Genomic DNA, 139036 nt, shown 5'->3' on the forward strand with positions numbered 1-139036 from the left:
AAGGACCTAGGGGTGACAGTGGACGAGAAGCTGGATATGAGTCAGCAGTGTGCCCTTGTTGCCAAGAAGGCCAATGGCATTTTGGGTTGTATAAGTAGGGGCATAGCGAGCAGATCGAGGGACGTGATCGTTCCCCTCTATTCGACACTGGTGAGGCCTCATCTGGAGTACTGTGTCCAGTTTTGGGCCCCACACTACAGGAAGGATGTGGATAAATTGGAAAGAGTACAACGAAGGGCAACGAAAATGATTAGGGGTCTAGAGCACATGACTTATGAGGAGAGCTGAGGGAGCTGGGATTGTTTAGTCTGGAGAAGAGAAGAATGAGGGGGGATTTGATAGCTGCTTTCAACTACCTGAAAGGGGGTTTCAAGAGGATGGCTCTAGACTGTTCTCAATGGTAGCAGATGACAGAACGAGGAGTAATGGTCTCAAGTTGCAATGGGGAGGTTTAGATTGGATATTAGGAAAAACTTTTTCACTAAGAGGGTGGTGAAACACTGGAATGCGTTACCTAGGGAGGTGGTAGAATCTCCTTCCTTAGAGGTTTTTAAGGTCAGGCTTGACAAAGCCCTAGCTGGGATGATTTAACTGGGACTTGGTCCTGCTTTGAGCAGGGGGTTGGACTAGATGACCTTCTGGGGTCCCTTCCAACCCTGATATTCTATGATTCTATGATTCTATAGAGGATTCAAATCACTCTCTAGCGGGAGCAGCTCATCAAGGAATGAGGTTTTATCAGCACTGTCTAGTGCTATCACTCTTTGCATTGTGCCCAACTTCAAGGGAAAATATGATTTTCATGAGCACTCAGAAACAGATCTAATGGAACAACATATTTGACTATTTTCAGAGCGGATACAGCGTTTCTTGACAGAAATGGGTAAATTTATCTGGGTGCAGGGAGATAAATAAAGATAAATTTGTTAGTCTCTAAGGTGCCACAAGTCCTCCTTTTCTTTTTGCCCAGGTAGTCATTCTTTGCAAACAGCTGAAAATAGCTTTTCATGGCAAAATGGCCATTCAAAAGGAGAACAAAAAATGATTCCACTCACATTGCCAAATAAATAAATTTTTAAAAAACCCACTGGTTTTGCCAGCCTCTTACTGGTAGCTCTGGTTTCTATAGTATTTTATAAAGTGCCATATGGATTGCAATTACTGTACGTTGTTTTAAAAAATAAAAAAGCAACAGTTGGTGGTAATTTTCATTTCACCCAGTGGTGAAAACCACTCCTCTGAATAGAATGGGTTTGTACAAAACAAGTAACCACAGGATCTTTGTTTCCAATTCCCAAAATACAGCCATGAGTCTGACTCAGGAGCCACCACTTGAGCAGGATAATGGAGGAACATAATGCTCAGTGGATATGGTGAATGCTTAATAAGTGATTTTACTCATAGACAATGACAATTCTACTAAGTACTCTTCACTCAAACCACAAGCTATATGATGATACGTGACTAACAGCTAAACAACTATAAAATTCTCATTGTGTAGCTAAGGTTCTTGTTCTGATAACCATGCTAATTGCTACAGTGGTGTTATAATCTGTTAATATATTTTCCGTTGATATCCAAGCTCCAGGCCACCTTGTTTATCACTACATGATCTAAGGTGTTTCTAAAACCTACACTAGAAAGTTACCATTTGCTGACAGTGGGTGTCAGCAGGGGCAGCTGAACTGCTGCCGAAAGTGGTTTAGATGGTAGTATAGCTAATGACAAGCCACGCTGTGCACGGATTTAGCTGCACTCGGTGTCAGCAGTAGTCCATTTGGTAATGTAGACAAGCTGTATAGGGATTGCAGCTCAGCACTTCCAGTCAGATTCTGAGCTCAATTACATCACTGTAAAACTAGACTTTAAGCAGAAAGGAAGAGTGAGTTGGAGTAAATATTTTTCCTTCTAGCTTTCTTCTTAATCACCTTAGTAATTTTTGTATGCGACTCCAAAGAAGCTAAACTGCTTTACAGCAGCTGAGGAACTTGCCCATAGTTCCCAGTCCTGCTAATCTTCACACATTTGGGTAACTTTAGTCACATGCAGTTAAACTGACTAATTTACATGAACGGGACTACTCACATGCAAAAGCATCCACAAAATTGGGCCCTTATTATGAATTTTTTACTTTAACTGGTTTTTATTTTTTCTAAAGAAAAAAGTCTTCTATTAACATAATTATTCATTTATTGGATTTTCAGAGCCTACAACAAATTGATGTTCCAGTAGTCAGAGATAAAATGCCCAACTGGAGCTTAGAATTCCAAAATCCAGGGGATGGACATAAGCTTTCTCATCCTGGTAATGTGTCTTAGGGACTGCCATAAAATTCTTCAGACGTCGACCATCTCCTGCAGTAAAACCCATGAGATGGGTCTCTTTTGGAGAAAATCTCGATGAGGATTCCCTCCTGGATTTCTTCTCCTGTTGTTCTGTCTGGGGCTGGAGGTTTGCCTCATGGAATGAACTCTGGCCCAACCCCCAAACTGAGGCAATCCCCAGAAAGAGGCCTCTGCTCCAACTGTGGCCCTTCTTAACTGAACCCCCCAGTTCCCAGCTCTGCAATTTTAATGGAGCTGCATAGTCTGGGACCTCAGCCCCTACACCTACAGCCCACAGGACCTGCCAGGAGTTATTGAGGCTTCATCAAAAAGATAATATAGTCCATATATTTTCTCTTTTCTGCCTAAGGTCTGTGGGGCCAGAGTAGGGGGAAGGCAGTGTAATTGTCTGCTCCTTCTTGTGTAAACTCCAGACCAACAGAATAGCCTCTGCGGGTCCCAAAGAAGTGGGGTGCTCCCTGGGGCCACATGCACCCTGTGAGCAGGAGGAGACCCATCATGTAAATCGAAGAGAAATTAGTCATTTACAGATCTGAACATTGCCTGAAAGGAAAGCTACAGCAAATCTGTATCGATCAGTTCAAAGTTGTGTGAAATCCTGAGGGCTCCGGGCTGATTACACAGCATCTAACTCTGCGAAGCATTCAGTCTCCACCCCCTCATGTTCCACTATTCAGGAAATGCTGCAAAATGCCATTTATTACCAACACAGCAATACACCAAATGGATGGATAAGTGTTCTAGTTGCTTTCTGTGGATAAAACTAATGGTTTGATGTCTTACAACATCAATTGTTTCCTCTGGTTCAAGTCAGGATTGTGAGTTTTTCCTTCCCTCATCCTTCTCCCCATGGGTGCTGGAACAATTTGTATAGTGGGGATGCTAAGAGCCATATAACCAAACTGTAAACCCTGTATATAATGGAAACCACTTCAAGCCAGAGGGTGTGGTAGCACCCGTAGTTCCAGCACCTGTTCTCTTCCCCACAAAAAGAAAAGAACTTGTGTATTTCTTGTACTTTAAAAATTAGTGTACACTAATGTTAAGCGGTAAATAAAATTATTTTACTGAAAGTTTGTCCCACTCAAGCTGGAGACAATACACTAATAGGTTTGTCATCACATTTAGTAAATCAATAAATTTACAAGTATGCTATAGAAGATTCCCAGGTAAGCTGTATATATGATTGTTTAACTTTACTGTACATACCCAAGCTCTAATCAGGAGAAACCTCTGCATTACAGAATGAAAATGTAGTATAGGTCCAGAGTACACAATAAAGCAACCGCATGCATTTCTGTAGCTTCTGGTTGTAAAAGTTACAGAAGGCCAGTCAAAAACACGCAGTGCCTGCAAGTCATCTGTTTTCTGTTATAGTGAACTGTTTTAGGATATAATCAATAGAAATGGCATGTTTTCTTCACTACTAGCTACTTTGTTCCATGTTATTTTAAAGTAACTATCAATTGGTGTTTCCACTTCTAAAGACAGTAATAGAGCCCCTGAAAAGGACCGTGTGACATGTACACACTTGTTTTAATTTGGTGTAAAACAAGACCCCCCCCCCCAAAAAAAAAGAATATAAAACACATGGAGACGGGTATTCAATATAATAGCCTCTTTGCCAAATTCTAAACTCATTGGACAATCTGGTAAGCACTCTTATCCATTGTTCCCCGACTCTGAATCTGTAAAGTGGAGGAAAAAAAACACTACTTAGAATTCCTCTCTTCATAGAGAGGAATATTATTCAGCGAATTCAGCAACCTAAAAATGATTCTTTTAAACACATATAGCAAAGCACAAGCAAGAATACTAACTAGGTAAACTCTCATTGCTGCTTCTCTGCACTACCAGGAGCTCAGTTCTGCTATCGGACATGTGTAGGCAGCTCTTTCTGAAGTCAAATAGAGTCATGCATGCCTATCTGAGGGCAGAGTTGGTCCCCCAAAGTGCAAAATGAGCACATTGCTTGAGACTGCCTTGGGACTTACACAGTTTGCACTACTGTGGGAAAACATGGTCTTGTGGCAACAGAAAAGGATGTTCTATTCCCAAATGTTTCACAGGAAGTCTGTGGTGCCTTGGGGAGATCATTTAAGATCTGTGCCTCAGTTTCCTTATCTGTACAATAGGGATGATAATGCATATCTCACAGGAGTGCTGTGTAACCTCATTTGTTAATATTTGTAAAACATTTTGAGATCACTGGGTTGATGATGTTAAAGAATTGCAAAGTATTATTTTCCTAAATGGCCTTATTTATTACTTCTCAGAAATACAACTGCAAGTGTAGTTTTCTAACTATCAGGTGACTAGCAAACCCAGAGATTCTGAGATATTAGTCCATTCTATTATATTAGTAGTGTTTGGCAAAATATTCTGAGCCCACTATTTATGACTAGGGGGTATGCATGCAGTGAAACAGAAAAAAGGGCTGTTCCACTGTGAGAAGTAAAAAACCAAATTCTTCTATTACATTGGTTTAATATCATCGGAGTTAGCATAGTATAAATTATACTTTGGTCCTTTTAATTATAACTTTTGTAAAAACTGTGGCATATTCCAAAAGTAAATATAGAAACTGCTCCCATCTATTGGTATGTCAATGGTTCATTTGAAGTCCAGGCTTCAGCAGAGAAAGGCTCCATAGCTGAGCTGCTTATGAGGCAGCAAGCACTCACTCCAACACAGGTAACACCCGCTGAGCAGGTTACGTATGTATAGACAAGCATAATGGTTTTCCTTTCTTGGAGCTTAAGCCAGATCAATAGTAATGTAGTGTGCGCTCTGTTGGGCTGCACCTGCAAATGACAACATTAAAGCCTCTCCATGGGTTGTCGTTCTGCAAGAAAACAAACCTACTGCACGATGCCCGCTAAAATGTTCAATAGCCTTACAACTGGCACTTGCTTCTTTAAAACTCTGGTGCTGAGATTCAGGTATCCAAAAGATAAATGTATTGGTTCTGAATACACAAGCTACTGACCCATGTAACAACAAGGGTTTAAAACTGACCTTTTAGATGTCTACATGGTGCTAATGGTGGACAGCAAGTGACCATTTAGGTTAGGTTGACTTGTTGAGCATAGTGGAGAGAGTGGTCCAAGAGAAAGCCGCTAAATAATAAATGAGAATTGATATCTATTTGCAATGACTTAGTCAACTGTGAGACGCAATATAGTCTCATGGTCAAAGCAAAGGATTGTGAAATATGGAATCATTTTAAAATCAGGAGAATACCTATTAGACTACATGGAAAAAATGTAAGGTTAAGCTTCTCTGTGCTCTGACATGCCCCACTATTAACTGTAACTCTGCGAGGGAAGAAGGTGCTCAGCATGGAAAGGGTTTAAGATTAATCACAGGCTGCTTTATCCCAGACAAAGTGTAATGCGGATCTCTCAGGTGGAGCTGGCAGGGGAAGCTGAGATATTTGTACATATTATACTGTCACAGTTTGACAATTAGGAAAATATGCTGCTCTGGGTTGACTCTAATTAAGCTCAACTAGCAGCATATGTGAGATGAAGAAAAATGTGGAAGGCTAGTGGCAAGACAGAAAGGACTGGAAAACAATGAGCATTGAGCCATCAATCAATCTTCCAGATTGATGGTATTTCACCAATTAATTAAAAGATGACTGTAAGCATGTACTGTAGCCATTTTATATTCCAAGTATTTATAGATGGACTAACCTAATTAAGTAGTTGGTATTTCGCTATAGTTTAGAATATTACATTCTAAATAATCATAGAATCATAAAAAGAAAAGGAGTACTTGTGGCACCTTAGCGACTAACGAATTTATTAGAGCATAAGCTTTCGTGAGCTACAGCTCACTTCATCGGATTCATTTGGTAGAAAATGCATCCAATGAAGTGAGCTGTAGCTCACGAAAGCTTATGCTTTAATACATTTGTTAGTCTCTAAGGTGCCACAAGTACTCCTTTTCTTTTTGCGAATACAGACTAACATGGCTGCTACTCTGAAACCTGTCATAGAATCATAGAATATCAAGGTTGGAAGGGACCTCAGGAGGTCATCTAGTCCAACCCCCTGCTCAAAGCAGGACCAATCTCCAACTAAATCATCTCAGCCAGGGCTTTGTCAAGTCTGACCTTAAAAACTTCAAAGGAAAGAGATTCCACCACCTCCCTAGGTAACGCATTCCAGTGCTTCACCACCCTCCTAGTGAAAAAGTTTTTCCTAATATCCAGCCTAAACCTCCCCCACAGCAACTTGAGACCATTACTCCTCGTTTTGTCATCTGCTACTACTGAGAACAGTCTAGATCCATCCTCTTTGGAACCCCCTTTCAGGTAGTTGAAAGCAGCTATCAAATCCCCCCTCATTCTTCTCTTCCGCAGACTAAACAATCCCAGTTCCCTCAGCCTCTCCTCATAAGTCATGTGTTCCAGTCCCCTAATCATTTTTGTTGCCCTCCACTGGACGTTTTCCAATTTTTCCACATCCTTTTTGTAGTGTGGGGCCCAAAACTGGACACAGTACTCCAGATGAGGCCTCACCAATGTCAAATAGAGGGGAACAATCACGTCCCTCGATCTGCTGGCCATGCCCCTACTTATACAGCCCAAAATGCTATTGGCTGCCTTGGCAACAGTGACACACTGTTGACTCATATCCAGCTTCTCGTCCACTGTAACCCCTAGGTCCTTTTCTGCAGAACTGCTGCCTAGCCATTCGGTCCCTAGTCTGTAGCAGTGCATGGGATTCTTCTGACCAAAGTGCAGGACTCTATCCACCTTATAGTCCATTCATCCAGCCCATACTTCTTTAACTTGCTGGCAAGAATACTGTGGGAGATCGTGTCAAAAGCTTTGCTAAAGTCAAGGAACAACACATCCACTGCTTTCCCCTCATCCACAGAGCCAGTTATCTCGTCATAGAAGGCAATTAGATTAGTCAGGCATGACTTGCCCTTGATGAATCCATGCTGACTGTTCCTGATCACTTTCCTCTCTTCTATGTGCTTCAGCATTGATTCCTTGAGGACCTGCTCCATGATTTTTCCAGGGACGGAGGTGAGGCTGACTGGCCTGTAGTTCCCAGGATCCCCTTCTTCCCTTTTTTAAAGATGGGCACTACATTAGTCTTTTTCCAGTCGTCTGGGACCTCCCCCGATCGCCATGAGTTTTCAACGATAATGGCCAATGGCTCTGCAATCACATCCGCCAACTCCTTTAGCACCCTCAGATGCAGTGCTTCCGGCCCCATGGACTTGTTAATGATTCAGTTAATGAGGTTTAGGGGCAATAAGTGCTCGTACAAAATGCAGGTTTTGCTTAGAACCAGGAATTTCTAACTACTGAAGCCAATGCCCCAAGAAGAAAATAGGCTCTAGGTATATTCACCGCAGAGCATGCATAGGGGAAACTGGGTGTAATTAACCTAACTAGAAACTAGGTGTCACTATAGTATCACATGATCAAACTGAAATAGTGCTGCTTTGGCAAAAACACCAAGAGATTGAATCCAGTCTGCTAGAGTCTAACCTGATGCCTACTAAAAGAGATTGGCTGTGAATACACTATAGGCACAAGACCTAGAGTCTGCCTATGGGTTGGAATAACAAGCTGGGCAGTTGATCGTCTTCCCAGATGTTACTAATTTTAAATCCTCATTTATATCGTGTTTATAATTGATATTTTTTGCTGTAGCTGATGTGTCTGAAATAGATTCAGAGTAATGACCCTTATTCAGTAACAGAACAGTTATGTTTAGGGTTGGGGGGAAGAGAGGATGTTTTCATATAGCACAATTATAACTTTGATAAACTGATCTGGCAAGACCATGGATAGTGAACATGCATTAGTGAACATGTATTTAAAATATTTATTCTCATTGTTACCTTCTGATTTTTCTTTAGCAATACCACTGTAAACAAAGGAATTAAAACAGGTGAAAGCAGAAGTGGTTTTAGTCACAGGATGGCAATGGCATGTCTTTGGGGAATGTTAACATTCTAAGGATTAACAAATCATTTGCCACAAAGTTTTTTCTCCACTTTATTTCCGTTTTGCTTTACTTCTGAGATGAAGAGACAAAAGTCCTTCCTGTTGACAGAGGCATAAGACTCCCTGTACTGTAGTGTAACTTGGCAAGAATTTGCCCTCAGAATTGATGGGTTAATCTCTTCCTGTATGAGAAAGTGACCATTAGCCAGACAACTGCTCTAAATCTAAAGCTTGCTTTGTTTAAATGCTCTTTGCAACTAACAGCTGTAGGACAGAAAAGTCTTTGTGATATATGATATTTTATAACGTGGAGGTCAACCCCAAGGATGAAGCTAGAAACTTTACAGGAAGGAGGTTTTAAAACCAAATTGCAAAGCAAAATTGAAAACTGAGGGCTTGTCTACATGGTTGGGTAATGCACTCTACAGGGGTGTGATTTCTGAAGTACAGTGATGTGTTGCGTTGCAACTGGTCCATGTAGACCAGGGGTAATCAATTATTTTTTGTCAAGATCCAAATTTCTTGGTCAAGGTGTAGTCAAGGTCCAGATTTCAGAAAAACATTTTTCACACTTCAATAACAATCATGATAATAAGTAAATAAAAGATTTTGCAGTCCATTCAAAAGCATCTGGCGATATGAATTTGGCCCGCAGTCCGCCTATTCACTACCCCGATGTAGACCCTTCTAGTGTGCTTTAATGGAATGCTGTTTGAAACAGGACTTTGTTAAAGAGCACTAGGGAACCTTTAGTGTGTGCTAAAACTCACTGTCTAAAAGACAATGGCATGACATAGTTTTAGATTTTTAATCTGAAACGCTAAAAAGAAAAGAGTAAATTTTCTCAGCAGATCAAACCATGGAGCCCCTACTTATGTTGGTGAGCATTTACACAGGTGACTTCAGTGGGACTATTTACATAAATAAATGCTCAGTAGGTTAAGTAAGAGCTCCACATTCTAGCCCAGAGAGTCAAAGATTCTTCTGTAAGTGAAACCAAAATATTTTCTTACAGCTTGTGATTAGTCCCATAAAAACAATCTCACTATTTGCCTTGTTTTATGTGGCAAAGTCTCACTTTTAGTGTTTTTTTGTGAGCCTGCATGGACAACTAAAATTTCCTGATCAATCCAAAGGAGAAAAGCCAAATGTCAGCACTCAAAAACAATGGATAAAACAAAAAGCCTTATTAAATGGATGAAGTCTTCAACAAATGAGTAACCAACCTTCCTTCTGGGTGTTCTAAAAAGACCTCAAATGCCGGGATAAGCAGCAAATGGAAGTTTTCTGCCAAAACATTAGCTTTTCCGTCTTTATTTTCTCTCCTTATTGCTTTTGTGAAGAACTTCAATTAAAAATTTGTATTCATTATACACTGGTGTGATACAAATCTTCCTGACTATTTTGTGCAACTTGAAATTCCAGAAATCTTTTTTTCTGGTATGTTAACTTCTATGTCTGTATGGGTCTTAGTACTTCCTGCCACTATCTGAGGGTTAGCATGTTTAATGAGAACTAATAAGCAAGAACCTCTGAGAATTGATTCTGAACTCCAAATACCTACTTTCATTTTCCTCTGCTCTAGGCTGTCTTGAGAGCTATGAGAAAGGAGACAAGGATTAATAAAAATTCTCCACATTAACACTGATCAGACATACAATTTAATATACCTAGAGACTGCAATGGAAATGTCTTGAAAACACTTTAAGAAGGCATGGAAATTGTTAAAAAGAAAGATAAGTGAGGAAATAACAGCACTGTAAACACTTAAGATATTAAGAATAATCCTTCATTTTTTGTGTCACAGTGACTTGTTATAAACAGTCACAACCTCTACCTGATTTGTTATTAGACATAGCTATATTTGGCTATGTGAAAAGACTTGTTTCTTTGAAGCAGTTCATCCCAAGATCAGCATTTGATTTTGTCAGTGTTAATAATATTAATAAGATGTAAAGTTGCAACTTAGTTTGGGACTTTTTCTTTGTATCAAAGTTATTTTTCTCCATGTAGGAAACTTTGGATTTGAAGCTTCTGGACTTACATAGCGTTATATTAACTTCAAAGTGATTTTACATAAGCATTCCTTATGTTGTAAGAAGCAGTGAAGACAGAACCAAACCCAGCAGCGACACATCATGTCACTACATAGGGTTACAAGTCTGTAACCCTACAAGTCAGTTTGATAACGTTCACCTCCAGGACTAATTAGAAGTGAAAAGATTTTAAAAGAGGCAAAGTCTTAGCCTGCTACTGTGACAACCTGCATGGTTATTTCAGCAGGGGAGCTTTTGTTACTTCATGGCAAGATGTCACCTAAAGCAGAGGAGCACGGGGGAACAGTCTGAAGGGGCTGTAACATCTGAAGTAGGGGATTGCTTGCTGGAGCTATGCCATCAGCTTTGAAGGCTTGTCCAAAATATGACCTTGGGTATTATGGAGGGTGGACAGATACAACGTGAACCCTGAAAATAATGGCTAACACAGGCAGCAAAGATGCAGGGCAGCAGCTGCACCTAGCTACCCGAGGTGAAGGAGGTCGCTGAGAAAGACTCAACATCTTGGGTCGCACAGCGTGAAGCCTATACTGGTAGACCAGGAAAAGGGTTGTGTTACTGCATCTCTGTCTCATCCCAGTGGGACGAGGTATTTCCCAAGATAATTGTTCACTCTTGGTTTTTTGACCATGAATAACCTAGTACTCAACACCAGGGTTAAAGCCCCTGCCTTACTTTCAGCTGTAGATGCCTTGTCAGTGCCATCTCCCCTCAGTGCCAACATGAAGGGTTCATGCCAAAGCCCCCCAGGGGACGCGCATCCTCTGATGTCAGCAGGCACGTCTGCAGTGCATCGTGACAATGCATCCAGTTGTATCTGGGATCTCAGATAGTCCACCAAAATTGCAACTTGGAATGTTCACAGGCATGGTCATCAGGTTGCTGTCTCACGCAAAATGGGCCATCTTGATATATCGATTGCAGGCTGATAGATCATGGATGTCACAAGGTGGAAGATTCTTTACTTCTGTATTCTGGTGGCCCCAACCATCTATATGGGGTAGCACTACTACTGCGAGGTGAGGCTAAGTCCTTCCTGACAACCTGGATGCTTGTGTCTCCTTGTTTACTTACTGCACGTCTTAAACAGCATGATTACTTCACTGTCATAGTAGTCAATTTGCCTACAAAGGAATCTGTTGACTCACTTAAAGATCATTTCTACTATCAGTTGGAACATCTAGTATGCACAATCCCTCCATATGATAATCTTGTGATCCTGAGTGACCTAAATGCAGTTACTGGCTCCCTGAAAACTGGGTTTGAACAGGTAATTGGTCATTATGGTTCAGGCACATCCAATGATAACTCTCGCCACTTGCTTACATTCTGTGCCTCCCAGGATCTTTCCATTCTTGGGTCATGGTTCAAGCAGCGACTCATACACAAGATGTCATTACACGCGATAGGCATCTCTTCACCTCCTGTATATCGTGTTGCAAAATGCGTGGCGAACACAGATCGCCATCTAGTAGTCGCCCATATGGTGTTGATGCTCCAATGAGCAGGTAAACTCTCTGCGGTGATGATGAAGTTTGACATCGACGCACTCCGTGTGCCAGGTTTAGCCAACAGGTTTTGTATTGACGTTAGCGACAGATTCTCGGCTCTAGCTAATCTGCCAGACAATGTGGATATTGCCTGGTCCCTGTTCACTTCTACCCTCAACCAATCTGCTGAGCAGACGATTGGCTATAGGCATCCAGCCCGCCAACCATGGCTATCAGAGGAGGCCTTCCAGATAATTAAATTGAAGGCTGCAGCCTGCCAGCATGGTGATAAGCGCACTCGTAATCAGCTGAAGTGAAAATTTAACACCCTGGCACTCCGCGATCATGAGGCATATTATAACCAAGTGGCGGATGATGTCAAATTTGGCTTAGCCAGGGGTGACTTGAAGCCAGCATTCCGCACCATTCACAACCTCAGTGGTCAAGAGGTAATCACTACAAACGGCATCCTGAACGACAGCCAAGGCCATCCATGTAAATAGGATGATGACATTCTCTCACGCTGGGTGGAACATTATCATGGTGTTCTGAACCATCCTCCAGCTGCCGCTTGTTCAGAATGGAATGATCTGGCATTCTCTGCAGTTCTAGATCCAGACATTTGTACTTATCCACCAACATTGGTGGAAGTGAAGTGTGTATTCTCTAAACTGTGAAAAATGGACATGCAGCCAGTGCTGATGGCATCCCCTCAGAGCTGCTAAAATGTGCTATTGATCCTGTCTCAGAATCATTTCTGGCCATCTTTCATCTGGTGTGGAGACCTTGAACCCTGCCAACTGCCTGGAAGGATAGTATTGTGATCTCACTCTATAAGGGCAAGGGACCATGCAGTGAATGTAAGAACTACAGGCCATGGGCGGTGCGTGAACTGCTGGCTAGCAGAGGCTAGCCCCCAGCCCCACCCCTTCCACCTGAGGCCACACCCCTTCCGTGTGTCCCAGAACCCAGAGCCCCTACTACTGTGGATGCCAGCCCCTGCCCAGGCTGGCTAGTGTCTGCAGGCCCCCCCACCCCCAGCGCCGGAAGGGAGAGCGCATGGCGGTGCCACAGCCTTCCCAGCTCCAGGAAGGCGGGCGGCATGACCTCAGTCCCCTGGAGCCCAGAACCACTGCCGAAGCATGGCGTTGGGGGCAGAGTGTGGGTGGAGCCACACCTGGCTGTTTGGGGATGCACTGCCTCTCCCAGCCTCCCCTACCCGCTGCCCACCTTGCTCAGGCTGATCACCTTGCTCTCCATTCCAGGAAAGGCATTTGTGCATGTTTTACTGGCACGCCTGGAGCCTTTGCTACATTGGAAGCATCATCCCCAGCAGTCAGGTTTTACGAGGAACAGGTCCACGTTTGATGCCATTTTGGCCCTTCGCTTGTTGTCATTCACATCGCAAGTTCAGGAAGCCCCTGCACGTACGGTATGTTTATCTTAAGGCTGCATTTGATTCAGTCAACCGTGTTGCGTTATGGAAGACTTTAAGGGGAGTAGGTGTTCCTACCACTCTCCTGGACTTGATTAGAGAGCTTCATAATGGAACCACTGACTGTGTTTGTCTGGGGAACTGGATGTCAGTACCTTTTAAATCAGTATCTGGTGGTAGGCAGGGTTGCGTTCTGGCCCCTGAACTCTTTTGTCAGGCAATGGATTTCATAATACAGTATTCTATTGGGACCATAGGCATTGAGATAAGCGATCTCTCGCTTACAAACCTTGACTATGCTGATGATTATGTTCTTTTAGTACAGAGCCCAGACAGGTTTCATGAGGCACTCTAGCATATGGAGGAGGAGTCAGCTAAAATTGGTCTCCATGTTTCATGGTCAAAGACAAAACTGCAAAATCTAGGACCAGGTCCACCTGTGACTCCCAATTTCTTTGAACAACGAAACTGTTAAATCAGTTTCCAGGTTTTGCTATCCGAGTTCTATACTTACCAGCTCCTCCAGTTCTCACACGGAGGTTCTCCATCAGGTTGGCATCGCAGCATCTGCCATGGGCCATTTACAATGGATATAGAATCGACACCATCTTAGCATGACCACCAAGTTCAGGATTTATTTGAGCTGTATCCTTCCCATACTTTTGTACGGCTGCGAAACATGGACACTACGTCATGCGGACTGGACAAAGCTGGAAGCTTTCTACATAAAATGTCAACGTCCTATACTGGGCATAAACTTCATCTGTAATGCAGATGTTTATGGTCGTTCGGGTCTACAGACTACTGGGGCCATTGTCCGGAGGCAGCGCCTTATGCTTTTTGGGCATGTCACAAGGATACCACAAGAAATTCCAGCGAACACCATTCTCCTGGTGGCTTGTAACATCCGCAATAAAATTCCACCAACTAAGGGTTGGAAGTGATCCAGAGGCAGACCCCCTATTACATGAGTTCATCAAGTCTGTTCTGATGTTGGACTCTCAGGCTCTGAAGCCTTCAAGCTTGCTCAGGAACAGACCAAATGGTGAACGATCGCTATGGCCGACTTTCTGGCTCAGTGTTGAAGAGAGAGAAAAAGTTCATTGGGATTGACTCTGTTGCGGGGGGGAGGAAGACAGACAGTTTCTGTAGAAGCACAAAAAAAAAATCTCTCTCCCCCTGCCAGAGATACATATTCTTCACTGGCTATGCCCCACCCAAATAGCTGTAATGTGTAGCTCTGTGGAAGGGAAGGTTAATCAACAAGGGCAGCCCAATGGCAGGAGTGTGCAGGTAGAAAATGCTCAAAACAGGGGCGTAGAGTATTTCTCAACTGTCTCTCATTTATAGCTCAAATTTACCTCCTTGCTACCCTTGTTGGCTGTTCTCTCTTTTATTGCTGTAATGTATTTACATAAGAAGTGCTGAATCATGTCTGAGAAGGCACATATTTTTGAAGTGAACCTAGATGACTCACTGTATTACAATATACTCATTATTAGCCAATGACTAATATCAAAGAGCTTCATTGAACAAAAGCCCTGGATCTAAATCTTAGTTCGGTTTTCTGTTTGAAGTGTTTGTTAAAGGTTCCTCATGTTTGCCTGTTGCTGATATCCTGTTTTATAACAGTCTTTGATGACAAGGCTATCTGTAACTTCTCAGTACAGCAATGTTGTATTGTTTTACACTGAAAATGCTGTGAAATGTAACCTAAAATACTGAATCACACAGTTACAGAAAATATAATTTATGTTAAAGAAACAATTATTTTTAAGCTTCCTGTTGTAGTTTTTTTGTCCCTCGTTTTGCAGTATGTGTCCCACGTCAGACAAGTTTGCCCAGTGTTAAGAACAGGGATCTTACTGACACTAGGGTTCTATTCCTACCTCTCTCACTAGCTCGCAATGTAGGTGATCTTACACCTGTCATGTAGGCTCAAGTTTTCAAATGTGGCCTGTGATTTGGGATGCCTCTGTTTTTCAGTGGTCAACATGAGACACCTGTGCCTGACTTTCAGATGTGCTGAGTTACTATTTACTTCAGCTGTGTCTGTGGGTGTTCAACATCTCTGAAAATCAAAATAAGGTGTTTCAAAATGAACTACCAAAAATCGGTACCCAAAATCAGAGGCCACTTTAGAAAATGTTGGGCCTCTCTGTGCCCCAATTCAAAAGCTTTTTAAAATTTTAAAAATGCATTATATTTAAAAATAGGTATGGTTTGACTTATTTATTCCAGCTAAAATTGTGATTTTTGCATTTTTTGCCATGACAAAGTTGTGAGTTTTCCAATTTTTTCTATGACAAATATTCAGCCTTAATTAATTGTATGATATGGGCCTTGGAAACTTAAGAGGTATAAAGAGGCTGAAAAACAACTAATTGTAAAGATAAATACATCAGGACAATAATGATGTAACAAGGACTGTTGTACTAAAAGCAATAAAACGATTATTTTATAGTCAGCTTTTCAAAACATAGTGAGTGTGACAAAGTTCCTGCTCTACCTTGGTAGGTCTTGCGCTTATTGGCAGATTTGCTCGCCTTGGAGCTTCACGGCAGCCCTCAGCTTGTCCATTTTTCTGAACCCACAGTCCAGGTCGACTCCTCCTGTGTCTGACCAGGAGTTGGGAGGATTTGGGGGGATCCCGGGCCCGCCCTCTACTCCAGGTTCCAGCCCAGGGCCCTGTGGAATGCAGCTGTCTAGAGAGCCTCCTGGAACAGCTGTGCAACAGCTACAACTCCCTGGGCTACTTCCCCACGGCCTCCTCCCAACACCTTCTTTATCCTCACCATAGGACCTTCCTCCTGGTGTCTGATTATGCTTGTACACCTCAGTCCTCCAACAGTCCGCAGTCTCAGCTCCTAGTGCCTCTTGCTCCCAACTCCTCACACACACACCCCAAACTGAAGTGAGCTCCTGTTTAAAACCCAAGTACCCTGATTAGCCTGCCTTAATTGATTCTAGCAGCTTCTTGATTGGCTGCAGGTATTCTAATCAGCCTGTCTTAATTGTCTCCAGAAGGTTCCTGATTGTTCTGGAACCTTCCCTGTTCTCTTACCCCGGGAAAAAGGATCTGCTTGACTTGGGACCAACATCTCTGCCTTCTATTACACTCCTGCATCCCTCTGGCCTGGAGGAAGAGGGCTGCTGCTGCTGGGCTCTGCCTGCTCCAGCTGCTCCCCTGGCTGGGCCAGACACCATCCCCCCATTCTCTACTACCTGGTTGCTGGCAGGCTGCTGGACCCCCCACCCTTGGGTATTGCTACTGCTCCAACTGTAGCCTCTGGGGGGGGCTGCTGGCCCACTCCCCAGAAGGGGGGAGTGAGGGACCCCAGCTGTTGCTGTGGACACCACCACCACCACCTGAGAGGGGTCCTTTCTGCCTGCCTGGACCACCACCTGGAGTTCCTGGAGCAGCTGCTGCTGCGGAGTCTGCTGCCTGGAGCTGCTGAAGCCCTGAGGAGAAGAAGAGGACCATCTACCAGTGCGGGAGCACCTAGAGACTTTGCAGACCACCGTGGAGGTGGCCCTAAGACTGAGTAACTTTCAAACTGTGCTCTTGTGGTGGGGGTCTTGACTGTGTTTCCAGGGACACAGGAGGTGTGGCGTGGAGCTGCCCCCCAAACCATCCATGTCCCCCCCAACCCCCACCACTACTACCACCACCGCTGCCCCCTCCACCACTCCCATTGGCTGTATACCATCTGGACTCAGCTGATTGCTTGGCTTGCCACGCCCTGATTCCACCCTTTGGCCCAGAAGCAGCAACCAGCTTAAAAAAGACTTGTGCAAGTGCATGCGGACTGCCTACCCCCCAGCTTTGCCCTTTACTACCTGCCCCATTTGCCACTTGTAGCTTTGCCCTCCCTTTTGTCCCAGACCCCCTTACTAGCTTCAGTTTGTTTACCTGCCCCGCCCATTTCCTTCTGCAGCCTTTGTTTGTTTGCCCCGCCCCAGCCTCTGAAGCTAGCCCCTTGGTTTCCCTGTTCTACCTCCAGACCGCTTAGCCCCTCGCTCCGTGTGCCCATGCCCCCTCCCATGCACTTGTGCAATTCCCCATTTCAGTTACAACCCTCTTCACTGCACCCCCAATGTTGTTGTATCCCCCCCTCCCCTAGTGCACCAAGAGGAGCCGGAATTCCACCTTGTGTCGGTGACTGACCCCTAACCCCTGATCGCCCCCCGTCCAGCCCACCCCTTTTGGTGCCCTCCTCCCCTGCCTGCAGCCTAGCGGGGAGGAGTGGTCAACCTGCTTCCCCTCTCCCCTCCTCCTTTTGGTGTCCTCCCTTCCCTCCTTGCTCATGATGGCGGGGGATGAGATGGGTGGGACCCCTCCAGCAGCCCGAGCTCCCCCTCCCCCGCCTACCCCTCCATCACCCCCTGAAGCTTCTACCTCCGCTGCTGAACCATCTGCCACCGCCCCCGCTGGGGCACCAGCAGCGACGGGCACCGGGGTGACCTCCACTGCTGCCACGTCTCACACCCCCTCTGATTCAGGGGGAATCCCCCCAGCCAGCGGGAAGGGCCAGGGGAAGAAGAAGGGGAAGGGCCCCGCTAAAAAGACCAGGCCCTCCATGGCAGGGGCTGCCCCCAATGCCCCGGCCCCATCTCCAGCTGGGGCGCCCCTCCCCGCTGTTCCCTCCACCAGCTCTGCAGGTGTCCCTCCCCCGGCCCCCAGAGCACACGCCCAGGTGGCGGCAGCCCCCCCGCCTACCGCTACATCATTTCTCCAGCCCACCGCCTCCGCTACCATCTATAGCGGCCGGGGCCCCTTTCCCACCATGACCAGGAAGCATGGCGTCCGTTGCCTCCTGGTGCCCGCCTCGCCCCACGTGGAGACCTATTTGCGGGCATTGGCGAGGGTGGTGGGGCCCACGGCCATTATGGCGACCTCCAAAATGTATAGCAAGGTCGTCTTCTTAACATCGGAGGCCGCCGCCCAGGAGGCAGTGGAGAAGGGCCTGGCAGTTGGGGGCGTGTTCGTCCCCTTAGAGCCGCTAGAGGACCTAAGTGTCCGCCTGGTCCTGACCTCCGTCCCTCCCTTTCTCCCCAATGCCGCCCTGTTACCCGCCCTTTCTACCTTGGGGAAGCCCATCTCTGTCATCAGCCCTCTCCCGTTGGGCTGCAAAGACCCCGCCCTCCGTCACGTCCTCTCGTTCCGCCGGCAAGTGCAGCTTCAACTGCCGCCGATGGCGCGTGACGGAGAGGCGCTGGAGGGGTCCTTCCTAGTCCCCCACCAGGGGGCCCATTACCGGGTGCATTATTCCACGGGGGAGGCCCGGTGCTACCTCTGCCGGGCAATGGGGCACGTCCGGAGGGACTGCCCCTTGGCCTGGCAAAGAGGGGCATCCGGGATCCCCGAGCCCCGGCAGGGCACCGGCCCCGGCCCCGTCATCGCCGGCGCCCCTGGCTGCCCGGCGCCCGAAACCACCCCTCCTCCTTCCCAGTCCACCATTGCTCCCGCTCAGGCTCAAGGGGCACCTCCCCAACTATGCCCAGACGAGCGGGAGAGCCCCGCCCCCGCTGCTTGCAATCTGGCGGAGCCTGTGGAGGAGGGTGCGGCAGGGACACTGCCGGGCATGGGAGAGGGCCCGCCCCAAGGGGAATCTTCCCTCCCTTGTGCTGCCCCACCGTTACCCCCTTGAGTCCCTGAGCCATCGCTTCTGCCCCCTGACACAACCCCTGCTAGCCAGCCCCTGGATGATGCCATGGAGGGCTGGGCCCTAGTCCAGGGGATACGGGGCAAGCGGAAGGCTCGAGCTCCGCTCCTCCCATCTGACGCGGAGGCCCCCCGGAAGACCAGGAAGGGGGGCACCGATGCCGAGCCTTCCGCTCTACCCACGGGTGTGCTCCATCCACCAGAGCCGGCTGGGGAAGACGTGGCAGCACTGGAAGGCAGTATCTCCCCTCTACGGGAGACCCTCCCCTCCAAGACCCCCGAGGCACCATCTGAAACCCCAGTGTGCCCCGAAGCAATCGTTGCGTCAGGTGCCGACGGGGAGAATCCCGGGGTAGCAGAAAACAATTTCCCGTCTATATATGAGGAGATCAAGGCCCTGGGTCTGACCCCGGTCACCCAGGGGGAGGACGATCCTATGCCAGCGGGCCTCGATCTCGGCGACTTCATTCCAGCCCCCCTTTCCCCATGTTCCCTCCCCGTAACCGTTGCTTCTGCTCCCACCTCCAAGGAGCCCCTGGACTCCTCCATCAAACCGGCTGCAGAGGGCACCCCGCTGAGAGCCGCCGAGCCAGTTGAGGCGACGGCCAGTGCCACGCGGCTGGAACCTGAGCCACCAGGGGCATCCCTCGCTGGTGAGGAGCATTCGACCTCCTTCCCGGGAGAGGGCCCTACAGAAGAGAGTCTACCTCCTGATGCCGTGGCTGCCAAATCCACCAGAGAGCTTGTGCCCGGCATTACTGAGAGCCCTCTCCCCGTCCAGACTCTCACCTCTACCCCTGCCCCTGCCCTTATCCCGTCCACTTCCCGAGATGTTATTGCCGCCCCTCGGACTGTCTCCTTCCCCTTTCCAACAGATGACTCCCAGGGAGCGGCTTTTGTGTTTACCCGTCCCGACCCACCAGGGGCTGCTATCCTCCCTCTGCCGCCCCCATCACCCCAGCATTCAGGTCAACCCATCAGGAGCCCCGTCGGGGGTCCGCACCCTGTCTGCCCGTCTCGGTGGGCCATGGGGCTGTACCAAGGGCCCCGTCGGGGAGTAATCAGGAGACCGTAACCCCAGCCCCCCATGCGCTGCGAGAGGAGTTGCGGGAGTTTCTAGAAGACGTCCGTGGCTCCCGCAACAAAGTCCAGCTTGCCCTCCAGCGATGGGGGGACTTTAATCAAATTCTCCGGGCCGCAAGGGCCCTCATGGGGGAGGGTAAAAGGACTGGGAGGCAGGGCGCCGCGGCCTACCAGCGGGTCCACCTCTTCCGTGACTCCTTACTCACCTACGGGGTGGGTCACGGACTCCTGCGCGGCCCGCCAGGAGCCACGAGTGTCCCTGCCGGCGAGGATCCCCCCCAGCCCTCCTCATGGCACCCTTTACCATCGCAACATTGAACACCCGCGGCTGTAGGATGGGTCTCCTCAGGTCCCAGGTGCTCTCCTTCCTTCGGGAGGGGAGGTACTCTGTGGTTTTCCTGCAGGAGACCCATACGGATCCGACCGCCGAAGACAGCTGGTGGCTGGATTGGGGAGACAGGATCTACTTTAGCCACCTCACAGTTCGTATGGCTGGAGTAGTGACCCTGTTCTCCCCTGACCTACGGCCCAAGGTGCTGGGGGTCGCCGAGGCTGTGCCGGGCCGCCTGCTGCACCTCCGGGTCCGCATGGAGGGGCTTGTAGTCAACCTCGTCAACATCTATGCCCCAGCAGCGAGCCCGGAGCGGCTGCAATTCTATGAGCAGGCTTCCGCCTTCCTCGGCACCTTGGATCCTCAGGGAGTGCCTGGTCCTGGGAGGGGACTTTAACATCACCCTTGAGGAGCGGGACCGCTCGGGGACCGAGCAGAGCCCGGCCGCCGTCGCCGTCCTCCAGGAGATAGTCGAAAACCACTCCCTGGTGGACGTCTGGCGCGACCACCACCCGGATGACACTTCAACGTTCACCTTTGTCAGGGTGGAGGCCCATCGGTTGCGCCACTCCCGGTTGGACCACATTTATTTATCACGCTTCCATCTTTCACGAGCCCACTCCTCCAGCATCTGGCCGGCCCCATTTTCTGACCATCATATAGCCACCGTGACAGCCTCCCTCTGCGCGGAGAGGCCGGGGCCGGCCTATTGGCATTTTAACAACAGCTTGCTGGAGGATGCGGGCTTCCTGGCGTCCTTCCGGGAGTTCTGTCTGGCCTGGCGAGGGCAGCGGTGTGCCTTTCCCTCGGCGCAGCGGTGGTGGGACCTAGGGAAGGTGTGCGCCCGGCTCTTCTGCCGTGACTACACCCGGGGCACCAGCCGACGGAGGGATGCGGCGATAGAGCAGTAGGAACGGGAGGTCTTAGAGCTGGAGAGGCGTCTGGACGCCAGCCCTGAGGATCCACCTCTCTGCGGAGCATGCCGGGAGAAGCGGGAGGAGCTCCGGACCTCGAGGACCATCGGGCCCGGGGTGTCTTTGTTCGATCCCGCTCCTTCGGGAGATGGATTGCGGCTCCCGCTTCTTCTACACCCTGGAGAAAAAGAGGGGGGCTAAGAAACATATCATCTGCCTACTGGCAGAAGATGGCACCCCCCTCACGGATCCGGTGGAGATGTACGGGAGGGCGAGAGCCTCCTACGCAAGCCTTTTCTCCCCAGATCTGACCGATCCTAACGCTTGCAGAGTGCTTTGGGAGGAGCTCCCGACGGTCAGCGTGGGCGACCGAGACCGGCTAGAGCTGCCTCTCGCTCTGGCAGAGTTCTCGGAAGCCCTCCGTCGCATGCCCACCAATAAATCTCCCGGCATGGACGGGCTGACCGTGGAGTTCTACCATGTGTTCTGGGACGTCCTGGGCCCAGACCTAGTCACCGTCTGGGTCGAGTCTTTGCAGAGCGGGGTCCTCCCTCTTTCGTGCAGGTGAGCCGTGCTGGCCTTATTGCCGAAGAGGGGGGACCACCGCGATTTACAAAATTGGCGTCCCATCTCGCTCCTCAGCACGTGGCAAAGTCGTGGCAAAAGCCATGTCGCTGCGGCTAGGGTCCGTGCTGGCGGACGTGGTCCACTCAGACCAGACCTACACCGTCCCGGGCCGCAGCATCTTCGACAACCTATATCTGGTCCGGGACCTATTGGAACTTGGGTGTAGGGATGGTCTGTCATTCACCCTCCTGTCCTTAGATCAGGAGAAGGCGTTCGACAGGGTGGATCACGGGTATCTCCTGAGCACTCTGCAAGCGTTTGGCTTTGGACCCAGGTTTGTGAATTTTCTCCGGGTGCTGTACACTTCTGCAGAGTGTTTGGTCAAGCTGAACTGGACCTGACCGAACCGGTCAGCTTCGGGCGAGGAGTACGGCAGGGGTGCCCCCTCTCAGGCCAGCTGTACGCTCTGACGATCGAGCCCTTCCTCTGTCTCCTCCGAAGGAGGTTGACAGGTTTGGTGCTGCAGGAGCCGGAGCTGCGGCTGGTCCTGTCAGCGTATGCTGATGACGTGCTCCTCGTGGTCCAGGACCCGGGCGACTTGGTGTGGGTGGAGGCTTGCCAGGCCATCTATTCGGCAGCCTCCTCTGCGCGGGTCAACTGGGTCAAGAGCTCTGGCTTGGTGGTAGGGGACTGGCGGCAGGAGAGCTCCCTCCCACCTGCACTTCAGGCCATCCGGTGGAGCACGGGTCCGCTGCTCTATCTGGGCGTTTACCTTTCTGCCACGCATCCCTCTCCGCTGGAGAACTGGCAGAATTTAGAGGGCGGGATAATAGAGCGGCTCCGGAAATGGACAGGACTACTCCGGTGCCTCTCCCTTCGAGGGAGAGCACTAGTGCTTAATCAACTAGTCCCGTCCATGCTCTGGTACCGGCTCAACACCCTGGTCCTGGCCCCGGCTTTCCTGGACAACCTTCGGACATCGATTCTGGAGTTCTTTTGGTCAGGACTGCACTGGGTCCCTGCAGGGGTTCTCCATCTACCTCTGGAGGAGGGAGGGCAGGGCCTAAAATGTCTGCTTACTCAGGTCCATTTCTTCTGCCTCCAGACCCTGCAGAGGCTCCTTTATGGTGCAGGTAGTCCGGCGTGGAGCATACTGGCGCACGCCTTCCTGCGCCGCTTCCGAGGGCTCCGATACGACCGGCAGCTCCTTTATCTCCATCCGAGAGGTCTTCCACGAGACCTCTCCGGGTTGCCGGTCTTCTACCAGGACCTCCTCTGGACCTGGAAACTCTTTACAACGAGCAGGTCCATGGCGGCCACCGAGGGGGCAGATCTCCTCGTGGAGCCCCTGCTACACAACCCCCAGCTCCGTGTGCAGTGCGCCAGAGGTTGGTCCTGGCAGAAGTCACAAGAGTCGGAGACCTCCTGGACTATGACCAGGGAGACTGGCTGGATCCCCTGACGCTTGCTCAGCGCATGGGGCTCTTCAGACCTTGTACTCCCCGGCGCGTACTTCAGGAGGTGAAGGCTGCTTTGCCACCCACTGCTCGGGTTTATCTCAACCAGGTCCTGCTCGAGGGCACGCCCCACCCACCCTCTATCCCAGGCCTGCTGGACCTTTTAATTGGACCCCTGCCCCGTGGACCCAACCGACCCCCTCATCCTTTCACTGTAAGCCGGCTGCACGAGATGCAGCCGGTCTGCTTTCAAACCGCACCAAGAAAACATCTATACACACTCATGCTCTACATCCTTCATGCCCTCACCCTCGTGTCCTGCCCCGATACAAAACGGCGGGACCTCCTGCCACCTTTGAAGGGTGAGAAGCCCTGTTGGGCCAGCCTATATTCCACCTTAGTCCCGAGGCCCGCTGTGGATGTCAGTCGGCGGCTCCTTCACAGAGTCGTGAGCATGGGCGTGTTCTTGGCGCAGTTCACCTCAATCCCAGACACCTGCCCCTTTTGCGGTGTGAGGGAAACCCTGGCACACACATACCTGGAGTGTGCCAGGCTGCAGCCCCTATTCCGGCTCCTCACCAATATTTTATTACGTTTTTGGTTGCTCTTTTCCCCTCACCTTCTTATCTATGCACTCCCTATCCGTGGCCCCACAAAGTCACGGGATCTCCTGGTCAACCTCCTCCTGGCCCTAGTTAAAATGGCCATCTATAAAACCAGAGCGAGGAGGTTGGCCAATGGAGTCTCCTGTGTCTGTGGGGCCTGTTTCCGATCGTCAGTCCGTTCACGTATCCAGGCAGAGTTCCTCTGGGCGGCGTCCTCTGACTCCCTTGATGCCTTTGAGAAGCAGTGGGCGCTGTCCAGGGTTCTCTGCTCAGTGTCCCCGTCCGGTTCCCTTCATTTGACCCTTTGACCACACTCCTGTCCCTGTTATTTCATTAGTTGTCCCCTGGAATTTTTTGGTATCTAGGTCCTGTGGATCCCCCTTTTAGGCTGGGGGGGATCCTTTAGCAGTGGACGGGCTTCGCCCGCCCACTTCCCAGATCCCAATAGGATTACTCTCCTATAGCCATCTGGCCCGACCCTGTCACATGAGTATAAAGGGAATCAAGAGAATCCAATATCCCATAGGTCATGTTCTAATTAAAATCCTTTCCAGCTTTCAGACAGTCAGGATTGAAAGCCTCAGTTCCCATCAGTATCAAGGAGAGACCACATATTAGCTACAAGCACCAAAGCCACTGGATCAATATATGTGACCTTTTCAGACCAGCTCAACTATATTTATAACACTCCAATGAAGCAGTGTTCTGTGAATTTAAAAATAAAAATGTCATTCCAAAGAGCTCCACAAGGTACAGAGCAGTTTCAGCTCCAGATGGACTTTTCCTGCCAATTGAATGAAAGTCTCTGCGGCAGTTTTGCAACTTTTCAGAAGTGCTCTAAGAGAACAGAAATATGTCTTGCTCTGAAATATGTTCATGCTGCCAACAAGCTGCATCATGTCACTTTTTTATTGTAAAATATGATACCAGGTGCCACCAACGGATGCATTCTGAACCATCCTGTAGTCTTGTGTATATTCTTGAAACACAGCTTCGTCCTGATTCTCAGTTACATTAAAGACCCCTTTTATACTACTTTGACACCAAAAAGCAGCCTTAAATTGGGTGGAAAGAGCCCCTAGAGTATACCATTTGCACTGGGGGCATGATTGGCTGGGGTAGCACTGATACGAGGGCCTTAAAATGACCCTGTTGGATCAGGGATTGGATCAGAGGCATGGCTGTCATGCACTGCACTATCAGTGGGATTTTCAAATGTACCTATGTGACTTTGAACACAAGTCCCACTGAAAGTCGCTGACACTTGTTCTCCTAAATCACACAAACACTCTTGCAAATCCTGACCTTCAGCTATTTTTTTCTTCTCGGGGCCCATATGTGGCCATGTGAAGCAGAGTGAAAATGAGAGTAGCCCTGAGCCACCTTAACCATGCCTCAGCTGCAAGCATGTGTTAACTGAGAATTATGCCAGTTGGGTCCACATTCAAAAGTGCTTTTAATGGTGCACAGTTGTTGCCAGTACTTGTGCAATTGCATTTGCTCAAAGTATGGCTTACCACTGTTGTAGTCTGCATCAAGTCACTCCTGATCATTGCTGTGCTAGTGCCGGTAGAAAGCACTGATATGGCAGCTACACCACTGCATTTGGCATGTCTCCCAGCATGCTTTTATAAGGCTCCTACAACTCTTCATGCACTTATCCTGTGCAGTATTTCCAGTACTTCTGACTGTAATGTTATGCATAAAAGTTTTCTGTTTACAGGGTGCAATACAGCAGACTCAAGATTTATTTTATTTTAAAAAAGTAAAGAATCTTTTAATGTAATACTGCTGTTATTCATTTTTAGATAGCTGCTATCTTACACACTGAATCATTATTTATACAGGCCACAATTAAAAAAACTTGGTATAGCAGCTCTCTAACTGTGGAGCTCTGCTTCCACAAACCCCATTTCAGGGATCTGGGTGGGGAAGTCTGAGAATGCACTGGCACTGAAACAGCTAGAGGGAATTCTCTGTGAGATCATTGTAAATAGGTTTATGTTAACCAGATTAGCCAGATTGTGGATACAATGCACTAATACAAGTTACAGGGGTACAACTCTGCTCTGACAAGGTTTTGGGATTCTCATTCTTTAATGGTTCAGGCTGCATTTCCACATGCACACAGTTAATCCCAGATTTATTTTTTTTTAAACTTTTCTTCTACTGTGGCTGGTAACCAAGGGAAACACATAAGAACAACCCCCACCCCCCATTGCACAGCTGTCTCTTGTGGAGCTGCCAGAAGGGATATGGAGCATGTGTAAGTAATTGGCAATCAATGGGGGAAATACCCATCCTGCACTGGGATAGCATTAGGCAGGATTGTAGCTTCTACCTCTGAGGAAGGCTTAGGTTACTGAATAAAACTTCATGTAGCTGATTTTGAAAAAGAAAGACTGCTATAGATTCTAAGTGGATTGCAGAACTTCTGTGGGCTTGACAACTAGGGAGGTATCATTGGCTGGATAAGGAGCCATGTAAGTAAAAAATGAGTATATGATATTAGCGGTGTGTGATTTGAAGAACTATCATTTTCACTCCTCTTACCCTGTCTCTACTGGCTTGGTTGTAGTTTAGTCGCATGAGTTCTGCAAACCTCTGTTCATAAAGGTGAAGGAGCAGCACAAGGTAGAGACCTGAATTCATTAGCTTACTTTGTACCTGTGTGCAGAAGAGAGCCAATTTATTTACTGTTACTGTAACCCTGGTTTCTAAAGACCATAAGGACTAGAACCAGTACTCAGTTACTTCAGCCAGAGCTATATTACCTCCCAAACTCATTTATTAACTCTGAACTATCCTCCTGGCTTGTATTTAATTTCTTAATTACTGTGAGTAGTGACTATCACATACAATAGCCTAGCATAAGGTCTCTGCACTGACATATGAGTGACCTGGCTTGGCTTAGCTTCCTGATCCAGTCTGTCAGACTCCAGGGCCAGCAGGGACTCCCAGCATTCCTAAAACACAACATACTAAGGACATAGAGTGGATGAGAGACTCAACACTGACCTTTGGAAGGCAATTAAAGGAGTAAAAGACTCTAAAGAGTGTCCTGTCTAAGGCTCGCCCGTGGATTAGTAAATTCTGGGGGGGGTGGCGCTAAAGTCAGAAGGGACCATTATGATCATCTAGTCTGATCTCTGGCATAAAACCGACCATAGAATTTCATCTAGAATGTAACCTGCGATCACACAGAAAAGAAATGTAAAGAGGAGAAAATCAGTTTGGATCCATACAGGACAAAACAGGAAGAAAACAAATATAAATTAACTCCTTGGCACAAGTAATGGCAAATCTCAGCTAATAATTAACAAAAAGATGAAGCTATGCCATCTTAAACTGCTGTATATTTTGGCACATATCAAATACAATACAGATCATCGGGTCTAATTAGCAAATGAGAAGTGGGCCTTTCCATAATTAGATGGAAGTTCTCCAGGGAAAACCACAAGTGTAGAGAACTCAGCATGTGGCACTTTTCCCTTTCAATGCTATACCATGGAGTAGAGTATGATATTCTGCTGGATGTTGCAGCTTTCTGATATGATGGAAATTTGAGGTCCTGACCATTTGTGGGCTTTAATGATCTCACAGCACTTGTAGCCATCATAGGAGTGCTGACAACCCAGTGTCTTGGCTGCACTCTGGGCAGGTAATTAATTCTGCCTCCCCAAATTCCCCCTCTGTATTCTGAACATAAGAATTATTTTGCCTGGCTTTTGATTATTTTTTTGTTTACGTTTTATTCGCTGTAATTTAGTGCATCAAGCTGCCAATGGTGAAAAGAATTACTGAAATTAACAATAATAACAATTTTCCTCCAAATACAGTGTTTCATATTGCTAGCTCAGAATGGCAGCCATCTTTCCAGCTCAGAAATAATTACATTTCACTGCTGAAGCAGAGATTTTTTTTATTTTTAAAAGTGATAAATTAAATTTTTTAATGGGGCACACTGAATGCTAAATGAACCCTTGAAGTTACTAATAATAGTGCTGGATCTAAGCAGCATGTTCTTGATTAAGAATATTGTGTTAAAAATCAAGCATTCAGGTACAGTAGTCCCTGAGAGGCATAGCCTAAGCACAGGACCAGGAGACAGGTACTCATCAATGCTAATTGCGTCTCTGAACTTGAGCAAGTCACTTGGTCAAACTTATTCAACAGTATCCTCTGTCAGTGCTACCAGTATAATAAACCTAAGAGATGCTCGTTAATCTGGAAACTACAACCTTCCTTAAACTACAACATTCATCTGCATGGCTTAGCACTTACAAAATCTCCTCAAATTATATTTTTGGAAGCTGTATCTTCATTGGTTCTTATGGTGTTTTTGCTTGTTTGGGTTTTTTGTTCCATTCAGACAGGGAATAATATTCCAAGCCATGATGTTCTACTCTGCACTTTCAATGGGTATCTACAGACAATCTCATTCTAAGTGAACCTTTATATTCCTATACATTTTACAGCACAATGGCAAATCAATCAGCTAGAAAATAGCTTGGTGGTATCACTTCTGTCCAAGCATGCTGGGAAATCATTTACTTTTTTTATAACTAAATAAGGCCTAGAGCGATGCAGATGGGGAAATATACACTGTTTACTGCAAATAATTTGAGAAACACAATCTGGTAGAAGTGGCTATCTTCTACGAATCAGTGGGAAAGACTCTGGCACACTGCAATATTTATTTAGATTTCTATAAATGCTAAATAGCATATCTATCCATATGTTTTAGGTGTTTTTGGCATAACTAAAATACATCACAAATAATACTTAAGTGCATCAGTACAAACATATAAATCACAAACAGATATAAATCACAACCAGCAAGCAAGACCTCCCACCAGCTTAATTCCCCTTATCTCTCCAACAATTACTCATCCTTACAATTCCACCCATTTTCAAATGCCTAGGAAAAGAGATGAGCTTTGCAGTATGACCTTAAATATGAAATTTGATGTGTTGAATTGTCAAACTACCCAACATAGGTACAGCCTGTAATTCTTTAAAACACTTTAAAGTTTGAGAAAGGGGTGTGTGCTTATCACTTTAGTCTGTTTATGGTTCAGTGTGATTATTCCTGAGTGTAGAGATTCTGCTATTTGACATTATGCTTGCTTTCACATATTTTGCCACTCCCTCACCAGCATGACCTACCCTGTCATTCCTGTCTCCCTTTATGAACAACATTTATTTTAGAGTAGCAGCCATGTTAGTCTGCATTCGCACATTTATTTTGTTTCATAACAAGCTGAACCCATCACCATCTTATAGTAAAGTATTAGAACTCCATGCTTGGTTTCAGAGTAGCAGCCGTGTTAGTCTGTATTCGCAAAAAGATAAGGAGTACTTGTGGCACCTTAGAGACTAACAAATTTATTAGAGCATAAGCTTTCGTGAGCTACAGCTCACTTCATCGGATGCATTCATCTGATGAAGTGAGCTGTAGCTCACGAAAGCTTATGCTCTAATAAATTTGTTAGTCTCCAAGGTGCCACAAGTACTCCTTTTCTTTTTGCGAACTCCATGCTTGGGATATTTATCTTCTGGAAAACTAAGTAGATTACTCTTTGGCAGGCATAAAGCTAAAAAATACTAAATTTATTGTGATGCTAGGTTTGTTTTCTTACAGCTCTCAATATCTCCGTGTCTTACCCCTGAATTTTTCTGTTTAAAATAAATTTATTCAACTTGTTTCACAAATAGCACTTTAATATTAATAATGGGATGATGTTCAATTCCTTGAAATTAAAAAATCCACCTGAATCTTCTTCTTGTCTGTGTGGTGTTTTGTTTTTTTTTGTTTTTTTGTTTTTTTAAATTGCAAGATGCTGCAGAGGACAACTAACCTTGGCTAGTCGTCCCCTCAACAGGCTTTCACGCTGCAATGCCATCTCTACCTAGCAAACAAGAATGTTATTCCCCATCTCCAAATGTAATTACAAACTTCCTTCACTCAAAGCCTCATGATATTGGGCAGTTTTATGAAATGAACTGCGATTATTATTTTCAGACTCTTATTACTCAGGGGCTTTTTTACATGTCTTTAAATCTGCGTAAAGAAGCATATCTCTTCCTTGCAGTTTAGCTGGCTTCAGTGTATGATGGCAGATCATTACACACAGAGTACTGCAAGCCAGCAATACCAAAATAGGATTAAAGGCCTTTATTTGGAAAGAGTCAGTTTCTTACCCAAGACTGTTGGTGATTTCTGTAATAGTCATTCACATCAAAATCATCCAGATCAGCTATCAGGCTCTGCTTACACAGTTCACAGGTTTTCACTTCCCCCAGTTCAGCACCTGAAATTAAATGAGGAATTAAATACAGTGTTGAACTTGTAAGTCCATATTGAGCACAGTGTCTCTGTATATTACAAAATCACTACTACATGGAACCTTTATTTTTAGGCCATTTTTTACTCAAGGTTGCCAGCTTTGAATCTAAATTCCATTGAACTCTATTCTAATCATGCCCATTATTATGTGGTAATGGTTTTAAATACTAGCTGTATTGTCTATTACACTCCATGTGATGTATAACAGTTTACAAAACTGTAACTATGGGTTACAAATGCAGGAGTTATGAGATGCATACCTTGATCAATATGGTTTATTTGATTTAGAAAAGTAATATTTATGTACATTTGTTTCAAACAAACGGACATAAGCTCAATTAATGTAAGTGGCTATTCACAACTTTTCAGGGCCAAATTTCCAAGGGCTCAGCTCCCACAACTGGGACCAGATTTTCTGACTAGTTCAGTTCCCATTTAGGTTCCTAAATAAAAAACAGATTCTCAAAAGTCCATTCTGAAACCACTCCCATTGTGACACTTTTGGCCAGACTTTCAAAATTGTTCAGGAACCAACAAGCACCCAGTATGTTCAGATCTTTTGGAAATCTGGCTTTTTAGTCCCGTGCCTAACTGGAAGCTCAGCTTTTCTGAAAATCTGGCCCTAACTGTATGGGCCTGGTAGGTCCCATTGGGACCAACTCACTCAAGACTGACAGTATGATGTGAAATACTCTTTTCTCTTGCTTGTTACCTATAAATGTATGTATGTTATATTATAGAAAAATAAAGATTTTATTTTTTCCCCTTGTAAATTGAAGAGTCAACAGGCTGAGTTGAAAATGGTGAGTAAGATCTAACTCAGAGTGTCAGTTTTCTTTCTGGCAGGCCATTTCATTAGAGGAATCTTCATAACACGCCCTCTCTCTTATCTCCGCTTGTTTCTCCAAGTCCTTAATTCCACAAAACACTAGAAGTCGGATTATAGTCCAGGACCACATTTGAAAAACGACACCTCCAGATAACCAGTAAAACACTTCTATTTGTATTTATTTGTTTTGAAGTCTGCAGGAATTTTGCCACTCACTCCAGTGGAAACGAGACTGGACACTCTGGCTATTCTCTTTGACTGCATAGTGAGACCTCTACCTTCTGAAACTCAATTTCATTCACTGAACGGGTGGGGATAGTGGTGAAAAAAAGAAAAGGTCCAGGAAAATTCCACCCGAGTCTCAAGTAAAATATAACCATAACATCCACATATCAAGTCTCTGCACTCACGGCCTGGCCAATACCAACCAAATAAAGGTCCAATGTGCTGCCTAGTATTTTCACTGGATGTCTTTCCTCCCCTTCCTGCCCAGCCCCATCAACAAAGAAGGGAATAATTGGCTCCAGTTGCTTTCCACCATAAAAATGACACTGAGACACACCTCAATAAAGAGGAGGAAATTAATAAAATCCTTTAAAAAACCTCAAGCAGATTTTCACCCCCAAATGGAAGAAACTCTAGAGACTCCATGAAATCCTCTTGAAACTTTGCTATTGCCATTGATTTTTTTTTTTGTGTGGAAGGCAGTCAGATATTGTGGTGATGGGTGCTTGTATAAAACTCTAAGATAGAACAATGGGTTCCACTTGCTTTGGGGCCCACTGTATTATATTTAATATGTGGTTAGTATTGTTTAAAAGCATGTCCTTCTATAACTTTTCTTGGGCACTGAAAATAATCCAAGGTTATTACAGATACTCAGATCAGGTCCTTGCCCTAAAGACAGACTTTTTTTTTTTAAAAGTCCTTTGCTGACCAGAAGTCCCACTTCTGCCCATCCAAACACATAGCTAGTCAAACGAATTTCCAGTATACTATCCAAACACTTTCTCCCCTTGCTAGTGTTCTTTCTCACTCTGGCTCCCAAGCTGGCTGGCTGAACTCTCCCTGAACCCAGGGCAGGATCTGAGGAAGATGAGGGAAGTATCTCATTCCCCTGATCCTGGGGTCAGTCAAGAATTTGACTAAGGATTAAGAATCTGCATTTAACTGCTACATCCTGTGCTGATGAAGAATAAAACAAGGTTGGTGTGGGCTCCTGTCTTCTTGAATCTAAGAAAAGAATTTTTGACACATCTAAACAGTAAATTCTCACAATATATGGAATTAAGTGATAAACTTGCTTATTATTATCTCTGGAGGCTGAGATCTGAGTCTGTGACTCTTATATGACATTGACTCCTCTCCTTCATTGCTAGCTGCTAAATTGCACTAATAGGCAGCTAAAACACATACATGTATGCTCAATATTCCTTTTCCATGCAAGCAATGACTTAATTTATGTGTGATTTCAAATGTAAGCGGGAGTGGTTCACAAGACAATCTTTGTATTAAAATATGGTCCATATTACGCAAAACTTTGCAAAACCCTGCTTTGCAATTCACATTTATAGCACTATAATGTTGTTGTTCTTCATTCAGGACAGGAATAGAAATAGAATACCAGGAATGTTTCACTTTAGTATTAGTATGTCAATACCAAGGTGGGGGATGAAGATCAGGGAAGCTTGCATAGCAATAATTTGTGGTGTACCTTTCTCTAGCTATCAGTTACTTTGATGGGCACTAAAATTCATCCTATGCAGGTTCCTTCTCCCCCTACTTCAATATTTTTTAAAAACACGTTTTTCTCACTTTATGGATTTGTCATTCAACATGCTCCTTTTCCTCCCTATTAATTAGTCTTACAGGTGAAGTTTATGGATCCTACAAAATTTGTTGTTCACATGATGCTGCTAGTAATGTGTAAATCCCTCAGCCTTTGGTGTGTGTGTGTATATATATAAATTGGCTTATTTTATACGGTAAACTCTGGAAATTTAGAATTTTAGTTCTGGCCATTGGTCAACAGATGAGCACAAATCTAAGCAAGGCCATCAAATATTTGCAGTTATTTGACCTAATTTTTCCTTGTGGAAAAAGACTGAAATGTTGACAAACCTATGGGATAAATTCATCCCTGGTGTGTAACTCCACTGATATTACCTGATATAGCTTCACTTATGTCAGGGAGTGATTCCAAAGGTGAATTTGGCCCTCATATCATGAGGTTTCTTAAATTAGTGACATTCTGTTGCACTTGTAGTAATCTCTTCTCACATTCCTACCTGATTTTATCTTAGCTTTCAGCCATGTTTTTAGACATTCCTGATGAACAAACTGTAGGGTTCCTACGCACCCACATGGTTCTACCAGTGGATTTGTTAAAGAGCCCCCAGCAATCTGACATATTCGGCATTGGTCTCCTTCCTCTTCTGAGTCTTCGGCCAGTAGACTAAAGACACAATAGAACAAATCAGAAGTATTCTTTCACCAAACTCTACAGTCCAACATTAGAATTAATTTATACTTTAATTAACATGTTTTGGAGGGGGGGTTAAAGAGGCTTCCCTAAACATCTTTCAGTATGTCAGTGATCTGAACAAATAATATCCAATGGGTTGCAATTACTATTCACTGTCAAACTTAAGATGTACGGGAGTGGGGGGGAGGAAATCTTGTGGTTTCTAAATCCTTGGGTTTTTTAAAATTTTTGAATCCATGATAGACAGTGTACAGCTCGGAAACTACAGCCACTGGTTTTTATACAAGAACCATAATGTTTGGCACTCAACCCCTGCAGAATCAGTTAGGGTGTGGTAGCTAATGTGTACTGCCTTATTTGCAAAGCTGCGCTGTGCTGAAATCAAGGAAACAAATAGAATATAATTTTTTTAAGGGGAAATATATTTTAACTAGAAGGAAAAGGACCAAAACAGTGTATGGGGATGAGAGGACATTTTAATGACTCTCTAATTACAAACATTGGAGAAAAATAAGATTTTAATTTTTTTTAACTAAACTACAATCAACACTTCTTGCATGCATCAAAATGACCAGAAAGGATTCACGTTCAAGGACTAAAATTCTAAACAACAAAACAACTGAGAACTGGATTAATTTTAGTTAAACTTGGCAAACTCATCATAAACAAATTTTCTGAAGGTGAAAAAGCAACTCAAGAAATACTCCTGCTTTCCTTTTATGGTGATAAAACATGAGACCCTATAGAGTTTTATATACAGCATTTTAGACACCTGTATATCTTTAGAAAACTGGACAGTCCTCAGTCCTTTTGTGATGATTGGACAGATTGAGACAGTAGGAGAAGATTCTATCCCCAGGACTCCCACTTCCTTCCTAGCCTGCCCTTCCAACATGATTCATCTCCCTCTGCTACTAGTTTTCTAGCAATCTCCTGGGTTAAGAACTTGCAGGGGGACAGCAGATGGTATTAGGAAGTCAAGCAAGCATATGAAAGTGGCAGTGCAGATATTTGGGGCTGTGTAGCGGGGTCGTCACCCTGCTCTGACCCTGAAGGGGTTAAAACAGCCCTGGGAGAGGGCTGCCCTGGGGAGCCAACAGTAAATGCAGCCCTGGAGAGGGCTGGGAAAAGTTGAGTGAATAGCTTACCACAGGTGTGGCCAGATCAATCAGGGCCCAGCTGGCCCTTATAAGAGGGCTGTGGGCCAGAAGCAGAGGAGTCTCACTCTAGGCCTGGAGTGAGAAGGGCTAGCTTCTTGGGAGCCTCACTCTAGGACTGGAGCCGAGCCAGGGAAAAGCAAAGGGAGCTGAGGTACTCTAGCCTGGTAAAACCCCAGGCTGAAGGCCATGCTAAAGGCCAGGAAAGGTACTGGGTCTACAGAGGTATAGCCTGGGAATAGGCAGAGGCAGCTGGTCCTACATCCCTTGCCAATGATGAGTGGTCATTATGGACTGCAGTCTGCCCCAGTGAGCATAGGCTAGATAATGACTGGCAGTAGCCACTGAGGCAAGATGGGTTTAGAGGTTGGGGGTTCCCCTAGGAGGGGACAGCTAGAGTGTGCGAGCATTGCCAGGGGGCAGGACACCAAGGTAAAGGGGCACTGGTGTCTGGGAGGTACATGGATGCCAGCAGCAGGTGAGATGCTGGCCTGCAGAGGGCACTCTGAAGGCTGGAAAGAGCTAATTCCTGAGGCAACCAGCAGGAGATGCCGCGCCAGTGAATCTTTGCTTCGCTACAGGCCGGTAGCTGTAAGGAAGGGATGAAAAAGCCAGAGTCTGTTACAGCCTAGTTGGTGGGTGGGGTTTTTTGGAAAAGGAGTGGGGAGTTAAGAAGTGGACATGTTGGGCTAAGTATTCTAAGGGTTAACACCTTTTGAAATAAAGCATCTTTGTTCTTCTATGTGTCCAGTTTACTTTCTGGTACTATATGACTTGGAGCTATGTCACTTCTGTTAAGTGCCAAAACTGAATATGTGGCCAGTTGGTTTATGTTCTGGGGGAGTGGAGAGATGGGATGGAGAGGCACGTTTTCATGAAAACATCTTTGTTCTTAATTGTTGAAACAACTGCTTGAGAAAAAGAGCAGCTTGCTGATTACAGTCAGCAGCAGGAAACCCAGAGTTGACCAATATGCCTGTATCAGAAAGTCTTTTCAGCCAAGGAAATTACAGTTTTAGGGAAGAAAGTGGAGAAACTGGGTCAGCTAACAAGTTTTTAGAACAGACAATCCTCTTAACTTCCTTAGCATCTGTATGGATGGCTTCTTTTATCTATATTCCTTCCATAACCAAAAACTTGGTCTAAAAGAGATTAAGGATGGCTATGATACCCTAAAAAGCAAGAAAATAATAAGCTTAGCCACCTCTTAACTGTATCCTAATGCCCACACAGCACACTTCCATTGACAGTGACAGACTCCAGATCATCCAAAGGAATTTAGTTCTGCCTTCAACTGATAAAGAAACATACTGCAAAGAACACATTCATCTCCTCCACAGTATTACACAAACCTTAATTACAACCTCAGCAACATTAGCAAATATTCAGGGTTGACACAAGTGTCGTGTGTCAGTGGGAGAAGCATCAGGATGCAATCTATTTTGTAGTAGTGAAATGGCAGTCCTCTTCAACAGCCTGTGTTCCACTGGAAACCATGGGAAGTACAAAAAAGAAAAGGAGTATTTGTGGCAACTTAGACACTAACAAATTTATTTGAGCATAAGCTTTCGTGAGCTACAACTCGCTTCATCGGATGCATCTGATGAAGTGAGCTGTAGGTCATGAAAGCTTATGCTCAAATAAATTTGTTAGTCTCTAAGGTGCCACAAGTACTCCTTTTCTTTTTTGCGAATACAGACTAACACGGCTGCTACTCTGAAACCATGAGAAGTACAGCCATTTTTACTCGTGGCACATGTGTGTGCATGCGCACACAAGCCCTGCTAAAACTAAAAGCAGCTTCAGTGTCACTGTAAGTTATGAAAACTGGCAAGCATTTGAGTAAGGGAAAATTGTAATTATAATGGGAAATATGTATGTGTGGGGGGGAAGGGGTTATGACCTAATTCTTCACCTGTGTACACAAAGGTATCTGGCAATGAGTTTTAATGATATGGAAATTTTGAAACATTATAAAATCCAGCCATTTGTTACCATAGAGGATCCAAAAGGTCAAACACTGGGCAACCTTAATATAAACAAATACAAATATAATGTTGAATTCTACGGAGCTCTCCATTTAGCTATAGAACTGCATGTTAATGTGAAATCATGGGGGTGTGTCCTGGAGAATTATACTGTTACAAGTTAAGCTAAGCCTCATTAAAACTGGGGTATGCAACTGCCATCTTCATTTAAGATTGCTGTAAGAAACAGTCAGATCCTTTTATGAAACAATAAGTCTTGGCCCCAAACAGAAGTGCATGTCACTGCCCAAAACACAGGCACAAGCACATGTGAGGTTGCTCGGGAATTTGAACTATTGGGTGGAGGGGGGGCTTCCCAGGAACTGTTTTAATAGAGTGGTGTGTATGTATCAGAGAGAGAGAGGCAGGAGATACTCCAGAGAAGAGGAAGAAAGCCAGGTGCTGCCTGAACAAGCACAGAGTATGGCCCTGAGAAAAACCTATTGAAAGAGCTTTTAGGCTGAACGGGCTTGGAGCTATGAGCAAAGAAAATATCGCCAGTTGTTTGTTTTCCTTCTGTGTTCAGGGAAACAGGACTTGGAGGTTCTTTGGAAATAAAAAGGATTGCTTCAAAGGTACCCTGCCTCCATCATCAATTTCTCCTCCCAATGGAAACAACCCACAGGGCCTCAAACTTTGGCTAATTGCTCATGTCGAAAGGGTAACAATATGTATTTCTCACCTTTCCTGCAGTTTCTTAAGCTTCTCTGGGTCTGCATGTTTGTTTATTTCCTTTGCACTTGTGGTATCACATGCTGTCATGCTGCTCATAGCACTACTTTGATTTTGTAATTCAGACACTGCCAGCAAAGCAAGTGGTAATTGATCATGTAATGTGCCAGCCATGTGAAGGTGGGCTGTGAAATTTGTTTGAAACAAAGATGGGTTGGAAGAATCTATAGATAAAAAAGAACTATGTGAATTTAGTAAGTTCTCTTCATCAAGTAAGGCAGCATTTGGAGATGTGCTCTTTAAACCATTATCTATACTATCATCCAGTAGGCTATTATCTTCAGGTGTACTGACTATAGGGGATGAAGATTCATAACTTTCTGCAGCAGAAAAACAATCTCTACTTCTTATAGGAGACAAAGGTCTACGAACATTAAACCTTGAACTTCCATCCAAATCCAATACTTGAGATGATACAGTTGTCAAGCTCAAATCTTTTGAGACTTCAGCTCTAGGTGCAGATTGTATTAATGATCTTGGCGTATTATATGCAGAATACAATAATGGTCTATGAACTGTTGACCTTGCAGAAGTAAGGAGATCAGTATAACGCCTTTGATTGCTTTCACAGGCTTGCAATTCTCTGTTATAAATATTGACACTAGGCCTATCTATAGAGCTAATGTTATTAAGAGTCTCAGCAATAGGTGAGCTGCCTGGTCTGCTTTCAGCTCGTGAGCTTCTTGAGCTAAATAATGGAGTTTCATTTTCATTTTTATTGCAATCAGCACCTTCAGAAGAATTCCCATCTGGAGTGTAAGACTTTCCATAGTCACTAGAGTTTCTTGGCCTTAATGAAGACTGTTCAACAGCTGTGTCCATTACATTGTGTTGTCTTAATGGTCCATTAGAAGATTCAACTCTTCTTGATGAAATACTTCTATCGTATCCAGCTTCTTCAGAGTTACGTTGTTCATCTTGTGCCAAGGATATTCCACTAAATTTGCTGTTTTGTTCTAGAGGAGTAGGAGAGTGATTTAGATTTAAAGAAAGGAATTCTTTCTCTAATATATCCTCTTTAGTATCATTTTCTTCATAGGAATCTTTCATGTTTAAGCAACGCAGAGAATAAAAGTTTTCATCTCTAAACCTCAAAGGAGACATTTTAGTGGGTATAAGAGATGGACCATGTGACTCATTTGAAACAAAGGAACCATGAGCTCCCTGTAAGGTAGATGCATATGATAGAATTGGAGACTGCTGAGCCTGTGGAAGAATGCTTCCTATTTTTCTATCTTTGGCTAGACCTTTATGATCGAGATTTAGCTTAGAGGAATGGATTAAATTCCTTCTCTCTTGAGATCTCTTCTTGTTCGTGAGCGTAGTTTCATTTGTCACTCCAAGATCTACAGTGAAAACAAAATCAACTTTCAGCATTTGATCCTTTTTGTTTCTAGTGCCTAACACATGCTCTAAATAGCTATTTCTTACTATTGCTGTTCTGGTATTGATGTTATGACATATTCAGTTATAGGTAACTGCAGTTCTAGTGCACTTTAACACAATTAGTAGACTTTATTCATAAACTCTTCTAGGGTTCAAACAAGAAGTCAATATTACTTTGCTATCTGGATACCTGTAAGACCACATAAAGGAAATTCATAAATCATGCTAAATGGTGCACTGGAACTTCTAGAGGTCCAATTAACAACATGTCTCCTTCCCAGCATAAATATTATCCTACCTACTACTTGCATTCAATGTGTAGTTCCAGAAGGAACTGCCCTTTTGTGATCAACAGAAATTATCACTATGTTTTTAGATTTTTCTTTTTTCTGTTCAAAATTTGTAGTAATACTTATTATTTGCAAATAGCATCATAGTACCTCTATCTAAGGCTTTCAAAGCTCTTCACAAATTGAATAGGTATTATCCATGTTTTACAAATGGAAAAAGTGATACAGAGATGAAATGACATGCCCAAAGTCATACAGCTTATCAGCAGTAGATACGCAAACAGATTCTCTATCACCCATTCTAACCACCAAATAATACTCCTTCCCACGTGATTTGTACTGTTGGTAAAAGGGGTCAGAATGACATCCCTGAAATCCTCTGTGCTCATTAGTGACTGTATCCTAGAGGATCACCCACCTGTAGGGAGTTAAGAATAGTTCATTCTCCAAGATCCATCTAATTCTTGGTTTCTAAGTGCAACATAAAATGCCAGCTGTGGTCATAGCAATTGTTTCTAACATGGATGCCTAGAAACAGGTCTGAGACGTGCTGATTTCACAAAGACCATTGAACAGCAATCAATCACTTTTAGTCACCATTAATCTAGCATGAATGAGAATCAACGACCAACACCTGAAAAAGATGTCTGATATAGCCTGTCATCCATTGCAGTATCCAAAAAAGCCACTTTAGTTTCTCTAGAAGAGGGCAGACCATCAGTCAAAGGGGGAAGGCATCCTTTGTCAAAACTTTCCAAGTATGAATTAAAAATGAGTAAGAAAATGGAACTAGGCCCTGTGTCTATTGTAACATCTTCTCACATTACATGAGTGTGTTAGGGAATAAGCAAAGAACAGCTATTAAGGGCACTGTCTAATAAAAGTGCATATGCTTACCACTGCTTCCTCTCTCTAAATTACAAGCAACTTCTTCCTGAGAAGTGCTCCTACAATTCCCATTGCCTTCAACAGGAGAACACAGATTCATCCAAGGCATCTGTGGTTTTAGAAAGGATTTTCCATTTTTATCTATTAACATATGCTTTTTTTTCTTTTATCACAGCACACAGTATGGACTCAAGGAGAGAAATTGCTTTTAGAGGAGGGAAAACAGATTGTGTTCACCTCAGACTTTACACAAATCACTAGATTCATAGATCTTAAGGTCAGAAGGGACCATTATGATCATCTAGTCGACCTCCTGCACAATGCAGGCCACAGAATCTCACCCACCCACTCCTGCAATAAACCTCACATCTATGTCTGAGCTATTGAAGTCCTCAAAACATGGTTTAAAGACATAAAGGTGCAGAGTATCCTCTAGCAAATGATCCGTGCCCCATGCTGCAGAGGAAGGCGAAAACCCCCAGGGCATCTTCCAATCTGCCCTAGAGGAAAATTCCTTCCCGACCCCAAATATGGTAATCAGATGAACCCTGAGCATGTGGGCAAGATTCACCAGCCAGATACCCAGGAAAGAATTCTCTGTAGTAACTCAGATCCCACCCCATCTAATGTCCCATCACAGGCCATTGGGCCTATTTACCATGAATAGTTAAAGATCAATTAATTGCCAGAATCACGTTATACCATCTCCTCCATAAACTTATTGAGTTTAATCTTGAAGCCAGATAGGTCTTTTGCCCCCACTGCTTCCCTTGGAAGGCTATTCCAGAATTTCACTCCTCTGATGGTTAGAAACCTTCATCTAATTTCAAGTCTAAACTTCCTGATGGCCAGTTTATATCCATTTGTTCTTGTGTCCACATTGGTACTGAGCTTAAATAATTCCTCTCCCTCTCCAGTATTTATCCCTCTGATATATTTATAGAGAGTAATCCTCTCTACCCATAGCTTCTTTTGGTTAGGCTAAACAAGTCAAGCTCCTTGAGTCTCCTTTCATAAGACAGGTTTTCCATTCCTCGGATCATCCTAGTAGCCCTTCTCTGTACCTGTTCCAGTTTGAATTCATCCTTCTTAAACATGGGAGACCAGAACTGCACACAGTGTTCCAGATGAGATCTCACCAGTGCCTTGTATAATGGTACTAACACCTCCTTATCTCTACTGGAAATACCTCGCATAATGCATCCCAAGACCACATTAGCTTTTTTTAACAGCTATGTCACATTGACAGCTCATAGTCATCCTGTGGTCAACCAATACTCCAAGGTCCTTCTCCTCCTCTGTTACTTCTAATTGATGCGTCCCCAGCTTATAACTAAAATTCTTTTTATTACTCCCTGTCAGAGTTCCTTCCCCACTCTGAACTCTAGGGTACAGATGTGGGGACCCGCATGAAAGACCCCCTAAGCTTATTCTTACCAGCTTAGGTTAAAAACTTCCCCAAGGTACAAACTTTGCCTTGGCCTTGAACAGTATGCTGCCACCTCCAAGCATTTTAAACAAAGAACAGGGAAAGAGACCACCTGGAGACATCTTTTCCCCAAAATATCCCCCCAAGCCCTATACCTCCTTTCCTGGGGAAGGCTTGATAATAATCCTCACCAATTTGTACAGGTGAACACAGACCCAAACCTTTGGATCTTAAGAACAATGAAAAATCAATCAGGTTCTTAAGAGAAGAATTTTAATTAAAGAAAAGGTAAAAGTATCACCCTGTAAAATCAGGATGGAAAATACTTTACAGGGTATTCACATTCAAAACACAGAGGACCCCCCCTCTGGGCAAAACCTTAATGATACAGAAAATGGGAATAAATCTTTCTTAACACAGGGAAAATTCACATAAACTAATCCGCCTTGCCTGGCTTACCTATACTGGTTGCAATATTGGAGACTTGGATTAGGATGGGTTGGAGAAGATGGATTTCTGTCTGGCCTTTCTCAGTCCCAAGAGAGAACAAAAGGTAAACAAAGAGCACAAACAAAAGCCTTTTTCTCTCTCTCCCCCCTTCTCCCTGAAGATTTGAAAGTATCTTGTTCCCTTATTGGTCCTTTGGGTCAAGTGCCAGCCAGGTTAGCTGAGCTTCTTAACCCTTTACAGGTAACAGGACGTTGCCTCTGGTGAGGAGGGATTTTATAGTACTGTATACAGAAAGGTGGTTACCCTTCCCTTTATATTTATGACATGCCCCCCCAAATCACAGATATGGTGAAACACTGGCTGTGATTTCTTCCTGGAGCTCTAGGAGAAAACAGTTAGTAAGACACATGCATCTCTAAATATACTACTAACTGTATAAAGACTAACAATATTTCCCACATCTTAAGGACGATTTAGACCAGTTGATTCGGGAAACTTTCAGGGGAGAGTGCATCAGCCACTTTGTTAGAAGCTCCTGAAATGTGTTGTATGTCAAAATCAAAATCTTGGAGAGCTAAACTCCACCGAATAAGATTTTTGTTATTTCCCTTGGCGGTATGAAGCCACCGTAGCGCAGCATGGTCGATTTGCAGGTGGAAACGCCATCCCCAAATGTATGGGCATAGCTTTTCCAGAGCGTAGACAATCGTGTAACATTCCTTTTCACTGATTGACCAGTGACTTTCCCTCTCAGACAGCTTCTTGCTGAGAGACACCACAGGATGGAACTCTTGATTCGGTGCATTAAGACTGCTCCCACACCACGCTTGGACGCATCTGTGGTTACTAGGAACGATTTGTCAAAGTCTGGAGCCCTTAGCACGGGGTCAGACATGAGTGTTGCTTTAAGCTGATTAAAGGCCTTCTGACACTCTTCGGTCCACTGAACTGCATTTGGCTGTTTCTTTTTGGTTAGGTCTGTCAGTGGGGCGGCGATTTGGCTGTATTGCAGTACAAATCGCCTGTAATATCCGGCCAAGCCTAAGAAGGATTGGATCCTGTTTCTTTGACTTTGGGACAGGCCACTTTTGGATAGCATCCACTTTGGCCTGTAGGGGGTTGATAGTTCCTTGACCCACCTGGCGTCCAAGGTAAATCACTCTGTTTAGACCTATTTGACACTTCTTAGCCTTAACAGTTAGTCCTGCCTCCCTTATGCGCTCAAAGACTTTTTGTAGATGTTCCAGGTGTTCTGCCCAGGAATCTGAAAATATGGCCACATCTTCAAGGTAGGTGACTATAGATGGTCTTCTAGCGGGATTGGGAGAATATGCAAGTTTTTGGAAGGTGGCAGGTGCATTCCGCAGCCTGAAAGGGAGCACATTAAATTCATACAGCCTGACATGTGTGATGAAGGCTGACCTTTCCTTGGCAGATTCATCTAGCGGTACCTGCCAGTACCCCTTGGTTAAGTCCAAGATAGAGATGAACTGGGCCCATCCCAGTTTCTACAATAGTTCATCTGTGCGTGGCATTGGATAGTTGTCTGGGTGAGTTACAGCATTTAGCTTACGGTAGTCCATGCAAACACGTATCTCCCCATCTGGTTTGGGAACTAGAACCACTGTAGATGTCCATGCACTGCGGGAGGGGCGGATTACACCCATCTGTAATATATCCTGGATCTCCCGTTCTGTAGCAGTTTTAGCTTGAGGAGACACCCGGTAAGGTTGGGCTCTAATTGGGCAAGCATTACTTGTGTAAATGGCATGGTATGCCTGTTCAGTCAGTCCTGGGTTAGCTGAGAACGTCAGCGCATAGGTAGTGCACAGCTACTTGATCTGCTGTCGCTGCATACGCCCAAGGGTCATGGAGAGGTTCATCTCTTCCACGCCACCAGCACTTTTCCCTTCACAGTAGACACCTTCAGGCCACTTGGCGTCATCTCCTCCCTGGGCTGTAAACTGACAAACCTTTAATTCTCTGGAATAAAAGGGCTTTAGAGAATTAATATGGTACACCTTAGGCTTTCGGTTTGAGGTGGGGAATGCTATGAGATAATTAACAGCTCCCTGGCGCTCCTGGACCATGAATGGCCCTTCCCATGACACTTCCATTTTATGGGCCTGGAGCACCTTTAAGACCAAGACCTGGTCCCCTACTTTGAAGGAACGCTCTCTGGCATGTTTATCATACCAGGCTTTTTGCTCTTTTTGAGCATCCTGTAGGTTTTCTTTCACAAGGGCTAAAGAGGTTCGGAGGGTGTTTTGTAGGTTGGTTACAAAGTCCAGAATGTTAATTCCTGGAGAAGGTGTAAACCCCTCCTATTGCTGCTTCACCAACTGTAATGGCCCCTTAACCTTGCGGCCATATACAAGTTCAAATGGTGAAAACCCTAAACTGGGATGTGATACAGCTCTGTAGGCAAAGAGCAATGGCTGCAACACTAGGTCCCAATCATTGGAGTGCTCATTTACAAATTTACGTATCATGGCCCCCAAAGTTCCATTAAACTTCTCCACCATGCCATTTGTTTGATGGTGGTAAGGGGTGGCAACCAAGTGATTTACCCCATGAGCTTCCCAAAGGCTTTCCATAGTTCCTGCCAGGAAATTAGTTCCTGCATCTGTAAGGATGTTGGAGGGCCAACCTACGCTGGCAAAAATGTCTGTTAGTGCCTGGCACACACTTTTAGCCCTGGTGTTGCTTAAAGCTACTGCTTCCGGCCATCGGGTGGCAAAATCCATGAAAGTCAGTATGTACTGCTTTCCTCTGGGTGTCTTTTTCGAAAAAGGACCCAGAATATCCATGGCTAATCGCTCAAATGGAACCTCAATTAAGGGAGTGGATGGAGAGGGGATCTGACCTCGCCTTGGGGTTTTCCCACTCTTTGGCATACCTCACAAGATCAGACATAGGCAAGAAACATCCTTGCCCATTCCCTCCCAGTGGAATGACCTCCCCAAATGGTCTTTGGTCCTGTTCACCCCAGCATGGCCGGTAGGATGATTGTGGGCTAAGCTCAAGAGCTTTTCCCGGTACTTAGTTGAAACTACCATTTGTCTCTGAAGATGCCAGTTTTCCTGGTGCCCACCAGAAAGAGTTTCCTTGTATAAAAGTCCTTTTTCTACAACAAACCAGGATTGATTAGAAGAGTTGAGAGGCGGTGGGTTGCTCCATGCCTCCATCCAAGCTCTCTGGATGCTTTCATCTGCTTCCTGTTCGGCCTGGAACTGCTCCCTTGATTCTGGAGACATCAGTTTCTCACTGGATTGTGGACCTGGGCTTGGTCCCTCTTGAAGTGATGCAGGTGGTGGGGCTGTTTCCGTTGATGGTGAGCCACTCTCCGCTGGTGCACTATGGGGTATTTCAGGTTCTGGCTGAGCCTCTTGTGTAGGGTCATCTGCTGCTGTTGCCAGTGCAAGCTCGGTGGTGCCCTCTAGTTTTGGAGCTGTAGACGCGGTTGCAAGCGCTGGACTCAGTGCTGGCAATGGTTCTGGTGCTGGTTGCTTCACCCAGTTTCAGTTTGGGGACCGGCTTTGGCTGGGTCTCTCGGATTGGATCCACTACAGCCATTGCAATCGTTGGCAGGGGATCCGGTTTCACACAGACGGGGCCCTGGTGGAAGGCTCAGGAACAGGGATAGGTGTGAAAGCTTGCTTAGTCTGGCTGCGGGTGACCATTCCCACCCTCTTGGCCAGCTTTACCTGGTTGGCCAAGTCTTCCCCCAGCATCATGGGAATGGGATAATCATCATAGACTGCAAAAGTCCATATTCCTGACCAACCCTTGTACTGGACAGGCAACTTGGCCTGAGGCAAATCTAAAGAGTTGGACTTGAAGGGTTGAATCATCACTTGGGCCTCTGGATTGATTAAGCTGGTGTCCACTAAGGATTGATGGATGGCTGGCACCTGCACTCCATTGTCCCTCCACACTATAACCTTCTTCCCGGCCACACTCAGTTTCCCTTCACTCTAAGGGTATCTGGGAGGCATCTGAGCCTGAGGACCTTTGGTGTGACCCCGATGCAATGAACTGTAATCTGTTGGGGTTCTTGGGACAGTTGGCCTTCACATGCCTCAGCTCATTACATTTAAAACATCGCCCAGTCACTGGGGCAAGGTGAGTTGCTGGAGAATGGTGTGGTGGGACAATAAGGTGTCTGGGGTTTTCCTTGGGATGTAGGTGGGGCCTTGGGTTGCCCGCGGTGATAGGGTTTTGTTTCGGGTTGCCCCTTCGGATATTCGCCCCAACTGCTACTAGTTGGTTTTTGGTTTTGTTGTTTTTTTTTCTTCTGCCACCTCCACCCATTTGGCTCCAATCTCCCCCGCCTCAATTACAGTTTTGGGCTTCCCATCTAGGATGTACCTTTTTATTTCCTCAGGAACACCCTCTAAGAACTGCTCCATTTGCATTAGGAAGGGCAACTCTTCTGAAGATTTAACACTTGCTCCTGATATCCAGGCATCCCAATGTTTCACAATGTGGTAGGCATGTCGGGTAAATGACACATCTGGTTTCCACCTTAGGGTTCTGAACCGCTGACAGGAATGCTTGGGTGTTAGCCCCATTCTGACTCTCGCCTGGGTTTTAAAAAGTTCATAACTGTTCATGTGTTCCTTAGGCATTTCAGCCGCCACCTCTGCTAAGGGTCCACTGAGCTGTGGCCTCAGTTCTACCATGTACTAGTCTGTAGAGATGCTGTACCCAGGACAGGCCCTTTTGAAGTTTTCTGAGAAGGCCTCGGTATCATCGCCTGCCTTGTAGGCGGGGAACTTTCTGGGATGGGAAGTGGTACTTGGAAAAGGATTGTTTGGGTTGGTTGGTATATTCTGCTGAGTCCTTGCCTTCTCCATCTCCAGTGCATGCTTCCTCTCTTTTTTTTTCCCTCCTCCATAGCTCTCTTGTGGGCAGCTTCCTCTGTCTCCACCCTGGATTTTTCAGCCTCCATATCCAAGCACCTTAAGGCCATCTATCATGCTCTTTTTGTTTCCCTTCAGCTTCAAATCTGGCCAGCTCTAGTTTATTAGCTGCTTCACTGGTAGTCATTTTCCTGCTTTTCTGTGCTTAACTCTAGCTATATCTGAGAATTGGGGGTGGAGGGGGGGAAACTTGTGAATTTCCCTGCAGGAGGTTAACTACCCTGCGTTTAGGTAGAGAAAACTCCAGCTCAAAAAAGAAAAATCCCTTAGTTTTTTTACAAACACCTCTGTTTCCAGGCAAATAGACAGAAAACCCTCTAGCTGATCTCAGCTTGAAAAAACAAACAAACCCCTCTTCAGGTCTGTGCTTTTGGTTCAAAATGATCTCTGGTTCAAAATGATCCCACCCCTACAACCATGTCAGGGTTCCTTCCCCACTCTGAACTCTAGGGTACAGATGTGGGGACCCGCATGAAAGACCCCCTAAGCTTATTCTTACCAGCTTAGGTTAAAAACTTCCCCAAGTTACAAACTTTTCCCTGGCCTTGAACAGTATGCTGCCACCACTAAGCGTTTTAAACAAAGAACAGGGAAAGAGACCACTTGGAGACGTCTTTCCCCAAAATATCCCCCCAAGCAGTATACCCCCTTTCCTGGGGAAGGCTTGATAAGAATTCTCACCAATTTGTACAGGTGAACACAGACCCAAACTCTTGGATCTTAAGAACAATGAAAAATCAATCAGGTTCTTAAAAGAAGAATTTTAATTAAAGAAAAGGTAAAATAATCACTTCTGTAAAATCAGGATGGAAAATACTTTACAGGGTATTCACATTCAAAACACAGAGGATCCCCCTCTGGGCAAAACCTTAAAGTTACAGAAAACAGGAATAAACCTCCCTCTTAACACAGGGAAAATTCACATAGAACCAAAGATAAACTAATCCACTTTGCCTGGCTTACCTATACTGGTTGCAATACTGGAGACTTGGATTAGGATGGGTTGGAGAAGATGGATTTCTGTCTGGCCTCTCTTAGTCCCAAGAGAGAACAAAAGATAAACAAAGAGCACAAACAAAAGCCTTTCCCCCCCCGGCAAGATTTGAAAGTACTTGTTCCCTTATTGGTCCTTTGGGTCAGGTGCCAGCCAGGTTAGCTGAGCTTCTTAACCCTTTACAGGTTATGGGATGTTGCCTCTGGCCAGGAGGGATTTTATAGCACTGTATACAGAAAGGTGTTTACCCTTCTCTTTATTTATGACAATCCCTAAATGCATGACCTTACACTTCTCACTATTAAATTTCATCTTATTACTATTACTTCAGTTTACAAGGCTATCCAGATCCTCCTGTGTGATATCCTGGTCCTTCTCTAACTTGGCAATACCTCCCAGGTTTGTATCATCCACACTCCCATTTTTTGTGCTGAGTAATAAAAAGATTGGTCCCAAAACCGATCCCTGAGGAACTCCACTGGTAACTTCCCTCCAACCTGACAGTTCACCTTTCAGTATCACCCACTGTAGTCTACCCTTTTAACCAATTCCTTATCCACCTTTCAATTTTCATATTGATCTCCATCTTTTCCAATTTAACTAATAATTCCCCATGTGGCACCGTATCAAACGCCTTACTGAAATCTAGGCATATTAAATCCACTGCGTTTCCTTTGTCTAAAAAATCTGTTACTTTCTCAAGGAAGGAGATCAGGTTGGTTTGGCACGATCTACCTTTTACAAAACCATGTTGTATTTTGTCCCATTTACCATTGACCTCAATGTCCTTAACTACTGTCTCCTTCAAAATTTTTTCCAACACCTTGCATACTACAGATGTCAAACTAACAGGCCTGTAGTTACCCGGATCACTTTTTTTTTTTCCTTTCTTAAAAATAGGAACTCTGTTAGCAATTCTCCAGTCATACGGTACAATCCCTGAGTTTACAGATTCATAAAAATTCTTGCTAATGGGCTTGCAATTTCATGTGCCAATTCATTTAATATTCTTGGATGAAGATTATCTGGGCCCCCCGATTTAGTCTCATTAAGCTGTTCAAGTTTCACTTCTACTTCAGATATGGTAATATCTACCTCCATATCCTCATTCCCATTTGTCATGCTACCATTATCCCTAAGATCCTCATTAGCCTCATTAAAGACTGAAGGGGCAGGGATACCTCAATGGTTTGAGCATTGGCCTGCTAAACCCAGGGTTGCAAGTTCAATCCTTCAGGTGGGCCATTTAGGGATCTGGGGCAAAAATTGGGGATTGGTCCACTTTGAGCAGTGGGTTGGACTAGATAACCTCCTGAGGTCCCTTCCACCCCTGATATTCTATGAAAGTATTTGTTTAGCTATTGGGCAATGCCTAGATTATCCTTAAACTCCACACCATCCTCAGTGTTTAGCGGTCCCACTTCTTTCTTTGTTTCTTATTTATATGGCTATAGAACCTTTTACTATTGGTTTTAATTCCCTTTGCAAGATCCAACTTTACTTGACTTTTAGCCTTTCTCACTTTATCCCTACATGTTCTGACCTCAATAAGGTAGTTTTCCTTGCTGATCCCTCCCATCTTCCACTCCCTGTATGCTTTACGCTTTTTCTTAATCACCTCTCTGAGATGCTTGCTCATCCAGCTTGGTCTACAACTCCTGCCTATGAATTTTTCCCAGCCTTGGGATGCAGGCTTCCGACAGCTTCTGCAACTTTGACATGAAGTAATCCCAGGCCTCTTCTGCCTTTAGATCCATAAGTTCTTCAGTCCACTCCACTTCCCTAACTAACTTCCTTAATTTTTGAAAGTCAGCCCTTTTAAAATCAAAAATCCTCGTTGCAGATTTATTTTTGTTTATCCTTCTGTTCAGTTTGAACTGAATTAGCTCATGATCACGTGAACCAAGGTTGTCCCCTACAACCATTTCTTTTATGAGGTCCTCTCTACTCACCAAAACCAAATCTAAAAAGGCATCCCCTCTTGTCGGTTCAGCAACTACTTGATGAAGGACTCCATCAGCTATCGCACCTAGGAAAATCTGAGCCCTATTATTATTACTAGCACTTGTCTTCCAGTCTATATATGGGAAGTTAAAGTCTCCCATGATCATGCAGTTTCTAACCATCAGAGGAGTGAAGTTTTGGAATAGCCTTCCAAGGTAAGCAGTGAGGGCAAATGACCTATCTGGCTTTAAGATTAAACTCGATAAGTTTATGGAGGAGATGGCATGATGGGATAACATGATTTTGGCAATTAATTGATCTTTAAATATTCATGGTAAATAGGCCCAATGGCCTGGGATGGGATGTTAGACAGGGTGGGATCTGAGTTACTGCAGAGAATTCTTTCCTGGGTATCTGGCTGGTGAATCTTGTCCATATGCTCAGGGTTCAGCTGATCGCCATATTTGGGGTCGGGAAGGAATTTTCCTCTAGGGCAGATTGGAAGAGACCCTGGAGGTTTTTTGCCTTCCTCTGTAGCATGGGGCACAGGTCACTTGCTGGAGGATTCTCTGCTCCTTGAAGTCTTTAAACCATGATTTGAGGACTTCAATAAGCTCAGACATAGGTGAGAGGTTTATTGCAGGAGTGGGTGGGTGAGATTCTGTGGCCTGCATTGTGCAGGGGGTCAGACTAGATGATCATAATGGTCCCTTCTGACCTTAAGATCTATGTATCTAAGTTTTTCCATTAGTATTTACTTCATTACAAACATTAAAGAGGGCTCTATCCACATCCAAATTAGATCCCGGCAATCTATAGCACACCCCAAGCACTATCCCAGGGGAGGCTCTAGTAGTTTTCTTCCCCAATGTGATTTTTGACCAGACAGACTCTGTCTTATCTATTCCATTGCTTCTTATTTCTTTATATTCTACCTCATCATTGATATACAATGCTACTCCACCACCTTTATTTCTGTCTTTCCTAAACAGCACATACCCTTCAATACCTGTAGTCCAGTCATGACTACTATTCCACCATGTTTGTTATCCCTATAAATATCTGGTTTCACTTCCTGCACCAGTAGCTCTAGTTCCTCCATTTTGTTACCTTGGCTCCTCGCATTGGTGTATAAATATCTTAATTTTTGCTGTTTGGCCTCGCTCACATTCTTTACCTGATTAGGCATGGACATTCTACAGCCAGAATGACCTATTAGACTGGTATCCACACTGCCCTTCCTCTTTATGTCCATTCTCCTACCCACGGCTGTATCCTTTCTTACTTCGTTTTCTTCCCTCTTAATGTTAAAATCTGGTGTGGAGATTACCTGGACATCTCCCAACCATCTCCCCCAAATTCCTAGTTTAAAGCTGTCATAAATATAAAGGGAAGGGTGAACACCTTTAAATCCCTTCTGGCCAGAGGAAAAACCCTTTCACCTGTAAAGGGTTAAGAAGCTAAGATAAACTCGCTCGCACCTGACTAAAATGACCAATGAGGATACAAGATACTTTCAAAGCTGGGGTGGGGGGGGAACAAAGGGTCCTCTCTGTCTGTGTGATGCTTTTGCCGGGACCAGAGCAGGAATGCAGGTCAGAACTCCTGTAAAGAGTTAGTAAGCAATCTAGTTAGATATGCGTTAGATTCTGTTTTGTTTAAATGGCTGATTAAAATAAGTTGTGCTGAATGGAATGTATATTCCTGTTTTTGTATCTTTTTGTAACTTAAGGTTTTGCCTAGATGTTTTGAATCTGATTACCCTGTAAGGTATTTACCATCCTGATTTTAAGACAGGTGATTCTTTTACTTTTTCTTTAATTAAAATTTTTCTTTTAAGAACCTGATTGCTTTTTCATTGTTCTTAAGATCCAAGGGGTTTGGTCTGTGTTCACCTATGCAAATTGGTGAGGATTTTTATCAAGCTTTCCCCAGGAAAGGGGGGTGTAGTGCTTAGGGGGATATTTTTTGGGGGGAGATGTTTCCAAGTGGGCACTTCCCCTGTTCTTTGTGTAACACTTTGGTGGTGGCAACTTTTAACCTAAGCTGGTAAGAATAAGCTTAGGGGGTCTTTCATGTAGGTCCCCACATCTGTACCCTAGAGTTCAGAGTGGGGAAGGAACCTTGACAAAAGCTCTCTTGATCAATTGTGCCAGCTTCCATCCTAGAAGTCTATTTCCTTCCCTACTCAGACGAAGTCCATCCCAGGAGAACTGTCCTCTGTCCATGAATGCCTCCCAGTGCCCATACATCCCAAAGCCCTCCTTATAGCACCACTGCCTGACAGCGGAGTGTTAACGCCTAGGCCAACAAATTTGCAGGGGCAGCAAATTTATAATAGCAGCCAGAGGCTGCTTCCCCTGGTGCCAGTTTGCGCCCTCCGCCCCCGGCCCCGCCCCAACTCTACCCCTTCCCTGCCCCTATTGGTCCCCTTCCTCAAATCCCTGTCCCAGCCCTGCCTCCTCTCCTGAGTGCACCGCGTTCCCCTCCTTCTCTCCTCCTTCGCAAACCTGTTTCGCGTACAAGCACTGGCAGGAGAAGCAGGACCCGGCGGTGCGCTCAGGGGAGGAGGCGGAGCGGAGGCAAGCTGGGGTGGGGGCGACAATTATTTCTGGCCCTAGGGGTGGCAAAATCATTAATCCGTCACTGCTGCCTGAGCCATCTGTTGATAGTCATAATCTTGTCACACCTTTGTTGCCCTTCTCTAGGAACAGGCAGAATCCCACTGAAGATCACCTGAGCCTCGATTTCCTTAAGAGTCTTCCCCAGCCTGGCATAGTCTCCCTTGATACGTTCCAGCGAGAATCTACTGGTATCAGTTGTTCTCACATGAAGGACGATCAGTGGATTCTTTCCCGTTCCCTTTAGGATCCTCTTCAACCTCAGGTCCACATCCCATATCTTAGCACCTGGTAGACAGCACACCCTTCTATTCTCTGGATCAGCTCTGGTTACAGGCCTGTCCATTCTTCTCAGTAAGGAGTCCCCGATCACGTAGACCTGCCTTTTCCTGGTGACGGTGCAATTCTCCGATCTATCCCCTGCTCCCTGCCTGGTTCTCTTAGTCAAATGCTTCCACTGTCTCCCCTCAGAGTTCTTCAGTCCTGCTTCCATCTGCAAGTCTGAGCTTTTCCCTTCAGCCGCCTCATGACTTTGCTCTATCATCCGCTCGAACCGCCTTCTAAACTCAACCAGACTTTCCACCTGCATCTCCAATCCTTGGATCTTTTCTTCCATCAGCTCTATCAGATGGCACTTCATGCAGACGAAACTCTTTCCAGGTCCCCCCTCCAGGATCATGTACATACCGCAGCTTCCACATCCAGTCGTCCTCATTGTGTCTTCCACTACTTAGGTCACTCCCACTGCTGCCTCTGTATCTGTCATAGACTTCTCACCTAAATCCTGTTAATCTGGGAGAAACAAACCACAACAAAACACCACCACCCACAGCAAAAACAAACCCCAGACAAGCACCACAATACAAACGCCCCTTTCAAACCCCTCTGGTTACAGCTCTGTTTGCTGGCTTCTGTGCTGCTGCAGCTGTCTAGGCTGTATCTGCCTCCTCTTACCATGTTCTACAATTAAGAAGAATAACATGGGAAGAGAGGTGATTCAAAGCACCTGATGGGCAAAATTCTGATATCCTTTCATAAAGGTATTGGTGAAAGGTGTGGTGGTAATGAAGTTGTTTGATTAAATTGACCCAATGGTGAGAGGAGAGGGACGAAGAGAGAGAGAGGCTAGGCCTATAAACAGGACAAAACTAATACCTCCCAAATTCTAATGAGAGAGTAGCTGTGAGAGTGACTTCTTCTGGGTCTTTGGGCAAGTCACTTAGGTCAAAATTTTAAAAATAACTTCTTTTTTTTGGATGTCTCCATATTTGAGTGCTCAGCTACAGATGTCTATGGACTGATGTTCAGAGTTGCTAAGCATGAGTAGCTGCCATTGACATCAACTATTTTAAAAAAAAAACCTGGGGCATACAAAATTAGTGCACCTCTGAAAATGTGGACATTAACATATATGCCTTGTATTTACCCAGTTTCCTAGGGATAGGGAGTTGTGAGGATTAATCACCTTAAAATTTTAAGCACTTTGATAAGCACTAATGATACATTGTTTTTTAGTCTCTTTGGAATATGACTTTTCTACAGATCACCAGATAATAAACCTAGGATATTTATATGTTTGAATGTTAACAGTCAATTCTCTGACTTTTTACTGAACAGATATTCTTTATTTATTACATATAGTAACTATTTAAGGTGTTAAAATGTGTAATATATAGTACAGAATATATGGTGCTCGAGTGGGACATTTCTCATAAGGACAGCAAGATGAATGCATGACTCCACAGATGATGTTGATAAGAGGGCTTTTGTCTTCCTCAACTGTGGGATGTTCCAGGAAGGAGGACTTCTGGGAAGTTATGGGGCCCCTGTGACTAAGAAGGAGAACAGCATCTTCACACACTACTCACCAACATAGTGTGTACTGCAACCTGCCTGAACCTGATAGGATCAAACTACAAGTGTCAGGTCTGGGTCAGCTGGAAGAGCAACCAATGCTTGGATCAGGTCCGCTCTCCTCCTTCTGCCCATGGGGTTGGTGCAGCAGTGGCTTTGTGACCCACTTTTGCCAGCTGCTCCCACTTTGCCTCCCTATGTGTGCTGTGGAATGCAAATACCGAGACGTCACAGTGCCTCTCGCACTGCAGCATACATAGCACAGCAGGAGGTACTGGCTAGCAATAGGGAATGTAGCTGCTGCTGAGCCAAGCCGATTCCATAGGCAGGAGGAAATGTTGGTGCTGACTCAGGAGACGGGATGGGATGGAAAAATGACTCTGCTTTCTCAGGCTCGGGTCAGTTGGGTTTGAGACTGGGTTGGGTTTAAAACTAGGCCCAAACAGACCTCTAGTAGCGAGCAGGACTTTAAATTCGGTTCAAAGGGGGCAGCTGACAAAAGCCCATAAGTAGGTTTAAAAATGGTGACCTTAACAGAGGGTTAAATATTGGGGGTGGAGAGAAATAGAAAATTACAATAGGGATAACAAGAGGGATAACAGTGGGGGAATCTGCTCAACATCTTAGATATTTATAGACAAAAGCAAGTAGTATGGGGAATGAACATGAGGCACTGGAAGTAATACTACATAAACTAAATTATGACTTAATTGGCATCACAGAGACTTGGTGGGATAAATCTCATTACTGGAGTATTGGTATAGAGGGGCATAGCTTGTTCAGGAAGGACAGGCAGGGACAACGAGAAGAGGTGATGCATTATATATCAAGAATACAAATACTTGTTCTGAGGTCCAGAAGGAAGTAAGAGGCAGATTAGCTGGAAGTCTTTAGGGGAAGATAAAAGGAGCAAGGGGAACAGGGACAATGTCATGGTAAGGATCTGTTATAGACCACCAAATAAGAAGAGGAGGTGGAGGAGGCATTTCTAGAACAAATAACAGAAATATCCAAACATAAGATGGGGTCGTAATGAGGAACTTTAACTACCCAGCCATCTGTTGGAAAAGTAATATGGCAAAAAAAAATCCCTTAAGTTCTTTGAATGTATTGGTGACAACCTCTTTTTTTCAAAAGGTAGCGGAAGTAACCAGGGGGACAGCCATTTTAAACTTGATTCTGACCAACAGAAAGGATTTGGTTGCGAATCTGAAGGTTGAACGCAGTTTTGGTTGAAAAAGATCATTAAGTGATAGATTTCATAATCCTAAGAAAAGGAAGGAATTAAGCAGCAGAACAATAGATCTCAAACAAGCAGATCTGAACAAACTCAAAGAACTGGTGGGTAAGGACTTATGGAAAGAAAAAATAAGGGAAAAAGAAGTTCAGGAAAGATGGCAGTTTCTTAGAGACAAGATTGAAGGCACAACAGCAAACTATCCTGATGCAAAGGAAAGATAGAAAGACTAGGAAGAGGCCAATATCACTCCATCAGGAGCTCTTTGATGACCTGAAAATCAAAAAGGAATCCTGCAAAAAGTGAGCACATGGACTAATTGCCAAGGAGGAGTATAAAAGAATAGTATGTGCATGTAGGAACAAATTCAGAAAGGCTAAGGCACAAAATGAGTTACACCTAGCAAGGGATATAAGAGGCTCTTTAAATACACGAGGAGCAAGAGAAAGGTGAAGGAAAGTTTAGGTCCTCTACTTAATGGAAAAAGAGCTAATAACCGATGACAACACAAAAGCTGAGGTGCATAAGACTTATTTTGCTTCAGTCTTCGCTAAAAGGTTAATGGTGATCAAATACTTAACAGAATTAATGTTAACAACAAGGGGGTTGTATGCAAGCCAAAACAGGAAAAGAACAGGTTAAAGAATATTTAGATGTACTCAAGTTGGTAGGGCCTGATGAAACTCATCCTAGGGTACTTAAGGAATTAGCTGGAGCAATCTTGGAACCATTCACAATTATCTTTGATAACTCCTGGAGGATAAGTGAGTTCCCCAAAGGCTGGAGAAGGGCAATCATAGTACCTATCTTTAAAAAGGGGAACAAAGAGGACCTAGGAAATTTATAGACCACTCAGCCTAACTTTGATACCTGGAAAGATACTGGAACAAATTATTAAATAATCAGGTTGTAAGCACCTTCAGGATAATAGGATTATACGTAATAGCCAGCATGGATTTGTTAATAACTAATGATGCCAAACTAACCTAATTTCCTACTTTGACAGAGTTATTGGCCTAGTGCATGGAGGGAGGAGGGGAGGTGCAAGGAAGCTGTAGACATGATATATCTAAATTTTTAGTAAGGCTTTTGACACAGTCCCACAGGACATCCTCATAAGCAATGAAGGGAAATATGGTTTAAATGGAAATCCTATAAGGTGGGGTGCACAGCTGTTTGAAAGAAAGTACTCGGTCTAGTTATCAATGTTTTGCTATCAAACTTGGGGAATGTGTCTAGTGAGGTCCTACAGGTCTCATACTAGTCATCATTTTCATTAATGACTTGGATAATGGAGGATATCCTTATAAAATTTTCAGATAATCTCAAGTTTGGAGGGGTTGCTAGCACTTTGGAGGACAAGATTAAAATTCAAAACAACCTTGACAAATTGAAGTATTGAGGGTTATAGTAGAGCACAAATTAAATGTGTCAACAATGTGGTGCATATGCAAAAAAGGTGAATATTATTCTGGGGTGTATTAACTGGAATGTTGTATGTAAGATACAGGGCATAACTGTATCACTCTATTGGGAATTGGTGAGGTCTCAGCTGAAATATTGTGTCCAATTCTGGATGCCATACTTTAGGAAAGATGTGGGCAAATTGGAGAGAGTTCAGAGGAAAGCAACAAAAATGACTAAATTTAGAAAACCTGACATACAAGGAAAGGTTATAAAAATTGGACATATTTAGTCCTGAGAAAAGAAGAATGAGGGGAGACCTGATAACAGTCTTCAAATACGTAAAGGGCTATTATAAAGAGGACAGGTTTCAGAGTAGCAGCCGTGTTAGTCCGTATTCGCAAAAAGAAAAGGAGTACTTGTGGCACCTTAGAGACTAACAAATTTATTAGAGCATCCGATGAATTGAGCTGTAGCTCACGAAAGCTTATGCTCTAATGAATTTGTTAGTCTCTAAGGTGCCACAAGTACTCCTTTTCTTTTTATAAAGAGGACAGTGATCAATTATTCTTCATGTCCACTGAAGGTAGGATAAGAAGTAATGGGCTTAAGCTTTACCAAGTGTGATGGGGCAAGGCCAGATGGCTATGGAAGAGTAGTGGGAGATAGATATATTAGCTCCAGGTTAAACAAATCCCTGGTACCAAGATAAGTGAAATGGCAGCTGCTCCAGGTCAATTAAGACACCTGGGGCCAATTAAGAACTTTCCAGAAGGCAGGGAGAAGGCTAGGTTGATTGGGACACCTGAAGCCAATCGGGGCTGGCTGAAACTAGTTAAAAGCCTCCCAGTTAGTCAGACAGGGGTGCATGTCAGGAGCTGTGGGAAGAAGTTGCGCTGTTGGAGAGGCTGAGTAGTACACACCATATCAGGCACAAGGAAGGAGGCCCTGAGGTAAGGGTGAAGTGGAGCTTGAGGAAGTGAGGGCTGCTGTGGGGGAAGTAGCCCAGGGAATTGTACGTCATGTTTCTAAAAGGTCAGCTACCATAGCTGATACTATTATGGTCCCTGGGCTGGAGCCCAGAGTAGAGGGTGGGCCCGGGCTCCCCCCCTCCCGACCTTTGCCCCCTGTTTAATCACTGAGACTGGGAGACAACAGAGACTGTGCAAGGAAGGATAACTTCTCCTCACCTCCCTCGCTGGCTTATGATGAAAATGGCTCAGTAGACTGTGACCCTTGTCTCTAGAGCAACAAGGGTTACATGGAGGGTCACAGTGAGCCTCTGAGACTAGTGAAATCCGCCAGGAAACGCGGGACCCACGGAGGCAAGGACACAGCTTTGGCACAACTCGTGTCAGAAGTGGGATTTCATTCACAGCGTGGTGGAAGAAGGAGGTTTAAAAAAAAAGGTGCACTGAGGTTTTGGATGTTTTTTGTTTTGGTTTTTGTTTGTTTGCTTTATACCACAATGGAGGAGGTGGTAAGAGCTCTGGTGCAAGCCACGGCAGCCCAGTAGGAGGTCACCCGGGTTCAGGCAATGGCACAACAGGAGTCTATGAGGCTACAGCAGGAAACCAATCAATTACGGATGACCCCAGGCGACCCAAGGTGGTGGAGCAGCTGAAGATCCTCACCACCCAGGCCCGGGGGTCTGACAAGACGCGAACCCTGAGCGCCATTGGTTGTCTGTCAAAGATGACGTCAGGAGATTACGTAGAGGCATATCTCCTCTCATTCAAAAGGACTGCTCAGCATGAGGCATGGCCCCAGGAGCAGTGGGCCAGCATTCTTGCCCCTTTCTGTCTGGAGAGGCCCAGAAGGCCTACTTTGACTTGCCTGCCACGGATGCCACTGACTATACTCGTCTGAAGGCAGAGAGCCTAGCACGATCAAGGGTAACGGCAGCGGTAAGGGCCTAGAGGTTCTATGAGTGGAAATACCAGGAGAACAAAGCCCCGAGGTCCCAGCTATTCGACCTCATACACCTCGCACGGAAGTGGTTACAGCCCGAGGTGTGCATGCCGGAGGAGATTTTGGAGACCCTGGTCATAGACATGCGGGGACTGCCGCCAGATCTCTGCAAAATGGGTAGGCCAGAACGATCCATCCACCTATGACAAGATGATCACACTGGTAGAAAGACGGATGACAGCCAGGGAAGTGACCTGACTACCCAAGGAAGGCCCCTTTCAAAGCAAGCACCCGACCCCAACCCTGGAAGGTTGGGCAGCCAAACCCCCGGGGAGTCTTAGGTGAAAGAAGGGGGGGGCCGAAAACCAGCGGGGACCCCAGAAGGAAGGGTTTGGCCTGAGTGGGGGGAACCCTGGGACTAAACCCCCTAACCCCCGGGATAGGGGAGTGATTAAAAGCAATTATAGATGTTATGCATGTGGGGAGTGGGGACACATAGCAGCACAGTGTCCCAGCACTGAGGAACCTATGCAATGTAACTTGGGGGATTGGGAGGTCCCATGCTCCCTTATCCATCTTGCAGGGGTCGCATTAGCCCCGCATAATTACACCAGGCCAGTGAGGATAAATGGAGCAGAGACTACAGCACTTGTGGACTCTGGGAGTGCTATCACCCTCATATCGGGTAAGCTGGTAAAAAATAGTCAGCTGCTATAAGCCAAATGCGTAGCAGTGATGTTCGTGCATGGGGCCGTGAGCCACTACCCCACCATCCCAGTGGAGATAGAGGTTCAGGGAAACCCCATTGAGGTGACTGTGGGCGTAGTTCCTAAACTCCCATATCCTGTAGCCATTGGGAGGGACTATCCAGGGTTTGATAATTTACTCACCCCGGAGAGGCTGGAGGAAGGTGGGGACCCTGAGGACAGCGACTCATCACCGGGGGAATGTCAACCCCTGATGTTCGCTGAGATTTCTCAGGATGTGTTTTCAGCCCCACAAAAGACCCGGAAGACAAAAAAAGAGAGGAAGGCCATGAAGGCCTTGGGAACCCGGATCGTGACCCAGGGCCAGAAGGCCTCCCTGGTAGGCAGATGGACGCGAACAGTCACTTGTTTGGAGGACACCTAGGGGTAGAGAAAACCCAGGCACGGATCCTGCGGAGGTTCTTCTGGCCAGGAGTACATGAAGATGTCTGGCGATACTGCACCTCTTGTCTGGAGTGTCAGTTACATAGCCCTCGCCTGCCCTTGCGGGCTCCTTTGATACCTCTTCCAATAATAGAGGTTCCTTTTGAACGGATAGCCATGGATCTGGTAGGGCCCCTAGAGAAGACAGCTGGGGGGCCACCAACATGTGCTTGTTTTACTGGACTATGCAACCCGGTACCCAGAAGCTGTTCCCCTGTGCAACACAGCTTCCAAGACAATAGCTAAGGAGCTAGCACAGATCTTTGCCCGGGTTGGGCTACCCAAGGAGATATTGACTGATCAAGGGACACCTTTCATGTCCAAGTTGATGAAAGATCTCTGTTCATTGCTCCATGTACAAGCCCTATGGACCTCTGTATACCACCCGCAAACGGATGGCCTTGTGGAAAGGTTCAATAGGACCCTCAAGGCCATGATCAGCAAAGTGGTGAGACAGGATGGGAAAGATTGGGATACCCTATTGCCTTACCTCATGTTCACCATCCGGGAGGTTCCGCAAGCCTCCACGGGTTTCTCTCCATTCAAACTACTATATGGGCGCCACCCTCGGGGCATATTGGATATAGCCAGAGAAGCCTGGGAAGAGGAGCCAAATCCCAGAAGGAATATAGTTGAGCATGTACTGCAGATGAGAGATCGGATAGCCCGAGTTACACCCATTGTACGGGAACACTTGGAGAGAGCACAGGAGACCCAATGAACCCATTATAACCACCAAGCGAAGCTTTGATGGTTCCAACCAGGGGATCGGTGATGGACCCTACAAAACAACTGAAGCCGTGGGAGAGGTGACCTATAAGGTGCGGCAGCCAGGCCGCTGGAAATCGGAGCAAATTTACCACATCAATCTTCTAAAACCTTGGCACAGTCGAGAGGCATGCTTAGTCATGCAGGAGACCCTTCCCCAGGAGGATAACTTTACACGAGTAAGTGAGGATATCATCTGACTTGACGCCAATCCAAAAGATTGAGGCAGCCGACATGATTAATCACAACAGAGATGCGTTCTCTACAAAACCAGGGTGGACGACTGAGACCTATCAATATATCCGCACGATCCCCGGAGCCAAGGTAAAATTGAGACACTACCGAATCCCAGCAGCCAAAAGAGAGGAAATCAAGGCCGAAGTAAAGAAAATGTTAGAATTAGGGGTTATTGAAGAATCTTACAGTCAGTGGTCCTGTCCAATTGTTCTAGTGCCTAAACCTGATGGTATCATGAGATTCTGTAATGACTTTCGCCGACTGAATGAAATATCCCAGTTTGATGCATACCCCATACCACACATCGATGAACTGGTTGACCGACTGGGTAGTGCCCGATTCTTGACTACAATGGATCTGACAAAAGGGTACTGGCAGATTCCTCTGACCAAAGAAGCTAAAGAAAAGACAGCATTCTCCACCCTGGATGGACTATTCCAGTACACTGTCCTCCCTTTTGGGCTACATGGGGCCCCAGCCACATTCCAGTGCCTCATGGATAAGCTGCTGCGCCCCCATACTAGTTATGCAGCTGCATACTTAGATGATGTCATCATCCATACGCCAGACTGGGGAACCCACTTGGAGAAAGTTGAGGCAGCACTGCGCACCTTAAGGCGGGCTGGCCTCACTGCTAATCCCGCTAAATGCGCTAGGGCTAGCAGAGGCTAGGTACCTGGGATATATTGTGGGAAGGGGCATAGTGAAGCCCCAAACGAATAAGCTAGAGGCAATTCAAAACTGGCCCTGGCCGACCCGAAAGAAGCAAGTCTGTGTGTTCCTAGGCTACTACCGACTGTTTATTCCCCACTTTGCCACTAGGGCAAGTCCCCTAACAGATCTGGTGAAGGCCTGAGGTCCAGACATGGTAAAGTGGATCGACGCAGCAGAGGGGGCATTTACAGACCTTCGGACGGCCCTCTGTAATGACCCCATACTCATAGCCCTGGACTTTAACAGGGAATTTATTTTACAAACAGATGCTTTCGAGGTAGGGTTGGGAGCAGTTCTGTCGCAAATGGTGGGAGAAGAGGAACACCCAATCCTCCAGCTAAGCAGAAAGCTTCTCCCAAGAGAACAGAAATATGCAGTAGTCAAGAGAGAATGCCTTGCTGTCAAATGGGCTATGGAGACAGTGCGTTATTACCTCTTAGGCCGGCGATTTACTCTTGTGACGGACCATGCACCCCTCCAGTAGATGCAGTGAAATAAGGAAAAGAATGCAAGGGTCACCAGGTGGTTCTTATCCCTCCAACCATTCCAGTTCTGCATATGGCACAGGCCTGAATGCCACCATGGCAATGCTGATGGTCTGTCATGAGCATACTGCCTGGCGTCCCAAGTTGCCCAAGTCTATGGTGTTGATTGGGGGCGGGATATGTGACGGGGCAAGGCCAGATGGCTATGGAAGAGTAGTGGGAGATAGATATATTAGCTCCAGGCTAAACAAATCCCTAATACCAAGATAAGTGAAATGGCAGCTGCTCCAGGTCAATTAAGATACCTGGGGCCAATTAAGAACTTTCCAGAAGGCAGGGAGAAGGCTAGGTTGATTGGGACACCTGAAGCCAATCCAGGGCTGGCTGAAACTAGTTAAAAGCCTCCCAGTTATCCAGTTATTCAGGTGGGAGTGCATGTCAGGAGCTGTGGGAAGAAGTTGCGCTGTTGGAGAGGCTGAGTAGTACACACCATATCAGGCACAAGGAAGGAGGTCCTGAGGTAAGGGTGAAGTGGAGCTTGAGGAAGTGAGGGCTGCTGTGGGGGAAGTAGCCCAGGGAATTGTACGTCATGTTTCTAAAAGGTCAGCTACCATAGCTGATACTATTAGGGTCCCTTGGCTGGAGCCTGGACTAGAGGGTGGGCCCAGGCTCCCCCCCCCGCCATCTTTGCCCCTTGTTTAATCACTGAGACTGGGAGAAAACAGAGACTGTGCAAGGAAAGATAACTTCTCCTCACCTCCCTCGCTGGCTTATGATGAAAATGGCTCAATAGACTGTGACCCTTGTCTCTAGAGAAAGAAGGGTTACATGGAGGGTCACAGTGAGCTTCTGAGGCTAGCGAAATCCACCAGGAAACGCGGGATCCACTGAGGCAAGGACAGAGCTTTGTCACTCAAGGGATTAGGTTAGATATTAGGAAAAGCTTTCTAACCATAAGTGTAGTTAAACTCTGAAACAGGCTTCCACTCACTGGAGGTTTTGTAGAACATGTTGACCAAATACCTGTTGGGAACAGTCTAGGGTCACTTGCTCCTGCCTTAGTGTAGGTCCCTTTTTAACCCTATGTTTGTGTAACCCTGTCTGCGGCTTTACTGCAACAGAATATCCAGTCAATGGCAACCTATTTGGCCAGTTCTAAGGCATGAAGTTGTGTGTTAGATTAGAATTTCAGAGGTATTTATCTTATACAAAAGTTATCAAAGATTGAAAAATAAAATGCAGTAATATGTGATGCTTATTTTAGTCAGTATATTTAAGTTATTTTAAGAATTTTAATAGCTTCTTCAATCAAGTGGATCAGCCATTTATTTAGATAATAGGCTGAATGGAATTTAGAGGATAGATACATTTTTCTAAAGCTATACATTTATTAAGACTACTTCTTTATTTAGTGAATTCCTTTTATGTGTCCTCTATGGTTATATCTATATAGATCTAATCTATATCTCAAATGAGAATATCAGTTAATTAAGGCTTTGTTCTCATTTACACTCAGGCCCCTTTTATATTGGTAGTTTAAGGCCTCTCTAGGGTACTGGAGTTGGGACACCGTGGTGTAAATGAGAAATGGATCTATAAGAGTTCAGCAGCCTAGAAACAGATAGTTCTACATTTCTACAGACCAAAAGAGTTGTAAAGGAGATTTTTCTCACCAGACTTGCTGATAACTTGTGCCTTTGCCTGCAGCAACGAGGGCTCTCTGTCTCTTTCTTCCAATTTTCTCATATTCTGTGTGTCTGGGCTTCCCAACAATCCTCCCTGGCTCATTCTCTTCCTCCTTAATAATGACTGCTTCTGGGCAGCTGTTAAGTATAAAACCTTTTCAGTAATTTTATTTATTTTCAGGGAAAGAGCTTCCATTAAAATATTTCTTCTTAAAGGACCTAGAAGATAAGTCCCTAAAAGATCTGCCTCTGCAGAGCAAGAAACTACATCAGCACTGATTTCTCTTTTGGCAAATCTTTTGTCATTTATACTCAATGGAAAATAGAAAGAAAAATTTGTATTTCAAAGAAAAAATGCCAGACAATTTATTCCTGCAAAATGTGTATAATAGCTTTTGATATACAGAGTCATATTCAGTGAACAGAGATTTGGGGGGTTATCCAAACCCACATTTAGCTTCACGATATCGAAATACCAATCTCTTTTCATTAAGAGAGCCATAAAGAAACATTAGAATTTTTTCAAACAACTCTATTTTTAAATTTCAAACTTTTTTTCAAGGAAAATAACTTTTCTGAACAGCTCTAATTAAATGAATATGTTCAAAGCAGTGGGAATTTCCATAAATCTTTCAAAGCTGAAGCAAAGACCTGTCTTCTCCAGTAATGAATCACAGCTGAAGTTCTATCTATTAGGAGGTTTGGTGGCTGATCCCACTTCATTACATACTGACCAACTGTCCAGTTTGGTGGTCAACCTCCATATCCATAGGGTAACTGTTTTTTTTCCAAAGACAAACTAAGGATTCACCTAGCATAGAAATTAAGGTTCAGATTTTCAAAATCTCAGTCAGCCCTTCAACTGCTCAACATGCGCAATGGGGTCCAGATTTTCAAAGCTCAGTTGCCATTTATGCACCTAAACAAGGACCATATTCTCAAAAGAGCTCATTGCCCAATGCACACCTAATGTGCTGAGCTCTTTCAAAAATCTATCCACTTACAGTTGGAGACATGAATTCAACTCTTCTGAAAATCCAGCTGATTGTGGATACTGATCTCTCTGAATATCTGGCCCTAAATGAGCTTTCTGCCATGGAGATTAACAGGATTTGCCAGAAAAGCATTAGGAAATTTGAATTATTACTCTATCTCTGATAAAGAGACTTCCAGTTTAAAATTAGCTAGATCCTAAACAGATTGAGCTGTCACTATTTTTAATTTTTTATACATTTTGTAAAGTTGGATTTACCCTCATCTGAAAGATAAAGGCCCAAGATAAGCATCTCTGGTCTGAAAGTTTCATATATAGAGATGGACCTGAAACAAAAAAATCTTCATTTGAACACCTCCAAACTTTAGAAAGCATTCACAATCCCAATCCAGATAAAGATACTGACTTCAGCACTGTGCCAAAAAGGTAGTGGGGCCAGGCAGAAGAGAGGGGTAAGGAACAGCTGTTCCATTCAGCATTTTCCCTGTACAAACCAGTGGATGTGAATCATATATTAATTAATGCCAAGACTAACATTACCTCCTCCCAGATGCTCTGTGACCCCTTTCAAGGAGTCAAAAGTACAGCTGCCAGAGGAGCCAAGCCGCTGCTACCTATCAAGAGATGGGGAGTAGGATGCATACCCAGCTTCAGAAGAGTCAGCCCTATCCTATGGATCTTTGGCCTCTATGTATTTGGCAGCCTATATGCTCTTCATACAGATCCCATGTAGGTAACAGAATGATAGGTTGCATCTTCATGGACACAGGGGCTGTAGCTCTCTTCATGCAAGTGCTCCCCTTCTGTGTGTTTCTATGCAGGAGGGGAGGACATGTCTCCAAAATAAACAAAAAAAATCTGTATTTTCAATTAATAAGGCATTCCTAGGAGTTCTGGCACTGGTAGTTCACTAAGCAACTTGTTTCCAGCTGAGAGTAGGACAGGGCTCTGCTTTTCACTTGGCCTTGGAAAGAAGAGGAATTAAATGTTTCAGTGAGTGTCAAGAAACTTGTTGGCTGCGATAGGCACCAAGAAGGGAGAGCTGATTTACTTTGGGCTGGGATCAAGAGGTGATATTGAGCCACTAATATAAAAGGACAGTTCAAGGGGAAGGAAGGAAGATTTTTGGTTCAGACAATAAACAAATATATAGAAACCTTCTGCCTCTCTTACTAAATGCTACTTTTCCCAGTAGCTGCAGTGCCAGAAAGTGCAAAGATTAGGTCCAAAAGATAATTAATAGACATCATCTATTTCTTTTCAATTTGGAAAAACAGATTGGTAGCATAATAGACATGACTGATATTGCCTCTGTGTATACCTAAAATTAAAGGGCTCAGACAGTTCACCTTGCTGAGTATGCTGGAGATATTTATAGTTTTATATATGCAGAGGAACTCTTAAGTAGGACTTAATTATGTACCACAAATATCTTTTTATTTTGGTGGGATTTTCAGTGTTAGGAACTTTAATGTCTAATAAGTAAGTGAGAGAGTAATGTAAACATTTATTGAGCTTTTTAATTTGCCCCAGTTCTAATGCAAAGCTGAATTGATTTCCAACTTTGGGGAAGGCCTGCTGCTTGTGACAACACTCCTGGGCACTCTGCAATAGAATCCTCTGTATGTTCACATTCATACAAAAAAGTTTATGTTAAAATAATACTGAAAGAGCCTCTTGCATTCTGGTTTTGCCAGTTACTGTGTTATGAAACATAGCAGATAAGGAATTAAGATGAATTTCACTGAGAGCAAAAAAGCAAACAGGCAGGTTGAAATCACTGCATACTGCTTTTGCTGTATCCTCCCCAGCACCATGCTGTCAGTAGCACAGAGGAAAAGGGGAAGGAGGTTCCAGGTGCTCATAATACCATACAGGATGGGGGTAGACCATACATCTGTAACAAAAAATCACTGTAAAATGAGCCCATTATAAACACACTCATCTTCATTGCAACAATAAGCTTGAGTTAGTGAACTCTGGTTACAACACGTGAGCTACCCAAGGCCAGGTGAGAGTGAAGACAATGCAACAACAGTTCGGCCGCAGCAGCACCTGTGGTGGCTCAGGCTAGACACCTGAGCACATATCCCTGCATAACATGTTAGTTTGAGCACAGCTAGCAATGTATGATTACCAGCTCTGGAAATTGCATCTCCCAGCTGCTATGCACACATACCCAAAGTGTGTGAACAGGAGCTGGGTTAGGTGCCAAACTCAAATTGTAGCTTGACCTAGCAAGCATTTAAAAGTGATTTAAAACATGACCTATAACCACAACCAGTTGTCCATGAGAAACTGGTAAGTGATACACAGACATCATACAACAAACTCCAATATTAGTGCCATGTGAATGTGGGAATCTTTGGTGCATAGCCCCACTTGACTCATTACACAGGCAGGTTAGGCAACAAACTTAGGTGCACCTCTGACAGTCTTGTACCAGGACAAGAATAGAGTGACATAAAACAACACCAAGAATATTGCCGTGGTGTGGATAGGAAATAATGTACCCCACAAACCATGGCACAGACCACACAGTAAAATGCAAACATTGTGAATGCCTTGTACCAATACAAAAGAGTGATCAGGAACTTGCTTTGCTATCTGTTTCCTAGAATCCTCTCATTCTACACCCTCTTCAAACCATGTCAAGGAAAAAAAGCAGGATAGACAGGAAGACAGACCGTACATAGAATCATAGGACTGGAAGGGATCTCGAGACGTCATCTTGTCCAGTCCCCTGCACTCATGGCAGGACTAAGTATTATCTAGACCATTCCTGACAGGTGTTTGTCTAACCTGCTCTTAAAAATCTCCAATGATGGAGATTCCACAACCTCCTTAGGCAATTTATTCCTGCTTAACCACCCTGACAGTTAGGAAGTTTTTTCTCATGTCCAACCTAAACCTCCCTTGCTGCAATTTAAGCCCATTGCTTCTTGTCCCATCCTCTGAGGTTAAGAATAATTTTTCTTTCTCTCTCCTTGTAACAACCTTTTATGTACTTGAAAACTGTTATCATGTCTCCTCTCAGTCTTCTCTTTTCCAGACTAAACAAATCACTTTTTTTTCAATCTTCCTTCATAGGTCTTGTTTTCTAGACCTTTAATCATTTTTGTTGCTCTTCTCTGGATTTTCTCCAATTTGTTCTCTCTTTTCTGAAAGTGCTGCCCGGAACTGGACACAATACTCTAGTTGAGGCCTAATCAGTGCAGAGTAGAGTGGAAGAATTACTTCACTCCTGCTAATACATCCCAGAAGGATGTTTGCTTTTTTTGCAACACTGTTACACTGTTGACTCATATTTATTTTATGGTCCACTATGACCCCCCCCCCCCCCCGACCTGTTTCCACAGTTCTCCTTCCTAGGCAGTCATTTCCCATTTTATATGTGTGCAACCGATTGTTCCTTCCTAAATGGAGTACTTTGCATTTGTCCTTATTAAACTTCATCCTATTTACTTCAGACCATTTCTCCAGTTTGTCCAGATCATTTTGCGTTTTAATTCTATCCTCCAAAGCACTTGCAACCCCTCCCAGCTTGGTATCATCCACAAACTTTGTAAGTGTACTCTCTCTACTGTTCTCTAAACCATTGATGAAGATATTGAACAGAACCAGACCCAGAACTGATGCCTGTGTGGACCCCACTCGTTATATCCTTCCAGCATGACTGTGAACCACTAGTAGCTCCATCTAGGTTGCATTTCTCTAGTTTGTTTATGGGAAGGTCACGTGAGACAGTATCAAAAGCTTACTAAAGTCAATATATACCATGTCTACCGCTTTCCCCCATCCACAAAGCTTTCTTTGACAGGGAAACAAGCCATCTGGTTGGTATGACATGATTTGTTCCTGACAAATCCATGCTGACTGTTACTTATCACTTTATTATCTTCTAGATCAGTGGTTTTCAAACTTTTTTTTTCTGGAAACCCCAGTTGAAGAAAATTGTTGATACCCGCAACCCAATGGAGCTGTGGATGAGGGGTTTGGGGTGTGGGAGTGACTCAGGGCTGGGGCAGAGGGTTGGGATGCATGGGTGAGGGCTGCAGGGTGGGGCTGGGAATGAGGGGTTCAGGATGTGAGAGGGGTCTCTGAGCTGGAGATGAGAGGTTTGGGGTGCAGGAAGGGGCTCCAGATTTGGGGGGGCTCTGGGCTGGGGCAGGAGGTTGGGGTACATGAGGGGGTCTGGGCTGGGGGTGCAGGCTCTGGGGTGGGGTGGGGGATGAAGGGTTTGGAGTGCAGGAAGGGGTTCCGGGTTTTGGGTGGGGGCTTAGGGCTGGAGCAGGGGATTGGGATGCGGGCTTTCCTTCAGCAGCTCTCAGTCAGCAGCACAGTGGGGGTGCTAAGGCAGGCTTCCCGCCTGTTCTGGTACCGCGGACCATGCTGCGCCCTGGAAGTGGCCAGCAGCAGATCCGTCTCCTAGGTGGAGGAGCACAAGCGGTTCTGCGCAGCTCTCACCCGCAGGCACACCCCCCCAGCTCACATTGTCCGATTCCTGGTCAATGGGAGTGTGGAGCTGGTACTCAGGGTGGGGGCAGCGTGCAGAGCCCTATGGCCCCCTGCCCAGGAGTCAGACCTGCTGCTGGCCGCTTCCAGGGCGCAGCATGGTGTTCGAACAGGTAGGGACTGGCCTGCCTTAGCTGGGCAGCACCACCGACGGGACTTTTAACTGTCCAGTCAGCGGTGATGATCGGAGCCACCATGACCCAGTGCCTTACATTCTGAGACCCAGTACTGGGCCGTGTCCCAAAGTTTGAAAACCACTGTTCTAGATGTTTGCAAATTGATTGCTTAATTATTTGCTCCATTATCTTTACAGGTACAGAATTTAAGCTGACTGGTTTCTAATTCCCCAGGTTGTCCTTATTTCCCTTTTTATAGATTGGCACTATATTTGCCTTTTTCCAGTCTTCTGGAACCTCTTCCGTCTTCCATGACTTTTCAAAGATAATAACTAATGGCTCATATCTCCTCAATCAGCTCCTTGAGTATTCTAGGGTGCATTTCATCAGGCCCTGGTGACTTGAAGACCTCTAACTTGTCTAAGTAATTTTTAACTTGTTCTTTACCTATTTTTGCCTCTGATCCTACCTCACTTTCTTTGGATGTCTGACATAGTGAATGCCAATCACCACCAACCTTCTTGGTGAAAACCAAAACAAAAGTTATTAAGTACCTCTGCCATTTCCCTGTTTTCTGTTATTGTCTTCCCCCCGCCCCCACCTGCCGCCATTGGGCCTACCCTGTCCTTGCACCATTTTCCCAGGTACTTAGTTTTTCTTACACCTTTTTCGTCTGATTGATATGTATTAGAATAAGACCCTGATATAAATGAGTATCTCATCTTTAACTTCAGTGAACCATCTCCAGAAAGCATCCAAATCTACACACAGGACTGGATTCTCATATACTCCAAGGCTCCTTTATGCTACTTGGTCAGTGTAAATGGGTCTTAAAGTGGAAGTAAATTATAGTTTCATCTATTTCAATGTCCCTTTACATTGCCAAATGTAGCAGTGAGACATTAATGTAAATGCGAATCTGGCCCACAGAGACCTTTCTGGGTGAGAGACCTCTTTAGTCTTAATAGTTCTGACTGAGAACGTAGGGTGTTCATCAAGAGTATCTGACAACCTCATCAGTTCTCCACTTCAAACCAAAGCATTTAGTATGTCACTGAAAATTGCTAGCTCCTGGAGTTAGTGAAAGTGCTATTTCCAAAGTTCTGTTCACAACATCAAAGAAGATAAAGAGCTGGTGCTCTATAATTGCTCCCAGACACAGCACATTGCCTGTGTTCACAAAGGACATGGAACTGTACCAGTTACAAGTTCGGGAGAGTAAGGATGATCCAGTAATTAGGGCACAAGCCTGGGACTCAGGAGAGCTGGATTCAATTTTCTGCTCTACCACAGACTTCCTTTGTGACCACAGGCAAACCACTCTGTCTCTCTGTGCCTCAGTCTCCCATCAGTAAAATGGGAATAATTCATACCTCACAGGAGTGCTGTGAGGATAAATACATTAAAAAAGATTCAGAGGAGAGGTACTTGTACAATATGGCAAACATTCTATTTTCCCTTCTTATATGCTCAGGAATCCACATTTTGAAATGAAAAGATATGTCTAATCCTGCAACTGATTCTGCATGGCAGAACCCTGTACTGCCCTGTTGCTTTCAGCGAAGCTCTGCATAAACATAGGTTTCGAGTTAGTTAGTTAGACATAGACAGAGTTAGTTGCAAGATTGGGGCCTTCATTTGTTTTGATTAAACTTTTCCCGCAAAATGCCCAAGGCCCAAATTCTGCTCTAAATTCCACCATAAATCTGAAATTACTCTGATGGCCTCAGAACTAATACAGATTCTAGCATATCTAGGCCCTCATTACCTGCAAAATTTTCATTTTGATAAATTATTTTTAATTAGTGGGATGCCAAAATGCAATAGAAGAGCTAAATTTTAATTTTAAATTAGGTTTAAAATGATCAACTTGATTCTTCCCCTCTCCCACCCCAAATTTAGTTTAAAAACAAAACAAAACAAACTTATATAGCATCTCAGCCCAAAGCATCTGATATATTTATCTCAAATATCTGGGAGTGATTTATAATGTAAACACTGAGGAATCTTTAACTTTGGCCACATGGATAGTCCTGATGTAATTAATACTTTCATAAACATACTGAAATAGCCTTCTGTCTTTGCAGACTCTCTATATAATGACATGGACATGCATGGATAGTAAGAAATCATTCCCACACAACTGTTGTCTCTGATTGGGTCTTTGGGGGCCTATTTTGTTTTGTTGGCCCCTGGAGCTGTAGCTATGTTTCCACAATCTCCCTGTATCAAAGGAAAGGTACCTTCTATTATATTTAGCGGAACTTTTACAGCATAAATATTTAAAGCATTTTTCACAAATGGAATACCATTTTAAAAGGTAATTGGGTGGCATGCATACTAACTGACTTCTTTAAAGCAACAGGTTGATTAGTTAATTCTGGCTAAACGTATACCATTTTCTGATAATTTATTCATACACTTTTTGGGATTAACAGCAGCTATTTAGAATTATGAAGCTTTTTTTGTCGTTTTGATTTTAAATTAACTTTATTTATGATAGGAAAGCTGCCCTTAATTCTGATCATCTGTTTTAAGTTTTAAACACACATCCCACATTTTCAGTTGCTATTTTAACACTCTCACCCCTGAATTCCAGCTATTAGTTTGATTCTGCTCCCACTAGAGTCCTACTGAAGTCAATCAAAAACTCTCCCAGGGCCCCGAAGAACTTAGGTGATTATAAGACTTGTTCAGTGTGAACATGAGTTCAAAGGCCAAATAAGTGAGACTGCAGAACATACAGACATGCCCTGAAGTGCCTTTTTATTGCTATTCCAAAATGAATCCCTCTTGTTCTAAAAGGGAACTAAACCATTTTAAAATTATTTTAGTTAATTCAGTGAGATTGTTTATTGTCACATGGGCCTAATTCTCATTTACACTTAAGTCACTTTACTCTACTCTGGTGTTGGAAAGTGGCCTTAAAGCAGGTGTAAATTTCATTTGTACTCATTTTAAGGTCACTGTATCTTAGCAGAATGATGTAAAGTGACTTAAGTGTAAATGAGAATTAGGCCCATGAGTTTGCACGGCAGTACCATAATGACTCTGAATCCACAAGGCATCTTCTACATACTTGCTAATTCTTAATACTGTGATAACTAGTTCCATTTTATGCACCCTTTAGCTCACCTAGAGTTACTTTGCTGGAGCTCATGGGAGGTTTTTGCTTTTGCTTGCTTGATGTTTTTTCTATAGCAGGAAATTTTGAGTCAGATCTGTTTGCAGAAGACTTGATGGCAGACCCAGAACCCCCATCTGCAGAGGTCTAGAAGAGTAAAAAGAAAAATATCAGTGACTGAACAACTAACTTCTACTCTCTGCGTGAGTGAAAAAAGATGAGAAGTTTTGTGCTCAAAGATAAGCAATATACCAGCAAAATTTCTAGCACTAGCCAGGAACAAAAGGAATACACCATCCATTTTTAGGAAGATCCTTCCTTCCTTTATCCATTTATATTCACAGCCCCACAAAGTTGGGGGAACAGAAATCTAAGAGCAATACAAAGTATATACCAAAATAGGTATTTCCAGAGAATTCAATAGCTATGCTTGGATTAAAATGAAAACTCTCTCAAATGGGCAGGAACCTTCACTATGAATGTCAGCATCTTCAGACATTAAAAACCAAATTCTGCTCTTGCTTACACCCATATAATTCTGCAGAAACTCAACTGAAGTCAATGGAGTTACAGCAATAGAACTGAAAGCAGAATTTCGCCCTAAATCTATAATCAGAAAGCAAAACAATGATCCTAACAGATGTGTGAGTGAACGTTTCCCATTAATTTTACTAGAGTGGTTAACTGTCAGGTCTAGTTTAAACCAATGATCATTTATAGATTCATAGATACTAAGGTCAGAAGGGACCATTATGATCATCTAGTCTGACCTTCTGCACAACACAGACAACAGAATCTCACCCACCGACTCCTGCGAAAAACCTCACCTATGTGAGCTACTGAAGTCCTCAAATCGTGGTTTAAAGACTTCAAGAAGCAGAGAATCCTCCAGCAAGTGACCTGTGCCCCATGCTACAGAGGAAGGCGAAAAACCTCCAGGGCCTCTTCCAATCTGCCCTGGAGGAAAATTCCTTCCTGACCCCAAATATAGCGATCAGCTAAACCCTGAGTATATGGGCAAGATTCACCAGCCAGATACTACAGAAAATTCTTTCCTGGGTAACTCAGATCCCACCCATCTAATATCCCATCACAGGCCATTAGGCCTATTTACCATGAATATTTAAGGATCAATTAATTACCAAAATCACATTATCCCATCATACCATCTCCTCCATAAACTTATTGAGTTTAATCTTAAAGCCAGATAGATCTTTTGCCCCCACTGCTTCCCTTGAAAGGCTATTCCAAAACTTCACTCCTCTGATGGTTAGAAACCTTCATCTAATTTCAAGTCTAAACTTCCTGGTGGCCAGTTTATATCCATTTGTTCTTGTATCCACATTGGTACTGAGTTTAAATAATTCCTCTCCCTCTCCGGTATTTATCCCTCTGATATATTTATAGATAGCAATCATATCTCCCCTCAACCTTCTTTTAGTTAGGCTAAACAAGCCAAGCTCTTTGAGTCTCCTTTCATAAGACAAGTTTTCCATTCCTCGGATCATCCTAGTAGCTCTTCTCCGTACCTGTTCCAGTTTGAATTCATCCTTCTTAAACATGGGAGATCAGAACGGTACACAGTATGCCAGGTGAGGTCTCACCAGTGCCTTGTATAACGGTATAACAGTGCCTAACACCTCCTTATTCCTACTGGAAATACCTCTCCTGATGCATCCCAAGATCGAATTAGCTTTTTTCACAGCCATATCATATTGGCAACTCATAGTCATCCTATGATCAACCAATACTCCAAGGTCCTTCTCCTCCTCCGTTACTTCTAATTGATGCATCCCCAGCTTATAACTAAAATTCTTGTTATTAATCCCGAAACGCATGACCTTACACTTCTCACTATTAAATTTCATCCTATTACTATTACTCCAGTTTACAAGGTCATCCAGATCCTCCTGTATGATATCCCAGTCCTTCTCTAAATTGGCAATACCTCCCAGCTTTGTATCATCCGCAAACTTTGTTAGCACATTCCCACTTTTTGTGCCGAGGTCAGTAATAAAAAGATTAACTAAGACTGGTCCCAAAACTGATCCTTGAGGAACTCCACTGGTAACCTCCCTCCACCCTGACAGTTCGCCTTTCAGTAGGACCCGTTGTAGTCTCCCCTTTAACCAATTCCTTATCCACCTTTCAATGTTCATATTGATCCCCATCTTCTCCAATGTACATGTTAACACCATAAAGGAGATCACAATGCAATCATCCAAGCTAAACTGCTGCTATTCAATTCCAAAACACTTTGTATGTTCCTACTCCACAAGACAATTATGCCTCCTGTGTGCTACAGGAGAGGCATGATCTTTGTGGCCACATACATCCATTCGCTATTGGGTATGAGTGTAGATCATCCAGATTTCTATTTAAATTGCTTAGGAGAGATTAAGTATAAAAATAGGTGTTTGTAATCCTAAATTCTCACTTGAGTACACAAATATTAAGTGCCCAAATTGGAACACTGGGCTTTCCCCGTTAGTATTGTTGTCCCAACAGTTCCTCACACTGAGGGGAAAGCTTGCTCAGACTTCTTGAAAAATATGCTCTGCAGGCTTCTATTAGTCCTGTTCATAGCTTTTGCTGGTGGCAGTCCCTATTTGATATCAAGTAAAGATTTTACGTAGCTTTGAATTACTGGTTACAAACTGATAGCAATGTAACCAAACAACAAGGTTTTTTTTGTTTTGTTTGGTGGTGTTTAAATATAATATTCTCGAAGTGTGTCTGACGACCTAATGCTGATCATAAGCAACTGCATTGTCACTCCAGACCGTGAAGGGGGAGGGAGAGTTCTTCCCCCATCCCTTTTCAGAGACGTGAAGCACAATCATTTGGATGGGGTGTGGAGAATTTGGGCCTTCATTTGTACATGCAGAGAAATATATACACTGGAAGGATTGTATGTCTGTATGCCAGAAAATTATGCATATACATAATCTCTCTATCATATGATTGAACAGAAAGGGTCATTACAGAAATCTATTTGAACTTCCTAAATAAATGCTAAAAAGAAAGATAGATGTAAAAGAGAGACTCCACTTTTCCATGCAGGGGCATAAACACCTAATTTTCTAAATAAAAGAGCAGATTATTAGTAGAGGTTCTTGTTAATAATTATAGAAAAACAGCTTAGGAAGCAATGTGGTAGAATCAAGAGTGATAAATATTAGATATTCACAGACCATTAGATATTCATCAGTTTTATTGTTAATTCTTCCTCAATTACATTTTTTTCCCCCCTAAGGTTTCTCTCTATACTGCTTCTGCCAAGCACACTCCACTCTGATTATAATTCTTTCAGTTTTCTGCGGTAAACTGAATATTTTAATGAAGATTATTTCATTAAATTGTATCACAGCTACCCATTGAAGATGCTGCACTGTTTGTTAGTGTTACAGAAATAAATCAATAGGAAGCAGAACATATTTTGTCATCCAAATCAGTGAACAGTTTTTGGTATTCAGGTAAGAATTTCTGATATGACACATCTTGAAGACTTCACTTTATTAAGATATTACTTCAATAAAAAAATTAGTAAGATCATTTTATTATGAAGATTTGGGATTCTTGGAGAAACTACTACATGTTTTTTGATTCCACAAAATTTCCGTCTTGGTATCTCTCTTCTATTTATTGGATCAGGCCAGTTTTATTAAAAAAGACTTTAATGTCCATCATTATTTGTATTTTCCACTTCATCCTCAAAAAAATCATATTTCAAGAAGCTATGTTTAGATTCAATCTACTGATCACATTTATTGGTAGATAGTATAATATGGAACCAGAGCACATAAATTAATAACACTACTACTAATTTGTTATACAGCACATTTCATCCGTAGATTTCAAAGCATTCCACTAAGTAGGATAATGTCATTATACAGCAGACCAGTGGCAGAGCTAGGAATAGAACCCAGGGGTGAAACCCTGACCCCATTGAAGTGAAAAGGAGTCTTCCCATTCACTTCAACAGGACCAGGATTTCACTCCATGTCTCTTGATGCTGAGTCCACTGGACCATAGTGGACTATAGTTCAACCCCTATTTTCTTTATCTTTAGAGAGTCTGATCTGAATTTTACTCTAATAAAGGGTTTTTTTAACATTAGTTGCCATTAATAAGTGAGTGTGAATGGTTACACATGTTGGTATGACCTTCTCTGCATATTGTCCATACAAATGATTTTTCTCACATGTTAGTAAAAGAAAATGTGATATACTTTTGGAGAGTTACAAATCTAGCCCTTGGAAGTCCCCCTTGAAATAATGAAGAGCTATTTTCAAATGGCAATGTTTTACCCTTAGTTAGGCCTAAATCTGTAGGACACCCTCTGCCACTCCACTGTCATGAGAGTGAGGACATGGGTCTGAAACAGCGGAGCTGTAGAGGCTCCCTGCACTGCTACAATGCTGGTGACTCTCAATCCCTGCAGGCACAAGGGTGGCTGCACTCTCACCCCGTTACCAATCAATACTTTTTTTTGTCAATTTCAGTGTCAGCTGAAATCAACATTTACTGACATCCATCACCTTAAATCAAATCCTGACAAGCCTATATATAAGGTAGGCCTCTGCCTGGGTAGTCTGCCCCTTAAGGGCAATAAGGCCTACTGGTCAGTCCACCCATATAACTGGGAGATGCCAGGAGCAAGTAGGGTTTGGGAGGAAACACTGCTACTGTTTCTTTAAGGGCCTGGAGCCAGGAGCCTTACAGAGAGGTGGGGCAAAACTCCCCTATTTCCCAACCAGTTGAGGATGAGTTGAGAGAAGGGGACCACCATAAATGCTGCCTCCTCCTTCATCACAGGGTAGATGCCTGCAGACACTGAAAGAAAGAAGAAGACTCCTATAGGGTCCTGAGTTAGCAGGGACCAGACACCAGCAGAAGGCTGCCAGTCCTCTGAATGTGAGGCCTAAGTGGGGCCAGCTGAGAGAGAGAAATTGCAATCCAGCTCCAGGAGGAAAGCTGGAGTGCCTGCCATAAAGAGAGACTTAAAGACAGAGAGAATGCTGAGTAGGACAGAACATAGAAGGCAGGTTTCAGAGGAACCCAAAAAAACCCAGAGGTTTTGTAATAAACAAGTCCTGAGAAGGGTACTATTGAATCAAATGTCAAGGGTGCCTGAAGTGGAATTACTGGCTTCCTAAGAAGGGAAACTGAGACAGGGAGTATGTGCAGCTCTGTACTAACTCAGCAGAAGGTGCTACAGGGGAGGCATGCCCTATGCCAGGGCTTTAGATGTTCGTACATTGATTCCTGCATTGACACCAATAAATGATGGTAAATGACAGTGTATCTTTTAGAAAGACATCCAACCTTGATTTATAGATTTAGTGTGATGGAGCATTTACCATATTGTTAGCAAGCGGCTCCAATGATTAATTACCTTCACCATTAAACATTTGCACTTTACTTCAAGTTGGAATTATTTTAGCTTCTACTTCCTGCCACTGGATATTTTTGTGTCTTTATCTTCTATGTTAAAGAGGTCTTTAGTAACAGGTATCTCCTCCTTGTGTAGGTAATTATAGGCTGCAGTGCTGAATCATGGTGTTGAGATATGAACTTAAATAGGTCACTGCCAGGCTAAGTTCTGAGTCTTCCTTATCGCTTTTAGATTTAGGCAATATAAAGGGAAGGGTAAACACCTTTTAAAAATCCCTCCTGGCCAGAGGAAAAACCCTTTCACCTGTAAAGGGTTAAGAAGCTAGGATAACCTCGCTGGCAACTGACCAAAATATTCAATGTGGAGACAAGATACTTTCAAAGCTGGGGGGGGAAACAAAGGGTCTGTGTCTGTCTGTGTGACGCTTTTGCCAGGGACAGAACAAAAATGGAGTCTTATAATTTAGTAAGTAATCTAGCTAGATATGCGTTAGATTATGATTTCTTTAAATGGCTGAGAAAATAAGCTGTGCTGAATAGAATGGATATTCCTGGTTTTGTGTCTTTTTGTAACTTAAGGTTTTGCCTAGAGGGATTCTCTATGTTTTGAACATAATTACCCTGTAAGGTATTTACCATCGTGATTTTACAGAGGTGATTCTTTTACTTTTTCTTCTATTAAAATTCTTCTTTTAAGAAAACTGAATGCTTTTTCATTGTTCTTAAGAATCAAGTGTTTGGGTCTGTGGTCACCTATGCAAATTGGTGAGGTTTTTTACCAAACCTTCCCCAGGAAGGGGGGTGCAAGGTTTTGGTGAGGATTTTGGGGGGAAAGACGTTTCCAAACAGCTCTTTCCTAATAAAAAAAACCCGGTTAGACGTTTGATGGTGGCAGCGAAAGTCCAAGGGAAAAAGGTAAAATAGTTTGTACCTTGGGGAAGTTTTAACCTAAGCTGGTAAAAGTAAGCTTAGGAGGTTTTCATGCAGGTCCCCACATCTGTACCCTAGAGTTCAGAGTGGGGAAGGAATCTTGACAGGCTTCCTAGGAAAATCTCACTGTTAAGTACTGCTTACTGATAAATGTGTTTATGTGGGAGGTCACATACGTTTTTGGGGAGGTTGCTCTCAAAATGGAAGTGCTATTACAATGTAACAAGCATTACACTCTGTTTGAATGGTCACAGAAGTTCAGTCCCAACTATTTTAGCACAGGGTGCAAGTTTGGAACATTACAGGGAGGAAGAAGTTGGATAAAAGTTCACTTTTATCCAGTAGTTTAAAAAATAATATTTATGCTCAGTAACTAGCTCAATCTGTAAACTTCAGCTAATGAATACAAATTATTTTTATGTATAATTACAATATTAAAAAACACAATATTCAGCTTTGAAGTGACTTTAATTATTTTCTCACAAATACTGTAATTTCCTTTCTTTTACTTTGATGTTTTTGTATGTTTATACAAACTGAGACCATAAAGTGTGTATATTCTTCTAATCTCATTGTCTATTTTAACATACTTAGTTTCACTATTTTAATTCCACTGGGCTTTCAAACTGGGGTGAAAAGCATAAACACAATTTTCAAAAATCTAGTACTAGGACACCAAAAAACAATCTGTCTCCTTTGAAGAGATTTATTTTAGTTTTAGTGCTTTGTTTAGGTGAAGGTTTTAAAATTTCAGCAGCAAATAAAAGCAAATATAAAGGAAGCTGTCTGTAAATAAAACCCTAAATCTCAGTTGATTCTTATATTCCAATACAAATTAGCCAATTATTCTCCTGAATAGGGAAAAATCCCTATCACCTTCCCACTGTTTCATCAGTTATGTAGATTATAAAGATAGAGATATGAAATACATGATTTCATGGAAACAAACATTACATATGGCAGACAGAAAAGGAGGCAAACATAAGAACAAGTGAGAGCATGAACATAGTCTGCACTAAGGTCTGAAATAAAATGTATTAACTTTGATTCAGCTAGCAGGAGAAGGATATTATTATAAACTTTGGATAAAACCAATGTATAAAACAGGCTTATTTCACTTTCAAAGCAGCATAATAAATGCATTGACAAATACTGTATATAAGAAGTTAAAAAAACAAAAACTACACATACTGCAGAGAAGATAAATCAGTAGACAGCTTTGTTCATTTGCATGCTGGTGAATTAGTTCAGTACTAGAGAAAAACTCATTAAATACACATGAATTTTTCTCATGGAACTGTGTATTAAATAATGAAAACTACTGAATAATCACCAAACTGTTCAATGTCCCACAAATAAAAAAATCTGTGGTGTAAACTTTGATTTCAGATATTTACATAATGAACAGCTGCATAAATGTAATGGAAATATCTAATATAATAACTGAAATCTGCACCAGCCAATCTTTTGTTGCCTCAAAAGATTCTGATATGTTCAAAAAAATACAAAGGTCTTATGGCTTATCTGAAATGAACCTTGGAATCTCGTGAGATTCACTCCACACCAGTTCATACTCTCCCTTAAATTGTAAGTGAAAATGAGTTTGAGTCTCTGCCCAGTTTCCATTTATCCAGATCATAAAACCACTATGAAATCTGACTAGGCTGGCAGTCCCTGCTCAAGAAATGGTAATGTAGTACTTGGATTGAGCAGTGCAGGGAAGCCTGCATACAGTTAGCCCATACTAAGTCCAGTTCCCTCACTTTCATGATCTTTAAGTTCACTCAATACAATGTAATTCCCTGCAGTTCTCTCATAGACTGCACTCTGTTTAGTACAATTCTACAAAATAAAAAGGGGAAATTTGAATGTTTAACTAAAAGAAATGAGATTTTCAAATAAAATCTGATCTAACCAAAACAAGCTATTATCATTGACTCAAAATAGTCTTTATCAAGATTAGTGCCCTTCTGAGAATAATTCTCACATTTTATTTGTGGATTTTGACTTCCTTTCTCTTTTTTGATTAAATCTAGTGACTTGAGACTAAATATCAGTTGTCTGTAGATTGCAGCATGCAACTAGAACAACAGAAATCAGTTTGAATACCTTCTGTGTCTTCAATGGGGACTGAGCTATGAAAGTATTTCTAAAGTCACACAACTCACACAGATGCTCAGTGTTCAACCAATAGGGAGGACTACATGTGAGGAATAATAGAACAATCAGTTAATTTTCTAAAGTTTATAAAGCCACTTTTGCAAGTATAATCTCAGTTTTACATGAATAAATACCATACCCATAGTTAGCTTCATGCATGGTGTTTTCAGTGCACCTTATTCCGTTTACTAAACACAGATATATTGCCTTACTTGTTCCCTCATCTGAATCAAAGATCATCATCCTACCTGGGAACCCTCTGAAGCATAGTTAGAACAATTTCCCCTCCTCATCGACAGTCTTAAGTAAATAATAGTCTTGTCTCCGGAAATTCAAATTATAATTGATTCCCACTCTTTGCCCTGGTCTACACTAGGAGTTGAGGTCAAATTTATCAGCATTACCTCGATTTAACCCTGCACCCGTCAACACAACGAAGCCCTTTATTTTTACTTAAAGGGCTCTTAAAATCGATTTCTTTACTCCACCCCCGAAGAGGGGATTAGCGCTGAAATCGGCCTTGCTGGATTGAATTTGGGGTACTGTGGATGGAATTTGACAGTATTGGCTATCTCAGAGTGCTCAGTTGTGACCGCTCTGGACAGCGCTCTCAACTTAGATGCACTGGCCAGGTAGACAGGAAAAGGCCACGAACTTTTGAATCTCATTTCCTGTTTGGCCAGTGTGGTGAGCTCACCTGCACAGGTCACCATGCAGAGCCCATCAGCACAGGAAACCATGCAGTCCCAGAATCGTTGAAGAGCTCCAGCATGGACTGAACGGGAGGTATGGGATCTGATCGCTGTATGGGGAGATGAATCCCTGCTGGCAGAACTCTGTTCGAGAAGACGCAATGCCAAAATATTTGAAAAAAATCTCAAATGGCATGAAGGACAGAGGCTATAACAGGGACCTGCAGCAGTGCCACATGAAAATTAAGGAGCTCAGGCAAGCCTATCAAAAAATCGGAGAGGCAAACGGCCACTCCGGTTCAGAGCCCTAGACATGCCGCTTCTATGATGAGCTGCCTGCCATTCTAGGGGTGCAGCCACCACTACCCCAACCCTGTGCTTTGACTCCGTCCAAAGAGTGGGCGGCAACACGGAAGCGGGTTTTGGGGGCAAGGAAGATGATGATGAGGAGGAGGTTGTAGATAGCTCACAGCAAGGAAGCGGAGAAACCGGTTTCCACAACAGCCAGGATCTGTTTATCACCTGGACCTGGAGCCAGTACCCCCCGAACCCACCCAAGGCGAGCTCCCGGACCCTGAAGGTGGAGAAGGGACCTCTGCTGAGTGTACCTTTGTAAATATTATACATGGTTTAAAAGTAAGCATGTTTAATGATTAATTTGCCCTGGCATTCGCGGCCAGTACAGCTACTGGAAAAGTCTATTAACGTGTCTGGGGATGGAATAGAAATCCTCCAGGGACATCTCCATAACGCTCTCCTGGATGTACTCCCACAGTCTTTGCAAAAGGTTTCTGGGGAGGGCAGCCTTATTCCGTCGACCATGGTAGGACACTTTACCATGCCAGGCCAGTAGCACATAGTCGGGAATCATTACAGAACAAAAGCATTGCAGCATATGGTCCCGGTGTTTGCTGGCATTCAAACAACATCCGTTCTTTATCTCTCTGAGTTACCCTCAGGAGAGTGATATCATTCATGGTTACCTGGTTGAAATAGGGTGGTTTTAGTAAGCGGACATTCAGAGGTGCCTGTTCTTGCTGGGCTGAATAGAAATCTTCCCCGCTGCTAGCCCCACGGTGGGGGGAGGGGTGAAACCATCATCCCAGAGAATTAGGGGGGAAGGGTGTGGGGGGGTTAGTTAACCCAGAAACCGCAGCCCCTCCTTTTAAATTGCCAGCCCATTTTAAACGGCCAACCCAACAGCTACTTCATATGGGAAATGAGGGTGCTGCTGTTTGAAACCATTCCCACATGTTATGAAGGTTAAAGAAGCCAAAAGACTGTGGCTTACCATGGCTGCCTGCAAGCCAAATTCTGTTGCCCAGCCCTGCATGGTCCTCACACCAAACCGGCATACCCTCAATAAGAGGCAAAATGTGACCTTGTATTGAAAACATATGTGCTATGTAATGTTAACAGCAAGGTTTACTGCAAAAGAGTGTACCAATTGTTCTATAAAATGTCTTTTTAACTACCACTCACCCTTTTTTTTCCTCCACCTGCTGCATATGTTTCTCCTTCCCAGAGGCTAGCAAAGATTAGAAAACAAAAAAAACACACTCGCGATGAAATGTTCTCTGACCTAATGCTATCCTCCCACACTGACAGAGCACAGCAAAATACGTGGAGGCAGACAATCTCAGAGTGCAGGAAAACACAATATGACCGCGAGGAGAGGTGGCAGGCTGAAGATGGTCGGTGGCGTCAGCTTGCTGAAAGAAGGCAGTAGTCAATGCTCAGGCTGCTGGAGGATCAAACTCATATGCTCCAGCGCATGGTTGAGCTGCAGGAAAGGCAGCAGGGCCACAGACCGCCGCTACAGCCCCTGTGTAACCAATTACCCTCCTCCCCAAGTTCCATAGCCTCCTCACCCAGACGCCCAAGAATGCAGAGGAGGGGCCTCTGGCCACCCAGCCACTCCACCCTAGAGGATTGCCCGAGCAACAGAAGGCTGGCATTCAATAAGTTTTAAAGTTTTAAACTTTTAAAGAGCTGTGGGGCCTTGTCCTTCCCTCCTCCACCACCCCACCCAGTGCTTAGTGCCTCCACCATCCCTCCAGGGCAACCTTGGCAGTTATCCCCCTATTTGTGTGATGAATAAATAAAGAATTCATGAATGTGAAGCAACAATGACTTTATTGCCTCTGCAAGCGGTGATCAAAGTGGGGAGGGAAGGGTGCTTAGCTTACAGGAAAGTAGAGTGAACCCGGGGAGGTGGGGTTCCATGAAGGAGAAACAAACAGAACTTTCACACTGTAGCCTAGCCATTCCTGAAACTGGTTTTCAAATTCTCTGATGTGCACCGCGCCCTCCTGTACACTTCTAACTGCCCTGGTGTCTGGCTGCGCGTAACCAGCAGCCAGGCGATTTGCCTCAACCTCCCACCCTGCCATAAACATCTCCCCCTTACTCTCACAGATATTGTGGAGCACACAGCAAGCAGTAATAACAATGGGAATACTGGTTTTGCTGAGGTCTAACCAAGTCAGTAAACTAAGCCAGCGAGCTTTTAAACGCCCAAAACCACATTCTACCACTATTCTCCACTTGCTCAGCCTATAGTTGAACAGCTCCTGACTACTGTCCAGGCTGCCTGTGTATAGCTTCATGAGCCATGGCATGAAGGGGTAGGCTGGGTCCCCAAGGATAACTGTAGGCATTTCAACATCCCCAACAGTTATTTTCTGGTCTGGGAAGTAAGTCCCTTTTGCGAGTATCAGGCACCTTTCCCGGCCATCCCATGTTGATGTTGGTGAAACGTCCCTTGTGATCTACCAGTGCTTGCAGCACCATTGAAAAGTACCCCTTTCAGTTTCTGTACTCGCTGCCTTGGTCCTCTGGTGCCAAGATAGGGATATGGGTTTGTCTATTGCCACGCCACAGTTAGGGAATCCCATTGTAGCAAAGGCATCCACTATGACCTGCACATTTCCCAGAGTCACTACCCTTGATAACAGCAGCTCAGTGATTGCATTGGCCACTTGCATCACAGCAGCCCCCACAGTAGATTTGCCCACTCCAAATTGATTCCTGACTGACCGGTAGATGTCTGGCGTTGCAAGCTTCCACAGGGCTATTGCCACTCGCTTCTTAACTGTGAGGGCTGCGCTCATCTTGGTATTTTTGCGCATCAGGGCAGGGAAAAGCAAGTCACAAAGTTCCATGAAAGTGCCCTTACGCATGCGAAAGTTTCGCAGCCACTGGGAATCATCCCAGACCTGCAACACTATGCGGTCCCACCAGTCTGTGCTTGTTTCCCAGGCTCAGAATCGGCATTCCACGCCATGAACCTGCCCAATTGACACCATGATGTGCACACTGCAGGGGCCAGTACTTTGTGAGAAGTCTATGTCCATGTCCTCATCACTCTCGTCACCACACTGCAGTCGCCTCCTCCTTGCCTGGTTTCTCTTTTCTTGTAGGCTATGGTTCTGCATATCCTGCTGGATAATGCACGTGGTGTTTATAGTGCTCATAATTGCTGTGGTGATCTGAGTGGGCTCCATGTTCCCAGTGCTATGGCATCTGCGCTGAAAAAAGGCGCGAAACGATTGTCTGCCGTTGCTCTGATGGAGGGAGGGGGTGACTGACAACATGGCTTACAGGGTTGGCTTACAGGCAATTAAAATCAATAAAGGGGGGTGGCTTTGCATCAAGGAGAAACAGAATGGCCCACTCAAGGATAGAACTCAAAACCCTGGGTTTAGCATGCCGTTGATTCACGGAGGGAGGGGGGAGAAAATAAATACAAATGAATACAACACAAATCTGGTCTATTTCTTGTTTTGATGCACTTCATCTATCTTTATACATCTTGCTGGTAGCAGACGGTGCAGTACAACTGCTAGCCATCATCATCTCTTGGGTGCTCGGCAGACGACGGTGCAGTATGACTGTCAGTAGGACTGAATCTCCATGAGATGAAACTTAAAAAGGGAAATGACCTGGCTGAGTCACTCCCATGTCTACCCAGGCGCCCCGACTGATCTCACCAAGGTCGGCTAAAAGAGCAGCCAGGAGTATGGCGACGATGGCTACCAATCATACTGCACTTTCTGCTGCCAAAAGGCAATGAGCTGCTGCTGTGTAGCAATGCAGTACTGCGACTTCCAACACCCAGGAGACATACGGTGACATGGAGCTTAGCGGGCTCCATGCTGGCCGTGGTATGGCATCTGCATGGGTAACCCATGAAAAAAGGTGCAAACGATTGTCTGACGCTTTCATGGAGGGAGAGAGGGAAGGGAGGGGCCTGATGATATGTACTCAGAACCACCCGCAACAATGTTTTTGCCCCATCAGGCATTGGGATTTCTACCCAGAATTCCAATGGGCGGCGGAGACTGCGGGAACTGTGGGATAGCTACCCACAGTGCAACGCTCCAGAAGTCGACAGTTGCCTCGGTACTGTGGACACACTCCGCCAACTAAATGTACTTAGAGCATTTGTGTGGGGACACACACAATCGACTATACTATAGAAAATTCTTTCCTGGGTATCTGGCTGGTGAATCTTGCCCATATGCTCAGGGTTTAGCTGATTGCCATATTTGGGGTCGGGAAGGAATTTTCCTCCAGGGCAGATTGGAGAGGCCCTGGAGGTTTTTCGCCTTCCTCTGTAGCATGGGGCATGGTTGACTTGAGGGAGGCTTCTCTGCTCCTTGAAGTCTTTGAACCATGATTTAAGGACTTCAATAGCTCAGACATGGGTGAGGTTTTTCATAGGAGTGGGTGGGTGAGATTCTGTGGCCTGCGCTGTGCAGGAGGTCGGACTAGATGATCAGAATGGTCCCTTCTGACCTTAGTATCTATGAATCTATGACTGTATAAAAACGCTTTCTACTTTTATAAATTCGACCTAATTTCGTAGTGTAGACATATCCTTAGAGACTCTCAAATTCAGGGAAAGAGGGTAGGAGTATTAGCCAAAGGTTCATACAACAGAAAAAGCACAAAGTGTAACTTTCAAAGTTAACTTCAGGAGACAGAATTTTCTCAGGGTCCAGTCCAAGACTGTGGAACAAAGCAGGAACTAAGGCCCACCACAAATCCTCACCATCTTCCACTCTAAGGGCAAGGCATGCTTCTTTGACCTCACCATCTCCTGTATAAACACACAGTGGTATGGACATAACAAAATAAAATCAAAACATTATGCTGCACACACAATTCTCCTCCTGGCAAGAGGATGAGAAAAAGAATGAACCACATGTGACAAATATTGGCCATTTTGCTCAATGCACTACTGGAAAGTGCTCCTATAATACAGAGATAAGGCAGTATAACAACCTCTGTAGAATAGACCTTGGTGAGTAAGCAGTGTGATCAAATCACACCAGAAATATGTAACCTAAATATAACACTGTTACTATTGAAACATTTTGTCACCCTAAAAAAAAATAGGAAGGGGGAGAGTCAGGTACACCCAGACAAAACATGCCTTGACAGCAAAGTTTGAACTCTCACTGAGTCCAAAAGTCAGAGCACTTTGTTCACAGAACAGGACAGTCTGAATGCTCCCCAGCTCAGAATAATAGTATCTGCTTATCTCTACATTTATCAACAGCATACGTATCAGGGAGTGACTGGGATGTGAATGTAATGACATGATTTGAGAATGGAATCAACCCCAGAAGAGAATATGGGATTTACTCTCTAGTCCTCCCTTTTGCCTTGGTAGAATCCTTCCATATCTGACCTCCTACAGGACAAGATCTGTTTAGAGCACAGTAAGAAAAAAGCATTCTCAGTGGTTATTTCCCTTCTTGAGCATTTCATGTCCAGTAGTCTTCAGAGTGGGTTTTCCTTTGTCTTTTAGGAGCCTGGAGGCAGATCAGATCTCTGACACTGGGCTTGGGTCCCATCTTTTGGAAACCCTACCCCTAGTTGATAGTTTTCAGAACTAAATTTTAAGATAGCAACAGTACTTATTCATGTAAAACTGAGATTACACTTGCAAAAGTGTCTTTGATAAACTTTAGAAAATTAACTGATTGTTCTATAATCCCTCACATGTAATCCTCCCTAAATGGGTCAAACTGCAGGATTGTGAGGACCAAGACAATAAATTCACAGGTAAGAATAATTTTTTTTTCTTTTCTAGACCATTGCATGTCCAGCAAGCTTTGCAAGGGATGCTCTGAGCAGTGATTGCTTAGTGGTCCTAAAGGATATGTCTATGCTGCAGTGTAAGCCCAAGGTTTGAACTCAGGACGAAGCCTAACTCCCCTTCCATCTACACACAAATTGCACTAACCCAGGGTTTGGTCCCAGGACCCCATGGCGGGGTGGAAGGTCTGAGCCTAAATTAAGCTGGGACCCAGGGTCCAAGCCATATTGTTTTGGTTTTGTTCAATATCTTCATAAATGATCTGGAGGATGGTGTGGATTGCACCCTCAGCAAGTTTGCAGATGACACTAAACTGGGAGAAGAGATTGATACACCGGAGGGTAGGGATAGGATACAGAGGGCCCTAGACAAATTAGAGGATTGGGCCAAAAGAAATCTGATGAGGTTCAACAAGGACAAGTGCAGAGTCCTGCACTTAGGACGGAAGAATCCCATGCACCGCTACAGACTAGGGACCGAATGGCTCGGCAGCAGTTCTGCAGAAAAGGACCTAGGGGTTACAGTGGATGAGAAGCTGGATATAAGTCAACAGTGTGCCCTTGTTGCCAAGAAGGCCAATGGCATTTTGGGATGTATAAGTAGGGGCATTGCCAGCAGATCGAGGGACGTGATCATTCCCCTCTATTCGACATTGGTGAGGCCTCATCTGGGCCTGTACTGGTACTGTGTCCAGTTTTGGGCCCCACACTACAAGAAGGATGTGGAAAAATTGGAAAGAGTCCAGCGGAGGGCAACAAAAATGATTAGAGGACTGGAACATGACTTATGAGGAGAGACTGAGGGAACTGGGATTGTTCAGTCTGCGGAAAAGAAGAATGAGGGGGGATTTGATAGCTGCTTTCAACTACCTGAAAGGGGGTTCCAAAGACGATGGATCTAGACTGTTCTCAGTGGTAGCAGATGACAGAACAAGGAGTAATGGTCTCAAGTTGCAGTGGGGGAGGTTTAGGTTGGATATTAGGAAAAACTTTCTCACTAGGAGGGTGGTGAAGCACTGGAATGCGTTACCTAGGGAGGTGGTGGAATCTCCTTCCTTCAAAGTGTTTAAGATCAGGCTTGACAAAGCCCTGGCTGGGATGATTTAGTTGGGGATTGGTCCTGCTTTGAGCAGGGGGTTGGACTAGATGACCTCCTGAAGTCCCTTCCAACCCTGATATTCTATGATTCTATGTTGTGTAGATGCAACCCTTCCAAACTCATGCTCTGGGAATCCACCAAAAGTATCCCACAATCCCATGGGCTGACTTTCTTTGTTCTCCGGACTATCAAGTTTAGTAGACAGTCAGCTCTTCCCATGCTGCAACAAGAGAAAAGGGCTAGAGTGGCCACATTTTTTGTGGGGGTGGGGGAAGGGATTAGGAAATCTGGGCTATGAGTGGTGGGACTTGGACATACATAATGCAGTGTAGATGCTGGCACCCCAGGTTGGGACCCAGGGTTCAACAATTCCTAACCTGGGGTTACAAATGAGTATAGACACTCTAGCCCTAGGGTAACAAACCCAGGGTCTGCTAACTTGAGTTGTACTAACCCTGAGTTTACATGGCAATGCAGACATTCCCAAAGAGGAAGGGGTGCTAATTAAATAACTAACACATTTATTGCAAACCTCAGAGGTATGACGTGTTACTGAGACAACACTTGTAGAACTTTCCTGCCAAAGCTTGAATATGCAGAGGACAGGATGTCTACTTTGTAATGTCTTGAGTAAGTGTACTGAAGACCAAGTTGTTGACTTATACATTTTCTCATATGATGCGTTCAACCTTTCTGGCTACATAGATACTGTTCTTCTGATTAAATATGTAGTCATATCAAGAAGTGGGGTTACTTCATTAGCTTTGCAAGTCTTAGATGCATCTTTTAATCACGTTTTCTTATTGAGGCTTTTAAGGGCTTTTTTCCCTGCTCTGGATTGCTGGCTGGTAAAGCACTGGAAGGGATGTTGACTTTCTGTAGACCTCAGTGTGATGCTGATTTATATTTTGATTGCCCCACTAATGTCTAGAATATACTATTTGGCCTCCTTGGGTGCTTGGGACTCAGACAGAATTACAGCAGTACCACTAAGCTGTGTTATGGAAAACAAATGAACATTTGCTATGAAAAGCATCAGTTCTGAGAACGATCTTACTCTAATGAAAGGTGCAATACTATAGCTTCCTGTATAATGCACCTATTTCTGAAACTTTCATAGAATCATAGAATCATAGAATATCAGGGTTGGAAGGGACCTCAGAAGATCATCTAGTCCAACCCCCTGCTCAAAGCAGCTTCCTCTTGGAGTTGACAGCAAAAGAGACTGAATGTGAGAAAGCACAGAGACACTGACCTCCATTGCTGGAAGAAAAGGATAAAGGACTAGAGACCCAAGTAACAACCCTGCATTGCATCAGAGAAAATGTAGACTTCCTAGACAGAAGTCAGGATTTGGTACTGTGGGCACAGCATGCCAAAGAATCAGAGAGGGCAGTGGAGGAGGGGCAGGACTGAAGAACAAGGAAGAAAGTTGGCAGCATGTGTCCTCCAGAAGAAGGACAACCAATATACCCCCAATGCAGATAGAGGTAAGCAACTGCTTTCAGGCTATCTGCACATGTACTACTGCTGATAATGTCTTGGAAGAGTCATCTGAGGGAAGGGATCAGAAGGAGACCCCGTCGACCAGAAGACATGGGGTGCATTGTCCTAGAGATGGGGGTTCCATGACCACCACTCCCAAGCGGAGAAGAGTGGTGGTGGTTGGGGAGTCCCTCCTAAGGGGGACAGAGTCATCTATCAGCTGTCCGGACCAGAAATCCCAAGAAGTGTGCTGCTTGCCTGAGCTAGAACTCAGGATGTGACTGAGAGTCTGCTGAGATTCATCAAGCCTTCAGACCGCTACCCCTTCCTACTTATCCATGTGGGCACCAATGATACTGCAAAGAATGACCTTGAGCGGTTCTCTGCAGACTATGTGACTCTGGGAAGAAGGATAAAAGAGTTTGGGACACAAGTGGTGTTCTCGTCCATCCTTCTTGTTGAAGAAAAAGGCCCGAGCATGGACCGTCGAACTGTGGAAGTAAATGCATGGCTATGCAGGTGGAGTCGGCAAGAGGATTTTGGCTTCTTCGGCAATGAGCTGATGACACAGACAAGGGAGGGAGGCTAATTTCTGGAGAAGGGTCTAGAAATCATAACTGCAGTAAAAAGGCAAAAAGAAAAGCAACAGGGCAGTCTGCAAAATATCTTCAATGCCTGTATACAAATTCCAGAAGTATGGGAAACAAGCAGTATGAACTGGAAGTCATGGTATATGAAGAAAATTGACTTAATTGGCATCACAAAGACTTTGAGGGACAACTCCCATGATTGGAGTACCATCACTGAGGGATATAGCTTATGCTGAAAGGATAGGTATGGGAAAAAAGGAGGAGGTCAGACAAAAAAAATCAAGAAAAATCAAGATTGGCGTTGGTCTGCTGCTCAATGGAGAAGGTGAGCTGGTAACAGAACATGACAGGGAGGCAGAGGGACTCAATGTCTACTTTGCTTCAGTCTTCTCACAAAAAATAATATGTGAGCGGATGAAGTTACTATAGACAATAAAAGGGAAGGGACGCAGATCAGGATAAGTAAAGAACATGTCAGAGATCTTCTGACCAATTTGAATTAATTCAAATTAGCAGGGCTGGATGCTATTTACCCAAGAGTACTGAAGGAATTAGCTGAAGAAATCTCGGAGCCACTGGCAATAATATTTACAAAATCAGGGATGATAGAAGAGGTCCCAGAAGACTGGAGAAGGGCTAACATAGTACCCATCTTTAAAAAGGGGGAAAAGGAGGAGCCGGGAAACTATAGACCAGTCAGCCTGACCTTGATACCTGGGAAGCTACTACAGCAATGTATAAAACATTCAATCTGCGAATACCTGGAGGATGAAGGGATAATCACTTGCAGGCAGCATAGCTTTACCAAGAACAAATCATGCCAAACCAGCTTGATTTCCTTCTTTGACAGGATAACTGATTTTGTGGATGGGGGAATGCGATGGACATAATCTGGACGTCACCAAGGGTTTTGACACTGTCCCACATGACATTTTGATAAGTAAACTGAAGAAATGCAAGCTCAACAGAACTACATACATAATTAGTTAAACAAACACAAACAAAGAATAACTATTAATGGAATGATGTTGGATTGGAGGGAGGTCTCAAGTGGAGGGATCTGTTCTGGGTCCAGTGTTGTTTAGTATCTTTATTAATGACCTCGATATAGGTACAAAAACATACTGATCAAGTTTGCAGATGACACAAAGCTAGGAGGGGTTGCCAATACTTTGGAGGGCAGAGCTAAAATTCAGAGGGATCTTGATAAATTGGAGAACTGGGCTATAGACAACAAAATGAAATTCAACAAAGACGAAAACCAAATGCACAAATACAGAATGAGGGAAAACTGGCTTGGCAGCAGCACTGCTGAGAAGAATCTGGGAGTTGTGGCGGATCACAGCCTCAACGTGAGTCAGCAATGCGATGCTGTTGCAAAAAAAAAAAAAGCAAATGCAGTTTTAGGTTCCATTAACAGAGGTACAGCACGCAAGTCAGGGGAGATGATAATACTGCTCTACTCGGTGCTAGTTAGGCCTCAGCTGGAGCACTGTGTCCAATTATGGTCACCAAGGTATAGAAAGGATGTAGAGAAACAGGAAAGGATCCAGAGGCAAGCCACAAAGATGATCAAAGGGATGGAATGCAAGCCATATGAGCAAAGGCTGAAGGAAATGGGTATGTTTAGTTTGGAAAAGAGGAGATTAAGGAGGGATATGATAGCAGTCTTCAGAAAACTGAAAGTCTGCCACAAAAAAGATGGAGAAAAGTTGTTCTCTTTTGCCACAAAGGGAAGGACAAGAGGCAGTGGGTTCAAACTATAGCAAAGCAGATTTAGATTAAATCTCAGGGAAAACTTCCTAACTGTAAGAACAGTAGGACAATGGAACAGCCTGCCTCAGGAGGCTGTGAAAGCTTCTTCACTGGAGATTTTTAAAAGGAGTCTGGAGAGCCATTTGTATTGGATGGTTTAGACACAGTAAGTCCTGCATCTTGGCAGGGGGTTCAACTAGATGACCCTTGAAGTCCCTTCTAACCTTATGATTCTATGACCTCAGTGGCTTAAAAGAGGGGTTGTCAGTGCTTACATTAGGGATCCATGAGGGGAATCTGTGAATGATGATGATGATGATGCCACCCTTAGGAACTGAGATATGTCTTGTGGTCCAGTGATCAACCAAGGTCTGTTGCAACTGACTGTGCTTGAGATGGCTGAAACATGTTTTTTGTGAGTGTTTGATCTACTACCCATAGGCAAGCTGAACTGCAAAAACTTCAACATGGAGTTAATTTTTGCTGATTGATCTTGTATATATATAACACCAATAAGATTTTTGCCCATATTTTCTATGTGCTGAGTTTGTTGACTTCTTCCTGGAAGACAGGAGCATTTCATTGACTTTTTTTGTGAGTATCTCAGGGAGGTCAATTCCTCCTTCTCAACTTCCAGGCTGCTAGACATAGCAAGTTGGAGTTTGGGAGGACTGCTTGTCCCTGTATCAGAAAAAGTCTCTGACTTGAGACAGCACCACCACAGGTGGTGTCCGTATTTGGTTTAAGTTCAAGAACCACAGCATCATCACAGTCAGAAGCAACTATTATCACTGTGGCCCATTCTGATCTGATCATTTCATTTGTCTCTGCCAGGAATAAAATGGAAGGAAAGGCACTGGATCTCTCAGTTTGGTGAAAAACTTTGAGGTTTTCTCTTTGACTTACAATCAAATAAAGCTTTGTTCAGGGCTCCAAAGATCTGTGTAATGCTTTTGAAAACCTCCCTGTACAGGCACTATTGCCCTGGCTTTATTACTATTCTGTCATGGAGCTGCAAAGAGAGCCCTGCTGGGTATTGAAGAGATCAATTGAGCTCTGAGAGTCTCTGCAGGGCCACTACCAACAGTAAGCGCAGGCAGGTAAGGTTCAAGCAGGACATAACATGGAGACATATACTCGCCCCAATGTCTCAGAGGGATCCCATGACGATGATTGTGAGTGAAAGTGACCTGGTGTTCACATGACAAATTTACTTATCCCAGCTTAGAGAGTTATAGTCTGAGAGACAGCAAAGTCTGGGGAATTGTTAGCAGGAGCTCTGCATCCAATAAACTTTGAAAAAGCTATGTCGTGCTTTGCCAAATCCTGTATGCAGTTATACAGTGTTTATAATGAGACCGCATAGTACAGCTGTTTTTTTTAATGTCACATAACAGTAAATGTTAAAATAAACCAAAACAATAATTTTAGAAAGGATATAAACCATCGTGTTTCAGAGCTGGAGGAAACTTCCCTGGGAGCACATATCTCATATTTGCCAAACTGCAGAGTTTCTTGCACCTTCCTCCAAAGCAGTTAGGACTAACCACTATCAGAGACAGATACTAAACTTGGGCCTTGGGTCAGATTCAGTTCATCAGTTCCTATGTACCTATGTTTTTTAATCTCTATTCCATGTTGATATATTTTAAAAGGTTAATAGTATATATTTTTGTTAAGTTTTTGAATTAAGAATTGGCAAATCCATACTCCATCCCTGGCAAGGCATTTATCTGCAGCTTCCTGGCCCTTCAACAGCTCCTCTTTACCTGCCTGGGGATTGGGCATCCTTCAGCTTCACAGTCACCCATGGCAATTACTGAATATATTTGTGTACAAGCCAAACAGTTGATACACAAGTCAAAATGTATATATGTTGTCTAATGTCTGTATATTTCAGTACTTAAAATTTGAATATATTTGTGAAAAAACTGAATCCACATAAAGTATTTGTTCTTTCCCTAGTAAGAGTACCTGTCCCCTGGTAACCATCCATCTGCTGAGTCTCTGGTTCCACATTTGAGGTGGCTGCAGTATACTGTTATTCCAGTTATAGACTGTCATACTTTTTTCACCCAAACAGCACAATTTAAACTAATATTAGGATTTTAGTTTTTAGGTGTGTCATGCTAGAAACAACATGCTCAAGACAGATCAAAGCCATCCCCACTCTGGTGATCAGTTAGTTCCAAGCCTGTACTGCAGAGATAACAGAAAAAGTGGTCCTTGGGTTGGAGTGAACAGCGTACATTGCAGGCTCCTAAAGGGTAGTAAAGGCAGATTTATACCACAGTTGCTCTCCTCAGTTCCCTGAGGTTAGTGGGGTCCAATTCTGACCCCAGTTAAAAGCAACATCAGGGCTGCTCTAAGGGGCCACTGTGGGTGCTGGAGATATCCTGCACTAAGGCAATACCTAGCTGGTCCATTAGGCCAGCTTTAAAGCTCCTTTGTGCTGCTATATTTACACAAAGCTGCTTTATCAGGACCAAGGATCTGGCTCACTGTTTGAAGTATGGAAAGATCCCCCAGGCATGGATCTGATGGAAGAGTTTAACATTCAGTTAACTGAAAATCTCCTGAATACTGTCATTAAATTCACTATCACATTTTAAAAATTATGTAGTTATTCTGTAATGAACAGAGAGTAAATGTTACTTACCTTGCCCAGCATCCCTCTTAAAAATGATTATATGTACGTCCATAATTTGACAGAAAAAATAAAGTCACTGGAATGCAACACTCAGAGGCTCAATGTAAAAGTAAATATTTTGGCTGTTCCTCACCAACCATTTCTTATTAACTGCTTCCCTTTCTCCCTGGAATGTTATGCAGCAGCAGGAGACTATTACTCTGTAACAATATTCTGTTCCACTTGACTTTATCTTTTAAATTATCAAACCCCGTGTGACCTATAGTTTAAGTACCTGTCTGGCAACTGGTATGCCTGATACCCATGGTCTTTCATAACTGCGTGTAGCATAGATGGACGATAGGGTTTTCTGTCGCTGTTCTTGCCTGGCATGTTGCTCTCGTTTCTTCTCAGTCTGTTCTCTATTCTGCCCCTGTCTTCTCAGGCAAGCCTGAGCAATAAAATACATTCTTTGTCTGGAATAAGAGAAAGATTTTTCCTTCTGAATAACTTGTGTCTTAATTCTAGCTACAGTGCACCTGGACAAGACAATCTCATCTCCAATTGTTCCGAACTCACACCTATTAAATGTCTAAGCCTAACACTGATCGGAATAATTACCTGACCTGGTGCCTCAGTAATCCTGGTAAATGTAAACAACTAATAAACTGTGCAGCAGCTCATCAGACTCTGTGTGTATATATGTTCCTATGTCCCACTCCCCACACACATGCAATCATCTATTTTAGGATTTTCTACAACGCCCATCACCATAGAATCAAAGCATTTCCCAAGTTAATTACATTTGCAGGGTGAGGTACTTAATGGTTTTCACAGAGATTTCTGCTCCTCTCCCCTCACTAGTTAAAGAGGCTCCTTTGGGAAGATGAAAGGTTTGGGTTTTTTTAATCATCATCCTGCTAGTTACTGTGGAAATGCTTTTGTCAAAGAGGAGGGTTTTGTAGTGTGCTTGCAAAGTGGTCAGACCAATTAGTCTGATCCCACAGCCAACTCCCTTGAACTCAGAACACTTTACTACTTTACCCTGGTCTGCCAGTATGGAATGGCCACAGAGCCAATGGATACTGCTACCCGAGGATTCCCACTAGGAAGCTGGAATCCCCAGATGGTGTAGGTCTGTAACAGTGGTTTCTGCGACCCCCTCCTCCTGGCCCTTGGGGTAGATATCATGGCTGGGAAAAATAGGATATAGTCACAGTGCCACTAAACTCTGTAGATCCCCTGCTACTAGAATGGCCGTGAGGCTGCTCTAATGTGGCCTGGGACCAGGGACTGCCAACCGAGGAATCTCATCAAACCAGGATTAGGGAGCACAGGGTGTATTAAAGGAACTGTTGCTCCCACCATCCTAGGCTTACTTGAAGTGCAACTCAGCCAGTCCAGAAGATCTAGAAGGTTTAGATTGGATATTAGGAAAAACTTTTTCACTAAGAGGGTGGTGAAACACTGGAATGCGTTACCTAGGGAGGTGGTAGAATCTCCTTCCTTAGAGGTTTTTAAGGTCAGGCTTGACAAAGCCCTGGCTGGGATGATTTAACTGGGACTTGGTCCTGCTTTGAGCAGGGGGTTGGACTAGATGACCTTCTGGGGTCCCTTCCAACCCTGATATTCTATGATTCTATGATTCTATGATCTGAACCTATATCTTTTGCATCTCCAAGGCAAGTCCATGCATTATTGGAAGTGTGGTAGCTCACAGAACCACCAGTTTTGAGCAGAAGTTTTTAACCATCAGGACATTTGAGATGTGTTCTGTATACCGACCTACTTATTTTATTTTCAGCACATTGGAAAAACATTATAAAAGTTGCATGGGACTGTAAGTCAACTGAAAGTCTCTCAGCTAAAATATTGCTCAACTTAGATTGTATGCTTTTTAGGGCAGGGATAGCCTTTTTGTCATATATTTGTACAGTGCTTACCACAAATAGGCCCTGGTCCATAATTGGGGCACATAGGTGCTACCATAATACAAATAAATAATTATGATAGTAACTAAATATTTTTCCCATGGAGTCTTTGTTTGACTGTATCTATAAAGTTTATCCTATGGCACTTAAGGCAAATTCTCAGTTACATAATTGAAGTCGATGGAGGTACTTCAAATTTACACAGATGTTACACAGCATAATTTGGCCCAGAGGCTTCACGGAATGCTTACTCTCAAAACCTATAAGGGAAATATCTTTTCTGCTACAAAATTAACATTACTCTCATATAAACAAATTATGATCCCCTTATTCACATTGACGAGCAGTTGTGCATGCAAATACTGCCAATTAATACAATGGCACTATTTGTGTAACTACCCACCATTATGAATAACGGGTTCACAGTCTTACCCATAAATGTTATAGTGTGCACCTTCTTGAGAATGTAGCTAGTATATGCAGATATGACTTGAAGATACAATTGGAACATATATGTTGAGAAAGGAGAAAGCATTTTTAAGCACCTTTTCTGTTGGCTTCCACATAGGTGACCTATTTTGCAAATACAAGTTGTACAATTTATTCTCTGTTGAAAGTAACTGATGTAATATCAATTATATGCCATGATACTTGTCATAAATTATATTCTATAACAAACTGATGGGAAAAAATACTAAGAAGGGTGTATAATGCAGCTATTTAATTCAAACTAAATAACAGATTTACTTGCAAATCCTCAGAAAATTCATTATGGACTCAAAAAGTAAGTTGGGAGAGGCTATACTACATTAATATTTAAGAAAAAAATTAACATCCTTATGTAGCAAAGCACTTAAGCACAGGCTTAACTTTAAACATGCACTTAAGCCCATCCTACTCAGCAAAATGTTTAAGCATATACTTAAGTACTTAAAACCAACAGCAGCAGAACTGCCAGCATCCTCTTTCTCAACATTTGCAGCAACAGTGATAATATTCTTCAGTAAAGTGGGTTGCCTTGGGGAAATTTTTCAAATGTAGCCAATTGATATTGCTTCACATTCATCCTAATAGATACATGAAAATTATGAATCCCATCTTTCAAGATACTGAGCACCACATGTCTACCACTGACATCAGTGAGAATAGAAGGTGCTCAGCACATCACAAAGGTTCAGATCCTCAAAAGTATTTAGGTGCCTAACTTCTATTGTTGAACTCAATGGAAGGTATGCAGCTAAATATATCTGAGGATCAGTAAGGTACTTAAACACATACCTCACTTCCAGTATGTGAATAGAGTAATTCCATTGATTTTAACTACTCACATGTTTAAAGTTAGGCACTGAGTCAGAAAGGGTTAATAAGGGCCTATGAGCTCAATCAGCCTCACCCTGCTACACCTGCAGTATGTCTCAAGCCTGGAAAGGGTGAGTAGAAAAGGGCTGAACCCAGCATAGAAATCTCAAATCTGTACTGAACTGTAATACTGGAGCCTGATTTCTGCAATGTGCTACTGCCAATGTGCTCAACACCCTGCAGGAGGTTATTAGTGCCTTGTGGGACTGGGCCTAGTATTTGGTCCACTATTCCACCTGCCAGTGTAAGTTCAGGCAGCAGAGTGTACAAAGGTGCATGGATTTGTATGACTATGAGAGAGAATTAAATTTGAACCTGAAAAGCACAGTTAAGGAGTCGCTAGAAGAGAGACTCCTTTAGGTTTTATAATTCTCATCCTGCTTCAGTTTGGCATATAACCTGATAGAATTTTTGCTCATACTTATGGCTCTCCTATAACATTAGACTGTAATAAATTTGCCATAGTAATAACTTTCTGTAACTTTTAGATATGCCTCTTCACATAACTGGATTATTGCTGTATGGAAAACAAGAAAAAATACAGCAATTTTTATTAGATACCTTAATCTATCCCCTGAGGAAAAGGAGCTTAGTGGCAGCAATGTACAAAAATGTGAGGGAGAAATGTATACCTTTAATGCTAATATTTCCTGGATTCTGGATGCCTCACTTGGAGTTTATAAACATAGGAGGAACAGGAAGACAGTAAGGTGATGCCATTGCCCTAGCTTCCTCTAGCAGGCAAGAGATATAGGGGAGCACAGGCTGCACCATCCAGAAGGCCACTTGGAGACAGACTGTCCCTGAGACCTAGTCCTCCCTGAACTCTCCCTGCCTACAGAGGCTGTATATATAAGTTTCACTGGGACAATCCCAGTTTTTCTTATCCATTTCAGGATACCTAAAATGGCCTGTTTTTTTCAAAATGTTTTTACTTTTTTAAAAAATAAGTACAAAATGTTTGGTATAGCAATATGCTTTGAACAATGTAAAATGATGATGTGTGGTCCTGCTTCACCCTCATCATGTAATGAGCATGCATTTTATGGCAACCATTTATTCAAGGCCAAAGCTTATGATAACATGTTTGGGAACTAACTACAATATGAATACAATGGTTCGATGATCCAGTCTAGTCAGAAGAGCAAAGCCACTGCTTGGACCCCTCTGGGAGTGTTGAGAAGGGAGAGGATGTGTACCTGATACCCCTTCTGTCCTCCATGTCCCTTCTTCCTGTGGTTCCCAGAAACATACAGAAATTGTTGGGCAATTCTGTGTGGTTTCATATAGATATAAAATTCTAGTGCATATGGTTTCATATCATTATACCATGCGTATGAAACTGCATTACCTGTATGAATACCACTTTGAGGCCTCTAAAAGTTGCTAACACAAAAGCATCCCTCTTTTTATTTTAATAATATGGTCATCTTAGCTGTGCTACACCCTACTTAGGACTGTACCATAAAGATGTAATCTATAACAAAGTGCTTAAGAGCCCGACTGCAATGTGTTTGCATCTTACAAGGTCTCCCAGTGTTGTATGTCACTACTGCACTATTTTCACTCAAAAAAAATCACCTTCAGCCAGAATCCAAGAATGAAAAATATCATCATCCCAAAAGCCTAAAGTTTCTGAAAGAGTCCCTGAAAACACAGGTCTAGAACTGAAAATTGTTGTTGGTCCCAGTCCTGCTGAAAGAAGCTTTATTAATCTCTAACATTTGTTAACCACACAGGAGCGAATACATATTAATTTAGATTTAAAACAAGTTGAATAATCACAACTGATGGTCTCCAGGATGGTCTCAAAGCAGAGAGAAAAATTATTACTACAGCAATGCCTAGCAGTCTCAATTCACATTGGAACTCCATTATGCTAGTTGCTATTTAGACACCTAATGCAATACAGTCCCTGTATCAAAATGCTTCCTTACACTCTATGATGGGAGAGAAACAGAGGCACAAAGAGGTAAATTGCCTTGCCCAAAGTCACGCAGCAAATCAGTTACAGAGCCATGGCTACAAAAAAAGTCTCCTGATTTCCTGTCTAGTTTCCTACCCATTGGACAATGCTATCCCCCAAATTTATCCAGAAACGTAAACTACTTCAAACAAAATCTAAAATAATAATAAAAATGCAGTAATGTAAAAGAAGGTCATACTGACTTGGTCTAAATGAGCAGTGTACAAATTTCTGGAAAGCATGTATGCTGATCACCCTGTACAGAGAGCTGCATTCAAGACATCAGCAAAAGTGATCTGAGGTAAATTGATGGAGAATTAGTGAGAAAACAGTGATAGCAACAGGAAAGCTCATAGACTATTAAGCAAGACGCAGTCATCTCTTGCAGAAAGTATGTGTGACAAATTTTCTTAAACAATCACAGAAGCCTAAGGAAATGACAAAGGCAAACAAGGTTCCTCAAATAGAAAATGGATGTCCTGAAAATAGAAATGAAATTAAGTTCAAATACTCAGTTCAGAAATGATCCGGTACATCAAGAATCCTAACAACTGTGGGTCAGGCAGCAGGCCCTGTGAACCTGCTGTCTTGCTGCCTAACTCATTTAGCATCTGTCAAGAGGAAAAAAAAGAGTAACATTGGCCTTAGCCAGGTTCAGCTCAGAAGATGAATAACAGTCAATTATTTGATGTTTGAAAAAGTCAGATAGACATGCTAACAGCACCAAAAGGTTTTGGAGATGTATATTAAGTTAATTAAAAGTAATGCTACTTTTTTCAGAAGAGTTGACAGATATCATCAAATAAGGCAAGCAAAGAATGTGTGGAATCCAGACAATAAATTATATACCTGTAAATCTTGTTCTGTGACAGGTATAATATATTCTTGTTAACATTTTGTATGGTCCATCACATACAATAAACACAGGCAGTCTGTGAGAACATCTCAGATATAACAATCTATGCAAGTTTCACTCTCAAGATTCCCAAGATGTCATGAAAACCTCATAATGTGCATATACATTGTTTCACACTGTATAATTGATAAACTGTAAAGTGGCCCATGCAAAATGAAATTGAATGTCTCTGTCTGTCTGCTAGGACCTAGACAAGAACCATCATAATGTATGTCACTAACTGGCTCTCTGTTGGCAATCTCAGAAAAGAAATCAAGCATTTAGGGCTCATCTGTACACAATTTAATCCAGAAGAAAGTAGGGTAGGAATTTAAAGCAGAGCAGATATTTCTGATTAAATCCATATGTGGATACTTTTGTTTTGGAATATGAGTGCTTTATTCTGAATTAACTCTAATCTGTGGAATTAATCTAGAATAAGAATGCACATGTGGAGTCAATTAGAAGTAGTTATTCTACTTCTATGTTGAGAAGTCCTCTGTGTAGAGAAGCTGTAATTGAGCTACAGAGAATGGACCTATCTTTTCATTCTTACAGATCAAGGCTGAAGTATGTTGGGAGGACAAAGTGGAGGAATTTAAACTAATGTTGCCCATGCCATATATTTTCAGGAATTAAAAAGAGATGTTTAAGCATTAATAGTCCTACACAAATTAGTGATGATTTTTAAGAACTATAAAGAGGATACAAGTTTCAGAGTACCAGCCGTGTTAGTCTGTATTAGCAAAAAGAAAAGGAGTACTTGTGGCACCTTAGAGACTAACAAATTTATTAGAGCATAAGCTTTCGTGAGCTACAGCTCACTTCATCGGATGCATTTCGATGAAGTGAGCTGTAGCTCACGAAAGCTTATGCTCTAATAAATTTGTTTGTCTCTAAGGTGCCACAAGTACTCCTTTTCTTTTAAAGAGGATACAGGGATTTATTTTCATGAGAAAAAGGTGAATTTATCAGAAATAAGGACATATTTGCTAAATGTAAATAAACTTCATATTCTCATAGTTATTACAAATGACGTTTTAACTTTGACAGCTCCTCACCTTTGAAATTGTCTCTCAATTTAAAATGCAATCACTGCTGTATTCACTGCAGCTACTGGTCCCTGAAGGTACTATAGTGGGCTGTATTAATTCTCTGAAGGTGAATCCTGCTCACAATTAATAGGAGAAGGGAAGGGAAAAGGAAAAAGGGGAGGGAAAGGAAGGGGCATGGGAAGATAAAAGAAGAAAGAAATGGGAAAGAGAATGCAAAGCTGGAAGCCATGGTTCTCTCCTATAAACATTCCGTTTACCTAGGCATTTTCAATGACTTAATATTCTAAGAGCGCTGACATAAACAGTGAGAATATTTTTCCTATCAGAATACTTGAGGTCATTCTGCTGAAGTTATTTTCCAGGGGCCAAATTCAGCTTTTATAAAGCCAGTTACTCTGCTGAAGGAAATCTGGATTTACAACAATGGTAATGAGAGCAGAAATTAGCTGAGCTATTATCTTTGTCTGCATTATCTGGAGGCCTGTGACTGAGAATTTCATCTTTCATTTTAAAAAATCAAGAACACTTTTTTTGGCTTTACAGTTATGGATGAAAGAGTTTGAAAAAGTGAGAAAAGCACATCCTAAATGCTCAGGAACCATACGGGAAATAAAAAAAATCACTTTTTTCTTTTAATTTCATAATTTTTAAGCTAGTCTTATGTTTTTTGGGTCCTAACATGATTTTTTTTGGGGGGTAGCAGTACTGGGTATTAATATCCCTGTTAAGAAAAGGGAAACCACACACAGGTCTGATAGCTGCATAGTGACATAAATAGTACATTGCATTATGTTGGTGGGGGGTTGTTTGTTTGACTATATTTATTCATTTTATTTCCTATATGTTCTAAGCCTGCAACCCCTTACATTGGAGTGAATGGAACTGCTCACATCAGTATGAACTATTACATGAGTAAGGCTTTGTATTGTGCCTATCACACTCTTCGTTCTGCATCTGGGACATTGTATTAAAAGAAATTAAAATACTGTGAAACCTATGCTAACCATCACCTGTCCTAATGCCAAATCTCTGCAGAAGTTCCTCCATATTAATCACTTTGTATTATGCAGCCATCTGTTACAACACCCAGAAAAGTGGCAGACCCTTGGGAGGGGCAGTATAAATAGTCTTCACTTTAATAGTAGACTAGGTTAATTATAAAGAAAAAGAAACAGACTGGGTAGAGAGAAGTAGGAGGAAAATTACTGAACACTTAGAACCAGTGTCCTGCTTGAGTAGACACAAATGAGACAACAGCTCCAGCCTTCTAAGGTGATAAGTGCTCTTGCAGCATTTATACTAACATCTGACTGGAAAACTCCAGGATCATCATTGAGCCCAGTCCCCTGCAAGCTGAGGCAACCCCAACATACAATTCCATTGATAAATTTCTCAAGTTCCATCTTAAAATTACTTAGGTTGTTTGCCCCTACTGCTGTTGGAAAGCTGTTTCAGAACATCACGCTTCTTCCTTTCATCTTCTTTTGGGTGACACCCCCACCCAGCCGTGTGCATCCCAAATGGCATAAAAAGCCCTAGCCTGCACCCCAAATCAAATGTCCCTCTCTCAGCACATATAACATGTTGGATGATACCTGTTATTGCCTTCTCAGATGAACTTACATTGTCAGTGACCATTCCATGTCTTAGAGGTTTCCCGTACTTGTTCAACTGAGTGTATTTTGAACATTTGGATGCAGGAGAGGGAGCTAGATGAGGCCTCCCATCCAAGGGCAGTGCTTCGGGAGTGGGGATTTACCTGGCTTTACCAACATACCTTTGAATAGTGCAGAAATCCTCCCCCAGAGACACTTTGGGAGGGGGAACATATGGGAGGGGGCTTATTTGCTCCATAATAGAGCCTGAAAACTAGTCCCTGGGAACGCTCCCTTAGGAATGAGTGGTGGGCTTCCCCTCCCTGAGGATGGAGGGAATGCTGTGGAGGCTTCTCCTGTGGGAGGATCAAGAGGACTCTGCTCTGATGAGAGGATGCTAGGGGGGTTCATCCCTAGAGATGGTGGGGAGAGATCTCCCTTTGATTCAGATGCTGGGGCATGCACCACTGAGAAAGGGGTGTTTTGGGGGATCGCTCCCCTATGAGGAGGTGTCTTCCCAAATGGGGTGGGGGTGTCTCCTCTCTGAGGCACTGAGGGAAGCGTTACTCCCTGGGTGTGTGTGTGTGGGGGGGGGGTGCTGGATCACTCCCTTGGGAGTGTGCGTTTAACAGATCTCCCTGAAATGGGGAACAGGCCCTTGCTCAATGGGGGAGTACTGGGATGCTCCCTCGGTGGGTGGGGTCTTTTAGGAGGTTCCCCCCAGGAAGTAAAGGCAGGTCCTCCCTGACGGGGGTGCTGGGGCCCAGGGGATGGGGGGGTAAGGTGGGCTCCTCCAGGAGCTGAGGCTGGGGGCTCCCCCATGGGAGGGGTTCCGGGTGGTGTTTGGGAGGACGGGGTCTCCCCGCTGGCGGGGTGTGTGGGAGGTTGCCCCCCGCCGAGGGTGAATTCAGAGGGGTGTTTGGGGCGTGCCCCCCCTCCGTGGGGGGGCGCTTCTGGAGGAGCAGGCTCCCCGCCGCTCACCTCGCGAGGCCTTCCCCAGCTCGCCCCTCTGCCAGGCCGGCGTCTGGCTGTTCCCAAGGCAACCGCGCCCGCCGGCCGGCTGCGGCGCGCGCCGCTCGGGGGCGGGCTGGGGGGAGCGAGCGCGCGCCTGTGGGCGGGGCCAATCACCGGGGAGCGAGCCGGGCCTAGTCGCCTGCAGGAAACTGGAGGGGGAAGTGGGGAGGGGCAGAGAGAAGGAGGGAGGGGAATGAGAGGGGGGAGGGGCAGCGAGAAGGGGGGAGGGGATGGGGGAAGAGCAGAGAGAAGGGGGAGGGGGACAAATACAGGCAGAAAGTGGGGCTGCAAGGGGGATAGAAGCCAGGGTGAAGGGCCAGAGACTAGGGTGGGGGTGGCCTGTGCCCTGTCACAGGATCCTGGGTTGCCACCATGAGGCACTGGAGTTGGGCCCTCGTTAGAGCTGGGCAACTGTTTTTCTGGTTCACTGGCAGTTCTGACAAATCAAAACAAAAGTTCCCTTCCTGTTCAACTACAACCGTGATTGTTTTGGAATTTTCAGCAGCTGAGAAAGTCAGCGAAGTTTCATTTTAGGCATGTTCAGTAAAAGGAAATGAAGCACTAGATTCACAAACCTGGGGCTGGCAATGCCCCCCTTCTAACTATTAGCCCAGTAGTTAGAGCACTCACCCAGGATGTGGGAGGCCCAGGTTTGAATTTCTCCTCCAGAGCAGAGACTAGAAGCCAGATGTCCCTCCTCCAGTGCCCTAAATACCAGGCTAGATTCATTCTGTCTCACTCTCTGCCCCAATGTCCATTCAAGAACTTTATACAAAGAGAGTGAGCTTCAGCAAGAAAGATGAAATGAGATCCACCGCCAGAATAACCCGGTGCTTAGGGAATTCACCTGGGTGGGTGAAGACATAGGTTTAAGTCCCTGCTGCCAAATAAGTATTCAAACCCAGCTCTCCCACATCCTGATGAAGGCCTTAGCCGCTGAGCTAACGATCATAAGAGGGTGGTGGTGGCAGACCACCTCCTCTGGTCATTTTGTGAAGCGCTTTCCCAAAAAATCTAAATATTTGTTTCAGCTGAAACAATTTGCTGAAATCGGCACAAATTCATGAAACATTTTTTGTCTATCTGACTCTGCTTTTTCTGGGGTGGGGGAGGGGAGTTTCAAATCAAATTTTGGCCCTTGTGTCTGAGTCCCTGTTATCAGTGCAAAGGTCTCACATATGCAGATAGGATTTACCTTCTGGGTTGAAATGTGTCTGAAACTCTGGTCGTGGTTCATGAGGTTCCCAAATTCCCTTTCAGGATTGCTTCTGTGAAACATTGTCACATTGTATCAGGTCAGACACAACAATACGGTGCCAAGGTGTCAGGTCATTGCTGGTAAAATTTACAGCTGACACAAAGATTGGCTGGGTAGTGAATGACAGCAAAGGGAAGTCACTGATACAGAGCTCAGAGTAGCAGCCGTGTTAGTCTGTATTCACAAAAAGAAAAGGAGTACTTGTGGCACCTTAGAGACTAACAAATTTATTAGAGCATAAGCTTTCATGAGCTACAGCTCACTTCATCGGATGCTTATGCTCTAATAAATTTGTTAGTCTCTAAGGTGCCACAAGTACTCCTTTTCTTTTTGTGATACAGAGCTGAATCATTTGGTAAGGTAAGCTCATTCAAATCATGTGGTTTTATCTAGCCAAATGCACAGCCATACATATCTTGGAACAAAGAATGTAGGTCCTATTTACAGAATGTGGGATTATATCCTGGTAATCTGTAACTCTGAAATGACAATGTAGGTCATTCAGGCATCTGGAAGTGCTCATTGTAGGTAACCAACTGAACATGAATTCCCAGTGCTATACGGTGACAGAGATGGCTACTAGTCCTTGGATGCATAAACAGGGGAATATAGAATAGTAGTAGGGAGATAAGTGTTGAGTAAAGCACTACAAGAATGATTCAAGGTCTTGAAAATATACCTTACTAATAGATAGGGCTCTCAATTAATTGTATTTAACTCACGCGATTAATTCAAAAAAATTAATCACGATTAATCACACTGTTAACAATAGAATACCAATAGAAATTTATTAAATATTTTTGGATATTTTTCTACATTTTCAAATATATCGATTTCAATTACTACTCAAAATACAAAGTGTACAGTGCTTACTTTATATTATTTTTGTGCACTGTAAAAACGTTAAAAGAAATGGTATTTTTCAATTCAGCTCATACAAATACTGTAGTGAAATCTCTTTATCATGAAAGTGCAACTTACAAATGTAGGGTTTTTTTGGTTACATAACTGCACCCAAAACCAAAATAATATAAAACTTCAGAGCCTACAAGTCCTCTCAGTCCTACTTCTTGTTCAGCCAATCACTAAGAAAAACAAGTTTGTTTACATTTACAGGACATACTGCTGCCTACTTCTTAGTTACAGTGTCACCTGAAAGTGAGAACAGATGTTTGCATGGCACTGTTGTAGCTGGTATAGCAAGATATTTACATTCCAGATGCACTAAAGATTCATATGCCTCTTCATGCTTCGACCATCGTTCCAGAGGACATGCATCAATGCTGATGGCGCCCGTTAAAAAAATAATGCATTAATTAAATTTGTGACTGAACTCCGTGGGGGAGAATTGTATGTCTTCTGCTCTCTTTTACCCACATTCTGCCATATATTTCATGTTATAGCAGTCTCAGATGATGACCCAGCACATGTTGTTTGTTTTAAGAACACTTTCACAGCAGATTTGACAAAATGCAAAGAAGGCACCAGTGTGAGATTTCTAAAGATAGCTACAGCATTCGACCCAAGATTTAAGAATCTGAAGTGCCTTCCAAAATCTGAGAGACATGAGGTGTGGAGCATGTTTCAGAAGTCTTAAAAGAACAACACTCCAATATGGAAACTACAGAACCCGAACCACCAAAAAAGAAAATCAACCTTCTGCTGGTGGCATCTGACTCAGATGATGAAAATGAACATGCGTCGGTCCGCACTGCTTTGGATCATTTTCAAGCAGAACCCATCAGCAGCATGGATTCATGTCCTCTGGAATGGTGGTTGAAGCATGAGGGGACATATGAATCTTTAGTGCATCTGACATGTAAATATCTTGCAACGCTGGCTACAACAGTGCCACGCCTGTTCTCACTTTCAGGTGACATTGTAAACAATAAGCAGGCAGCATTATCTTCTGCAAGTGTAAACAAACTTGTTTATCTGAGTGATTGGCTGAACAAGAAATATGGACCGACTGGACTTACAGGCTGTAAAGTTTTACATTGTTTTGTTTTTGAGTGCAGGTTTTTTTGTACATAATTATACATTTGTAACTTCAACTTTCATGATAAAGAGATTGCACTACAATACTTGGATTAGGTGAATTGAAAAATACTATTTCTTTTGTTTTTTACAGTGCAAATATTTGTAATAAAAATAAATATAAAGTAAGCACTGTATACTTTTTATTCTGTGTTGTAATCAATATATTTGAAAATCTAGAAAACATCCAAAAATATTTAAATAAATGGTATTCTATTATTAACAGCATGATTAATCACAATTAATTTTTTTAATCACTTGACAGCCCTAATAATAGACTTAAGGAGCCCCGTGCTGTTTAGCATATCAGAAAGAAAGTAAACAAGCAACTTGTTCAGGCTATAAAAATACCTACGACGGCAGAAGACATCTGATACTAGAGGACTCATTAATTTACCAAACAAAGGCATAACAAGATCCAATTATTGAACACTGAAGATAGAAAAATTCAAACTGGCAATACGGTGTGAATTTTTAACAGGGTAAAAGATCCTTCTGGTCTTTAGCTCTCAGATAGGCACAGAGTCATTCAAGTACAAGCTACAACTCCTGTGTTCTGTTCCCAGCTCTGCCACTGGTTTGCTGTGGGATCTTGGATCAGTTTACATATTTTCCTACGTTTCTCTGTATGTAAAATGGGCTTAATATTACTTCACTATCTGAAGAGGGTTATGTGAGATTTAGACATTGATTCAGCAAAGCACTTGCTTAATTTTAATCACATGAGTATGTAACTGGTAATGGGGTAAATTATGTACAACTAATATTACACTCCCCTTTCCTGTACTTCAGTTGAACTCTTCCGAAGCACAGCACAAAGTTTCCTCTTTTCTGGAATTTTCAAAAAGCCTTACACAGAGTCAAATCCCAGTGCTATCGTATTTAAAACCTTGAAAGGAGATAATAGATACAGATGATAAAACAAATTCAAATCTCTTCACTGCTGCTGGTCTCCTCCTACTTGGGGGGCAGGAGAGTTAGGGAGGGAATGTGGTATAAAGCATGGGATTACAAGATGGCATGGGACATTCATATGCTTAAAGTTAAGCACACTTTTAAGTCCTTTGCTGAACTGGGGTTTAATTACTAATCTGAGATCGTCAGATTAAAAGTGATATAGGAGTTTAGACTATTACTAATGTCTAGTTGGTAACAAGAAGGCCTTTAAAATCTGACTTGCCAACTCCAGGATTTACTACATACAGGATACATATGTGAAAGACACTTCTGCACTGTCCCTGAATATATCTGGGTCATGTTGACATCCTAGTAAACAGCTGCCCATTCCAGGCTTGAAAGGATGAAACCAACACAAGCAAAGAAAATTCAAAATTAAGAATCCCGCTCTACTCTTAACTCATCCCCTTTAGTACTGCAGAGCTTCCAGAACTCAGTAATATCCTTAATTTGGAATTTCCTTGTTTGTTGGTGTCAGGCCATAAGTTTTATTTGAATGTTGCTGTTGTTCATTCAACCTCCTTTTACTGAAACAAACTAAAAGGTTGAGTTAAATAGTGGCAGAATATTACAGTACTGGCAGAGTATTAGTTCCTGGTGCAGTATATCTTGTCTCTGGGCTGGCCCTTTAAGGGGAGTCAGATCCCCCAGCCTACCAGTGACAGGCTCTGCTGAAGGAAGCAAGCCAACCCAGCTCTACCTGGAGATAGTTAACTGCCTAAACAGCTGAAAGAGACAAGGTGTTCCATACCTGTTTTTTCATTAGTTGACCCACAAAATTACTTGGGATCTGGATCTGGTAGCTCTTCCCCTTAGACTGGGGGAGGAGTTTTTAGTTGTGGGCAGGCTTGTTCCCATCCATCCCTGGATTTCCAATAACTGGAAGAGACAAGGTGGGTGAGGTCATTTTTTTTTTTTATCTGCTGTTGGTGAGAGAGACAAACTTTGGAGCTACACAGAGCTCTTCTTCAGATATCTAGAAGGCAGTTAAGTAAGGAGCACCAGGGCCTAATAAAAGTTTAGTAGAGCGCAATTGGGGAGAGCCCCTGAAGAGAAAGTAAATTCTGGAGGGAAGGAGTGCCTGGGGAGGCTGAACTAGCCAAAAGTTGTACTCCTAAGGCAGGGAGGCTTGTGAAGGACCTTGAGCAAGCAGGGGAAAGACTGTAGAGCTTTCTAGGTAGTGGAGAAGCCTGAGGCCTTACAGGAGAAAGAGCTGCTGTTGGAACCTGGATACTTTTGTTTCTTGGCCTTTTAAGTTTGGTCTGGGCTCTGAGGTAAGAACCTTTAAACCACTATATATAGTCTTTATTTCAGAAACTTTGTTAAAGAGAGCCATACAGGTGTAAAGTAAAGTGTTTGGCTTCTCTTCAACCCTGCTATAAGGCAGTTAGAATGATCTCATTACCTCAAATAGGGGGAAACTGAGGCAGGACATTGTGGAACCACATTCACCCATGAGGGAGTGCTGGGGGGGCGGGGGTCATGGTGTTCCTTTTACATACCCATTGCTGTTTTGTCTTTTATTGCTGGTATTACTTGATTTTTAATGCCAACTTTATTTGGAGCTGTACAAGAAACACCAGTGAAGGCAATGCTTACTCCAAAGAGCCTGCAGACTAAACCTGGTGGGAGTCCCAAGAAGCTATTATATCATGGGAGCTAGGCCCCTAACATGCATAGATATGTAGTAAGATGTACAAAAATGCATCTTTAGGCACCCAATCACCAGGCAAATCCTTGATGGGGGGTGAGGCATAGAATATCATAGTTGGAAGGGATTTCAGGAGGTCATCTAGCCCAACCCCCTGCTCAAAGCAGAACCAATCCCCATTTTTTGCCCCAGATCCCTAAATGTCCCCCTCAAGGTTTGAACTCGCAACCCTAGGTTTAGCAGGCCAATGCTCAAACCAATAGAGTGCCACATGGATTGATTTCTAACTAGGTCCTTAAGACTATGTGGGTGGATGTTCAGTCTGTAGTTATCATCGGCAATCTTATTCCACCACCTACATGGTTATCAGGTTATTGCTGACTGCCTAAATGTCTGTAAATCTGGCCCATAATCTGAAGTGTGGGGTTCTGGCTTCCCTTTGAACAGGTGCAGAAAGGGGGGTGAAGGGCAGGGGGAGGAAGGAGTCTCTGCATTCGTACCCTCTCTTGTGCACCCACCTGATCAATGGGTGTCCATAGAACACATCTTAGTCCATTAAGGTGCTGATACAGAGTCCCAGTGAAACTAATGACTTCACTAGGAGCAGTTTCCATCCCATTGCTGGTCAGTTTGTTTTTTGTGGTGTGTGTGTGTGTATGTATACGTATATGTGTGTGTGTGTGTATATATATATATATATATATATATATATATATATATAAATAAATAAATTTTTTTTTAATTTCTACTTACATATATTTGTTTGAGCTTCCTTCTCCCCTTCTTTCAATAGTCGCTTTTTATTAAGTGGTGTTGTGCGAATATAGTGGTTCTGTGGGGCAGATGATGAAGGCAAAGAACTAAAGTGACAACCAACTCATTTTATCCATATGATTTTAAATTGCTTATTTCTTTATATAAATAACAGACCTGAGGTTGCTATTCCAGTTTACTTTATCCCATCAATGAATCCTTGACTTTATATATCAGTTTGTGTTCTGTACTTTTTTTTTTATTGTAATTTAGTACTATAAAGTGAATACCTGTGACTCCGGTTCTGTGCAAGCCACAGATAAGGTGCAGTACAGTGCAGCATTTTCTAATGGTATCGTGAATGTGCCCTGAGAGGAAGCTTTTGCTTGCCTGAGATGCCTGTGGAATTCTTCTGTAGCAAAATATCCCAAGCATACCCTGAAAGAGCAGTATCAAATTTTCAACACCTGGATTTCTTCTTTTTTTTTGTGCAGTTTTATTTTATAAATACTGAAAAATCCAGCTTTTGGATGGATTTATTTAAAATGTCATATAAGGATAATTGTTGTTTGATTCAAGACCTTGTTTCTAGGAGGAACCTATGCCACAGCAAACAATGCCTCGGGTACAGGTTGTTACAACCTTTAACCCAACCCAAACCCAAACCTTACAACCCAAACCATTATAAATCCAATACAAAATTTGTATCCTCACAGCAACAAACATCATCAGACTTCCTGACTACCCCCATTAAACTAATCTGAAATAATAAGACATTAAATTTTTTTACTACTACTACTATGGTGTGGAAGCCACAGGAACTTAAACAAAGCTGAAAATATTGGCATTTGGGTAAACCCGAATATGATGGTGTTTGCGTTTTACATTTTTCACAGCCTTATTAAATACCTCGGGGAGCCCTTTATTGGAGCCAAAATAACACAAGATCTGTTCTTGTGATACTTCCACCATGCTGAAGCTGAAATACCGTTGTATTATCTCAATCCATAAATGGATTAAAAATAATAAAAACAAAAAATCTGGCTCTACACCTACTCCCCATAGCAATTAAAAGATTTATATTTTTTTACATTTTAAAATTCTCTTGAAGTGTTTGGAATACAAACAGCACATCATGCTACTACATTAGAACTAAGTGACATTGGCTGGAAACAAAACTGAATCTGGCTATTTTCATTGTACCTAGCTTAACAAAATGCAAAAGTTAAATTGATTTTAAAAAACTTTTTTAATATTTAAGGTACTGTAATTTAAGGTACTGTAATAAAGATAAGTGGCAAATGTATCCCTGGTGTAGCTCCACTGACTGCCATTAAGTTTTATACAAATTGGGCTTAATGATAATGAAAGGAAACCTTTTGATATATGTTGTGAGTTACATCTTTTAAAGAATTAAATAAAATTTTGGAAACTGTGCGAAGATGTTGAATATGACCAAATGGGTGCAGTTTTTCCCATTCTGACTATACTACCATGCTGTTATGAAGATTTGCATATGCTACAAGGGAAAAAAATGCTGCTGACTTGTATGTTTGCACAGGTTTGTACGTCTGCATTTCTGGTGCATTGGTGGTATATTGCCTAAACCAGTGGCTTCCAAACTTTAACAACCCACGAACCCCTTTCACAAAAATATCAAATCTCACGAACCCCCTCCTAAAAATGAATATTTCCATGGATTTTCTCCCTTACCTGAGCATAAATTATAGAAGCATTCGGGTTTTTTATGACATGCTTATTACACACTATTTATTTATTACCACATTATTATTTATCATTACATTATTAATTTTATTACATTATGAAAACGGCAACACTCTCCCAAGATTTCACTTTTGTAGCTCATATCACTTTGATTAAGCCTCCTATATATTTCATCAGAGAGTACCACACGTGAAACAGAATCAAGGTATTTAAGAAACCAACTCAAATAAAGAATTCCTCCACAAGCATTCCAGTCTTGAGCAATCCAGGCAAACAACACACCACTACAACAAAGCTTAAACTTGTTCTTCATAATTTAAAAAACAACACTAGCAGCCTATTTAATTTTAGAAACAGCAAAAAATATCCACCTCTCTTTCCATTTCTCGTAAGAAGTTTCCATCTTCTGAGCGTGATGGATGCACTTGCTTTGATCTGCATAGCTCTTGGAAGTCCGGAACCATTGGAGAAAGGTAAAGTCTCTGATCTGGTCTGGTTCAGCATTGAGTCATCTTCTGTATTTGGTTTTCAAATATGCATATGAGGAAAATACTTTATTGCGTAAGTATGTTTTTGAAAATGGTAACAAAACTATAGTAGTTTTTTCTGCCAGCAGGGGGTACTCGTTTCTTAAACTCAGCCAAAAGTTGATCAGTGACAGACTTCTGCAATTCCTTTTCAGTTTGTAATCACAGGAGATCTCAATAAATTTCTCTTTTTCCTCAGTGCTCAATATCTGCATTGAGAGAGTGGATCATCAAAGGGGTTGCGAGTCGAGTCATTATCGCCTGACATAGCTGGAAAGTATTGCCTGAACACTGTGCAAAGTCCTTTTTAGGTGTGCAGTTATATTGGTTTTAGTGTACTGATCCAACCAAAGTTTATGTTCTGCCAGGAAGTCATGGTCACGAGGTTCAGGCTGCTGGCCCCCCTGCCTGGGGTTCCTAGGGACGGCTCTGTCCACCATTACAGAATTTTTTTCTGAGAACCCCCTGATACATTTTGTGAACCCCCAAGGGTTCATGAACCACTGGCCTAAATAGATGGAGGGCAAAGAAAGAGATGCAGAACCATTTGCAGGCATTCTTCCTACAAGAGGCCTTGTCAGCTAAGTCCTCATGTTCTATCCAGGACCCAAAGAGGCTATCTTTCACTTATTTCCAACCCGTCTTTAGGGTCTAAAAAGCCTAGCCAAGTGCCTAAATTGACACTGGTTTCTGGATCCAGGGCCAAAATAAATAAGATCCATACCTCTGTTAGAACAGAGGATCCATTCAACTCCTCTTCCACTAGTTTTGAATGATCTTCGTACATCTAAGGGGATCCACTCCTAACACACTCTTTCTTAAAAGGAGAAGGAGGATGAAGCTCCAGCTGTGGCAGATCCATTCTATTACTCAGGTAAGCAGGGCCAACCAGCTCTTAAGTATCCTTCTGCAGCCCTGAAATGCAAAGGTCAGTCTCTACTGGCACTGTTTTTCTCCTCCAGTACATGCAGATTTCATAGGCGCAACTTCCCCTCTTCCAGGTGGGTGCTCACCCCCATTCCACGCCTTCCCCCAAGTCCCTGCCCCTGCCCCATCTCTTCTCCACCGCCTCCTCTGAGTGTGTCGTGTCCCCACTCCTCCCCCTCCCTCCCGGAAAGTCCTAAGTGCCGCCAAACCGCTTTTGGGCGGTGGGAAGTGCTGGGAGGGAGGGTGAGGAGCGGAGACACAGCATGCTCAGGGGGAGGCGAGGTGGAGGGAGCTTGGCTGCAGGTGGGTGCGGAGTACCCACTAATTTTTCCCCCGTGGGTGCTCCAGCCCCGGAGCGCTCATGGAGTCGGCACCTATGGCAGGTTTAATAAGTTTGTTTATGGTGTAACTTTTGCCTATGCTAGTATTTATTTTCAGTGGCCCTGATTTTCATTTACACTAAGGCCTGTGTCCTCAGACAGTGTGAAAGAGCCTTAAAATGTTTGTAGATGATGATTATGCTAGCACTCACTCTACACTGCTCCAGCATTGTGAAAGACCCTTAAAGGGACCTCATTGTAAATGAGAATTGGGCCCAGTTCAGGTTTATATGACCATCTGTGCATTGCATCTCATCTTGCGTATATATTTGCTGTCATTTGTGAAGTGCATTTGCTGACCTGGACTCCAGGCAATGCAGAGTTGCTGAATCTTGTAATATTTGATATTTTACTTAAAGCCCCAGCTCCTGGAGAGGTGAGAATCTCCGCTTTCTTTTTTTCTTTTTTTTCTTTTCTTTTTAAAGCACGTTTCTAGCCCCCCATGATTAGAGAGAAAAGCTTAAAAATGTGACAGGAGCGTACCCTAAAGGCTCAAAAAACAGTATTCAGATAACCAAAGCCTGAAAGTAATATATATTTTTTAAAAACATGTTTAAGCCAATCATTATTTGTAGGGGTCCCAATCTATAACTCTTGAACATTTGGGGTCTGCCATAATGGCACTGATTCTGAAAGGCTCCATTGGTCTCTCCATTGGTGCGTTTCTCAGTAGTGTGAATGTGCTTGACTTACTGGTAAGTAACTTTCGTTTGTCTATGAGATATCATTTTAAGTGCTAATAACTTAATCAAAATCGCTGACTTAATTGCAACTGTAGGATTGAGGCACCAAAGGGGGTGGGGTTTTTGTTTGGGGTTTTTTGGGTTAAACTAAAGCCAAAAATGTATGTGTTTTTAGTGTAAATGCATGACAATTAGCAGGTATGCACTGTGCAGCTGGAGGAACACCAGGATTCTGACTCCTAGAGATGGACTAGTAATTACCTCCTGTCTGTAACTGTCTTCCTAGGCAAAGCATGTAATTTTACGAAGTTTGCTATAAACTATATTTTACATTGAAAACCACAACAATGCAATACGTTTTCTGAAATGTGGTATTTCATTGAGGTCCTTTTCATGGGGTTTTATTTTTTAGCCTTTGTTCTTCCTGCGTTCTGCTATGCAGGTTAATGTTTGCTTTGTGAGGGCTGAAATCCCTGTGGGGAATGAAAGGTTCTGGCTGTCAGTAAATGTTGTGTGGTGTTTTACACTGGAGACAGATATTTTCTGTGGGAGGGTTACATGAGCAATCTTGACTCTGGACCTTGTATATTAATTGCTAGTTAATGGGCAGCATTTTTTTTTATTTTTATTTTTGGTACCTTCATGTATGATAGATTAGCATCAGTCAGTGAGTGGAAAAAGGTATGTTAAAAACAAATAAGCAGGATACTCAGTAGTTGTTCCAGGTGTGACGTTTTGTCCAAATCAATTCTACTCCAATTTAGGTCAGTAGTAAAACTTGCATTAACTTCCATGTGAGCAGGAATTGGCATTACTGTTTTTTTTTTCCCTGTTACAATACTGTATTTTTTTGGTTTTCTGGTTTGGTTTTGTTTGTCCCCCCCCGATCCCCCCGATGATCCTCTGGATCACCCATTTTCCTCTCTCTGTAATTGTCCTCTATGTCACAAGTCCCTAGTGAGGAGGACTGCACACACCTCTGTCCGTAGCCTATACACAAAGTTCCTTCAGTGGCTGGGGAAAGGGATGTCACTAAAGACACCTGTGCCCATTTCATAATGCACTGAGCAAAATCCCTCTACTACCACCTCACTTTGCAGCATCCTGGGAAACTTGAGATCTTGTACAGTACCCACACGCAGACTTCCTGCATTGCACTGTAGCAAAACCACTGGAGTGGACTGGCCCCAAAAGTTGTTGGTTTTATATGAAACCAGCGCATGATTACTATTTGAATTAATTTAGTATATTTTTATGGAATGAACTGTCAACCAGTGACACAGACCTTAACAACTAAAGTGTGGGAGAAAACAAGTGTGGTTTGTTTGTTTTGTGTAGGGCGAGGCTGTATTGAAATCTGGCTGCTGCCATTATTAGACTGATAGTGAAAGGAATTGCCTCATCTGAAGATTTTGAACCTGACTATGATGAAGTAAAATGGTCAAAACTTTGTGATCCACTCACACATCAGGAAAATACTGTGCTGAAAGGTGCACATACTTATTTTCTTAAGTGACTCACCTTGCATGCCACCTATTTTTTAAAATCTTTAAAGACCAGGCAAAAACATCTTATCCATTTGGTCAGATTTAATTAGTAATGATTCTGTAAATGTGTTGCCACTGGCTTTCCCCCCCCCTCTAAATGAACAATTCAGTAAGAAAGAATTGCTGGAACATCACTAAGATGGGGATTTATTTTACTCTCGCAGATAATAAATTTTACCATGCACTTCAATGGGAGTAGGATTGGATGTTCAGTATATTGGCTTATATTGGTATTTCAGGTAAGGTTCTAGGTAGGGGCAAACATGAGAACAAACGAAATCTGGAGATATAAAGAAGTTTGAGTTATGAGTTTACTTTCTAGGTCACGTTAAAGGAGTCTGAAAGTGTGCCCCCACAAAATGTGCAGGCTCACTCATTTGCATAGCCAGAAACCTGCAGATAGACCATTATGTGCATCTGTCCCCAATGAACACAAGTATTTACACCCATGTGTGGGGCCAGAGAGGAGTAGGGTGGGGGGTGTGTGTGGGGGTGTGTCCCAGACACCACGTTTGTCTTGCCCATTGCTCTCCTTTGGCTGCCCATTCTCTTCCTCCTCCTCCTCCCTGCGTGAACCCCAGATACATAGAGGAGACTGTGCAGGGTCTGGAGGGGAGATAGTGCTAAAGAGGTGGCTGAACCTCCCTTCTCCTTCCCATTCATGGTGGCTCACTACCTAGGTTGGCTGTTTGTCAAGCTTCACTGAAGCATTGTACTCCCTCCCTCCCAGGAGGAGTACACAATGCCGCTCATCAAACAACTCTCTCTGGCTGATCAAAGAGTACAACTGAAGGACTTCACAATGAAAACTGGAGGGTGATGGGGAGACTCTTGAGACTCGCATGGAAAGGAAGCTTCAGCCCTGCAGATGCAGGGACCTCTAAGTTGAGGAATGGGCCCTCTGTGCCTGTAGGCCCTGCTCTTCTCTCTGCCAGTGTAGATGTGGGTTGCCAGTGGATGCTACCTCTTAATCTTTGCTCTGCTCTCCTTACTTGTGGCGGAGAAGAAGAACAGAGGTTTGCAACCGGATCCTGCTTCTATCAGCATTAAATTCTACCTCAGAACCAGTGTTAATTCTGCCAAACTGGTGATCCTTGCATATGTGCATGGAGCAGGTGCTCCCTAGCCTGCCCTGTCACACTCCCTCTCCAAGCTGCTCATTGCCACAGGCTCCTAGGGAAAAAAGGAGCATGCCACTGAGGCACCGTTTCTTCCCCACGCCTTGCATCTTGCTGCTGGGTTTTTCTATCCCATTATTATTATTTGTACCTCTCTGGAGTACATGGTGTAAATCAGCACTTCTCAAACTGTGGGTCGGGATCCCATTTTAATGGGGTTGCCAGGGCTGGCTTAGACTTGATGGGGCTCAGGGCCCAAGCCAAAGCCTGAGGGATTCAGCCCTGAGCAGCGGGGCTCAGTTTACAGCCCCCTGGCTGGGGCTGAAGTCCTTGGGCTTTGGTTTTGACTCCTTCCCCACCCTGGGTGGTGGGGCTTTGGCTTTGACCTGGGCGGTGGGACTCGGGAAGGCTCAGGCTTCGGTCCCCCTCCTGGGATCATGTAGTAATTTTTGCTGTCAGAGGGGGTTGCAGTGTAATGAAGTTTAAAAACCCCTGGTGTAAGTACTAATTGTTTGGGACATGTTGTAATGTGATTACATACTACAAAATTAATACACACAAAAAACTTTGTTGTGGAGCAGTTAAGGTTGCTACACACAAGACACTGAACAGTACATGCTGTCTACTCCTCCACCCGAAAGCACACATTTTACCGTGACCACAGCTACTGTACAATACACATTGCAACCCTAACTCAACCCCCTTTTGCCCTTCTGGGTATGCCCCTTTACCAGATTATATTTCCCCCCCAATATGAGTCATTGTGGATACTTGGAGCAGTGGTTAACTGTTGAGAGACTGAAGTTTACTGAAGGGTTGTGCGCAGAAGTGTAGTTCTTCAAGTGATATCTTCATCTTTTGCAATCACAACAGAGTTTTACAACTTCCACTCTCCTCTGGATACCAGTCTACCTGATATTTCTAACATAAGTAGGCTCTTTCTTCATCTTCCTGTTTGCTTACAATCTTCCCTACTAGCATGAGTGCTGGAAGCGAGTCACTCTGCAATTGGTAACCTGTGTTCACAAATACCTTATTTTACCTACGGTCTCAAGTAATTGGGCTCTTTTTTTAAACTTCTTCTCATCACCTCTTTAGCTTGATAACTAAAACTATGCGTAATTTAACTCAAATGCGGTCGAAGTCTTTTCTGTGTCATTTAAATGTCCAGCTTTCACCTCCTAACTGGAGAGTTGATCATATGTAGCACTTCAGCACCATAGGGCAGATTTGCAGTTTCAGCTTTTAACAATACACAAGTCTTTGGAAATGATCCCCCTTTTTTTTTTTTTTTTTTTTTTGCAAGCTGTACCTCCTCTTGATTTCTTCATCACATCTTCTGTCTGATGCTATTCACTTCTTCCACCACTTGATTGTCAAGGTATAGGTGTTCCTACTTTCTGTGTCACTGTGTTTACTTATATTTCTTTGTCTTCCTAATGTTGATTGTCATTCCATGTTTCTTTCTGGTGGTGTTCACAGCAACAAGCATGGTCTGAAGTTCTTCCCTAGTCAATGTGATGTAAACTAGGTCATTGGCATATATTATGTTCTTGATATGTATGCACTGGCTGGTGTCTTTTAAACTCTCTCTTTTATTATACCTTCTACATATATATTAAATAGTTGCAGAGAGAGAATGCAATCTTAATGTACAACTTTCTTGATGCTGCAATACTCATATAATTTGCACTACTGCTTTGTCCCTAATCCAGTCTTTTTTATAGATGATATATCTTGAGTCAATGTTATATATTCTTGAAGAATGTATCATTGTGTTAGCTTTTATCATAACCTACAAAGCGCACAAATTTCTCTTTCCACTTGTATCACATGCTCACGTAAGATCCTCAGGGTAAAGATTTCCTCCCTCATGCCTACTTCCAGGTGGAAACCAAGCTGAATTCTGCTAATTCTTGTCTCAAGATGTTGGTGTATATGAGTGCCAACAATTTTCAACTAAACTTTGTGTGGGGCTTATAGTTTTGATGTCGTTCACATACTTTAGCGATAACCTTTTGTAGAGGACCAAATGTAAATGTTCAGTGTGAAGTGAGCTGTAGCTCACGGAAGCTTATGCTCAAATTTGTTAGTCTCTAAGGTGCCACAAGTACTCCTTTTCTTTATATTCAATGAAAACGTTTTAGCAAGTACATGGTGTGGTGGTGTGTTTTTTGTTTAATTGTGATTTAGGAGTTAGAGGCAGGGCTCGTAATTCAAAGTCAGCATCCCTAGGGGCCCAAGTTGAGGCTGCTGTTAAGGTCCTCTCTGCTGTAGGATAACACAAGAGGAAAAGCATAGCTCCTGACAGAAGATTTTGTGTGTGCTCAGCCTGCATAAGCCCAGTCTGCATCAATCATATCATCAATCAGGTTTGTATGCATACCACAAATTTCTATTCTAATGTGAATCACTGCTAAAAATGACCCCAAAGCCTATCTGTGTGTGTGTGTGTGTGTCTCTCTCAGATAAATAAAAACACCAAACCTGCCTGTTGCAACAGGCCTAATCAGGTTTCTCTTTTTTTTCTTTTCAGTGTTGTGTAAAGAAACAATCTTTTCTGTCAGATAATGGTCAACAATGGAAAAGGAGGACTGCCAAAGACAAATTTCAGCCAGAATGCAAGTACGTCCTTTTTAAAACTTTATGAAAAGGGCAGGGAGGGACCTACACAGAAAATTCAAAGGCCACAATAGCTAACCCTGTGTGAAATTTCACACTGGCCACCTACTTTGAGAAATAAAATGGGAATAAATTGCTGGTAAGCATAAGACTACAACCCTAACTATGGAGTCACTGATAGCTGCCTCCATAATATGGTTTAAAAAGCAAAACAAGTCTACCAGCCATATGTTAACTTTGGCTCAATATGTACTGTGATTAAAATATATCAGTGCCTTATGTATCAAGTTCAAGTTCCTCATTCCAGCCCTCAAGGCTCTACACAACTCCACCCTCTGCATATCTTCCCCAACTCCCTAAACTCAGCACAGTTCTTTGTACTGACACCTTCCTTTCTCTCCTTGGACCTCCACTGATTTTTGTGCTTGCTTTTATGCTGTTCCATATGCTTGGAAACAACCTTCCAAGTAGAGTTCACAAAGGCTTCACCTCTCCTTTTTTTTTTTTTTTTTTTAAAAATAGATGGATTCCAGCCATAAACACCACACCTTGCTCCATGTGTGCTCTGTATTGCACCCCTCTGGTGCCATTAGTCAGTAGATCTTGGGGGCAGACTTATTTGTTCAGCACATTTTACCCATTGTACACTGCTCTGTACACCTAAACCACTATGTAAACAATGGAAATAAACGGCCTGCTGGTACAAGCCAGTGGGGAGAGTCATTTCCTGAAGGTCTGCTTTTGAGGTTTTGCTTTGATGTGTGTGCGCATATATACCCATTGTGCAAGTGTTTTGATTATTCCATTTCTCATCTGAGTTTCAGCCTTGAGACTCCTCTACCTTACACCAAGAGCAGGACAGAGCTCTGTGTGGTGCCAGAATGCAGCAGAACCTCTGTTCTGAACACCTTGGGAATGGTGATTGTTCGTAACTCTGAACAAAATATTATGGTGTTTTTTCAAAAGCTTACAACTGAACATTGCCTTAATACAGCGTTGAAACTTTACTATGCAGAAGAAAAATGCTGCTTTCTTTTTTTTTTAGTAGTTTACATTTAACACAATACTGTACTATATTTGCTATTTATTTATTTGTTTTGTCTCTGGCGCTGCCTGATTGTGTACTTTTCGTTCCAAATGAGATGTGTGTGGCTGACAGGTCAGTTTGTAACTCTGAGGTTCTACTGTATGTCTAATGCAAAGGCTGTATAAAGCCCCTTTTCCCCTCTGTCCCCATCTCTGCAGAAATGGCATGACTGTGAGACTCAAGCTCAGAGAGTGGGAGTGAGTGGTACTGGGCCAACAGCATGCTCAGTGTGATGGGTATAACGGATCTTACACACCCTCTCTCCCTCTCCTTCTCCCTCCTCTTCCCTGCCCCCCCAGAAAAGAGCAGTGAAGGTGGGTCTTCCACGGCTGCCTAGAAAGCTGCACAGAAGTAGCCAGTCAGAACCCAGCAGACTCGGATGAAAGGCACTGCAGGGTCTTAGCATGTCGGTTCCTGGCTGGGACCAGAGAGGTGAGGAAGGGAGGTCCTATCTGGTCAAAGGGGCTTGATGAGCTGTATTTACTGTAGCTGGGGGAGACAAGACCTGAAAATGTAAAGTAACAGGTGAAGATAAAGGGACTAAGTGGAAAAAGGCCCAGGGGAAAACAGCAGCAACTAATTGAAGGAAGCAGTACTGCTGTGGATAGAGTCCATTTTTTTTGGGACCTGGATGAGTAGGTTGGCCTGGCTTCCCCCACCAGCTGTTGGCAAAGTGGCCTAAGTGCTGAGCAGGGGATAATGCTCCTTTAGCGGCCTTAGCGAAAGGCTGGTTTTAAAAGACCCAGAGAGGGGCTGTGGAGTCTGTAGGGGATGGACCATTTGGTGAACTCTTTGGCAGGCTGGAAGGGGTTCATATTGATGGTTAGAGTTGGCTGGAGGACTGAGGCACTGAAGACCTGTCTGGAGAGGTCAGTAACTGACAGGGGAATGGGTGCAGGGGGAGGGGCACCAGGAATGAGGAAGAAGATTGTACAACCACAACCAGCTGCTTGGGATACTCCAGGCGAGTGCCACCCTGTCATACTCCTCTTTAGAGGGAATGCTGTAGCTAAACTCTGCAGGGCATCTCTCTTTTTGAAGAATAAGAAGGCAGCATTGATGAGGGCCCAGGGTATATCCAACAGGTTCTCCTTAACCAGAATGGTAGTTGTAACATATGATATAAAGCAAAACTGGATATAAAGCTGTTGACTGAGTTAGAGACCCCTCCCCAGAAAAAGGTGGTTAAGACATGGTCATGTTCAGCAACTGTCCTGAGCTTTTGCCTGACTGAATCATTTTTATGTTAAGAGCTTTCAGATAACCTTTTTTCTGAAAGTACTAAATAAATAAAACTGTCCAATTGGTTTGAAGTGAGCCTTGAATGTTGTCTTCACTTTTTTATAAATTACTTGTCCTAAAATTTTCTTACTTGAAAATTTTAGACAACTGTATCGTGTTTGGAATGAGACTAATTTTTGCCACCCTCGATAGTTCATTAGCGAAATAAGGTGCTGTGTTGTGTATTTACACACAGGCTGCCTAGAATTATTTCACTGTGACAAAAGGTTTTTAGCAAGAAAGCAAAAATCAGTTACTCAGTGAATTGCTCATTGGAACATCATACAGTAACAGAGAAAAAAGTGTACTTGTGTATCATGCTGTAGATTAGGGTTAGAATTTGAGAACATACGAAAGTAGAAAGATAATACTGCGTTGCTTTCATAACTTGCATCCAAAGTCCAGTCTGTCAAGGGAATTCTTTTATATTCTTATTGGGAGACCGTGTGGTCTAATGAATACAGCAAGTGTTGTGATCCAACTGATCCAGAGAGGCTGAAATAGCACTTTGCAGATTGCATTTTCAAGATGGCAAAGAATCATCCCACTCCCTACTAGTCAGCACAGGACAAGCAGTGAGTATAGCAGGCAGTGTGTAGAAGCAATGGGAGAGTGGGCCTAAGATCACAAAATGGAGATGTCTTGGATCTCTCCATGGTAACCCAGGGAGTTTGCCATGCAATAAATAAGTATTGCTCTGTTTTATTTTGCAATACATTTAATAGTACTGCTAGGCAATGTAGAGCATGCTGATGTAACCACACTTTAGATGAGAGAACCCAGGCAGAGAATATACGTAGCACACTGTATGCAGCAGACATATTCTAAATGTGGTGAGGCAAAACTGTCAATTCCATTCATGGTAAGCATACCCTTATCATGATGTCTGTATTTTTTCCTGTGTGTGTCACAGAAGGAAGACAATGGAAAGTACCATCATAAAGGCCTCAGATGAAAGCCTGACCCAGTGAAATCAATGAAAGCTTTGCCATTGACTTCGTTGGGGCCAAGATATCACCCCTGAACTCTGTCAAATAGGCAATTTTTTAATGTCATTTGCAACATGCAGTGGCTGACTCTAAACACAGGTAGTGCTTTGTGTGAAAACTCAGGATTCCCAGTTGTTGGGGCATGTGATGGAAGAACAAAGAGATGGTTGGAAGCCCAAACAAGGTTGAGCTAAGTCATTCTGATGCAGACCCTCAAGGCTGAAGTCTCGGTCAATATGCATGTCCGATAGCTGACATTGGGGATTGAATAGAGTATTTCTAATATTGCTAAACACATGAGTTTTTACAGCTTAAGCTAAACCTCCAAGCTGTGTAGCTGGGGCCTGCAACAGACTCTGTCTGTGAATTGGGCACAGAAGGGAACATGTAAAATGCCAGACTGGTAACTGGGGAGGCAACTTATACAAGCTCCAAAATGGCTTGAACAGCACCGTGCTAATACACCTGCAAAGTTTGTAGCAGAGAGTGCTACACTCTGCTTTATCACCATTCAGGCATTTCTATTTACACAGATACATCCCCCTGTTCCTGGACTCTTCTTCTGAGCTGTTCACAGGGCAGTTCACCTCATCTTTCTCGACAAGGGCTGGGGTAGCCAGTTGCAAGTAGATGAGCATTTCCCTAACACTACAAGACTGCACTTTTCCTGTTATGTGCAGGACTTGGGGTGTCCTGGCCCCTGCTTCTGTTCCCATCTCTGCCATTGGCTTGCTCTACGATCTTCTCTGTTCCTCTGTGTCATGGAGATGGCAATATTTCACAGGTTCATGTTTTATAAAGAGCCCTGAGCACCTCCAACAGAAGGTGATAAAAGTGTGAAGTATTATTCATCTATACTTTAGCAGAGCAGGTTTTGCATACACACTTTTTTTGGGGTGGGGGGGAGGTTGTGGTTCTTTAATTCTAAGAATACCCTTGTTTTAATTCAATGTAGTCCCTCAGACACAAGACCCTGCAGGGTAGCCGCTGCCCTTCCAGCTGAGGGCTGAATGAGACTAGCAAACCTGTTAAATGGCACTCCTGACTCAGCAGGATCAATGACTGGAGGCAGTACTGTATTCCTACCTCGGGGCTGATCATGCTGACTACACAGCAATTCCTGCTTCTGGGATTGAATTCCTTTTTTTGTTATGCAGTAACATTATATTATAATACAATTATAGGATCTACTCCCAATCCTACCTGCTTCTGCTATTATTGTCTGGTCTTTATCTACATGCTAACAATCACGTCTCCCGTAGCAGGGCAGGAAAAATGCTGGCACTCAAATGTGGAATTCACTGTTTGGCTCATGCTAGTTATGGTGCAAATCCCCACAGCTTTAATCCTGACTTGTTCCAGAAGGATCTGGTCTAGCTCACTCCTCACTCTAGGCAGAAACATATTAACTGCACAAGGTGACTATGATGTGAAACATTGTGCTAAGGCCACCAATTAATGTAGGGAACAGATGGGATTCATGTGTGTGTTCTGATATGACATACTAAGCCCTACATATTTGTTTTGGCACTTTTATAGCTCCTTTCTGAACTTAGGTATATTCCAAAAAAGAATGAGTATTTTTAATTAAGGAATAAAGTGGACCTTATCATGATAAAAGGCATAGCTAGGGAACGGCAAAGTCCTTTAATATGGAACAATAATGGATACTTTGAAAGAAATTACTTATTATTAGAGACTTCTGAAAGACGGACATGAAAGTAATAGTTGTGTGTCACTTTCATTACCGCTTTTGACAATCATATTCTTTTTCTTTCAGGGCAGCATGGTTGCTAGGGCTTTTGTAGTGAATAACCCTTTTTGTGTTTGGTTCAAGGCTGAGTATAATTACTTTATAATTTTGGCTCATGAGGCCATTTTAGACAGTTCTTCTAAGGGGGAAAAAAAGCTCATCTGCTGCAAACTACCCTCATTCAGCTGCCCTTTAGAGGGGTGTCACTGCAAATGCAAAGAGTGCTCTTTGTCTTTCCTCATCACTTGCACATGGTGTACTTTTCAGGATCCAGCTACTGTCCAGCAAATTGAGATGAATGTGGGCTTGACATTGTTAAAAGCTGGCATTCGTTGGCTCTGACAAGTGAAGTCCCCAGTCAAGGTACATGTCTGGTTTAACAGCATAATAATCATGTAATAATAATCATGGAAGGGAAGAACCTGGGCATATTGTGCAGGTTGTTAAAGCTGATTTCCCCCCAGACCTCCTTGAATCATTGGGCTGATCAAATAAACTTACTCCAGCATGTCAACAAAATTACTCTTACATGTCATTCCAGCAAACTTCCCCAAATTAATGATTTCAACTTTCCATGGCACCTGTGCTCAAAATGTTTTAAAAACACTACACCCCACAGTCTGAGATAAGCAAGTACAATTGTATCCAAATAGTTTTATACCTGCAAAGCTGTGTAAATTGAGGCACAGAGGTTAAGTGACTTACCTGTGGTCTCTCAGTGGATCACTAGCAGATCCAACAATAACATTCAGGAGGCTGATTCTGACTTGCACTAATCAGTAGGCGAAATTGCCTCACCAAATGTCCTCTGATTTATTTTTTTTCCTCTCAGGCTATATTTATATGATAGTTTAAATCCTACATCTGTCACATGGCACATTCTACTTTCCTTACTATTTAACTCCTTCCAAGAATACAGTTAAATGTGTACTATGCACCTTACTTTGTTGCTAGACTGCTGATTTCAATTTGATACTGCAGATATTTGTCCTTGCTAATTATATATGTGTGCAAAATCTGAACATTTTTTTTTAAAAAGTTGGTTTTGTGGAAGCTCTGAGAGTGTACCCCTGAAATATGATTGCTGACTAACTGGTTACCATCAGTATCTTTTTTTTTTTTTTCCCCTGTTTAAAAGCTGGCTTTTAGAATTCTAGGCTCCACTTTCTAGACCTTTAAATAAAGGTTTAAAACGATAGAAACAATGTTATTTAAGCTGTGCCTCTAACCTGGGATGCATCACTTAAGTATGGTCCCCATGGCAACCATGTACTGGTATGGGAATTCCTTTTATGGCTGATTTCCGAATCCAGGATGGCCAGAACTAGAGACTGCAGACTGTTACTTAGCAACCTGTTTCTATGCTGTGGTAACTAGGAAATGCAGCCAGTGCAAAGTGTTTTTTAATAGAGCCTGTCATCATGGTCATATGCTTCATTCTGTCAACTTTGTCTTTTTAGTATTAATAATTAGTATGTGATAACACTGCAGAAAGGCTGCTGTTTTTGCTTTTATTGTCTCTGCCTCTTTTCACGTTGACTGTTTGGTGCAGTCAGGAAAGAAAGGCAGATACAACAGTCCATATATTTTTTTTTTTAAAAATGAGAATGTTCTAATCAACATGTGATGCCTACCAGTAATTAAAATGATGCCATCTGCACAGTGTGAAAAGAAACTTGTCGCTGGCTTCTCAGGTTTGCAGCTGATCAGAATTTGTGTTTCAGGGTAAGCCTTCTGAGGTGAAGGTGTCCAAGCCCATTTAACCGACTTGCCTAATTCCTGCTCTGGTCCTGACTCCCTCGGTCTTATTGTCCCTCAGTTTACTCATATTTACAGTAGAAACTAGTTTTCCTACAAAGGGGAGAAGGGGGCATGAGTTAATCCTAGTAAACAATTTTGAAGGTGTATTTTGAAATAAAAATGTTGTTTTTTACTAAATCTTTATACTGCTGTCATGTCATCCACGAAGGTACCAGTCAGGATCCTGGCATACTAAGTGCTGTACAAATACATACAAAGATGTAGTCCATCTCCCTGAGAGCTTACAATCAACAACCCTGATTCAGGGAAACAATATCTACTTAAGAAATTGCTTAAGAATGGGTTTAATTTTAAGCAAACGAGTACTCCACTGAAGCTAACAGGCCTACTCACATGCGTAACATTAACTTTGCTGGATCAGACCCTTGTAGGTAGAAGCCAGTGAGTCGAGGCAACAGAATGTAGTTAGGGGGCATTCATGCAGATATCTCTAGCATATCCCCTGAAGTCTGTGGGTTAAGGAGGTAGAACCCCAGCTACTGTGGTGGAGTGTGCAGAACACAACATACCATTGTTCGTACACAGCATACTGTCACACATCGAGGCGTAAGCAGGAAATTTTGAGTTGGAACTTGTCACCTTGACACTGATTGAAAATTTTTAGTGAATTTTTCTCATTCTTGTAGGACTTCTGAAATCAATAGTAGGAGAAGAGGTGGCATCCTAGCAGCCTCTCATCTTGAGCCAAGCCCAAACATCAGCAAGAGAGCTGACGGCATGCTATGCTTATCCTCCTTTCTACATGTAATATTATCTTCCTTCCCATTACGTGCACCCCTGACACAACACAGAAAAGGACCATTAAATGTTTTGTGACTCTGTACATCGTAGGAGTGAGAAAAGAGATACTTAGCAGGAAGTGTTTTTATAAAACATAAGGGGCTCATTTAGGCTCCTTGCAAGGTTGAGCCACACTGGAGAGCTGAAAAAGACACACAATGCCTTGTGGCTCATGAGAGGAGCAAGTTGGCAAGCAGTCATTTCTACATCTGTGTACAAACTGTATCTAGCATTCTCCCAGATGTAGAGGGAGAAAGGGGGACCTAGGCCTCTACCTTCCTCTGGATTTGCCCCTTTCTGGGGCTGTTAGCGCTGTTAGGGTATGTCTACACTACGAAATTAGGTCAAATTTATAGAAGTCAGTTTTGTAGAAAGCGTTTTTATACAGTCGAGTGTGTGTGTCCCCACACAAATGCTCTAAGTGCATGTAGTCGGCGGACTGTGTCCACAGTACCGAGGCAACAGTCGACTTGCGGGGCTTTGCACTGTGGGTAGCTATCCACAATTCCTGCAGTCTCTGCTGCCCATTTGAATTCTGGGTAGAAATCCCAGTGCCTGATGGGGCTAAAACGTTGTCGCGGGTGGTTCTGGTTACGTATCGTAAGGCCCCCGTTCCCTCCCTCCCTCCGTAAAAGCAAGGGCAGACAATCGTTTTGCACCTTTTTTCTTGAGTTACCTGTGCAGACACCATACCATACCAAGCATGGAGCCTGCTCAGCTAACCGTCATTGTATGTCTCCTGGGTGCTGGCGGACATGGTAGTGCATTGCTACACATCAGCAGTTTATTGCCTTTTGGCAGCAGACAGTGCAGTATGACTGGTAGCCGTCATCGATGTGGTCCTGGATGCTCTTTTAACCGGGCACCTGGGCAAACATGGGAGTGACTCAGCCAGGTCATTTCCCTTATTTTGTCGCATGGCGATTGAGTTCTACCGGCAGTGCAGTGTCTTTTTTAATTTGCAGCCAGCAGAAGATGATGGCCAGTAGTCATACTGCACCGTCTTCGGCCGAGCACCCAGAAGGTGACGATGGCTAGCAGTCGTACTGCACAGTCTGCTGCCAGTATGATATATAAAGATAGATGAAGTGCTCAAAACAAGAAATAGACCAGATTTGTCTCCCTCCCTCTGTGAAATCGACGGACTGCTAAACCCAGTTTTGAGCTCTATCCTTGAGGCGGCCATTCAGTTTCTCGCAAAGCCACCCCCTTTGTTGATTTTAATTCCCTGTAAGCCAACCCTGTAAGCCATGTCATCAGTCGCCCCTCCCTCCATCAGGGCAACAGCAGACAATCGTTCCGCGCCTTTTTTCTGTGCAGACGCCATGCCACGGCAAGCATGGAGCCCGCTCAGATCACTTTGGCAATTAGGAGCACATTAAACACCACACGCATTATCCAGCAGTATATGCAGCACCAGAACCTGACAAAGCGAAACCAGGCGAGTAGGCAACATCAGCGTGGAGACGAGAGTGATGAGTACATGGACAAAGACTTCTCTCAATGCACGGGCCCTGCCAATGCGGGCATCATGGTGCTAATGGGGCAGGTTCATGCGGTGGAATGCCGATTCTGGGCCCAGGAAACAAGCACAGACTGGTGGGACCGCATAGTGTTGCAGGTCTGGGACGATTCCCAGTGCCTGCAAAACTTTCGCATGCGTAAGGGCACTTTCATGGAATTTTTTGACTTGCTTTCCCCTGCCCTGAGGCACAAGAATACCAAGATGAGAGCAGCCCTCACAGTTGAGAAGCGAGTAGCAATAGCCCTGTGGAAGCTTGCAATGCCAGACAGCTACCGGTCAGTCGGGAATCAATTTGGAGTGGGCAAATCTACTGTGGGGGCTGCTGTGATGCAAGTAGCCAACGCAATCAAAGAGCTGCTGATATCAAGGGTAGTGACCCTGGGAAATGTGCAGGTCACAGTGGATGCCTTTGCTGCAATGGGATTCCCTAACTGTGGTGCGGCCATAGATGGAACCCATATCCCAATCTTGGCAGCGGAGCACCAAGCCAGTAAGTACATAAACCACAAGGGGTACTTTTCAATAGTGCTGCAAGCACTGGTGGATCACAAGGGACGTTTCACCAGCATCAACGTGGGATGGCCGGGAAAGGTACATGACGCTCGCATCTTCAGGAACTCTGGTCTGTTTCAAAAGCTGCAGGAAGGGACTTTCTTCCCAGACCAGAAAATAACCATTGGGGATGTTGAAATGCCTATAGTTATCCTTGGGGACCTAGCCTACCCCTTAATGCCATGGCTCATGAAGCCATACATAGGCAGCCTGGAGAGTAGTCAGGTGCTGTTCAACTACAGGCTGAGCAAGTGCAGAATGGTGGTAGAATATGCATTTGGACGTTTAAAAGCACGCTGGCGCAGTTTACTGACTCGGTTAGACCTCAGCGAAACCAATATTCCCACTGTTATTACTGCTTGCTGTGCGCTCCACAATATCTGTGAGAGTAAGGGGGAGACGTTTATGGCGGGGTGGGAGGTTGAGGCAAATTGCCTGGCTGCTGGTTACGCACAGCCAGACACCAGGGCGGTTAGAACAACACAGGAGGGCGTGGTGCGCATCAGAGAAGCTTTGAAAACCAGTTTCATGACTGGCCAGGCTACAGTGTGAAAGTTCTGTTTGTTTTTCCTTGATGAAATCCCCCACCCCTTGGTTCACTCTACTTCCCTGTAAGCTAACCACCCTCCCCACCTCCCTTCGATCACCGCTTGCAGAGGCAATAAAGTCATTGTTGCTTCACATTCATGCATTCTTTATTAATTCATCACACAGATAGGGGGATAATTACCAAGGTAGCACAGGAGGGGTGGTGGAGGAGGGAAGGACAAGGCCACACAGAACTTTAAAACTTATTGAATGCCAGCCTTCTGTTACTTGGGCAATCCTCTGGGGTGGAGTGGCTGGGTGGCTGGAGGCCCCCCACCGCATTCTTGGGCGTCTGGGTGAAGAGGCTATGGAACTTGGGGAGGAGGGCGGTTGGTTACACAGGGGCTGTAGCGGCGGTCTGTGGTCCTGCTGCCTTTCCTGCAGCTCAACCATACGCTGGAGCATATTTGATCCTCCAGCAGCCTCAGCATTGCATCCTGCCTCCTCTCATCATGCTGCTGCCACCTTTCAGCCCGCCACCTCTCCTCCTGGTCATTTTGTGCTTTCCTGCACTCTGACATTGTCTGCCTCCATGCATTAGTCTGTGCTCTGTCAGTGTGGGAGGACAGCATGTGCTCGGAGAACATTTCATCGCCAGTGCATTTTTTTTTTTTGCCTTCTAATCTTCGCTAGCCTCTGGGAAGGAGAAGATCCTCTGATCCTTGAAACACATGCAGCTGGTGGAGGAAAAAAAAAAAGGGACAGTGGTATTTGAAAAGACACATTTTATAGCACAATGGGTACACTCTTTCACGGTAAACCTTGCTGTTAACATTACATACATAGCACATGTGCTTTCATTACAAGGTCACATTTTGCCTCCCCCGCCCCCCCCTCCCCCACATGGCTAACAGCGGGGAACATTTCTGTTCAGCCACAGGCAAACAGCCCAGCAGGAACGGGCACCTCTGAATGTCCCCTTAAGAAAAGCACCCTATTTCAACCAGGTGCCCATGAATGATATCACTCTCCTGAGGATAACACAGACAGATAAAGAATGGATGTTGTTTGAACGCCAGCAAACATACACTGCAATGCTTTGTTCTACAATGATTCCCGAGTACGTGCTACTGGCCTGAAGTGGTAAAGTGTCCTACCATGGTGGATGGAATAAGGCTGCCCTCCCCAGAAACCTTTTGCAAAGGCTTTAGGAGTATATCCAGGAGAGTCACGAATACCAGGGCAAATTAATCATTAAACATGCTGGCTTTTAAACCTTTTATAGTATTTTAAAAGGTACACTCACCAGAGGTCCCTTCTCCACCTGGTGGGTCCGGGAGGCAGCCTTGGGTGGGTTCGGGGGGTACTAGCTCCAGGTCCAGGGTGAGAAACAGTTCCTGGCTGTCGGGAAAACCGATTTCTCCGCTTGCTTGCTGTGAGCTATCTATAGCCTCCTCATTATCGTCTTCCTTGTCCCCAAAACCTGCTTCCGTGTTTCTTCCATCTCCATTGAAGGAGTCAAACAACACAGCTGGGGTAGTGGTGGCTGAACCCCCTAAAATGTCATGCAGCTCATCATAGAAGCGGCATGTTTGGGGCTCTGACCCGGAGCGGCCGTTCGCCTCTCTGGTTTTCTTTTAGACTTGCCTCAGCTCCTTAAGTTTCATGCGGCACTGCTTCGGGTCCCTGTTATGGCCTCTGTCCTTCATGCCCTGGGAGATTTTCACAAATGTTTTGGCATTTCAAAAACTGGAACGTAGTTCTGATAGCACGGATTCCTCTCTCCCCATACAGCGATCAGATCCCGTACCTCCCGTTCGGTCCATGCTGGAGCTCTTTTGCGATTCTGGGACTCCATTATGGTCACCTCTGCTGATGAGCTCTGCATGGTCACCTGCAGTTTGCCACACTGGCCAAACAGGAAATTGAAATTCAAAAGTTCGCGGGCCTTTTCCTGTCTACCTGGTCAGTGCATCTGAGTTGAGAGTGCTGTCCAGAGCGGTCACAATGGAGCACTCTGGGATAGCTCCCGGAGGCCAATACCATCTAATTGCATCCACAGTACCCCAAATTCGACCCAGCAAAACCGATTTCAATGCTAATCCCCTTGTTGGGGGTGGAGTAAGGAAATCGATTTTAAGAGCCCTTTAAGTCAAAAAAAAGGGCTTCGTCATGTGGATGGATGCAGGGTTACATCGATTTAACGCTGCTAAATTTGATCTCAACGCCTAGTGTAGACCAGGGCTTAGTAGCAGTAGCCAGCACCACCCCTATTGTGCATTCCAATATCAGGAGCTGGATTATATCTACCTCCAGCACTGGTGTGCTGGGATCCTTCCTTCCCTCTCTAATGCACAAATGATGGCTGTAGACAGCCTTACTGCAGCCATTTCTGTTGCCAGCTTCCTGGCTTTTTTTTTTTTTTTTTTTTGCACTGGCCCTCAACAAATTCACTTGTCTATTCACATTTTAAAACAAGCTATTGCTGTGACAAATCTGAGCGCTTGTGACCTCTGCCTTAGGGAGGATCCTTTCTCCTGTGGCCCTCCGAAGCTCATCAGTCAGTAGAGAGGTAGCCATCCTTCCCAAGCTCCCTACACACTGCATGAACTGCTAGAGAGTAGGATAAATCTTCTGGCTAGTAACGGGCTAGAGGCTTTGTCAAGAGTTGCTCTTTACATCACTAATACCTTTTGCCAAAGTATCTGAGAGCACACTGCACACAATTAATTAAGCTTTAGTCTTTCCCTTCCCTGTGAGGCAGGTATTATGCCCATTTTCCTAATGAAGAAACCGAGCTATGGGAAAGTCCAGTGATTTGCCCAGTGGTGCGCACACAGTCAGTGACTGATCCAGAAATAGAACCCAGAATTCCTAACTTCCTGTCCCCTCTCCGTCTCCCTCTTTTATGTATTTTGGAAATCAACGTTGGAAAATAAAAGGGAAACATATTGAGCATGGTGATAAAATTTGGGTCAGACAAGATATTGTTTGCTATGGGTCAACTCTCATTTTCAAAGAAACCTAGGATTTATTATTGGGGCCATCTATCCTGGTATGCTGCAGAAAAAGATGGGGGTGGGGAAACAAAAACATGCATCTGCTCTGTTGTATAATATACATGGATAAAATTCTTCCTGACCCTCATAGTAATCATCTTGTATTTATAAAGCAGAGATTCATTTACACACACGTTGGGTTGAACAGCTACAAATATTTTTGATCATGAGGTTTTCTCTTCCCTTTTGAAATCAAGAGACTCTTCCTGTAAGAGTCCAGTTCTCAGACAGAGATCTTGTGAATTGGAGAGTTTTGTTAAGGAGCTTTTCCCATTTACAGATTCCCAAAACGCACACGGTAAATTCCTGGCCTCACTGGAGTCAATGGCAAAACTGCCATTGACTTCAGTGGGAACAGGAGGGATTTTGCTTATACATCAAGTGAGCTGTAGCTTACGAAAGCTTATGCTCAAATAAATTTGTTAGTCTCTAAGGTGCCACAAGTACTCCTTTTCTTTTTGCGAATACAGACTAACACGGCTATCCAAAAACCTGAGGATTTGGATACATAATCTCAGATGGTGTAACTCGACAGCTCTCTAGACTTCAGTGCGGATATACTGGTTTATACCACCTGAGAATCTGACTCTTTGTGTCTTACACTTTTTTTTTTTTTAAGAACATGTCACGTCCACCCACAGTGATATTTAGCAGTATCAATCCTTCTAGAAGTAACAAACTTTACATTAACACTAATTTTACCTCATGTAGTTGCATGTGTCATCATTAGCATAAGATGACATTAACAAATGGCCCATATGCTTTTGTTGTTTCATATTTTCTGTGATGCTGTGCTATGAATTTGCCATGTACTTTGGGAATGCTTATTGTCAATGGAAGTAATTTCACAACACATGAGTTTAGTGATTAAGGTGTGAAAATAGATCTTGTTCTTCTTCGTTATTATGCAGACTTCATTGCCTTAGAAATAACTGACCATAGTTATCTTCACTAGGTGTCTATATCCTAACCTTAATTGAAGCAAACACAATTCTACAAATCTCTTCATGGAGGCCTTCGTACAATTTCAGTCCAGTAAATATGCTGTCAGCTGTAACTTGTTCTTTTAATCTTTTGCAATGGTTAAGTGAGGGGCTAACATTTCTGAAGATAACAATTTTCTATCTATCCACAGTCCAGGTACTGTAGAGTGGATATTTTCTGCTCATGAATGATCATTCCTGTCAGTCCAACTTAGTCTATCCTTTTCTGTACTTTCAGGAGAATTCTACCTATATAACTTTTTACAGATGTTTTTTAAAAAAAAAAGTGTGGCTGTGAGTTAAAGGATAAATTCAAATTCTTACATTGCATTTTGAACGTGATCACAGTAAGGCTAAGGCTTCACCCTTCAAGTACTTACATGACAGATGGCTACATCTTGATTATGCTATCCTGCAGGCTATTTTAGTCGTATTGGATCAGATGAAAAACAGTCAGACTAACATTTGTCTTTACATTTTTCAAGAAGATTGTCACTACATATATTGCATTTTCATGCCCAAATATCCAGCATTGATTGGATTCTAGGAACAGGAAATAAGACACCAGATGACGGAAAATGACTGGGAGACAGACTAACACAACTTTGCTGGTAAAGGTCCATAGTAACTGGGATGAGGCATAAACTGAATCAATGGACAGTTCATGGTTTAATGGTGTGATGAGATATGAAGACCATGCCTATGCAGTAAGTGTTACCCTCTTTGTGTGTGATCTGAAGCACACTGTCATAGGACGAGATGGAACCAGATGAATTTGATTGACAAACTGTGACTAGCCTTTTGTTACAACCTAGTTGCAATCTTGTGGCCTGCTGCGTGCCCTCAGCTGGCACTCACAGGATCAGACCCCTGATATTTTATCCCCATATCTGCTCTAATTCATGCATGTGTATGAATAGACAAAGCTAACGTGCAAACAAATTCTGTGTTGAACCTAACCCTCTGGATGTTGGATGCAATGTTATTTACAACTCTCGCTGCGTTTTATTAAATGAGTTTAATGCAAAGTGAATGTGGATTAATGAAAGAATTCTCAGAGACCAGATTCTGCTACTCATGCACATGGAGTAGCTACAGAGCCCGCTTTTCAGAAGTCCTCAGCACACACAATTGGGGCCAGATTTCAGAGCTCAGCACATCTGGTGCACACTGGGAATTGACAGGTTTCAGAGTAGCAGCCGTGTTAGTCAGTATCCGCAAAAAGAAAAGGAGGACTTGTGGCACCTTAGAGACTAACAAATTTACTTGAGCATAAGCTTTCGTGAGCTACAGCTCACTTCGTCGGATGCATGCAGTGGAAAATACAGTGGGGAGATTTAAATACACAGAGAACATGAAACAATGGGTGTTACCATACACACTGTAACAAGAGTGATCAGGTAAGGTGAGCTATTACCAGCAGGAGAGCTGGGGGGAAAAAACCTTTTGTAGTGATAATCAAGATGGGCCATTTCCAGCTATTGACAAGAAGGTGTGAGGAACAGTTGGGGGGGGGGAGGACGGAATAAACATGGGAAAATAGTTTTACTTTGTAATGACACATCCACTCCCAGTCTCTATTCAAGCCTAAGTTAATTGTATCCAGTTTGCAAATTAATTCCAATTCAGCAGACTCTCATTGGAGTCTGTTTTTGAAGTTTTTTTGTTGAAGAATTGCCACTTTTAGCTCTGTAATCAAGTGACCAAAGAGACTGAAGTGTTCTCCGACTGGTTTTTGAATGTTATAATTTTTGATGTCTGATTTGTGTATATTTATTCTTTTACGTAGAGACTGTCTAGTTTGGCCAATGTACATGGCAGAGGGGCATTGCTGGCACATGATGGCATATATCACATTGTAGATGTGCAGGTGAACGAGCCTCTGATGGTGTGGCTGATGTGATTAGGCTCTATGATGATGTCCCCGAATAGATATGTGGACACAGTTGGCAACAGGCTTTGTTGCAAGGATAGGTTCCTGGGTTAGTGGTTTTGTTGTGTGGTGCGTGGTTGCTGGTGAGTATTTGTTTCAGGGGGCTGTCTGTAAGCAAGGAGTGACCTGTCTCCCAAGATCTGAGAGAGTGATGGGTCGTCCTTCAGGATAGGTTGTAGATCCTTGATGATGCATTGGAGAGGTTTTAATTGGGGGCTGAAGGTGATGGCTAATGGCGTTCTGTTTTTTCTTTGTTGGGCCTGTCCTGTAGTAGGTAACTTCTGGGTACTCTTCTGGCTCTGTCAATTTGTTTCTTCACTTCAGCAGGTGGGTATTGTAGTTGTAAGAACGCTTGATAGAGATCTTGTAGGTGTTTGTCTCTGTCTGAGGGTTTGGAGCAATTGCGGTTGTATTCTGGAGCTTGGCTGTAGACAATGGATTGTGTGGTGCGGTCTGGATGAAAGCTGGAAGCATGTAGGTAGGCATAGCAGTCGGTAGGTTTCCGGTATAGGGTCGTGTTTATGTGACCATTGCTTATTAGCACCGTAGTGTCCAGGAAGTGGATCTCTTGTGTGGACTGGTCCAGGCTGAGGTTGATGATGGGATGAAAATTGTTGAAATCATGGTGGAATTCCTCAAGGGCTTCTTTTCCATGGGTCCAGATGATGAAGATGTCATCAATGTAGCGCAAGTAGAGTAGGGGCATAAGGGGACGAGGGCTGAGGAAGCGTTGTTCTAAGTCAGCCATAAAAATGTTGGCATACTGTGGGGCCATGTGGGTACCCATAGCAGTGCCGCTGCTTTGAAGGTATACGTTGTTCCCAAATATGAAATAGTATGGTGAGGACAAAGTCACAAAGTTCAGCCACCAGGTTAGCCGTGACATTATCGGGGATACTGTTCCTGACGGCTTGTAATCCATCTTTGTGTGGAATGTTGGTGTAGAGGGCTTCTACATCCATAGTGGCTAGGATGGTGTTTTCAGGAAGATCATTGATGGATTGTAGTTTCCTCAGGAAGTCAGTGATGTCTCGAAGATAGCTGGGAGTGCTGGTAGCGTAGGGCCTGAGACGGAAGTCTACGTAGCCAGACAGTCCTGCTGTCAGGGTGCCAATGCCTGAGATGATGGGGTGTCCAGGATTTCCAGGTTTATGGATTTTGGGTAGCAGATAGACGTTTGGTGGGGGTTTTAGGGGTAAGTCTGTGCGGATTTGTTCTTGTGCTTTTTTCAGGG

General features: G+C 43.7%; 1 protein-coding gene across 1 annotated transcript; it reads right to left on the bottom strand.

Moving 5' to 3' along the window:
* Positions 1–2308: 2308 nt before the first annotated feature.
* MARCHF10 (membrane associated ring-CH-type finger 10) lies at positions 2309–95980 on the bottom strand. The gene is made up of 9 exons (XM_043503239.1): positions 95807–95980; positions 72678–72813; positions 63906–64055; positions 37456–38851; positions 33393–33559; positions 30131–30240; positions 26480–26593; positions 9887–9920; positions 2309–4033 (listed from the first exon to the last, which is right to left on the bottom strand). Exons 1-9 carry the CDS (start codon positions 95978–95980, stop codon positions 4008–4010), a joined length of 2307 nt encoding a protein of 768 aa, XP_043359174.1. The 3' UTR covers positions 2309–4007.
* Between the last annotated feature and the right edge of the window lie 43056 nt (positions 95981–139036).

This window comes from Dermochelys coriacea, chromosome 27 (assembly GCF_009764565.3).
Source record: "Dermochelys coriacea isolate rDerCor1 chromosome 27, rDerCor1.pri.v4, whole genome shotgun sequence".
Classification (NCBI taxonomy): domain Eukaryota; kingdom Metazoa; phylum Chordata; order Testudines; family Dermochelyidae; genus Dermochelys; species Dermochelys coriacea.

What these genes read in the sequence shown, in the direction of transcription:
- MARCHF10 (XM_043503239.1), bottom strand. Translation starts at nt 95,980, where the DNA reads ATGTATTTTATTGCTCAGGCTTGCCTGAGAAGACAGGGGCAGAATAGA. An exon ending in ACAAGTTATCAGCAAGTCTG is followed by an intron (nt 38,852 to 63,905) that starts GTGAGAAAAATC and finishes TTTTCACTGTAG; the next exon opens with ATCTTGGAGTGACAAATGAA. An exon ending in GAAAGCTAAGATAAAATCAG is followed by an intron (nt 30,241 to 33,392) that starts GTAGGAATGTGA and finishes ATTTAATTTCAG; the next exon opens with GTGCTGAACTGGGGGAAGTG.